Source organism: Balaenoptera ricei, chromosome X (genome assembly GCF_028023285.1).
Source record: "Balaenoptera ricei isolate mBalRic1 chromosome X, mBalRic1.hap2, whole genome shotgun sequence".
NCBI classification, from domain to species: Eukaryota; Metazoa; Chordata; class Mammalia; order Artiodactyla; family Balaenopteridae; genus Balaenoptera; species Balaenoptera ricei.
In genome coordinates this window covers 75,922,843-76,030,007 of record NC_082660.1, presented here as the reverse complement: position 1 = coordinate 76,030,007, position 107,165 = coordinate 75,922,843, and the positions used below count along the sequence as shown (strand labels likewise).

General features: G+C 37.6%; 2 protein-coding genes and 1 pseudogene across 2 annotated transcripts; 1 reads left to right on the top strand and 2 right to left on the bottom strand.

Moving 5' to 3' along the window:
• Positions 1 to 4,843: 4,843 nt before the first annotated feature.
• LOC132357101 (V-type proton ATPase subunit B, brain isoform-like) lies at positions 4,844 to 9,581 on the bottom strand (annotated as a pseudogene).
• A 493-nt stretch (positions 9,582 to 10,074) lies between these two features.
• On the bottom strand, positions 10,075 to 58,053 carry LOC132357100 (uncharacterized). The gene is made up of 7 exons (XM_059910405.1): positions 57,978 to 58,053; positions 56,161 to 56,266; positions 47,863 to 48,054; positions 45,592 to 45,685; positions 11,700 to 11,782; positions 10,672 to 10,810; positions 10,075 to 10,155 (listed from the first exon to the last, which is right to left on the bottom strand). The coding sequence occupies exons 1-7, from the start codon at positions 58,051 to 58,053 to the stop codon at positions 10,075 to 10,077; spliced, it is 771 nt and encodes a 256-aa protein (XP_059766388.1).
• Positions 58,054 to 58,114: 61 nt separating this feature from the next.
• Positions 58,115 to 103,060, top strand: SATL1 (spermidine/spermine N1-acetyl transferase like 1). The gene is given in 8 exon segments (XM_059910404.1): positions 58,115 to 58,141; positions 77,642 to 77,744; positions 77,843 to 78,150; positions 88,053 to 88,104; positions 101,049 to 101,129; positions 101,527 to 101,628; positions 102,184 to 102,224; positions 102,890 to 103,060. Coding segments are annotated over 8 exon segments (885 nt in total).
• The last annotated feature ends 4,105 nt before the right edge of the window (positions 103,061 to 107,165 follow it).

Below are 107,165 nucleotides of genomic sequence, written 5' to 3'. Positions count from 1 at the left end.
CCTTAGTTGACAGCCAGCAAGGAAAGATATGGGGCAGGGTGGGCGGAATCACCTAAGTGATTCCTAAGGAACTGGATTCTACCAACAACCATGTGAACTTGGAAGAGGACCCAAACTCCAGATGAGAATGCAGCCTGCCTGACACCTTGATTGCAGCTTGGTGCAACCCTGAGCAGAGCACCCAGAAAAGCCATATCCAGACTCCTGACCCACATAAATTGTGACATAATAAATGTATAATATTTTAAACTGCAGAGTCTATGGTAATTTGTTATGCAGCAACAGAGAACTAATGCATAGATCAAAACTGATCATGATGTCACCTGCATTCAAACCCAGACAGTTTACCTGCTATATTCTCAATATTAGTCTTTCCTCTTTCATTATTTAGATTGTATTTTCTCTTGGATTTCCACGTATATTGACCCACAATGAGTTCAGTACCATTCTCTTTCTGATTTTATATGTCACTTAAAAATTCCCAGTTTCTTCCCAGTTCTATCTTCCAGAATCACTGGTCCACATAGATGGTACCATTTATCTAATGTGTGAAAAATCAGTTTTTATTCCATCACACATCCAGCATTTTGTCTTTCTCTTGTACGTCACTAAAACTCCACATTTGTATTTCCTTTCTTTACCTCTCTGAGGTCACTCATCAATTCACAGTGTTTTTTTCCCCCAATTTTAATGAGAAATAATTAACATGCATCACTGTATAAGATTAAGGGGTACAGCACGATGGTTTGATTTACATATATCATGAAATAATTACAACAGGTTTAGTTAACATCCATCATCTCATATAGCTACAATAAGAGGGAAAAAATTTTTTTTCCTTGTGATGAGAATTCTTAGGATCTACTCTCTTAACAACTTTCCTATGTATCATACATCAGTGTTAACTACAGTTATCATGTTGTACATTACATCTCTCATAGTTATTTATCTTATAACTGGAAGTTTATACCTTTTGACTACCTTCCTCCAATTACCCTCCCTCCACCCCCACTTCTGGTAACCACAAATCTGATTTCTTTTTCTATGAGTTTGGTGGTTTTTCATTTGTTTGTTTTACATTCCACTTCAAGGACCATCCATGTTGTTGCAAATGGTAGGATTTCCTCGTTTTTATCTTGCTGAAAAATATTCCATTGTGTGTGGTATATATATATATATACACACATACCACAACTTCTTCATCCATTCATCCATTAATGGACGTTTAGGTTGTTTCCATGTCTTGGCCATTGTAAATAATGCTGCTATGGGCATGAAGGTGCAGATATCTTTTTGAATTAATGTTTTCATTTCCTTTGGATATATTCCCATAAATGAAATTGCTGGATCATATGGTAGCTCTGTTTTTAAGTTTTTGAAAAATCTTGTACCAATTTACAATCCCACCAACAGTGCACCAGGGTTCCCTTTTCTCCACATCCACATCAGCATTTGTTATCACTTATCTTTTTAATGATGGTCATTCTAACAGGTGTGAGGCAATATCTTATTGTGGTTTTAATTTGCTTTTCCCTAATGAATAGTGATGTTGAGCATTATTTTCATGTAACCATTGGCCATTCATATATCTTCCTTGGAAAAACGTCTATTCAGGTCCTTTGACCATTTTTAATTTAATTATTATTATTATTTTGCTGTTGAGTTGGATTAGTTCTTTATATATTTTGGATATTAACCCCTTATCAGATGTATGGTTTGCAAATATTTTCCCCATTCTGTAGGTTGTCTTTTTACTCTGTTGATGGTTTCTTTTGCTGTACAGAAGCTTTTTAGTTTGATGTTATCCCACTTGTTTATTTTTTTATTTTTTTGTTTGTGCTTTAGGTGTGAGTTTCTAAAAAATAATTACTGAGACTTGTGTCAAGAAGCTTTGTCCCTATGCTTTCTTTTAGAATTTTCATGGTTTCAGGTCTTACATTTAAGTTTTTAACACATTTTGAGTTAATTTTTGTAAATGATGTAAGAGAGGGGTCAAGTTTCATTCTATTACATGTGAATGTCCAATTTTCCCAGCACCATTTATTGAAAAGACTGTCTTTTCTCCATTGAGTATTCTTGGATCTTTCACGTCATTGGTTAAGTTTATTCCTAAGTAGTTTACTGTTTTTGATACTATTGTAAATAGCTCAGTTAGTTCTTCTTTTTCTATTACTTAAGGCATAGAGTTAGGTTGTTTATTTGGGATCTTTCTTACTTCATAATGTAGTCATTTATTGCTATGAAGTTTCCTCTTACAACTGCTTTTGCTGCATCCCATAAGTTCTCACATGTTGTGTTTCCATTTTCGTTTGTCTCAAGAAACTTTTAAATTTCTCTTTTAATGTATTTTTTGATCCAGTGGTTGTTCAGGAGGGTGTTGTTTAATTTCTATGTGTTTGCGAATTTTCCAATTTTCTCTTGTTATTGATTTCTAGTTTCATGCCACTGTGGTCAGAAAAGGTAGTTGGTATGATTTCAGTCTTCTTCAAGTCACTAAGACTTGTTTTGTGGCCTAATGTATGGTCTATTCTAGAAAATGTTCCATGTGCAATTGAGAAGAATGTATATTCTGATGTTGTTTGATAGAATGTTCTGTAAGATCAATTGGACTATAGCATTGTTCAAATCCAAATCCACTGTTTCTTTATTAATTCTCTGGCTGATCTATCAATTATTGAGAATAAAGTATTAAAGTCCCCAAATGTTATTGTATTACTGTTTATTTCTCCTTTTTAAAATAAATTTATTTATTTTATTTATTTATTTTTGGCCGTTGGGTCTTCGTTGCTGTGCGCGGGCTCTCTCCAGTTGTGGCAAGCAGGGGCTACTCGTTGTGGTGTGCAGGCTTCTCATTGCAGTGGCCTCCCCCATTGTGGAACACGGGCTCTAGGTGTGTGGGCTTCAGTAGTTGTGGCGCACGGGCTTATTTTCTCCACGGCATGTGGGATATTCCCGGACCAGGTCTCGAACCCATGTCCCCTGCATTGGCAGGCGGACTCCCAACCACTGCACCACCAGGGAAGCCCCTATTTCTCCTTTTAATGTGTTATTGTTTGTTTTATATATTTAAGTGCTCCAATGTTGGGTGCATAAATATTTGCAATTGTTATATCTTCTTGATGGATTGACTACTTTATCATTATAATATGACCTTCCTTGTCTCTTTTTACCAATTTTAGTTTAAAGTTCATTTTTTTCTCATATAAGAATAGCTACCTCTGCTTTTGTTTTTGGTTACCATTTGTTTGAAATGTCTTTTTCTATCCCTTCACTCTCAGTCTATTTGTCTAAGGCTAAAGTAAGTCTCTCATAGGCAACCTATCGTTGGATCTTGTTTTTTTTTTTTTTTAAATCCATTCAGCCATTTTATGTCTTTTGATTGGAGAATTTAATCCATTTCAGTTTAAGGTAATTATTGATAAATAAGGACTTACTATTACCAATTTGTTAATTTTTTTCTGGTTGTTTTGTAGATCCATTGTTTCTTGTTTCTTATCCTGCTCTCTTTTTTTGTGTTTTGATGCTTTTGGTATCAGTAAGCTTTGACGTCTTTATCCTATTCTTTTGTGTAATTGCAGCAGATTTTTTCCCTTATGGTTATCATGAGGCTTACATAAAATATATATAACAGCTTAACGTCAATGAAATTCCTAAACTTTACACTTTTCCTTCTCTTCCCTCTTACATTTTATGTTACTGCTGTTATAATTTACATATATTATGTTGTGTAACTAATAACAGATTATTGTAGTTATGGTTATCTTTACCATGTTCATTTTCTTAAACATTTAAACTAGAGTTGTAAGTGAATTATGCACCACCATTACTATATTATAGAATCTAACTTTGAGTATATATTTACCATTAACAGTGAGTTTTTGCTACCTTTTTAATGTTTTTATGATGTTAATTAATGTGCTTTTACCTCCACTCAGATAACTCCTTTTAGCATTTCTTGTAATGTAGGTCACATGGTAATAAACTCCTTTAGCTTTTTTATTTTTTCAGGAAAGTCATTATCCCTCCTTCAGTTCTGAAGGACAGCTTCACTGGGTATACAATTCTTGGTTGACAGGTTTTTTTCTTTCAATATTTTGAATGTCACCCCATTCTCTCCTGGCCTGAAAAGTTTCTGTTGAGAAATCTGCTGATAATCTCATGGGGGTTCCCTTTTATGTAACTTCTCTCTTTAGTCTTGCTGCTTTTAAAATTCTTCATTGCCTTTGACTTTTGACAATTTAAATAATGTCTCAGTGTAGCCCTACTTGGGTTCAACCTATTTGGTGTCCTTTGGGCTTCATGGATCTGGATGTCAATTTCTCTCCCCAGGTTCAGGAAGTTTTCAGCCATTATTGCTATAAATATACTTTCTGTCCCTTTCTCTTTCTTTTCTCCTTCTGGAATTCCAATCATGCAAATATTGTTTCTTTTCATTGTGTCCCATAAGTCCCATAGTCTTTCTTCACTCTTTTGCATTCTTCTTTCTTTTGCTTCTCTGACTGGATAATTTTAAATGTCTAGTCCTACAGGTTGCTGATTGTTTCTTCTGCATGGTCGAGTCTGCTTTGGAAACTCTATTGGATTCTTCAGTTCAGTTTTCATATTTTCCAACTCTAGGATTTCTGGTTGGGTTGTTCTGATGGTTTCTATTTCTTTGCTGAACTTGTCATTTTGTTCATGCATTGTTTCTCTAATTTCAGTTTTTTGTTACCTATTCCTTGTTTTTAATTACAGGGTAACACAGTAAACTCCAACACAAAGGTAGGGATGGGGGAGTGCAAAAGGAATAAAGAAAACAGAACCAGTATTTCACAAAAGCATCAAGCCAGTGATGAAGTAGCAGTTAATGCTTTGCAGAGTCTTGAGGGTAGAATTTGCTCAGGGTGCTCTGAGGGATTCTCTTCAGCATTTCTTTGGAGAAGATTTGGAGCAGCTGCCAGTCAATGTTCAAAGTCTCATAGACAGTGTGATTTTCACAAGGACTCTGAGCAATAAAGTTCCTCTCAAACTTCTGCAGAAATTCCAAGTAAAGAAGATCATCTGAGGTAAGGGCTTCGTCTCCAACTACAGCTTTCATGGCTTGTGCATCCTTACCAATAACATAGCATGCGTACAGCTGGTTAGATACATTGGCATGATCATTTCTGGTCATATCTTCTTCAGTAGTAGACTTCATTAACTGTGATAATGAGGGCAGCACATTAATAGGTGAGGAAATCTGTCTGTTGTGTAGATCTGCCCCTCTGTAATATATCCAGTCAAGTCAGGGATTCAGTGAGTGATATCATTGTTATGCATGGTGAGAATAGGAATTTGAGTAATAGAGCCATTTCTACCTTCCACTCGACCAGCACATTAATATATTGTGGGTAAATCTGTATATATATAATGTGGGAAGCCTCGTTGACCAGGAACCTCCTTCCTGGCTGCTGAAACCTCTCAAAGTGCTTCAGCATAAGAACTCATGTCTGTTAGGGTAACCAATACATGTTTCTCATACTGATCTTCACCACTCAGCTGTGGTTAGAGCCAAGTGAGGAGTGATAATTTGCTCAATAGTTGGGTCTTTAGCCAAGTTAAAAAAGAGGCAGGCATTGCCCCTTGAGCCGTTTTCTTCAAAGTCAGATTTGAAGAACCTGGCAGTTTCCATGTTTACACCCATAGCAGCAAATACAATCACAAAATTTTTCTCATTGTAGTCCACTACATCTTTGGATTTTTTTTTTAACCAAACCAGGCTGGCAATAGATTAGAGCTGCAATCTAATTGTGTGGTAAGCCAGCTGCAGAGAAGACAGGAATTTTCATGCCATCTATGGGCAAAATACCAGTCTGAATCATCTCCTCTGAATAGATTCAACACTGAGGATTGATTGCCTGGCCCATGATGTCAATGAAGTCTTTAGCCAGTACAACAGGACCTCTGTTGATTGGTTTTTCTAATCCATTGAATACCCCACCAAGCACCTCCTGAGACACTGGTGTTTGGAGAATATCCTCAGTAAACTCACAGGACGTTTTCTTGGCATCTATACCTGAAGTCCCTTCAAATACCTGAACCACTGCTTTGGAACCACTGACTTCTAGAACTTGCCCACTCCGCTTCATGCCATCAGGTAATGTCAAGTGCACAATCTCAGCATATCTGGGAAACTTAACATGAACTAAGATCACTAGTGGACCATTGACTCCTGATACTGTCTTGTATGCCCTAAAACAATTTCTTCATTGTTCTCATTTTAAAAGCATCCAAACATTGTTTTTCAATGACTTTCTAAAATCAACTGTCTGGCTCATCACTTTTTCTTTAACTCTGTGCTGCTGCTCAAATTCTAAAACTGAACTGCTAATTTTTTTGTGGTCTGGGACACTCTTGTATCATTACTGAAAAACAATATTTCTCCAATGGAGTGTAGCCACTGGAGAAGTTCTTCGGTCACTGGCTAAGCACACACAGAATGTTGAGAAATCATACTCATCTTCCTTAAGGGTTTACAACCTTAATCATGGAGTACTCTTTAAACTATGTTATTGTTTCAGTTGATACTCTCTGAATTGAGATTGAGTGAATAATTATATGGAAAAGTGACAGCTGCCCCTTATAATCTTTTCCTAGAAGCTGCCCCTTCTAGGGGCAAAACATATGAATGAAATTCATAAAAGAGTATTTGTAATTGTTAGGTATAAATTTATTGTCATAAGAATGCAACATCTGTCAGTTACTTGGCACATTTACTTCAGCTCACATAAACTCCCAAAAGGCATTCTCTAATGCAAATAATTCCCATTATAAAAAGCACATCTGGGAGAGGAGGGATAAATTAGGAGTTTGGGATTAAAATATACACACTACTGTTTGTAAAATAGATCACCAACAGGGACCTAGTGTATAGCACAGGGAACTATACTCAATATCTTGTAATAACCTATAAGGGAAAAGAATCTAAAAAGAGTATATATACTGAATCACTTTGCTGTACACCTGAAACTAACACAATATTCTAAATCAACTATATTTAAATAAAAATTTTTTTTTATAAAAGCACATCTCCTCAAACCATAGAATCAAGTCTTTTCCTTCTTCCTTACACTGCAGTGCTGTCACATGACCCAGTGACTCATCAGGACAGGATTAGTCAGGCAGGAGAGCGCCCAGACTGAAACCCTTCATCTGAAATTCTTTTTAACCAATGAGCCACAAACAGGCACTCTGGCAATTAACCAGTGCAGACATAGTCTTACAACCTGGGGAAATATCAGGTGCTTTCCTAAGTTTTAAAGAGTCTACTTCCAGGGCTCATCCCCAGTTCCTAAGAAAGCTATGAAGAGGTCTGATGCTACACAATTGTATTGTTTAGTAATCAAGAACCATTTCTTTCAGAACTGCTGAGCAGTCCACTTAAGTCTGGTTTATTAAGGTCTTTTTACAATCACAACACTTAAACATATCAGTGCATATGTTTTGGATATATGCTATATAATATGGGCAAAGCTGCTTGTCTTCCTCAAAGAGAGCCTTGAGCTCAAAAAAGTTAATGGTAGAAAAAGGTCAAACAAGACTTAAGAAATCTGGAATTTTCCTCCTCTGCCAATAATCAGGTGTCTAAATCCTGGCAAGCCCTGTCCCTCCCAGAACCTTAGGCTTCTCACTGTAAAATGAGAGGGTTAGACTAGATGACCTGCAGGGTACTTTTCAGCTCTAGCCTTCTCTGATATCTAGGTGTCCTCCTACGGAGCAGCCTCTCCACTGAACAACACCTCCCTCTGGCTGCGGGCCTGACCTCCATCCATGAAAGCAGTTTTCTTAATTTCATTTAGTTGTTTGTGTGTGTGTTCTTGTATTTTGCTAGATTTCCTTAAGAGAATTATTTTGAATTCTTTGCCTGACAGTTCATAGATCTCCATTTTGTTAGCGTCAGTTCTTGGAACTTTATTAGTTTCCTTTGTTGGTGTCATATTTTCTTGGTTTTTCGTTATCCTTGATTCCTTACATTGGTATCTGCACATTTGAGTAATTGGGGTCATCTTACAGACTTTACAGGTTTGCTTTGGCAGAGACGGATCTTCACCAGTCAGCTCAGTTTGGGTCTCTAGGCATATTTGTTGGTAATATCCTTAGGCAAGTGGGGCCTACTGTTATGCTGGGGGTGAAGGGAGGCAACTGTTCAAGCTCTGAGGTTGGGGACGGGAAGGTGTGCCACTGGCTGAGAACAGTTGGATAGGACTGCTGGCTTGGTTCCCTACTCAAGTAAGGCTGTTAGATGGTGCTGCACTTTCCTGGATTCTCTGGTCAGGCTTACTAGATGGTTGGGACTGGGTACTATATTCAGTAGTAGATGGGGCTATGAATTAGCTTCACTCCCTGGTAGGGTAGGAAGGACCTGTATGGCTTTATTGTTTGGGAACCCAGATCAGGCAACAGTGTGCACTGAATTTCCTGATCAGGTGAGACCACCAGTTTTTTTCTGCAAATGGGGAAAGACATGGCTTGTGCTCTCTGTTCAAGTGCCACTCTAATCTGGGCTGTTGGATGGGCTATGCAGCTTCCTGTGTGCTCTGATTAGGTTCCCTGGTTAGGCAGGCTAGAGGCTGTATTCATCAATGAGCAGGGCTATGAATTAATTTTCCTGCCTGGGTGCAGTGAGAGAAGCAACATAAAGCCAGTAAAGGTCTTTGTTGTCTTAACTCAAGCCAATCTGCACTCCAAGTTCTCTGGCCGAACAGGTTCATTGGCTTTGCTCTGCAAACTATCAGCTCTGCCTGCCTGCCTCTTGCCTTGAGTGCTGCTAGGCTGCACAGCTTCCAGGTTTTTTGCCAGCCTTTCTGATCAGATGGGCTGAGAGATACTGTCCACAGTGAGTGGGGATATGTCTCAGTTCCCTTGCCTGGGCAGGCCCGCCTCTTGGCTCGAGCATTGCTGGTTACACAGCTTCTAGGGGTTCTTGCCAGCTCTTCTGGTCAGATGGAGCTCTGGAGCCACAATGGGTGGGGCTTTGTTTCAGGTCACTTCCTTGAGTGGGACAGTGAAGGGTCATTCCAGGCAACTCCCATTTTTCTCCAAGCAGGCTTTCTGGTCTGGAGGGGTTGGGAGCTACCCTCAGCCTTGGCTATGAGTTAATCCCCCTGCCTGGGCTTAGCAAGAGAACCCTCCATGCCCAGTACTGGCTTTACTCTGGGGGCAATCAGCTCTGTATGTCTCTCAGCTGGAGTGTTGCTAGGCTACACAACTCCCCGGTGCTCTCACTAGCTATTCATCAGATGGGGCTGGGAGACACTCTTCCCAGTGGATGGATCTATGACTCAGCTCCTTGCCTCAGACTCCTTGGTCCAGGCTCTACGGCCAGAAAAACTCCTCATTTGAGTACCCAAATCAGGCAGATCTGTATCCTAATGGGTTCCCTAGTCAAAGTGCACCACTGACTTGGTTCTGCATATGAGCAAAACCATTAGTTAGGATTACTACTTGGGCACTGCAGGTATGAACTTGGTCTGCCAAGATCTTTGTTTCAAGCCCCTTCTCTCTTCTCCATAACAGTCAGATTCCCAGTGGTTGAGCCCTGCAGATTACCCTGCAGTCTCCATGTAGCGAGACCAGAGTAGGGGCTCCCACATGAGTAGGGGCTCCAAGAAACTTAGGAGGTTGGTTGTCCCCCTGGCCTCTCCTTTCCCACTGGAGGAACCAGAGACTCAGGGAAGACCTCTCTGTGTGTTGCTACACTGGCAATGGGAGGGACAATGCAGTCATTGTGTAGCAGCTTCTCTTATCCTTCTGAAGCAGTATCTTTTGGTCTCTGTGGTGCAGGGGGTGCTTTAGTCTCACCCTTATTTATAGAATTCTTTCAGTAGTGCCATGTTCTTGAATAGATATTAGTTCTTCTTCTGAGGGGGAGTGAAGTCAGGAACGACATATGTTGCCATCTTGGTGATATCACTCTCCCCACTGTGGGTTTTTTGGGGAAGGTTATTTTGTCAGTGGTCACTCAACTAAAAATGACCCTTCCCCACAAAAAAACACAACAATTCAATATGTCAACAAACATAAGGTATTCGTTTTTGGTGAATTAGTTTCATTTTTCTATAATTCATTGCATTTGTCAAGAACATTCATAAAGATAACTTTCGGGTGATAATCCATTTCACTTTTTTTTTCTGATTTCTGGTTTTAAACACATACAGAGAAACACAGTTTGCACTTCATGATAATTGTTAATATGTCTTGTAATTAGAGATCAGCAATTAGCCAGTATTCAGCATTAGCTTGAGCAATGTACTATTTAATGTATTAAGTACACTAAAACACAAAATAGCAGTTGCCTTTTTAAATTATGATAATTTAATGATTATCATAAGACCAGTCTCATAGAATTTAACCAGTCTTCCTTTGATCTCAAATCTCCTTTCTAAAGATTGCAAATTTAAGTTACATACATAGTATATTAATACATATGAAGTATTATATGTATTATACCTTTGACTCATATTTCCTAATCCCATTTTACAAAATGAAATAGTAGCGATAGTGAGTCTTATAAGCTAAGCTTTCCATATCTTTATCTCAACTGATTCTGTCATATCATTTTGCCATAGCAAAGTCTTAGCGTTCATTATATTACCTTTACTAGAACTACAGTGATGATAACTATATATAGAAATGGAAATGCATGATACATACGAAAAGTGGCTTCATGTGCATGGCTGAAGAATACTTGTCCCCATAATTTGCTTCAGGTCTAGCTGTTCCCAGAGGGCCATTCCAATTAAAAGATGGATAGATGTAAGGATTGTCCTCTTTGGGCTCATGAGTCATAATGCTATTTTAAATGAAAAAACAAACATGAAATATTTTAGGATATTTTAAAAATATCAAACACACATAGATTCTTATCACTATATTCTCTAGGAAGCAAATAAGTGAAAGCATTCAGAAGGCACATTAGATCGATATAGCAGATATACTAAAATAATGGCATCTTCATAAAACAAAGAAAATCGGGCTTCCCTGGTGGCGCAGTGGTTGAGAATCCGCCTGCCAATGCAGGGGACACGGGTTCGAGCCCTGGTCTGGGAAGATCCCACATGCCGCGGAGCGGCTTGGCCCGTGAGCCATGATTACTGAGCCTGCGCGTCTGGAGCCTGTGCTACGCAACAAGAGAGGCCGTGATAGTGAGAGGCCCGCGCACCGCGATGAAGAGTGGCCCCCGCTTGCCACAACTAGAGAAAGCCCTCGCACAGAAACGAAGACCCAACACAGCCATAAATAAATAAATAAATAATTTAAAAAATAAAAAAGATATCTTAAAAAAAAAAAAAAAAACAAAATCATTCTGCTTTTATTCTATTCCTCACTAATACTAGGGTTTTTGTTAGGGAATATTTCCTATGGTCTAAGAATGTCTGAGAAATTATTATGATACTTAGAGAAATGAAGGAAATACAATTTAAAAAATCTTACAGATTAATCTATGTCAGTGTTTTTTTCCTCAGGAAATGTGTTATCTTCTGGCATAAACACAATTATGTATATATTCATAGTTAGAAACACTGTTATCTCTGACTATGCCTCTCCTTCTCTGCAACCCCACCTCCTACTGAAAAATAAATACATAAAACTTTCTGCTAAAATTCTTTCCAAATAAGATCCTGCTTTCTTTCTTTTTGAGTATTTACAAGCTTTAATTTTCCTTTTAAGGGATTGCTTACTTGTAATTTCTTCCAGAGAACTGTTGTGGTGGAGATACAGGACTTCTAGGAAGGATGCTCTGAAGGGATGAACTCCAGGGATTCTGCACATAGATTTTGTTTTTTTTTTTAAGGGAGAGAGGAAAGGTTTAGCCATGATTTTAAGGAAATTTGAAATACAATGGCTCATATTGATACCACATGCTAAATATCTAAATGTCAAGATATTTCCAGGCCTGTTCCTAAAAAATGACAAATAAGCAAAGGTATTATTAAAAGGCAAATGTTTACATATTATAGTGGTAACTTAGCAGGTCTTTGTCTATTTCTATCTATTATCTATTTATATTTATTTATCTTTCTCTCTATGATGTAGAATGGCTTACTGAAGGGGAAATGCAAATGGAAGATTCATTTCAGCTGGTACTCTAAGCAATACGTGGAGCTTCCAGTCAAAATAATTAAATATAAATCCCCCTTCCTATTGTCATAGTGTGAAAAACGCTTATCCCCAGACAAAACAGAGTTGACAAAAAGTAACTTAGACAGAGAATACTGAAGCTGAATATAGAGAGCTGCAACATTAAACAGTTACAGCATACAGCAGAGTTTTGGAGGGAAACTAATACAAATCAATTGATAAAGAGTTGGTTCTTAAAGACCATACTTTGAGTAAGTATATAAGCAAAGAGTACATTGTATCAATATGGACTTTGAAATAAGAAATTGGCATTTTAACACAGACATGAGGCATATAAGTGGATCCAGACCAGATCTACACAGAGCCTATTCTTACAGCCATACTGGTTATGAGTGGGTACATAACATTGTGACATAGCCATTTTGATGGAGCCATATTGAAATCAAGGATATTTTTACATAGGTACTTTGATAGAGATATTTTGACATGGGGAAATTTGATGCAGACTATAAAATAATCCATTGCACTTTCTGATTAAAATAAGATTAAGTTGGATGTGAAATATATACCATGACTCATCCCTAAGTTTCAGTTCATGTCCATCCACAACCACCCCTGGAGGAGGGGGTGGTGAGGAACGTTGGATTGATAATAATGTTGGAGATGAGATAAAGGTTAGGTATCATCTGGAAAAAAAAACTGATACAAACAGGAAGAATGAGACAGACCCAATATTTTTCCTCCATTGTTTAAATATCTTTCTTTTGTCTTTGGACTTTCCTTTTCTGCTTTGTTTTTGCAATCTTCTTTAAAATAAAATTTTTTAAAACCCACAAAACTAAAAAAGAAAACCATGACTCTTGAAAGTGTGGTTTCAGTGAAGCTTGGCAAGAAAGCTTCACTTGTGTCTATAACCAGTCCCTCTTATCTTGGCTCCCCGATGTCATAGTAGACAGAATCACGGGTTCCTGAGCATTCTGTACATCAGTTCTTAAAGGGGCTACCTTTCCTCCCATGGACTTAATTTCATTGGTCCAGGCCTTTTTCTCTAGCAGGCAAGAGAGAATAGCATATCTGATGCAAAGAAAAGAGAGCTATCTAAAATTTGGATTTGGGGGCCACAAACCAGATTTTCTAGCTGAAGCAGTATGGATATATGTGGGGAGAAGGATCCCATAGGAAGTAGTAGGTGAGTCTCGGCTACTATATAGAGGGATGCTTCATAATTCTCACTTGTCTATTTTTGGCCTAATTTAAACTCATTAAGCCAGACCTGGGCCTTGATACAGCTAGATGGATGTAGAAAGGTGTTTCAGGCAGAACCTAAGGGGTATAAACTTACAGAATAGAAGGCAGGGTCAGATTGACATGGTGACTTTTTTTTTTTTTTTTGAGATCAGGTCCTAGGGGTGGTGGTGATGGTCATGTGATCATAGTGCGGCACCCTACTCTTTTTTTTTTTAACATCTTTATTGGAGTGTAATTGCTTTACAATGGTGTGTTAGTTTCTGCTTTATAACAAAGTGAATCAGTTATACATATACATATGTTCCCATACCTCTTCCCTCTTGCATCTCCCTCCCTCCCACCCTCCCTATCCCACCCCTCTAGGTGGTCACAAAGCACCGAGCTGATCTCCCTGTGCTATGTGGCTGCTTCCCACTAGCTATCTATTTTATGGTAGTGTATATATGTCCATGCCACTCTCTCACTTTGTCACAGCTTACCCTTCCCCCTCCCCATATACTCAAGTCCATTCTCTAGTAGGTCTGTGTCTTTATTCCCGTCTTGCCCCTAAGTTCTTCATGACCTTTTTTTTTTTTCTTCGACTCCATATATATGTGTTAGCATACGGTATTTGTTTCTCTCTTTCTGACTTACTTCACTCTGTATGACAGACTCTAGGTCCATCCATCTCACTACAAATAACTCAAGTTCGCTTCTTTTTATGGCTGAGTAATATTCCATTGTATATATGTGCCACATATTCTTTATCCATTCATCTGTTGATGGACACTAAGGTTGCTTCCATGTCCTGGCTATTGTAAATAGAGCTGCAATGAACATTTTGGTACATGACTCTTTTTGAATTATGGTTTTCTCAGGGTATATGCCCAGTAGTGGGATTGCTGGGTCGTATGGTAGTTCTATTTTTAGTTTTTTAAGGAACCTCCATACTGTTCTCCATAGTGGCTGTATCAATTTGCATTCCCACCAACAGTGCAAGAGAGTTCCCTTTTCTCCACACCCTCTCCAGCATTTATTGTTTCTAGATTTTTTGATGATGGCCATTCTGGCTGGTGTGAGATGATATCTCATTGTAGTTTTGATTTGCATTTCTCTAATGATTAATGATGTTGAGCATTCTTTCATGTGTTTGTTGGCAATCTGTATATCTTCTTTGGAGAAATATCTATTTAGGTCTTCTGCCCATTTTTGGATTGTGTTGTTTGTTTTTTTGATATTGAGCTGCATGAGCTGCTTGTACATTTTGGAGATTAATCCTTTGTCAGTTGCTTCATTTGCAAATATTTTCTCCCATTCTGAGGGTTGTCTTTTGGTCTCGTTTATGGTTTCCTTTGCTGTGCAAAAGCTTTTAAGTTTCATTAAGTCCCATTTGTTTATTTTTGTTTTTATTTCCATTTCTCTAGGAGGTGGGTCAAAAAGGATCTTGCTGTGATTTATGTCATAGAGTGTTCTGCCTATGTTTTCCTCTAAGAGTTTGATAGTGACACCCTACTCTTATGAGCCCATAGGGGTTCAGAAAGAATAGCAGCTAGCTATGAAAACATTTTTCTCCACAGTCAGTGACTGTATCAGCCTCTTGAGATAGAATGACTATATAATTTATTGCCCAAACCAGAACACTTATGAAGGTGACAAGGGTAAATGTTCATGTTTACATTGGAACAGCCAATAGAAAGTGGGGCTATCCTGATCACCCTACATTGAAATCACTGTTGTTGTACCCAAAAGCTGAGCCTCCACCTTTTTTTCAGAAATACAGTCAATATGGCTTCCACTTTCTCCATCAAAAGAAATTTATCTTCTATATCTTACTTCAGAAAACCTTGTAATACCCTATTTGGTATTACATAGGCACAATCATTAATTCCATTGTTCAGCACCCACAAGTAGGTTGACCCTGTGAGTGTGTGAGACAGATGTGTTCAGTAAAGCATTAAGCCATGGTCCATCTTGACAATTTCAAAGGACAATGAAAAAGCCATGTGGAGGGAACCATTAGGATATGATAAATGTAGAAAAGTCAGCAGATTCCGATTTAAATCTATGATCAAAGAGCAAAACATCATCTGAGGGTTGGGAAAATTAAAGAAATCAAGAGAAGTCTCTGGAACTCTGTGATGACATTCCAAAGAGCAAAATTTGTATGTAGGAAGACACACAGGTCAATCTAATCTATCTGGGACAGCCTGACTAGGTGCCCCATGTATTGAGAGTCAGAGGCAAAGTACTTGTCCTATTCATTCTCTTCTCCAGTGCCAGTGAAGTTTTTCCAATTGTTACAGATCAAGGCTCTTTCTAGGGCAGCAATACCTGGAACCAGGAGTAGACTGTGCCAATGGAGGGTTGGATTTTAGCTTCTCAGATGAATTTCAGATTTTAAAATGTATGATTAAAAATCTCCAAAGGGCCAAACAGCACTGCCTAGCAATCTTACAATTTCCTAATTTATTTTCCTATTCTCTGAGACAACTATTTCACCATTCCGTCTCTCCACAAATCTTCAACTTCTCCTCTATGTTATTTATTCCCAGTTAATGACCTCACATCTTATTTCACTAAGAAAATAGGAACAGTCAGAAGAGAACTATTTCATTTTCCAACCAGCAAATTTACCAACCGACCTGAATCTGTATCCATATACTCTATTATGGATAAATTGTCTCTTCTTGTATCAAAGACCAACTCTTCCAAATGTTCTCAGGATCCCTCTTCTTGCCCTCCCATGGCTTTTTTTTCATGCAATTATTAGCATTATATCCCACAGTGTCACATTTTTTCCTCTCAACTGGATCATTCCTATTAACATGTAGATCTGCATTACACAAAACTCTCTTAACTCCACATAATTTCCCTGCTGCCGCCTCATTTTTCTGCTTCTTACGTTAAAACATCACAAAAAAAGGTTGTCACCCTCATTGTAACCATTTCCTCACCTCTCTTTCACTTTTCAGTCCACGTCAGTCTTGCTTCTGTCCCCACCACTCTGCTGAAACAGCTCTTGTGAAGGTTACCAACCATCTAATTTTACCAAATCTAATGTTATTTCTCAGTCTTCACCTGACTTTATCTCTCAGGATCATTTAATATAGTGGATCATTCCCTAATTCTTGAAATACTTTCTTTTCTCTCTTTGCTTCCTTGAGACTGCACTCTCCTGGTTTTTCTCCTATTGCTCTATATGATCTATCCCAGATCCTTTTCCTGGCCCAGCTTCTCCTTTGCTACATGATCTCTAAATGTTGGAACACCTGAGGGCTTGTTACCAACTTCTCTTTTCCTCTATATTTATACTCTGTCTATAAGTCCAGTAACGACTTTAAATAGCACTCATATCCTGACGACTATCAAATTTATATCTCTAGTTTGTACTTGTCCCCTGAGATCTAAATTCATATATCCAACTGCTGACTCAAGACCTCCACTTGGAAGTCTAATAGACATATCCAACTAACCATGAAAAAACCAAAAAATTTGACCCCTCTTCCATCTAAAAAACACTCTGCTTTTCCTCCAGTATTCCTCATCCATCCAGTTGCTCAAATCAAAATCCTTGAAGTCATCCTTTGTTCCTCTCTTTCCCTCATGCTCCATATACAATCTGTCAGTAAGTTTTCAGCATTCAGAATCATTCCCATGGAGAAAGTCCTCCAGTGTGACTTTCCACTGAACTAATAACAAAATCAAATCCTACATACCTTACCATATTCTACAAAACCCAGTATAATCTGCTTACCTCATCAGCAATTCAGCCATGTTGAATTTCTTTTTTTGAGCACATCAAGCCTGTTTTTTCCCTTAGGGTTTTTGTATTCTTTCTGCTTAGAAAGTTCTTTCCCTGACTTTTTGTATGGAAGTGTTTTTTACAACTTTCAGTCTCAATTTAAATATCACATTTTCAAAAAGTCATCTCTAACTTTCCCATCTAATGTTTCCCCACTCCAAGTCACTATTATATCACTGTTTATTGTACTTATAGAATTTATCACAATCTGAAATTATCTTATTTCTTTACTTGCTTATTTGTTTATTGTCTGCCCCCTCTCCCTTCTCTAATGTAAGATCAATGAGGACAAGACTTAATCTCAAATACCACTGTATCCTCAGAGTATAGAACAGTTCCAAGAACATAGTAGGCATTTGGTAATTTTTTTGTTCAATGGATAAATGAATAATGATATCTAATGAACATAACTGAGTGCATTTTTATGCTAAGAACCAAAGTGAAACATTGGTTCCTTCTTGTTTGGAGTCTGCAATCCCTTTGCTGTGACCTTCTACTTTAATGGCCTCATAATATACCTATCTTGAAAGAACATCAAGCACAGATGAGGAATAATCTGAACAATAATAAGGCATATTAAGCTCTCAATCAGAACTAGTGTACTGATTATCTAGGATATTTTACTTCTCTATCCTTCTTACTGCCTGCCTGTTGGTACCTTTGTGCCCTCCTAAGGTGAATAAGAATGAAAAAATAAAATTTGATACTCAAACTTATCAATTTGGTTTCCATTAGCAGCTTTAATCAAAAGTTGGTAGAAGGAAAAGTATTCTGAAAGGAAATTTGATTAATTTTCTGTTTAGAGATTTAATATATCCACATTTCCGCTTGTCTCACCTCTTGATCAGGACTAAAGATAATTAAGCATTGGGAATTTAAGATCTGGTGAATAGTGGTCACCTATCCAGGGAAAAAGTGAGTCAAAGAAATGGAAGAAAGTGAAAGAGGAAAGTACTCTTTAAACCCCACTCTAAGATTACTCCAACAATCAGAAAGGAACTGTTTCTTTTCCTGCTTCTGCCTCAAATAATAGTCCTGTCCACCAAAAACAGTGACTCTAGGCCCTGCTAGAGTTCTTTTGGATCAGTTGTGAAGTGAGTTTTTAACTTGCTAGACTGGCCTGTGAAATTCAGAGAAAAGTTTCACACCCATGACAAAAAAAAAAAAAAAAAAACACATCCATAAATATATATAAAGTATGTATAAATGGAGTTAAAACAACTCATTGAGAGTACAACTTAAAAAAGATTAAGTCTATATTAACACATGATACAGTCTTTAAAATGGGCCTTGAAACTAGCATAATAGAGCCTTAATCTCCTTTAAAAATTCTTGTTAATTAGCAACATCCTAGGCTGTGTTTAAATTCTCTCTAGCCAGAAGCACTGAAGTCTAATGAAATTAAGTATTTTAAAGTTTTGAGTAAAATTTTTCTTACTTTTGATCTAAGAAACACATACACATACATGCACACATAAACATACACACAAACACACATTTATGTGAGTGTGTTGGAAGCTACATTAAAATGCAGTCACCTCTTTGGGTTCTATTTAGTATCACAAAACAGTATCCTGAGGTATTGTAGACCAGAAAGAGTGAACGCATTTGCCAAAGGTATACATTTTACAAAGGTTGTAATTTCAATCCTGAGACAGTGTGACTCATGTTACTCACAGTTTCCTCCATTAGCACTACACCTAATAGAGCGACCATATGCCTTACCTTTTTATAGGGACAACACTGACTTCATGTAACTTTTTTTCAATAATGGAAATTTGCTAAATGTATTATAATGCCAGGGACTTCCCTGGTGGCACAGTGGTTAAGAATCCACCTGCCAATGCAGGGGACACAGGTTCAGTCCCTGGTCCGGGAAGATGCTACATGCCATGGAGCAACTAAGCCCGTGCACCACAACTACTGAGCCTGCACACCACAACTACTGAAGCCTGATCGCCTAGAGTCTGTGTTCTGCAACAAGAGAAGCCACCGCAATGAGAAGCCTGCGCACCGCAACAAAGAGTAGTCCCCGCTCGCCGCAACTAGAAAAAGCCCACGCACAGCAACGAAGACCCAACGCAGCCAAAAATAAATAAAATTAATGAAAAAATAAGCATGATGCCATACCTCTGCAAGAACTAGCATTGACATATATACACTACCAAATGTAAAATAGATAGCTAGTGGGAAGCAGCTGCATCACACGGGGCGATCAGCTCGGTGCTTTGTGACCACCTAGAGGGGTGGGATAGGGAGGGTGGGAGGGAAATGCAAGAGGGAGGGGATATGGGGATATATGTGTACACATAGCTGATTCACTTTGTTATACAGCAGAAAATAACACAACACATTGTAAAGCAATTATACTCCAATAAAGATGTTAAAAAAAAAAGATTAGATGAGGTGACTATTTACCTCCCAATAAAAGAAATATACATTGCAAATAAAAAATAAATAAATAAATACACAGGGTAAACAAAGAATGTTGCCTGCCCTTCCAGTTCTACAAGGATTAAGTTGCAACCCACTGCAGTGTGGCCTGAGGGGAATTCAGGATGGAAAAACAGGAAGCATTCTGTGTTTTTGATATACAGGGCCCCTCAATAGTTAAGATGCAAATCTAAGGAAGAATTTCAGTGACCCTAGATTCTTGCATCTTCCCATACATAGAAAAGCACTAAAATCATTAACTTCAGATTTTTTCTTTAGCTTATGAGAACTGGCTTCATTATTTTATAGTAGAATTTTGAACTTGTGTCTCTTTTGAACGAATGACAGGGTCTAGTGATAAGACAATAAAGTACAACTGCTAACTGAATAAGTTCCATTTCATTATTAATTTTATTAAATAGCAGAGTATTTGTTCTAACATCTAGTATATCTTTTAGTGGGTATTACCTAAGATGTCTGTCATTAATGTTGATAGTTCTCTTACAGCACCTTTCCTAGTGATTAGCCTTAACCCAGATATCATGCTTATTAGGAGAATAATGCAAACTGGATTGAGTTCCTTGAAAAATAAGACCATCACCTTTATCCAGCTGGGTTAGACACCAACATGTGTGGATTAACCATCTGTAGATAATCATGAGTTTTTAGTATTATTACTATTATAAATTTATTTTTATATCAGATGACTATATCTTATTCAAACAGGACAGATACTATTGGATATGGACATTGGTTATTAGAATAGAATTTTCCTGGTGAGAGAAAAAGTCCTTTATTTTTGTTATTTCTAAATTTTATTTCTGCTATTTCTAATTGTATGTATCTATCTTACAGGCTAGACTATTTTGTCCTTAGCTCATGATGACAAATAGAGGCACACTATTGGCCAAGTGTAGCTGTTTTATAGCCATAATTTCAGAATAAATATGTTTCAAAATAATTGTATTAAGACCATTCTGCAATAACTGTAAAGGCTGCAACTGGACATTATATTTATTTGTAATTCAATAAAAGAACATTTTTAAGCATGAATACATAAATGCTCATATTTTTAAGTTTTTACATTTCTAAAAAAGAGTTTGACAATCATACTTTTCAGTTTAGTAATAGATTGGTATGGGAATAAATCAGCAAGGAAATGATTAAAAAAGAGATAAGAGGTTACTTTCTGTGAGCATTCACTTATTGAATACCGCTATTAACTATTCTGACCATGCTGTATAGTTAGTGGCTGTCTGGCTCCAACTGTGAAACATCCATATTAGAGCGCTACATGCCAATTGAATATCAAATCTTGCCAAGTAGCATTCATTGTCTCATGTTACAGATATCTTGCTGTGCCTGATGTCTGAAAACTCCATGTATGATTCAAGTGGTTATTAGCATTAATTTCATAGAGAACTTTTATCTGAGATTTTGAAACAATAGTTACACAAAGTGGCTCCCTTTTTGGGTGCTATGCAGCTATCAGGAAATCTGTGATTACATTCAAGCCTCGGACTGTGGGGAAGCCAAAAACTGTTCCACACATATTCAGAATTCAGCAAGTTTCAATGCTTAAACCTGGATGAAGACCTTTTGATACAACAAAATGCCACATCAAAATCTTGTTTGCTTCCAAAAAGGACCCCCTTAGCGCAAGTTTTCTGAGACATCATGCCCATAGAACCAGAGATAGAAACTTTCAAAGGTAGAACATTTTAGCAAAGCTAACAGAAATGAAGCTTCACAGTTTCTGTGTTTGGCCGATATGACTAAAATCACTGGAGCTTGAAAGAATTTGGTATGGTTATTTTGATCAGCCTAATGGTTGAATTATATTGCTGCATGGGTGAGCTAATTAACTGCATGATCAACAATTTGTTCTATACACTGAAATAAAAAATCCAAAAATATTGTGACCAATTTGGCAAACATTGATATAAATATTGCTTTGCTTTAATATGTATGAGAGCTAGAAGTGAGAAGTAAAAAGTGGCACTGTTTACTAAATATCTGTTCTTCATCATCATTAAATAAAATTAATTGAGCATTCATGTGGTACATAGCACTCATATAAGCATATAGGAATATCAAGATGAATTTTGTCACATCCTATTTATTAAGAAATTTGCAATCCAAGTGGAAAAGTAATGAAGATATTTCCTCCCAATATTTTATAATATCTCCATTTTGAAATATACTATTTTGCTTGTACAAACACGATTGAGAAACCTATCTCTGCATGAAAAGGCTGTGGCTAATCTATATTAACAATTATTTTCATTTAGATATTCCCTTTTATAATTTTAACTATTTTTAATTCTTACAATAAAAGACACACACACACACACACACACACACACACACACACACCTCTTCCCAAACGTCTCCTTAAATCTTTCCACTTCCCCACATGTCACCCAACTCATAGACATGTAAAACTATCTTTAAACCCACAACAGCCTGAAAGTTTTAAATTTAATTATTTTATGGAAAGTATGAAAAAGAGAGCACCATATACCCACTGGATTAAAGCATATTTACTTTGCATTTTCACGTGTGTGTTATGGCCAAATATCTTCTTACTTATTTTTTAACATCATTATTGGAATATAATTGTTTTACATTATTGTGTTAGTTGCTGCTGTATAACAAAGTGAATCAGGTATACATAAACATATATCACCATATCGCCTCCCTCTTGCATATCCCTCCCACCCTCCATATCCCACCACTCTAGGTGGTCACAAAGCACCGAGCTGATCTCCCTGTGCTGTGTGGCTGCTTCTCACTAGCTATCTATTATACATTTGGTAGTACATATAAGTCCATGCCACTCTCTCACTTCGTCCCAGCTTACCCTTCCCCCACCCCGTGTCCTCAGGTCCATTCTCTACGTCTGTGTCTTTATTTCTGTCCTGCCCCTAGGTTCTTCAGAACCATTTTTTTTTTTTTTTAGATTCCATATATATGTGTTAGCATACAGTATTTGGTTTCTCCTTCTGACTTACTTAAATCTGTAGGACAGACTCTAGGTCCATCCACCTCACTACAAATAATTTCCTTTCTTTTTATGTGTGCCACATCTTCTTTATCCATTCTTCTGTCGATGGACACTTAGGTTGCTTCCATGTCCTAGCTATTGTAAATAGAGCTGCAATAAACATTGTGGTACATGACTCTTTTTGAATTATGGTTTTCTCAGGGTATATGCCTAAAAGTGGGATTGCTGGGTAATATGGTAGTTCTATTTTTAGTTTTTATAAGGAACCTCCATACTGTTCTCCATAGTGGCTGTACCAATTTACATTCCCACCAACAGTGCAAGAGAGCTAACTTTGCTCTACACCCCTTCTGGCGTTTATTGTTCGTAGATTTTCTGATGATGGCCATTCTGATCAGTGTGAGGAGATAACTCATTGTAGTTTTGATTTGCATTTCTCTAATGATTAGGGATGTTGAGAATCCTTTCATGTGTTTGTTGGCAATCTGTATATCTTCTTTGGAGAAATGTCTATTTAGGTCTTCTGCCCATTTTTGGATTGCGTTGTTTGTTTTTTGATATTGAGCTGTATGAGCTGCCTGTGTATTTTGGAGATTAATCCTTTGTCAGTTGCTGCACTTGCAAATATTTTCTCCCATTCCGAGGGTTGTCTTTCGTCTTGTTTACGGTTTCCTTTGCTGTGCAAAAGCTTTTAAGTTTCATTAGGTCCCATTTGTTTATTTTTGTTTTTATTTCCATTTCTCTAGGAGGTGGGTCAAAAAGGATCTTGCTATGATGTATGTCATAGAGTGTTCTGCCTATGTTTTCCTCTAAGAGTTTAATACTGTCTGGCCTTACATTTATGTCGTTAATCCAGTTTGAGTTTATTTTTGTGTATGGTGATAGGGAGTGTTCTTTTTTTTTTTTTTGAAATATTATTATTTTTTAATTAATTTATTTATTTTATTTTTGGCTGTGTTAGGTCTTTGTTTCTGTGCGAGGGCTTTCTCTAGTTGTGTCAAGCGGGGGCCACTCTTCATCGCAGTGCACGGGCCTCTCACTATTGTGGCCTCTCTTGTTGCGGAGCACAGGCTCCAGACGTGCAGGCTCAGTAATTGTGGCTTACGGGCCCAGTTGCTCCGCGGCATGTGGGATCCTCCCAGACCAGGGCTCGAACCCCTGTCCCCTGCATTGGCAGGCAGACTCTCAACCACTGTGCCACCAGGGAAGCCCTAGGGAGTGTTTTAATTTCATTCTTTTCCATGTAGCTGTCCAGTTTTACCAGCACCACTTATTGAAGAGGCTTTCTTTCCTCCACTGTATATTCTTGCCTCCTTTATCAAAGATATGGTAACCATATGTGTGTGGGTTTATCTCTGGGTTTTCTATCCTGTTCCATTGATCTATATTTCTGTTCTTGTGTCAGTACCATACTGTCTTGATGACTGTAGCTTTGTAGTATAGTCTGAAGTCAGGGAGCATGATGCCTCCAGCACCGTTGTTCTTTCTCAAGATTGCTTTGGCTATTCGGGGTCTTTTGTGTTACCATAAAAATTGAGAATTTTTTTGTTCTAGTTCTGTGAAAAATACCATTGGTAATTTGATATGGTTGCATTGAATCTGTAGATTGCTTTAGGTAGTATAGTCATTTTCACAGTGCTGATTCATGCAATCCAAGGACATGGTATATCTCTCCATCTGTTTGTATCATCTTTAATTTCTTTCATCAGTGTCTTATAGTTTTCAGCATACAGGTCTTTTGTCTCCTTAGGTAGGTTTATTCCTAGGCATTTTATTTTCTTGTTGTTGTAATGGTAAATGGGAGTGTTTCCTTAATTTCTTTTTCTGATTTTTCATCATTAGTGTATAGGAATGCAAGAGGTTTCTATGCATTAATTTTGTATCCTGCTACTTTACGAAATTCATTGATTAGCTCTAGTAGTTTTCTGGAAGCATCTCTGACATGCTCTATGTATTGTATTATGTCATCTGCGAACAGTGACAGCTTTACTTCTTCTTTTCCGATTTGATTCCTTTTATTTCCTTTTCATCTCTGATTGCTGTGGCTAAAACTTTCAAAACTATGTTGAAAAATAGTTGTGAGAGTGGGCAACCTTGTATTGTTCCTGATCTTAGTGGAAATGATTTCAGTTTTTCACCATTGAGAATGATGTTGGCTGTGGGTGCTCATAAGTGGCCTTTATTATGCTGAGGTAAGTTCCCTCTATGCCTACTTTCTGGTGGGTTTTTATCATAAATATGTGATGAATTTTGTCGAAAGCTTTTTCTACATCTATTGCGATGATCATATGGGTTTTATCCTTCAATTTGTTAATATGGTGTATCACATTGATTGATTTGCATATATTGAAGAATCCTTGCATTCCTGGGATAAACCCCACCTGATCATGGTGTATGATCCTTTAAATGTGCTGTTGGATTCTGTTTGCTAGTATTTTGTTGAGGATTTTTGCATCTATGTTCATCAGTGATATTGGCCTGTAGTTTTCTTTCTTTGTGACATCTTTGTCTTGTTTTGGTATCTGGGTGATGGTGGCCTCATAGAATGAGTTAGGGAGTGTTCCACCCTCTGATATATTTTGGAAGAGTTTGAAAAGGGTAGGTGTTAGCTCTTCTCTAAATGTTTGATAGAATTCACCTGTGAAGCCATCTGGTCCTGGGCTTTTGCTTGTTGGAAGATTTTTAATCACAGTTTCAATTTCAGTGCTTGTGATTGGTGTGTTTATATTTTCTATTTCTTCCTGGGTCAGTCTCAGAAGGTTGTGCTTTTAAGAATTTGTCCATTTCTTACAGGTTGTCTATTTTATTGGCATATATTTGCTTGTAGTAATCTCTCACGATCCTTTGTATTTCTGCAGTGTCAGTTGTTACTTCTCCTTTTTCATTTCTAATACTGTTGACTTGAGTCTTTTCCATTCTTTTCTTGATGAGTCTGGCTAATGGTTTATCAGTTTTGTTTATCTTCTCAAAGAACCAGCTTTTAGTTTTATTGATCTTTGCTATTGTTTCCTTCATTTATTTTTCATTTATTTCTGGTCTAATTTTTATGATTTCTTACTTTCTGCTAACATTTGAGTCTTTTGTTCTTCTTTCTCTAATTGCTTTAGTTGTAAGGATAGGTTGTTTATTTGAGTTGTTTCTTGTTTCTTGAGGTAGGACTGTATTGCTATTAACTTCCCTCTTAAAACTGCTTTTGCTGCATCCCATAGCTTTTGTATCATTGTGTTTTCATTGTCATTTGTTTCTAGGTATTTCTTGATTTCCTCTTTGATTTCTTCAGTGATCTCTTGGTTATTTAGTAGTGTATTGTTTATCCTCCATGTCTTTGTGTTTTTTACAGATTTTTTCCTGTAATTCCTGTCTAGTCGCATAGAGTTGTGGTCGGAAAAGATATTTGATATGATTTCAATTTTCTTAAATTTACCAAGGCTTGATTTGTGGCCCAAGATATGATCTATCCTGGAGAATGTTCCATGAGCACTTGAGAAGAAAGTGTATTCTGTTGTTTTTGGATGGAATGTTATATAAATCAATTAAGTCCATCTTGTTTAATGTATCATTTAAAGCTTGTGTTTCCTTATTTATTTTCATTTTGCATTATCTGTCTTTTGGTGAAAGTGGGGTGTTAAAATACCCTACTATGATTGTGTTACTGTCGATTTCCCCTTTTATGGCTGTTAGTATTTGCCTTATGTATTGAGGTGCTCCTATGTTGGGTGCATAAATATTTACAATTGTTATATCTTCTTCTTGGATTGATCCCTTGATCATTATGTAGTGTCCTTCATTGTCTCTTGTAATAATCTTTATTTTAAAGTGTATTTTATCTGATACGAGAATTGCTACTCCAGCTTTCTTTTCATTTCCATTTGCATGGAATAACGTTTTCCATCCCCTCACTCTCAGTCTGTATGTGTTCCTAGGTCTGAAGAGTGTCCCTTGTAGACAGCATGTATACAGGTCTTGTTTTTGTATCCATTCAGCTAGTCTATGTCTTTTGGTTAGAGCATTTAATCCATTTACATTTAAGGTAGTTATCGATATGTGTGCTCCTATTATCATTTTGTTAATTGTTTTGGGTTTGTTATTGTAGGTCTTTTCCTTCTCTTGTGTTTCCTGACTAGAGAGGTTCTTTTAGCATTTGTTGTGATAATGGTTTCGTGCTGCTGAATTCTCTGAGCTTTTGCTTGTCTGTAAAGGTTTTAATTTCCCCTTCGAATCTGAATGAGATTCTTGCTGGGTAGAGTAATCTTGGTTGTAGGTTTTTCTCTTTCATCACTTTAAATATGTCCTGCCACTCCCTTCTGGCCTGCAGAGTTTCTGCTGAAAGATCAGCTGTTAGCCTTATGGGGATTCCCTTGTGTGATATTTGTTGCTTTTCCCTTCCTGCTTTTAGTATATTTTCTTTGTATTTAATTTTTGATAGTTTGATTAATATGTGTCTTTTCATGTTTTTCCTTGGATTTATCCTGTATGGGACTCTCTGTGCTTCGTGGACTTGATTGACTATTTCCTTTCCCATATTAGGGAACTTTTCAACTATAATCTCTTCGAATAGTTTCTCAGTCTCTTTCTTTTTCTCTTCTTCTTTTGGGAACCCTATAATTCGCATGTTGGTGTGTTTAATGTTGTCTCAGAGGTCTCTGAGACTGTCCTCAATTCTTTTCATTCTTTTTTCTTTATTCTGTGCTGTGGTAGTTATTTCCACTATTTTATCTTCCAGGTCACTTACCCGTTTTTCTGCCTCAGTTATTTTGCTATTGATTCCTTTTAGAGAATTTTAATTTCCTTTATTGTGTTGTTCATCATTGTTTGTTTGCCCTTTCATTCTTGTAGGTCCTTGTTAAAGGTTTCTTGTATTTTCTCCATTCTATTTCCAAGATTTTGGATCATCTTTACTATCATTCCTCTGAATTCTTTTTCAGGTAGACTGCCTATTTCTTCTTCATTTGTTTGGTATGGTGGTTTTTACCTTGCTCCTTCATCTGCTTTGTGTTTCTCTGTCTTCTCATTTTGCTTATCTTACTGTTTTTTAGGTCTCCTTTCTGCAGGCTGCAGGTTCGTGTTTCCCGTTGTTTTTGGTGTCTGCCCCCTGTGGCTAATGTTGGTTCAGTGGGTTTTGTATGCTTCCTGGTGGAGGAGACTCGTGCCTGTGTTCTGGTGGATGAGGCTGGATCTTGTCTTTCTGGTTGGCAGGACTGCATCCTGTTGTGTGTTTTGGGGTGTCTGTGAAGTTATTATTATTTTAAGCAGACTCTCTACTAATGGGTGGGATTGTGTTCCTGTCTTGCCAGTTGTTTGGCATAGGGTGTCCTGCACTGTAGCTTGCTGGTTGTTGAGTGGAGCTGGGTCCTAGAGTCGAGATGGAGATCTCTGAAAGAGCTTTTGCCATTTGATATTATGTGGGTCCAGGAGGTCTCTGGTGGACCAGGGTCCTGAATTCAGCTCTCTCACCTCAGAGGCTCAGAACTGAGCCCCAGCTGGTACACCAAGACTGTGTCAGCCCCACAGCTCAGAAGAAAAGGGAGAAGAAGAAAGAGAGAAAGAAAGAAAGAATGAAAGAAGAAAGAAAGAAAGGAAGAAAGAAAGAAAGAAAGGAAGAAAGAAAGAAAGAAAAAGAAAAAATAAAATAAAATTATTAATTTAAAAATAAAAATATTATTAAAAATAAAACAGTAATAAAAATAAAAAAGAATGAAAGAGAGCAACCAAACCAAAAATCAAATCCACCAATGATAATAAGTGCTAAAAAATATAGTAAAAAAAACAGAAAAAAAACGGAGACACAGAACCCTAGGACAAATGGTAAAAGCAAAGTTATACAGAGAAAATCACACAAAGATGCATAGACATACACACTCATAAAAGGAGAAAAAGGAAAATATATATATATATATAAAGGAAGAGAGCAACCAAATCAATAAACAAATCAACCTGTGATAATAAGCTCTAAAGACTAAACTAAGATAAATTAAAACCAGAAACACATTAGATGCAGAAAGCAAACCCCAAGTCAACAGTTGCTCCCAAAATCCACTGCCTCAATTTTGGTAAGATTCATTGTCTATTCAGATATTCCAGAGATGCAGGGTACATCAAGTTGATTGTGGAGATTTAATCCGCTGCTCCTGAGGCTGCTGGGAGAAATTTCCCTTTCTCTTCTTTGTTCACACAGCTCCTGGGGTTCAGCTTTGGATTTGGCCCCACCTCTGCGTGTAGGTCGCCTGAGGGCGTCTGTTCCCTGCCTAGACAGGACAGGGTTAAAGGAGCAGCTGATTAGGGGGCTCTGTCACTCAAGCCAGGGGGAGGGAGGGGTATGGTTGTGGGGCAAGCCTGTGGCAGCAAAGGCCAGCATGACATTGCAACAGCCTGAGGCGTGCTGTGTGTTCTCCTGGGGAAGTTGTCCCTGGATCACGGGACCCTGGGAGTGTCGGCCTGCACAAGCTCCCTGGAGGGGAGGTGTGGATAGTGACCTGTGCTTGCACACAGGCTTCTTGGTGGCTGCAGCAGCAGCCTTAGCATCTCATGCCTATCTCTGGTGTCTGTGCTGATAGCCACAACTCGTGCCCATCTCTGGAGCTCATTTAGGCAGTGCTCTGAATCTCCTCTCCTCATGCACCCCAAAACAATGGTTTCTTGCCTCTTAGGCAGGTCCAGTCTTTTTCATAGACTCCCTCCTGGCTAGCTGTGGCACACTAGCCCCCTTCAGGCTGTGCTCACGCAGCCACCCCCAGTCCTCTGCCTGGGATCTGACCTCTGAAGCCCGAGCCTCAGCTCCCAGCCACCACCTGCCCTGGTGGGTGAGCAGACAAGCCTCTCAGGCTGGTGAGAGCTGGTCAGCACCAATCCTCTGTGCCGGAATCTCTCCACTTTGCCCTCTACACCCCTGTTGCTGTGCTCTCCACCGTGGCCCCAAAGCTTCCCCCCCACCGTCTTCACCAGTGAAGGGGCTTCCTAGTGTGTGAAAGCTTTTCCTCCTTCACAACTCCCTCCCAGAGGTGCAGGTCCTGTCCCTATTCTTTTGTCTGTTTTTTCTTTTTTCTTTTGCCCTACCCAGGTACGTGGGGAATTTCTTGCATTTTGGAAGTCTGAGGTCTTTTGCCAACGTTCAGTAGGTTTTCTGTAGGAGTTGTTCCACATGTAGATGTATTTCTGATGTATTTGTGGGGACGAAGGTGATCTCCATATCTTACTCCTCCACCATCTTTAACCTCTGCCCCAAATATCTTTTTACATACTACATTTTTTACATTCAAGAAAGGTAAAAAATTATTTCCAAAGAGATATTAAATGGTAGAATATGCTTAAAACATACCAGAGTCCATTCACAGAGTCATAGTATTTTTTAGATGAACAAATTAGAAACTATTAGAATTCTGTGGTAGTCTGTTTTCTCTTTACAATTATAGAGTAAGGGTTAGGAATTTCCAGAAAATTTAAAAAGTCTAAAACTTTTAAAAAATGAAGTCTTGTTTTATTTTGAGAGTTACACATTTTAAATGTACCAAAAAAATCCAGAAAAAATGTACAGTCACTTAACCTATCTTATTGTTGATTTCCTCGTTATTAAAAATAGGGGTAATACGACTATGCAGGGGCAGTCGTGAGGATTAAAATAGATATCTTATGTTACAGATATTCTGTGATTTAAAAACGCCTTGTGTATGGGAAGTGTTCAATAAATGTTAGTTCTTCTCTACTCCATTACCTTACTTATATCCCAGAGTACCTTAATCACAGTAAAGTCTTAATGATACTGAATGGATGGTTGATTGGGAAAAAAAATCATTTGAACTGCTTGATTACCATGATTCAACAGATTCAGATTGTATAAATTCTATATGTAAAAAGATCACAGAACTATTTCTCAGGCTCTGATCATATGATTTCAAACTCAGATATTTTTACACCATAATCCAAAGAGGGAAATGAGAGAACAGACAAAAAAGCTAGTCTTTGAATTAACAATAAGATTAGAGAAGACACTACATGAATTATTTTCATTGTTTTTTACTGAGGGAAATTAAGAATAAAGCTTTCCTGAAAGTGTTTAGTAAATCAAAGGGGACTTCCCTGCTGGTCTAGTCATTAAGAATCTGCCTTCCAATGCAGGGGACGCAAGTTTGATCCCTGGTCGGGGAACTAAGATCCCACATGCCACAGGGCAACTAAGCCCATGTGCCACAACTACTGAGCCCGTGCGCTCTGGAGCCCACATGCCATAAGTAGAGAGAAGCCGGCACGCTGCAACAAAGAGCCCATTCACTGCAACTAAGACCCAACGCAGCCAAATAAATACATTAAAAAAATGTAGAGTAAAAAGAATCAAAGGTGTCAGAGAAAAGTTATTTTAAATGTGTAGGGTGGTCTATACCTGTTCTATCCAATATGGTAGCCACTAGCCAGATTTGGTTATTTAAATTTAAATTAATTAAAATAAAATAAACCAACTCCTTAGTCATACTAGCCGAATTTCAAGTCCACTATAGCCACATGTGGCTAGTGGCTGACACATTGGACAACACAGATTTATAGAACAGTTTTGTCATTGCAGAAAGATTTATTCAGAATCACTTGTCAAGTCTTAGTCAATATACTAGGTGTAGGAGAATCATAAGGGCTGGAGAGCATCTCTTGAACAGTTTGAAGAAACTCAAAATTGAAATTGTGGAATAGATGACCACGAAGTGTTACATTTTGTTATAAATGGCCACTATGCTGATTCCAATCCATAAGAATCCTGAGAACTATAGACCAATAATTCTTATTCTTACATTGTGGGTGAGGTGGAAGATTAACAGTAATATCGTCAGATGCTTAAGAAAACATAACTTATTATGTAGAAGCAATCATGATTTCTATAAAGGAAAATTATGACCGACAAAATCAACTAGGGTTTTTTGAGCATTTTGAGTAAGGGGGTTGAAATGGTTATAACTTATTTAAACTTTCAAAAAACTTTACAAGTTTCCACACCAAAGGGCTTTAAAGTGTCTGTCATTGAATAGATGGTCTCTAAAATTTCTTCCATACTAACATCTGATGCTGACCTTCCTGAAAATGAACTGCCAAGCTGACAAGGATAATCTGCATGGAGATCTCGCAAGACTGGGTGAGTGGTTAGAACTCAGCAGATAAGCTTCAGTGAGCTAAATATTACTTATTAGTAAATGGACTTCAAACAATAACCTTGGCATTTAACATACTGAAAACACAGAGTTGAAGGATAGCAATAAACAAAAGCTCCTTTGATTCTTCAAATATGAAGGAAGCTGAAGCAAATTTAAAGTATGATATGCCAGAAAGGATACAGAATCTTAGCAGTGACTATCATAGAATCTTATCTGTTATCTAGTCTACTCTTCCACCTGAAGATATCACTTCTGTCTCATCCTACCCTCTTTTGGAATATTTCCAGTTTTGAGGAGTGCACCCCTCACTGGGCCAATCTGTTTAATTATTTGATTGCTCCAACTATTAGAAAATAGATATATTACATTGAATTGAAGTTTGCCTCCCATAATCTCCACCATTGGTTTTGGTTCTGAATTTCGGAACTAGGCAAAAGAAAAATAATCTTTCTTCCACTTACATTCCCTACACATGCTTTAAGACACCTATCATGTACCATATGCACATACATTTTCCTGCTACTAGTGGGGAAGCAGACATTAAAAAAAAATAATCGGTGGAGATTTGAGAAGATGGAGGAAGAGTAAGACGTGGAGATCACCTTCCTCCCCACAGATACATCAGAAATACATCTACACGTGGAACTGCTCCTATAGAACACCCACTGAACGCTGGCAGAAGACCTCAGACCTCCCAAAAGGCAAGAAACTCCCCACGTACATGGGTAGGGCAAAAGAAAAAACAGAGACAAAAGAATAGGAATGGGACCTGCACCAGTGGGAGGGAGCTGCGAAGGAAGAAAGGTTTCCACATACTAGGAAGCCCCTTCACGGGCAGAGACTGTGGGGGGTGGAGGGGGAGCTTCGGAGCCATGGAGGAGAGTGCAGCAACAGGGGTGCGGAAGGCAAAGCGGAGAGATTCCTGCACAGAGGAGCAGTGCCGACCAGCACTCGCCAGCGCAAGAGGCTTGTCTGCTCACCCGCTGGGGCGGGCGGGGGCTGGGAGCTGAGGCCCGGGCTTCGGTCGGATCGCAGGGAGAGGACTGGGGTTGGCGGTGTAAACACAGCCTGAAGGGGGCTAGTGCGCCACGGCTAGCTGGGAGGGAGTCCAGGAAAAGTCTGGAGCTGCAAAAGAGACAAGAGACTTTTTCTTGCCTCGTTGTTTCCTGGTGCGCGAGGACAGGGGATTAAGAGCGCTGCTTAAAGGAGCTCCAGAGACGGGTATGAGACGCTAAGGCTGCTGCTGCAGCCACCAAGAAGCCTGTGTGCAAGCACAGGTCACTATCCACACCTCCCCTCCCGGGAGCTTGTGCAGCCCACCACTGCCAGGGTCCCGTGATCTAGAGACAACTTCCACGGGAGAAAGCACGGCGTGCCTAAGGCGGGTGCAACGTCACGTCGGCCTCTGCCAATGAAGGCTTGCCCCACATCCGTACCCTTCCTTCCCCCTGGGCCTGAGTGAGCCAGAGCCCCTGAATCAGCTGCTCCTTTAACCCCGTCCTCTCTGAGTGAAGAAAAGACGCCCTCAGGCGACCTACACGCAGAGGTGGGTACAAATCCAAAGCTGAACCCCGGGAGCTGTGCGAACAAAGAACAGAAAGGGAAATTTCTCCCAGCAGCCTCAGAAGCAGCAGATTAAATCTCCAAAATCAACTTGATGTACCCTGCATCTGTGGAATACCTGAATAGACAATGAATCATCCCAAATTGAGGAGGTGGACTTTGGGAGCAAGATAGATTATTTTTTCCCCCTTTCCTCTTTTTGTGAGTGTGTATGTGTATACTTCTGTGTGAGATTTTGTCTGTATTGCTTTGCTTTCACCATTTGTCCTAGGGTTCTGTCCATCCGTTTTTTTTTTTCTTACTAATTATTTTTTATTTTACTAACTTTATTTTATTTTATCTTACTTTATTTTATTTTATCCTCTTTCTTTCTTTCTTTCTCTCTTTCTTTCTTCCTTTCTTTCTATTTTTTCTCCCTTTTATTCTGAGCCGTGCGGATGAAAGTCTCTTGGTGCTCCAGCCAGGAGTCAGTGCTGTGCCTCTGAGGTGGGAGAGCCAACTTCAGGACACTGGTCCACAAGAGACCTCCCAGCTCCACGTAATATCAAATTGCAAAAAACTCCCAGAGATCTCCATCTCAACACCAAGACCCAGCTTCACTCAACGACCAGCAAGCTACAGTGCTGGACACCCTATGCCAAACAACTAGCAAGACAGGAACATAGCCCCATCCATTAGCATAGAGGCTGCCTAAAATCATAATAAGGCCACAGACACCCCAAAACACACCACCAGACATGGACCTGCCCACCAGAAAGACAAGGTCAAGCCTCATCCATCAGAACACAGACACTAGTCCCCTCCACCAGGAAACCTACACAACCCACTGAACAAACCTTAGCCACTGGGGACAGACACCAAAAACAATGGAAACTACGAACCTGCAGCCTGTGAAAAGGAGACCCCAAACACAGTAAATTAAGCAAAATGAGAAGACAGAAAAACTCACAGCAGATGAAGGAGCAAGGTAAAAACCCACCAGACCTAACAAATGAAGAGGAAATAGGCAGTCTACCTGAAAAAGAATTCAGAATAATGGTAGTAAAGATGATCCAAAATCTTGGAAATAGAATAGAGAAAATGCAAGAAACATTTAACAATACAGTAGAAGAATTAAAGAGGAAACAAGCAAAGATGAACAACACAATAAATGAAATTAAAAATACTCTAGAAGGGATAAATAGCAGAGTAACCGAGGCAGAAGAACGGATAAGTGACCAGGAAGATAAAATAGTGGAAATAACTACTGCAGAGCAGAATAAAGAAAAAAGAATGAAAAGAACTGAGGACAGTCTCAAAGACCTCTGGGACAACATTAAATGCACCAACATTCGAATTATAGGGGTCCCAGAAGAAGAAGAGAAAAAGAAAGGGACTGAGAAAATATTTGAAGAGATTATAGTTGAAAACCTCCCTAACATGGGAGAGGAAATAGTTAATCAAGTCCAGGAAGACAGAGAGTCCCATACAGGATAAATCCAAGTAGAAACACGCCAAGACACATATTAATCAAACTCTCAAAAATTAAATACAAAGAAAACATATTAAAAGCAGCAAGGGAAAAACAACAAATAACACACAAGGGAATCCCCATAAGGTTAACAGCTGATCTTTCAGCAGAAGCTCTGCAAGCCAGAAGGGAGTGGCAGGACATACTTAAAGAGATGAAGGAGAAACATCTACAACCAAGATTACTCTACCCAGAAAGGATCTCATTCAGATTTGATGGATAAATTAAAACTTTTACAGACAAGCAAAAGCTGAGAGAGTTCAGCACCACCAAACCAGCATTACAACAAATGCTAAAGGAACTTCTCTAGGCAAGAAACACAAGAGAAGGAAAAGACCTACAATAACAAACCCAAAACAATTAAGAAAATGGCAATAAGAACATACATATCAATAATTAGCCTAAATGTAAATGAATTAAGTGCTCCACACAAAAGATACAGACTGGCTTAATGGATACAAAAACAAGACCCGTATATATGCTGTCTACAAGAGACCCACTTCAGACCTAGGGACACATACAGACTGAAAGTGAGGGGATGGAAAAAGATATTCCATGCAAATGGAAATCAAAAGAAAGCTGGAGTAGCAATTCTCATATCAGACAAAATAGACTTTAAAATAAAGACTATTACAAGAGATAAAGAAGCACACTACATAATGATCAAGGGATCAATCCAAGAAGAAGATATAACAATTGTAAATATTTATGCACCCAACATAGGAGCACCTCAATACATAAGGCAAATACTAACAGCCATAAAAGGGGAAATCGACAGTAACACAATCATAGTAGGGGACTTTAACACCCCACTTTCACCAATGGACCGATCATCCAAAATGAAAATAAATAAGGAGACACAAGCTTTAAATGATACATTAAACAAGATCAACTTAATTGGTATTTATAGGACATTCTCTCCAAAAAAAACAGGATACACATTCTTCTCAAGTGGTCATGGAACATTCTCCAGGATAGATCATATCTTGGGTCACAAATCAAGCCTTGATAAATTTAAGAAAATTGAAATTGTATCAAGTATCTTTTCCGACCACAATGCTATGAGACTAGATATCAATTACAGGAAAAGATCTGTAAAAAACACAAACACATGGAGGCTAAGGAATACAACACTAAATAACGAAGTGATCACTGAAGAAATCAAAGAGGAAATCAAAAAATTCCTAGAAACAGATGAGAATGGAGACACGACGACCCAAAACCTATGGGATGCAGCAAAAGCAGTTTTAAAGGGAAGTTTATAGCAATACAATCCTACCTTAAGAAACAGGAAACATCTCAAATAAACAACCTAACCTTGCACCTAAAACAATTAGAGAAAGAAGAACAAAAAAACCCCAAAGTTAGCAGAAGGAAAAAAATCATAAAGATCAGATCAGAAATAAATGAAAAAGAAATGAAGGAAACCATAGCAAAGATTAATAAAACTAAAAGCTGGTTCTTTGAGAAGATAAATAAAATTGATAAACCATTAGCCAGACTCATCAAGAAAAAAAGGGAGACGACTCAAATCAATAGAATTAGAAATGAAAAAGGAGAAGTAACACCTGACACTGCAGAAATACAAGGGATCATGAGAGATTACTAAAAGCAACTATATGCCAATAAAATGGACAACCTGGAAGAAATGGACAAATTCTTAGAAATGCACAACCTGCCTAGACTGAACCAGGAAGAAATAGAAAATATGAACAGACCAATCACAAGCACTTAAATTGAAACTGTGATTAAAAATCTTCCAAAAAACAAAAGCCCAGGACCAGATGGCTTCACAGGCGAATTCTATTAAACATTTAGGGAAGAGCTAACACCTATCCTTCTCAAACTCTTCCAAAATATTGCAGAGGGAGGAACACTCCCAAACTCATTCTACGAGGCCACCATCACCCTGATACCAAAACCAGACAAAGATGTAACAAAGAAAGAAAACTACAGGCCAGTATCACTGATGAACATAGATGCAAAAATCCTCAACAAAATACTAGCAAACAGAATCCAACAGCACGTTAAAAGGATCATACATCATGATCAAGTGGGGTTTATTCCAGGAATGCAAGGATTCTTCAATATACGCAAATCAATCAATGTGATACACCATATTAACAAATTGAAGGAGAAAAACCATATGATCATCGCAATAGATGCAGAGAAAGCTTTCGACAAAACTCAACACCCATTTATGATAAAAACCCTGCAGAAAGTAGGCATAGAGGGAACTTTCCTCAACATAATAAAGGCCATATATGACAAACCCTCATCCAACATCATCCTCAATGGTGAAAAACTGAAACCATTTCCACTAAGATCAGGAACAAGACAAGGTTGCCCACTCTCACCACTATTATTCAACATAGTTTTGGAAGTTTTAGCCACAGCAATCAGAGAAGAAAGATAAATAAAAGGAATCCAAATCGGAAAAGAAGAAGTAAAGCTGTCACAGTTTGCAGATGACATGATACTATACATAGAGAATCCTAAAGATGCTACCAGAAAACTACTAGAGCTAATCAATGAATTTTGTAAAGTAGCAGGATACAAAATTAATGCACAGAAATCTCTGACATTCCTATACACTAATGATGAAAAATCTGAAAGTGAAATTAAAAAAACACTCCTATTTACCATGGCAACAAAAAGAATAAAATATCTAGGAATACACCTACCTAAGGAGACAAAAGACCTGTATGCAGAAAATTATGACTCTGATGAAAGAAGTTAAAGATGATACAAATAGATGGAGAGATATACCATGTTCTTGGATTGGAAGAATCAATGTTATGAAAATGTCTCTACTACCCAAAGCAATCTACAGATTCAACGCAATCCCTATAAAACAATCCCTGGCATTTTTCACAGAACTAGAACAAAAAATTTCACAATTTGTATGGAAACACAAAAGACCCTGAATAGCCAAGGCAATCTTGAGAACGATAAATGGAGCTGGAGGAATCAGGCTCCCTGACTACAGACTATACTACAAAGCTACAGTAATCAAGACAGTATGGTACTGGCACAAAAACAGAAATATAGATCAATGGAACAGGATAGAAAGCCCAGAGATAAACCCAGGCACATATGGTCACCTTATCTTTGATAAAGGAGGCAGGAATGTACAGTGGAGAAAAGACAGCCTCTTCAATAAGTGGTGCTGGGAAAACTGGACAGGTACATGTAAAAGTATGAAATTGGAACACTCCCTAACACCATACACAAAAATAAACTCAAAATGGATTAAAGATCTAAATGTAAGGCCAGACACTATCAAACTCTTAGAGGAAAACACAGGCAGAACACTCTATGACATAAATCACAGCAAGATCCTTTTTGACCCACCTCCTAGAGAAATGGAAATAAAAACAAAATAAACAAATGGGATCTAATGAAACTTAAAAGCTTTTGCACAGCAAAGGAAACCATAAACAAGACCAAAAGACAGCCCTCAGAATGGGAGAAAATATTTGCAAATGTAGCAACTGACAAAGGATTAATCTCCAAAATTTACAAGCAACTCATGCAGCTCAATAACAAAAAAACAAACAACCCAATCCTAAAATAGGCAGAAGACCTAAATAGACATTTCTCCAAAGAAGATATACAGATTGCCAACAAACACATGAAAGAATGCTCAACATCATTAATCCTTAGAGAAATGCAAATCAAAACTACAATGAGATATCATCTCACACCAGTCAGAATGGTCATCAACAAAAAATCTAGAAACAATAAATGCTGAAGAGGTTGTGGAGAAAAGGGAACACTCTTGCACTGTTGGTGGGAATGTAAATTGATACAGCCACTATGGAGAACAGTATGGAGGTTCCTTCAAAAACTACAGATAGAACTACCATACGACCCAGCAATCCCACTACTGGGCATGTACCCTGAGGAAACCATAATTCAAAATAGTCATGTACCAAAATGTTCATTGCAGCTCTATTTACAATAGCCGGGACATGGAAGCAACCTTAGTGTCCATCAACAGATGAATGGATAAAGAAGATGTGGCACATATATACAATGGAATATTACTCAGGCATAAAAAGGAACGAAACTGAGTTATTTGTAGTGAGGTGGATGGACCTGGAGACTGTCATACAGAGTGAAGTAAGTCAGAAAGAGAAAAACAAATACTGTATGCTAACACATATATATGGAATCTAAAAAAAAAAAAGAAAAAAAATGGTCAGAAGAACCTAGGGGCAAGACGGGAATAAAGATGCAGACCTACTAGAGAATGGACTTGAGGATATGGGGAGGGGGAAGGGTAAGCTGGGACTAAGTGAGAGGGTGGCATGGACATATATACACTACCAGACGTAAAATAGATAGCTAGTTGGAAGCAGCCGCATAGCAGAGGGAGATCAGCTTGGTGCTTTGTGACCACTGAGAGGGGTGGGATAGGGAGGGTGGGAGGGAGGGAGATGCAAGAGGGAAGAGATATGGGGACATATGTATATGTATAAGTGATTCACTTTGTTATAAAGCAGAAACTAACACACCATTGTAAAGCAATTATACTCTAATAAAGATGTTAAAAAAAAAAAAGGAAATGAAATTGAGTTATTTGTAGTGAGATGGATGGACCTAGAGTCTGTCATACAGAGTGAAGTAAGTCAGAAAGAGAAAAACAAATACCGTATGCTAACACATATATGTGGAATCTAAGAAGAAAAAAAAAAAGGTCATGAAGAACCTAAGGGTAAGACAGGAATAAAGACACAGACCTACTAGAGGATGGACTTGAGGATATGGGGAGGGGGAAGGGTAAGCTGTGACAAAGTGAGAGAGTGGCATGGACATATATACACTACCAAATGTAAAATAGATAGCTAGTGGGAAGCAGCCGCATAGCACAGGGAGATCAGCTCGGTGGTTTGTGACCACCCAGAGGGGTGGGATAGGGAGAGTGGGTGGGAGGGAGATGCAAGAGGTAAGAGATATGGGAACATATGTATATGTATAACTGATTCACTTTGTTATAAAGCAGAAACTAACACACCATTGTAAAGCAATTATACTCTAATAAAGTTGTTAAAAAAAAATCACCCAAACCAGAATATAGTTGCAAAATAAGATATGTAACTAAGGAAGAAACATCTTACTGCAAGAGGGTATAGCATGGTTTCCCTGGTGGTGCAGTGGTTAAGGATCTGCCTGCCAACGCAGGGGACATGGGTTCGAGCCCTGGTCTGGGAAGATCCCACATGCTGCAGAACAACTAAGCCTGTGTGCCACAACTGCTGAGCCTGTTATCTATAGCCCGCAAGCCACAACTACTGTGCCCAGGTGCCACAACTACCGAAGCCTGCGCGCCTAGAGCCCGTGTTCCTCAACAAGAGAAGCCACTGCCATGAGAAGCCCGCGCACCACAACAAAGAGTAGCCCCTGTTCACCGCAACTAGAGAAAGCCCGCGTGCAGCAACGAAGACCCAGTGCAGCCAAAAGTAAATAAATAAAATAAATAAGTTTATTAAAAAAAATAAAGAGAGGGTATATCAAAGGAACCTGACCTAGATTTGTACATTGTTTCATGGATCTTTATCATATCCCTGGATACCAGGCATAATGATGTTCATCTGTCTTCCCACACATTCCAGCAGCACTTTGGACCAAAGAGGTTTTCAACCAATGTTTATTTTAAAAAACTTTTTATTTTGAAATGATTTTAGACTTACAGACAATTTGCAAAAATTGCACAGTGAGTTCCTGTATTACCTTGACTCAGCTTCCTCTAATGTTTACATCTTATATAACTATAGTACATTATCAAAATCAGGAAAATAATAATGGCACAATATTACTAACAGCTGTAACTAATTAACATAACTAAGGTTTTATTTTTTTCCATTATTAAAAGCAAAGTACTCTGAAAATTTTTGAATGAGTAATAATTTAAACAATGAATTTCTTTTTCTCACCCCTGACCTCCAACCATTCAGTCTCCACCCCCAACCCCCTAAGCAGTAATCATTTTTATAGTTGCTTGTGTATTCATCCAAAGTTTTTTTATATAAATATAAGCAACACGAATATATATTCTTACTTCCTCCTCTTTCTTATACAAAAGGAAGCACACCATACACACTTTTTTCCACCTTTTTTTTTTTCACTATACCTATCTTGGTGATCTTTTCATATCAGTACAGAGATAACCCACTTGTTCTTTTGTAAAGTCCCATAGTGTTCCATTGTATGGATGTACTATAGATTATTTAACTAGCCTCTCTTGATAGGTATTTGTGTGGTTTCCAATCCTTTCCTATTGTAATCCATGCGGCAATAAAAATCTTATAAACATATCAGTCTGCACTTATGGGGATATATCTTCAGGATATTCACTCCCCCAAGTGATATTGCTAGGTCAAATGATATATGCATTTGTAATTGTCAAACTGCCTTTCCACCAGCCATTTTCCTCAGAACCTTTCTAATAGAATATATTATCAAACTTTTGGATCTTTACTAAAATGATAGGCAAAAAATGGTATTTCAGTATAATTATAGTCACATTTCTCTCATAATAATGAAGGAAGGTTAACATATTTTTATATGTTTAAGAGCCATTCGAATTTCCTTTTCAATGAACTGTCAGTTCATCTAATTTGCCCATTCTTTTATTGAATTGTTGATCATTTACTTCACGATTATGAAGAATTTTTATATATTAAGGAAAATTAACCTATAGTTTCCCACCTAAAGAAAAGTATTGTTAATATTTTGGCATATGTATTTCCATCATATATGTATACTTTAGAAAAAGGATAGTTGTGATCCTTCAGCATTACAGTTTTCTATTTTCCTATTTTCCACTTGATTGATGCTTGCTTTACAATGCTGTTAGTGTGGCACAAATCAGTTAAGATTTTATCAGAATCGCCATAATTTGATACTGATGGTAAGTCCTCTCAATGATTTGGTCCTGAGTGCTTAACTACAGGTTTTCTGCTTTTGAATTTTTACAGAGGAGGCTCTTCCTCAGCAAACCAGAACGGCCTAGGAAGATACACTTAATGGTTAATCACTGCCATCTGTTGGTAAAGATGGAGAATTTCATCCAGTGACTTTCCCCTGTGGCGTGGATATTTTATTGTTTTTGAAAACATATTTTTAAAAATTCCAGAAAATTTGGGTGCATGATAATCTTAAATAAAATGACAGAAATAGGAACAAAGATTAAGGAACCTTAGGAGTTTAGTCAAAACATATTTTTCTTCGAAACACTAATTCAAAAAGGTGCATACACCTCAATGTTCATAGCAGCGTTATTTACAATAACCAAAACATGGAAACAACCAAAGTGTCCATCAACAGATGAATGGATAAAGATGTGGTATAGATATACAATGGAATACTACTCAGACATAAAAAAGAATGAATTTTTGCCATTTGCAGCAGCATGGATGCACTTGGAGGGTATTATGCTTAGTGAAATAAGTCAGAGAAAGATAAATACTGTATGATATCACTTATATGTGGAATCTAAAAAGTACAACAAACTAGTGAATATAACATAAAAGAAGCAGTCTCACAGATATAGAGAATACAACTAGTGGTTACCAGTGGGGGGAGAGGGAGGGGGAAGGGCAATATAGGGGCAGGGGAGTGGGAGGTACAAACTATTGGGTATCAGATAGGCTCAAGGATGTATTGTACAATACGAGGAATATAGCCAATATTTTGCAATAACTGTAAATGGAAAGTAACCTTTAAATATTGTATAAAAATAAAAAGTAAAAAAATAAAATAAAATAAAGGTTAAAAAAGCTGCAAAATAATATTCCCCTTCCACTTACTAAGATTCCTTTAGTGTTTCTAACCAATTAATATTATTTTCCTAAGCAGAATATTGGACTGTTGAAAAAAACTAATCTCAGTAAAAGATATTATTTCTACCTTGCTGATTTCCAGTTCACTTTACATAACTGGTTGTCATGAACAAATTAATTTCATGAATTGGATAAGTGACACAACATAAGGTTTTAACTATGCAAATATTCATAAAACTGTGACTAATTTTTTACTGATAAGGTAGAATAATGTACATATCCAAAGATAATGCAGACTGAAAATGTAGCAACGGTCTGGAGATTATCACAATTTGCACAGTGCCATCTGTAGTGGAGTGCTTGATAACATTTAACTGTTTGAAGATGATATTAACAACTTCTAGTGAGAAATTACTTAAAAAATATAATATTCTCAGGTATCAGTAAAGAATACTTTAATTATTGGATATTATTTTCATTTATTATCTAGGAAGAATAATCTCCTGGATTTGGTAAATTGATAATTTAAAGCTTATCTCATTATCTCCTCCTGCTTTCAATTCATTCTATTTGAAAACACAATAAATCCAGCAATTTGGTAAGTTTGTGATTATAATGCCAAATTTAGAAGATCTTATTTTTAGTCAAAGTATTCTTCCTTTTCAGTGAGCACATCTCAATATTTGTTGCCTCCACTATATGGTTCATTATATGCTCTTTAAGTCATACCAGTATTTATTTCTTTGCTCTTCGGACTATGCCAGTTACCTGGGTCTCTATCAAATGTAGGGGTGTTTTTTTTTTTTTTTTCTCTTGACATAGTTGCTGTATATTTTCACGAGGTGAAAGTAGCTAAAACATGTTATATCCTGTGGCTGAATGTGGCTGAATCATGCCAGGTAACCTTGGTTTTAAAGGCAGATAAAAAAATATATATTTATGATCAGAACAACAACTAAAAGTAAACAACAATAGCAATGGTGAATTCTCACAGGACTAAACTATGCAGCACACCTTCCTGCCAGAGATTCACAGAATATATTGGGACTTCTAATTATATGCTCATGCTAGGATTGCAACAGCTTTGAAAGCCACAAGCTATTCTTTGCTAAAAGTAAAAGTGGGTGGAGGTGAAGAAGAGGTAGCAAATACGTAGTCTTACCTCCACCCACTCAAATCTAATTGTTAAGTCAATTAGAAAAGATTAACGTTGACAATTCAAGAATGAACTCAGGCTCTGCTTATTAATTCCTGGTTCTCTGCGTGTGAGTTAGCTGAATAAAGAAAATAATGATGAATTTGCATGAAAAAGCATTATTCACTTCTGTGGAAACCTGACCTGGGCCTTAGCTTCTGAAAAGTCATCACACGCCAAAGTCAATATTTTAAATGTACAATCAGAGCACAGTGCATCTGGACACCCTTCTAAAAAGTTTAACTCAGTTGGAAAGTTTCCTAGTCCTCTATTAAATTGTTAACCTGCAGTCCACTTCTACTTCCTAATGCCCTAGACTCTGGGAAACCCTCAAGAAGAGAAGAATATGGTAGATTGAGACCAGGCATGGCAGTTCACTTGTGCCGTCCCCAGTAAAGGGAAATTTAGGAAATGTTCACAGCGATAAAGAGAAAGTGTCTACAGTGGAAGTATTTAGATAGATGTAACAGGAACAAAGCAGGTATTTAGCCATAGGAAGACTGAGACCAGGAAAAGGGAGAGTTACATTTATTGAATATAGCCTAAACGATGTGCATTGTACTTGGCCCTCCTCCTGAATTTTATCCACTATTAGAGCTTGTATAGCATTAAGTAAAAAAGGGATGATGAAAGGAGAGAAGGAGATTTGAAAAATAGGTGGGTAGCCAAAGTAACTACAGAGGCTAAGAATAAGTGAATACTTAGAAGAGGAAAAGCACCACCTCCCTGCTTGCTTTTCTAACTTATAGGATTCATCTACAAAATAATTGGTCACTTCAAGAGAACAACAGACAACTAAAACAATTTGACAGCCCTAGAGTTAGCCTTTCATAACATCAACATTATTCACCATAGTATATTCATCCAGAGTACCTTAAACTTCGTTTTTGAAAAATGTTTTAGATAGATAGATAGACACAGATATATTCAGAAGCACATAAATCCTATCCTTCATTCTCTAAGTCCCAATATTTAATTGTTCTGACTTCTAATAAAAATATATGACCACTATCATTCATTCATCCACCGTTTATCAACTTTTTATCTTAAGCTTTTCATGAGTTTTAATTTTAACTGGGCTTGATACTATTGAGAAGGTACCATATCAGGAATATAGGTAGAATTATACTGAGGCTTCTGTTCTTTAGTCTCAAAGTAGGTCTTCCTTAAAATATAGAGATCATAATTGGGCACATTCTAGGACTAAAAGATGATGCTGCAGTGTCTTACTAGCGATTTGTTTGATTTAAAACAATAAAAGCATTGCTGCTGCTTCTGATACTTGTGGTTGGGTATGACACTCAGACCTCTTACTTCAGAGCTATTCCTAAGGTACACTGAATTGAAGAGTTCCACACAAGTCTTCTGTTTCAGAGGATCTGTGCTACTGAGAACATATTGTTAGATAAGAAGAGATTTTCAGCTAGTTCAAAAAAAAAAAAAAGCCACATAGCTCTAATCCGTGTCCTGTTACCCATATCTTTCTAGCCCTCTTTTAGTGGCTTCCTTTTCCCCTTTGATATGTGTTTTAACTTTCCCCAAGGCTGCCTTTGATATATGTTTTAACTTGATTTTACCTGGAAACAAATGCTGGAGAAAAGAAGGAGAGAGCACTCCCAGTGTAATTTGCCCCAGGCCTGGCCTGTACTCTACTGATAAATAACTTGTCATCAACAATCCCATATTTGTACAATTTGATCTTCTGATCACACTTCATTTTGTTGTCTCTGACTACTTCTTTAATGTCCCAAAGTTTTTTTTTGTTTCTCTAAGGCATTTCTCTCTTTGGTGTCTTCTGTAAACTTAGTTTACCTTACAAATGAATTTCAGTGTTTACCTGGCCTTGATCAGGTTGAGAAGGTCTCATAGCAGTATCAAAAGCATGTGCAGAATTATGCTGAGGTTGGAGTCCTGATAAACTCCTCTGTTCTCTGGCACAGTAAATTAAAAATATATATATAGTTAGGATAGAGAAGTAGCTTAATTGGTTATAAATCACTTTTTAAAATAAACTCATTTTTGACAACACAGAATGAATGTTCCCATCTTAAGACTCCATTATTATATGTACCCGAGAGAATGCAATAATATTGGCTACTATTTGTTGAGTATTTTCCATGCTCAAAGTGTTTTACTTTACATTATCTGATTTTTCCCAACATTTTATTAGGAAAATTTTCAAACACACACCAAAATTGAATTTTATAGTGAATGCCCATGTACCTACCACCTCGATTTAATCGTTAACACTTTACTATACTTGCTTTTGCATATATCTATCCATCTATCCATCCTTCTATCCACCCATTAATCCATTATATTTTTGATGCAATTGAAAGTAAATTTCACACATCAGTTTATTTCACAAAATTACATTATCTTACTTGAGTAAGGCTTGCAAGATAAATATTATTAACTCCATTTTACAGATGAGAAACCTGAGGCTGAGAAATTTTAAGGAAATTCCCCAAGGCCGCACAGTCAGTGATTTATAGGGCAGGGATTTGAACCCCAGTCTGTCTTGCTCTATGCCCATACTTTTTCCACTACACTAAGGAATCTTCCAGAGTATATATAGAAACACTCTGTCAATTCACAATTGAGGGAATGGCAGAAGGGAAAAAAAGGAGCTCAAACTAAATTATATTTTAACTGAAGAAAAATAAGGCAGATTAATTCTTTACCCAAAAAAACCTATAAATAAGTCTAAATGCTTATAAACACTACTACTATTCTAATTTATAATCAAGCTTTTTGTTTTGCTTTTGCTTCTCAATGCAATTTTCCATTAATTATTTAATTTGATTCTCACAACTATGGAGAAGTAGGATATGTATACCCAACTCTTCATTTATAAAGGACGAAACAGGGGCTAAGTGATCCTCTCAAAGTCATAGACAAGTAGTAGAAGAGAGAGGGTTGGAATACAAATCCAGTGTTCTAGAAAGCTTTGGAGTAGGAAAACTATGGAGAATACTTAAAAGGTGACTTGTTTATGGGTATGATTTCTAATTAAAATGATTCTTTAAAATCTCAGGAGGTTTCCAACCTAATTCTATTCTTAGAAGTGTGAGGCTGACAGTACAAGCCACTTCCAATTTTAAAGTAATATTTCAAACTATCCTCATACTGCATAGAGGGTAACATTATCTTGTCACTGGAGAATGATACTTCAAAGTAGATGCTAATTTGAATTAGCTGATATAAAATTGGTGAGATTTTACCCTACTGGTATTTACCTTTCATATTTCTATCATTTAGAGGCAGTGCAAAATATAAAGGGTACTATTTGCTTTTAAGCAAAGAAACAAAAGGAAAGCAACAGGGCTTTACAGCTTTCAGGGCACTGTTTTATCTCATTAGAGTCCATTAGTGTAGCATGGGGATTAAGAGTTTAAGCCTGGGAGTCAGATTGCCTGGGTATAGACTTAGCCCTGTAACCTCAGCCAAGTTATTTGACCTCTCTGTGCCTTAGTAATCGCATCTGTACTTTATAGGGTTCTTGTGAGGATTACATGAGTCAATAGGTATGAAACATTTATAATTCAGCCTGATACATATAATAAGCTGTCTGTAAATGATTGTTGTTTTCAGTATCAATCTCACCATCTCTGTGAGATGTGTAGGTCAGATTATAGCAATCTCTATAGCTGAGAAAATTGAAGCCCAGTGAAGTGACGAGATTTGCCCAAGACAGAGTCAGATTACAGTCAAGCCTATTGGATGCTGGGGGTTGAGGTAAATAGGAGGTACTGGTACAGCTGTCCCCCTTCCCCTGCCTCAACTCTTAGGACAGTATGTGTGGTGCATACAAATAGCACCTTGGTGGAAGGAAGGCACTGAAGTAGAACAATTCTTTAGTGAATTACACTTGGCTCACTTGGTTTTTATCTGAGGAAGGGGCTTTCCAGTTTTTGTTGTATCCAAATCCTGAACAAAATGTATTTAGTTATCCTGACTTTTGTTCAAATTTAATTAAATGTTGATGAATATGGAAGAGAATATATCAGCTGTATGCATGATAAATGATATCCATTATTTCTTGAATCATTTACTGATCTCACAAGCGATTTCCCATCATTCTCAGAGGTATTTAGAAATTTCTTACCGGTGATCATTTGTATTCTTCTTTGACTTCTTTTTACAGTAGTGGATAGTCTGGATTGTTACACCAACTAGTAAAGCCAGTCCTATTCCAGGCAATGCTGCTACTAAAATCAGGTCCAGAGTATTCCAGAGCTGGTCACATTTGGTCCCCATGTACCAATAATTTCCCCACCGACCTCTGAAATTTGGACATCTTGATAGAGATAATAAAAATAGAAAAAGCTCACAAATTAGAGAAACAAAAACAAATTGTTTCCCCTGAAAGAATCCAATCTTTCATTGTTACTAAACCATAAGGTTTCCCTTTAAGGCCCTCAAGAGATTTCTATTGTCCTATTTTACCACTTGAGCAAACATGCTAAAATGTACAGGTTTGAACACATTGAGTTAGCATGCAGAATGTGGTCAGGATTTCCCAACCATTGGCTAATGAAGATGTGGCACTTAGAAGTGATAAAAAAAAGTCTCACCCAGAATGGCTGTCTCAAGACTGCTTTTAAAACTATCCACATTTTGCCCATTGCTCATGCCTCTATTCACTCTGGCTACTTCAGTTCTATGACTACTATGAAAAGAGTTTGAAGTGGCCTAATTTACTAGTTCTGCAACTGCAGCTGGGTGTTCCCTTCACCAACTCCTACAGTGATGAATGCAGGTTAACAGCCTGACTATGCCACTCAACAGCAAATACAAGAAGAAACATGAGAAGGTGAGAATAGACTGTCTGCCAGCAAAATCTGCCTGTTTCCATCTTTCCCATGACTCCAGATCTTCCTCCTCTATTTTAAAGAAATAAATGACTCATATATAAACTTCTTGTGTTTTTATAAAGCCTGACACTTTGCCAGATAATCTGAGTGTGGTTCTCTGGTGCCTAGATTGAACTGGCATAGCACACACCCACATAGAAATGTCTATGGGTTTTTGGAGAGGAAAAATGTGACTTCTCACCATCCTCAATTAGAGTGACTAATGGTGAGGTTAGTTCATGTAGTGTCTTTAGAGATTAGTTCATTATCTCCTGTAGAATTGATAAAGGATTACCCAGTTGAACAGTAAATATCAGATCCTAAGTAAACTAAACCTGGTTTGTGTTGTTCCAATACATTGAGTACTGTCATGGATGACATGAAGGAATTGATTAGATGATTACTATAATCTTTTATAGCTCTGATAGTCTAGGCTTCTATAATAAAGTGCAGCTACCAGCTTCAAATAGGTAGTAATCTACTCAATAGGACTTGGCTTCTAATATGTAATATAATGTAATTCATTTAAGGAAGTTAAAATATGTTTGAAAAATATGTCTTATAAACTCTCACGGATTTCTTCCTAGAAAAAAAGACTTTTTCAAGAGTGTATTTCTTGTTTAGTTTAGGATTGAATTGCAAAAGGAATTATATATAAAACAGTAACAGTTCATTCATTTATTCAACAACATTTATTGGGTTCCTACCATGTACCAAGTACTGTGCCAGGCATTTAAGATAGACCAGTAAATAAAACAAAGATCCAAGTCCTCAAGCAGCTTAAAATGTAGGAAAGGAAGACAGACAACAAAAATAAGCATTATTAGTAAATTATCTAGAATGTTTAAAGGCGATAAGTGCTAAGGAATAAAGAAAAAGTAGAGCAGGGTAAGGGGGATTAGCAATTTGGGGAGGGCAGGATAGTGGGACAGGTTGCAGTGATATAATAGGTTAGTAAAGGGCAGGCCTTATTGAGAAGATAATATTTGAAGAAAGACTGAAGGAGGTGAGGGCGTTAGACACAGGTTTATTTGGGGAGAAGAGCATTCCAAGAAGCAGGAACAGCAAGTACAAAGGTTCTAAAGCAGGATGGAATGTGCCTACATGTCTGAGGATCACAGGAAAATCAGTGTGGCTGAAGCAGAGTAAGGGAGTAGGGTAGAAAATAAGGCCAAAGAAAGAAGGAGACCAGATCACAGAAGTCCTTATAGGTCATTGTAAGGACTTTAAGTTTTATACTGAGTGAAATGAGGAATAGTTACAGGATTTTGAGGAGTGACATGATCTAGGTTGTTTTACAAGGATCACTCTGTTTTCTACAGTATTGAAAAACAGACTATAGGGGACAAAGGTAGAAACAGGGAGAAAGGTCACAAAGCCATTCAGTAATCTAGGTAAGAGATGACCATAGTAGTTTAGACCAGAATGATAACAGTGGGGGTGAGGATAAAAGATGGTTGATTTCTGCTTATCTTTTTAAAGGTAGAACCAACAGGATTTCCTGATAGACAAGAAGGAGAGTGTGCAAGAAAAAGAGGACTGAAGGATGACTTTAAGTTTTTTGGCCTAAGCAAATGAAAGGATGGAGTTGCCATCAACTGAGATGGGAAAGACTGTGTAGAAAGAATATTTTGGGGTGGGGGTGATGGGAGTTGGTGAGTTCAATTTTGTACTTGCTGATTTTGAAAGGAGTATTAGATAACCAAGTAGAAATGTTGAGTAGGCAGTTATACCTCTAAGTCTGGAGGTATGAATTTTCCTAGTTGGATGGTATTTAAAGACATGAGACTGGATGACATCACCAAGGGAGGAGGTACAGATGAAGAGGATGAAGGACCAAGTCCTCGGACACTCCAACATTAAGTAGGTGGGGACAAGAGAAGAGATTAGCAACAGTAATTCAGAAGTGGGCAGTGAAGCAGAAGAAAAAAAATAAAAACAGGAGAGAGGGATATCCTGGAAGCTAAGTGAAAATTCAAGGAAGAGAGAGTTATCAACTGTGTTAATTGCTGCTGTTGGGTAAAGTAAGATGAAGACTGAAAATTGACCATTGGGCTTAACATCATATTGGCTAGGGAGAAGAAATGAACTGACTTTGCAGGAGCACATTTCTGAACCAGTTACTTTACGAGGAATTTTAAGTATTTTATCTTACTTAATTCTCATAGCAATCCTGGGAGGTATGTAATTTTTTTCTATCATAAATGGAAAATAAAGCCGTTATATAAAAATACACTTAAAATATAGTTTAGATTTTTTTCCTCAGAAACCAGTAAGTATGTGAGAAATGTGAACATTGGTTGAGAGATACATTAACTGTTCCAAGTGAAAATAGTCAAACTCATAGAAGCAGAGAATAGAATAGTGGTTTTCAGGGGCTGGGGGGGGGAGGGGGAAATAGGGAATTATTTCTCAATGGGTATGAAGTTTCAGTTGTGCATGATGAGTAAGTTCTAGAGTCTGTTGTACAACATAGTACCTATAGTTTACAATACGGAATTGTGCAATTTAAAATATATTAAGAGGATAGGGGATTGGAGACAAGGTGGTGGAGAAGGACCTTGAGCTCACCTCCTCTCACAAACACACCAAAATCACAACTAATTGCTGAACAACCATCGATTAAAAAGATTGGAACCTACCAAAAAAGATATTCTGTTAATACATCCAAAGACATAAAGAAGAAACCACAACAAGATAGTAGGAAGGGTGCACTTGGGATATAATCAAATCCCATACAACCTGGCTGGGCGACTCACAAACTGGAGAATAATGATATTGCAGAAGTCCTTCCACAGGAGTGAGAGCTCTGAGCACCACATCAGGCTCCCCAGCTTAGGGGTCCAGCATCAGGAGGAAGAGCCCCCAGAGCATTTAGCTTTGAAGGTTAGCGGGGCTTCATTGCAGGAGCTCCACAGGACTGGGGGAAACAGAGACTCCACTCTTAGAGGGTGCACACAAGGTCTATCACACACTGAGACCCAGGCAAAAGCACTGACTTCATAGGAGCCAGCAGGTTGGCTTGACCTACCTGCTGGTCTTGGAGGGTCTCCTGGGGAGGTTAGTGGTAGCGGTGGCTCTCTCTGGGGTCATAAGAAGTGGTGGACATATTGGTGACTGTTCATCTATATGAACTCTTGCTGGGGGTTGACAGCAAGACCCTTGCTCGAGTCATTAGCACCAAGACCTGGCCCCACCAAACAGCTTGTAGGCTCCAGCTGGGACACCTCAGGCCAAACAACCAACAGGGTGGGAACAAAGCCCCGCTTGTCAGCAGAGAGGCAGCCCAAAGACTTCCTCACTCCACAACTACCTCTAGACACTTCCCTTGGCACAGCCCTGCTCACCAGAGGGTCAAGACCCAGATCCACCCACCAGGGGGCAGACACCAGAAGCAAGAAAACTGTCATATCAGAACCTGTGGAACTGAGTCTGCAAACATGGGTCAGAACTTATCCTGGGACCAGCTGGTCCCTGACCCTTGGGTGACAAGAGGAGAGTGTACTGCTTGGACACATAGGACATCCCCTACAGAGGGCCAATTCTCCAAGGTCAAGAAACGTAACTAACTTACTACATACATAAAAACACAAATAGAATTTATAAAAAGTGAGACAGCAAAGGAATATGTTCCAGATGAAGGAACAAGATAAAACCCCAGAAGAACAACTAAGTGACATGGAGATAGGTAATGTACCCGAGAAAGAGTTCAGAGTAATGATTGTAAAGATGATCCAAGAACTCAGGAAAAGAATGGATACACAGAGCGAGAAGTTACAAGATGTTTTTAAAAAAGAGTTAAAATATTTTAAGAGGGTAGATCTCGTGTTGTGTTCTTATTTAAAAAAGAAAAAAAAAAAGAGGCACGGTGGGGGGGAAGCAAGCAAGGAAGAAAGGAAAGATACCACAAAAGAACACAGGAAAATTTTTGGAGGTGATGGATATGTTTAGTGCCTTGGTTGTGGTGATGGTATCACTGGTGTATGCATATGTTCAAACTCATCCAGATGTAAACATTAAATGTGTGCAATTTTTGTATAGCAATTATACCTCAATAAAACAGCAATACCAAAAAAAAGATTTGCATCCTGTTTAAATGTACTGAGGCACTGATTCTCATTTTGATGAGTGATGGACATAGGGGGTCAGAGTTAATTGAATTTTCAAAAAATCTAAAATTATCTTAAATAAGCTTTATTTTATTTGTATCAATGTAAAATGTAGTTCTATTAAATAAAACATGACTGAAAAATTTAAAAAGTGTGTATCAGGCATGTGTTCTTAGTTTGGCTTATTTTCTTAAATTGTCTATCTTTAAACATATTTTAAATTTGGCTTTTGTTCATTCATTATTTGAATGAAATATTTGGAACATCTGTGCATGTACGTGTGTGTGTGACAGAGATCTGCCTGGAGGGGTGTGGGTGGTGGTGATGGTATATATATCCTGACAATTTCAGCAATGCCATTAAAATGTTTTAAGAACTTAAAAATAATAATCATACCATTTAATTTGATATGTTCAATTATAATTTGTTAGTGCCTAACTCTGATTAACAATGTCAAAATAACTGACTCAAACTGTGTGGTGCTAATATATTTAGTAATAAAAATGATCCCTTGTCATTAGGTAGATATTCAAAGACCCTGACAGATACATATATGCACAGGCACATCAAGTCCAGAGCAGTTATGTTCCACATTGAGATCTACCAGTAAAATAGGTTGAAGCAATTTGTTTGAATCAACTTGGTGGAGAAAAACTTTAAAATAGGCATAATGTCTATGTATGTGGCAATTAACAATTGTAAAGACTTGTAAAAGAAATGAGGTACATGATTATAATAAGGATTAGGAAGATAGGTAAAAGGTAATTAGCTTTTAGCCAAAATTTTGATTACATGCCTCCAGAATTCCTCCAACTAAGAATTTACAAATAACATTAAAATTGTCAGATGACTTATATATGTTTCTTCATTGCCGTATTACATTTACTTCCCACTCCTTGGATGTAATTTTGCAATCTGGTTTGTATTCTCATCTCAGTCTTGGAATATTCTCAAAGATTATAACCAACAACTCCTAAATGCTAAATCCAATGGATTTTTAAAATCACTTTTCAACTTTTTCAATATTTTTCCAATATTTTGCACTATTGAATGACTGATTCATTCAACAAACCCTTGCAGAACGTCTTCTGTATGACAGGCATTGTGCTAGATGCTGGAGATAAATAAAACTAAATTTGTGTTCGTGTGGTGTTTTCAAAAAGGAAACATATACCCTACATTCATAGGCAGAACACCCTATGACAAAAGGATAATAGCAAGATCCTTTTTGACCCACCTCCTAGAGAAATGGAAATAAAAACAAAAATAAACAAATGGGACCTAATGAAAGTTAAAAGCTTTTGCACAGCAAAGGAAACCATAAACGAGACCGAAAGACAACCCTCAGAATGGGAGAAAATATTTGCAAGTGAAGCAACTGACAAAGGATTAATCTCCAAAATATACAAGCAGCTCATGCAGCTCAATATCAAAAAACAAAAAACCCAATCCAAAAATGGGCAGAAGACCTAAACAGACATTTCTCCAAAGAAGATATACAGATTGCCAACAAACACATGAAAGGATGCTCAACATCACTTATCATTAGAGAAATGCAAATCAAAAGCACAATGAGGTTTCACCTCACACCGGTCAGAATGACCATCATCAAAAAATCTACAAGCAATAAATGCTGGAGAGGGTGTGGAGAAAAGGGAGCCCTCTTACACTGTTGGTAGGAATGTAAATTGCTACAGCCACTATGGAGAACAGTATGGAGGTTCCCTAAAAAACTACAAATAGAACTACCATACGACCCAGCAATCCCACTACTGGGCATAGACCCTGAGAAAACCATAACTCAAAAAGAGTCATGTAACCCAATGTTCATTGAAGCACTATTTACAATAGCCAGGACATGGAAGCAACCTAAGTGTCCATTGACAGATGAATGGATAAAGAAGATGTGGCACATATATATAATGGAATATTACTCAGCCATAAAAAGGAACGAAATTGAGTTATTTGTAGAGAGGTGGATGGACCTAGAGTCTGTAATACAGAGTGAAGTAAATCAGAAAGAGAAAAACAAATACCGTATGCTAACACATATATATGGAATCTTAAAAAAAAATGGTTCTGATGAACCTAGGGGCAGGACAGGAATAAAGACACAGACGTAGAGAATGGACTTGAGGGCACAGGAAGGGGGAAGGGTAAGCTGGGACAAAGGGAGAGAGTGGCATGGACATATATACATAACCAAATGTAAAATAGATAGCTAGGGGGAAGCAGCCACATAGCACAGGGAGATCAGCTGGGTGCTTTGTGATGACCTAGAGGGGTGGAATAGGGAGGGTGGGAGGGAGGTGCAAGAGGGAGGGGATATGGGGATACATGTATACATATAGCTGAATCACTTTGTTATACAGCAGAACCTAACACAACAATGTAAAGCAATTATACTCCAATAAAGATGTTTTTAAAAAATACAATAAAATTGAGAGGAAAGAAACCCAGAAATTGCAGTAGAGTAGTTTAAGTGCTATGTTAGAAATATGATGGAGCTTACTCTTGAAGTTTAAGTAGGAATTCACCAGGGGAAGAAGAGCTGTGATGAGAGGAGGGAGGGTGAATGAACAGTAATAGGGAGAAGTTGTAGTATATGTCAACATCCAAAGGTGAGAGAGAAAATAGTGCACTTGAAGAACTGCAAATACTGTTATTCCGTATATCCAGAGCAAACTAGTCACATTTCTCCAAACACAAAATTCTCTCAAACCTCAGGTCCCTTTGCCTACTCCTGGTTTTCTTACTATCAGTTTAAGAGGCAGGGACCCAGGAAAACCTTTCACTATTGCCCCATCCCCACCTATCCTCTCTTTCTCTCACTTATGAATGCTTTCTTATTCTTGTGTTATGTTTTTTTCCTAGGTCTCCTTCTATTTTTTGCTCAAATACTCTCATTTTTTTGATTAGAACTAAGTAGAAAGTCTGCCTAAATTCATATCAAAGAATACACACTTTTATAAAAAGCAATCCTGGAAACAAAGAGGGGGAACCACAGTGCATTTAAAATATTTCTTGATTTACAAAAAAACTTTATTTACACATAACATGTCAGGATTATTGCTATTGCATAACATGAGGCACACCTTAAGTTCTTCTTCTTTAGAACAGCAAAATAGTTTATCCATGAATATATATAACTAATCTATTAAAAGTCTGTCTGAGGAAAGCTGTTTTGAATGATGCTAATCTCTTAAAGTTAATAAAACTGTCTCAGTTAATCTTTTAAATTTTATTATATTGTTTTTAGAACAGTAGATTAAACTGTTTTAGGGAATCTACAATAACTGTGCTATTTGTGTAGGGGTTATTTCTGATTAAAATATTATTTTAAAAGAAGTGTTGCATTGTTGAATATAACAAACAAAAACAAAGTGCATTATTACTTACAGTATATTGTACTTTGCTTTTACAGCATATATAACCACTTACTTGCAAAAAGGCTCTCCATCTTTGCATGCACAAATACTATTCTCTGGACAGAAATGTGTTATATTCCCTGGACAATCATCAAAGTCAGTCACAGATGTACAATCGGCTGTAAATAACAACATTCAAAAATCCCTCAACAATATAGAACAAATGTTTCAAACTTAGCTAATACACATGTGAAAAGTTCTACATGTTAGAAAAACTATATGTTAAAGAATCTTAAAACATAAAAATGAAAATAACTTTGTTGTACTTTGAAAATGTTCAAATATCATATTTTCAAGTACCAGTCTCCAAAAATCAAGATGAACAATACAAGTGATTTCATTCTGTTATTTTGTACCTGATGGATTTTTACAACATGGCTTTAAAAACAGTCACTACACGGCATTATAGCTCAAAGGCTATCTAACATTTGAAATAAAGTTCTTTTGTACTAAATTTGAGAATCATCTCTGGCTAAGGGAAGACAAAACAATATATCCAAAGATAGGACCAACATACATCTTGGTTTGCAAGGGCAGTTTCAGTTTATGCCTTTTGTCCTGGAATAAATATTAATACTGCTCTCTTCACTTTCAAAGTGTTCTGGTTGAGACAGGTGGATTAGTTACCCTACTAGTAGGCCACTGGGGGTGGCAGACACCTCAGCCCCAATCCTTGATGATTTTCTGGTATTTCTAAGGTTACCCTGGAGAGTCATTCTGTCAATGATATGGCTGCAGTACCCCTTCCAGAAATCTGGACTGAGAAAAGGTTTTCTAGAGTCTGAAAATCAGTGAGTAGGAAAATTTATCTGGAGTCACAGGACCTATAAACATGCACAGAAACTGTAATTTCAAGAAAGGGAAAACTATTTTGACCCTCCACCAGCCTAAACACAAAGAAGAGATTCTATAAGCATGAGATTTCAGATTGCCCGAGTCCCAAGGTTAGAGGTGACAGGCAAGAAGGGAAAACAGCTCCAATAAGATCAGGCCTATAGAATCCAAAAGAAAACTGTTTGCCCTTTGGAGAGCATATTTTTTCCTAATGTAAAATATGACACATTGATTTTGCTACATAAACATATTTTTTTAAATAAATGAAAGGGTGACATCAGAAAAATACAGTACTTTAAAACAGTTTCTTTGAATCTGGAAACCATTTCAGTTGTCCAAAATGCACCACTGACCATCTAAGTACCAACTAACATTGCAAAAATCCCTCACCAGAATTAGTGGGTCAAATGGTACTGCTTGGAGAAATTTCAACAGGCAATATTTTGAAAAAGAATTGTACTTCTGGTCTCGGCAAAGATGTTAGGCCGTTTTACAGACCAATATGATTATATAATTTATTTCTTTGGATATCTCTTTCCTTTTATAGGGATTCACATGGTTTATATTATGTCAAGTAAGTACCTGTTTGTATTGGACATGTTAACAGAGCGAAATTTTTCTGAAAAATAAAGTATAACCTTATATATTATAAGAAACAAAGTGTTAAATATAAATAGCCTAAAACAATCACTAATATTGATGCAAGTAAACATTTTAGTTGGTAGTCCATAGAATTTTTCATACTTATCTTAGATATCAGAGACAAACATGTCAGCTTCAAGATAAAACAATTATTTATCCCTTCTAAGAATAAACATCTTTTAAAAGAACCAGATACTTTCAGGTTTGTGAATTTTTAACAATAGAACCTTTGCTTAGAGTTCTGTCTAGTCCCTTAGGCTACCTACTGCAGCCTTGATTCCTTCTCTGATTAATATCTAATGAATTCTTTACATCTTCAACCTATGGAAATAAAGCAATTAAAAAATTTCTTACGTTGTGCACAATGTACAGTCAGAAAACAGCAGGAGATGAACAAAATTTGAGTCAATATAAACGTGCAATCCACCATCGTGAGAGTAAGACAGAAATACAAACAGTCCTCACAGCAGCACTTAAAGACTACTGCAATTATGAGAGAAGATCAGCGAACAGAGACTGTGAGTGGTTAATATAGGAGATAAGTGAGCATGGATTTTGAACTTTCTCCTCCAGCCTGCATAAATTACTAGATAACTTTTTCGTTGTACACTTGTTGGTTCCTCACATCTATAGTTCCTATATATAGAACATACATGACTTGTTTGTGAGTTGTATACTGCTTGTGTTTAGTCACAGGCATTTGTTACTTGTAAAAACTGTTTGTTCATCTTTGTACTAGGTTTCATCATGTTTTATTATTTGCCAAAAAATCCCCCACATCTTATGCATGAAATATACTGCTACGAATGCAGTTTTCAACCCTGTGCAAATCAGAGATCTCTGACCTTATAGCCACCAGGACTGCTAAACAGTAATCTGAGGATATCATTGAGTATCATGGGCAAGGAGAAGAGATGAAGAAAAAGTAAGAAAAAAAAGCAAGTGGAAAAAGACAGAAAGAGTGAAACAGAGGTAAGGAGAGTTGCCAGGAAGAGAAAATAAGGAGGAGACAGGGAAGGAAGTATTAGGCAGGGCAACAGACACAGATGTAATCCAGCTGGGACACCAGGCTTTCGTTAAGATTCATTCTCTCTCTCTCTCCCTCTGTCTCTCTTTCTCTCTCCCTCAGGTCTACATTTGCCAGGATGTCACTTCACATTCTGCTAATATTCCCTACCATATATTTTCCATTTAGGTCATTTTGATAAGTTGTTAACCTTCTACCCACTGTGTATCTCAAATTCTACTACTTCCCTTACCTATTGGCAAATATATTTTATGTACTATTTCCTGCTTGGAATGTATGCATTTTGTACTTTATTCTCCACTTCTTCTTCCTGGAAACCAATAAAATGGAAGTTTCATGAGAATGAGAATTCCAGGGTGATTCATGCCACCTGTTAATGCAAATAATCTTTTATCTACCTGGCCACGTTGACCTACTATAATTTATTGTTTCCAATAATTATATCTCATTTGAAAAATAATCTCCTTGTTTTAGAATACTTATAGCAGTAAAATAGGTATTTCATGGTATTAGTACAATATTTTGAGAATATATATACCCATCTTTGAAAAATGGGAATTTTTAAATTTATTTCTATTATCATGAGAACCAAGTCCTTATTTGAGTGTTTAGTAAGAAATAAGATACAAAGGGTTATGAACCACAGAGAGTAGTAGAATCTAACTCTATGTAACCTCTGCCAGAATTCCCTTCACAAAATTACACTGGCCTTTGAGATGAATCTCAGCTTCTCTTGGTTCAGAATTTATAGATTACTATTGTCCCTAAAGTGCTCTGCTTAAACATTCTGGTGACAGGTAACTCAGACCTTCTGGAAGCAGTCAGCTCTGCCAGAAGTATTAGTCCTTCTATTAAGCCAAAGTTTACTCTCCTGAAACTTCCAGTCAATATGGAGCAAATTCACCATGGACCACTGAAAGACCTGCCATATGGTGAGACTTCAGAAGCACAGCGGCAGACAAGTTGTGGGAAGAGAATATTTCAGCTAACTTATCTCATTTACTATGGGTGTAGTTAATGTCCCCCTTCTTCATCTCTATCCTTTCTAAGACAATAAGATTTTTTTGTACTGAAAGGAATGAGTGACAATAACATTTTTAATAATAATGATAACGTTGCTTATCAACTCATACGTTCGTTCTCAACTTCTCTTGCCTACTTAAGGACTTTGCTCAGCAATGCTTCGCTCTCTCTTCTGCATTAGAATTTTTGGTTCTCCATTGGATCACTCCCATCAATAAACGTGCTCTCATACCAAGCAGCTCAAAAACAAACAAAAATCCCTTGACCTTACATCTTTCTCCAGGTATTTTCCTTTACTCCCATTAACAGCAAAACTCCTCAAAGGAGATGTCTAGACTTGTTATCTCCAATTTTTCTTCCACTTTGTCTTGAACCCACTTCAGTCAAACTTTCTTCTCATTATTCCACTAAAACTGCTCCTAGCATGCTCACCAATGATTAACATGATGCTAAATACAATGGCCAATTCTCAATTCTCAACTTACATGACTTATTTTGGTGACCATGTGTTCCAGTTTGCCCAGGACAGTCATGGTTTTAGCCGGTTCTACCCACATGATTATTAATACTGTTATCTGTCACTCTCATAAGTGTCCCATTTTGATCACCCCACCATACCTATTTGACACAGTTGCTTACTCTTTATTTCTTGAAAAACTTTCTTTACTTGGGTTCCAGGACATCCTTCTCTTTTGCTTTTCTTCTTAGTTTTCTGGCCATTCCTTCGGAGTTGTCTCTGTTGGCTTGTTAATTTCTTAACCCAGGTCTATAGCTAAACCTCTTCTCTTTTCTATCTCACTTCATAGGAGATATCATCTCACCCCAGGCAAATGACTCCTGCATTTCTATCTCTACTCCAAACCACTCAAAACTCCAGACTCAAATATCCAACAACCTACCTGGCATTTCCACTTTGTTGTGTAATAGGTGTCTCAAACTTATTTCCAAAAGCCCCTTCTGATCTTTCCCCTTAAACCAACCCCTCAAATTCTTACAATAGACTAAGATTGTACATACTCTAACCATATATCTTTCTAATTGCTTCCTTGTTTACTGAGCTTTAAACCACTACACTGGCCTCCTTACTGTTATTCCAAAATGTTAGGCACTCTCCTTCTCTTGGACTATGTACTTGTTGTTCCCTCAACCTGGAATGCTCCAACCCCAAATATCCAAAAGTTTCACTCTTTCATTCTTTCAAGTTTCTGCTAAATGTCAACTCTTAAGTGAGGCCTTCCCTGGCCACCCTAATTTAATTTTGCATCACCTCCACAACACCAGCTCTTCCAAATTTCCTTCCTTGTTTTATGTTTTTTCGTAACAGTTATAACCATCTGACATTCTATACATTTTGTTAGCAGATTATTTCTGTCTCCCTCAATTAAAAGGTAAGATTCATGAAGGCAAGGATGATATTTAAGCAGAGATTTAAAGGAATTAATGGAGGAGTCACGTGGTTTTCTACCTGAAGGGCATTCTGTGCAAAGGGAACAGGATGACATCATGTTACCGAACCAAACTTGGGTTCACTTGCTTGCGTGCAGTAAAGCCAATCTACTGACATCGGGTTGTGGTGAAGGAAAGTGCAGTATTTATTGCAGGGTGCCAAGCAAGGAGTCTAGGGCAGCTAGTGCTTAAAAGACCTGAACTTTCTGAAGGCTTTCAGGGAAAGGTTTATAAAGACAGAGTGAGGGAGTGGGGTTGTGGGCTGTGTGATGGGCTCACGGACAGTCTTCTGATAGGTTGGTGGTGAGGTAATCAGGAGTCAACATCATCAACCTTCTGGTTCCAACTGGTCTGGGGCAGCATACTGTTAACTTCTTCTACCTGGTGGGGCTTTCAGTATCTGCAAAACAGCTCAAAAGACATGGCTCAGAATATTATCTATAGTAGGGGTCTCCAATCCCCGGGCCACGGCCTGTTAGGAACCAGACCACACAGCAGGAGGTGAGCAGTGGGTGAGTGAGCAAAGTTTCATCTGCTGCTCCCCATCTCTCCCCATCGCTCGCATTACTGCCTGAACCATATCCCCCATCCCCATCTGTGGAAAAACTGTCTTCCACGGAACTGGTTCCTGGTGCCTAAAAGGTTGGGGACCACTGATCTATAGCCCTTGAGGAGGAACTAAATGTCCTTGACTTTGTTTAATGGCTAAACTATTATTATTTTGCCTTGCTTGACTGTTTTCCTTTCTTTCTGCATTTTCTCACTTCTCTGATTAAATGTACTCTTTGGAACTCGGGGAAGCTTAGGAGGCTACAGTTTTTCTATAGACAAGAAGCAGGCGGAGGACATGGAGGGGTACTGTTCTGAGAAGGCTCCATCGGGTCCTGCTCGGTTACAATTATATGACTTAAGTTTTTAAAAGCATCACATTGGCTACTGAGAAAATATTTCAAGGGTAAAGAGTAGAAGCAGGGGGACAGTAGAAAGCTATCATGGCCTTCTGGTTTCAGCTCCCATATGTGAAGAGCTTGTAAGTCATCACTCCCATCCTTACAACAAGGAAAAGGCTGAACAAACTGAAGATCAGTGATTTTCTTAGACCCATCAGAGAATTGAGGTCACAGGCCAAGTCATTGCCCCCAAAACTAGAGTGACAGGTGAACATAGAAAATAAAAGTCCAGATTGTCTTATCTGGAATAGAAGCCACTGGAGCCAGTAACTGGTAGAAACACTTAAATGCTAATTGAAGAATTGCTGGAAGCTGAACATCCACCAGCTGGAGAGTTAAAAAACTCCTGGGGCCCAGTCTAGGGGGTGGGCACACTTTCATTAATTTTAACTCCAGGAGCCCCACCAGATTCTCATGGTGAAGATCAGAGGAAAATTTCTCATACTTTGGGCAGGTGGAGGGGAAAAGTAATCATACTGAAATATGACCAGAGGAAAATAACCACTTTGAAATGTCCATAGAGTTCTTTTCTCTGTAACAAAGGCCTGCCCTCAAGGGAAACTACTTTACCAGAGCCTTATCTGACTTAAGGGAAGGGCATTTAGGCAACTCCAGCCCCCTATAGTTTTCCTTTTTCAGATACAAGAGGTGAAAAAAAACTAAGAAATACTTCTGAAAGTCACAGCCCAAGGACTCAGGCCCATTAACAAAATGGGATCTAATCACAAGATTGTAGAATGCTTCCCCTCCCCAATACCTTACTGCCACATCAACAGGGTTGCAGTATAATAACAGTGGACTACAACTGAGAGAGCTGCAAGTCACAGACTTTATTTAAGGAGTCTCTAGGAAAATCCAAAGACAATAGGAGGCAAAAACAAGGACACTAGAGGACATTTTAGCCACTGACACCACAACTATAGCAAACAGTAAGTACAGCCTAACTCCAGCTAAACATAATATCTCACAGTAAAGGTCTACCTACATTAGCTCCTTCTACCTCATACATTATATCCAGTTTTCCAAAAAAAAAAAAAAAAAAATTAGCATGCTAAAAAAACATGCTAAAAAGCAGGGGAAAAAAAGTCTGAAAAGCAAACCAAAACAAGTATCAGAACCAGATTCAGATATGGCAGAGATTTCAGAATTATCAAATTGGCAATTTAAAATTACCGTGATTCATATGCTAAAGCTTCTAATGGAAAAAGTGGACAGCATGGAGGAATAGATGGGTCAGGTAAGCAGAAAAATGGATGCTCTAAGACAGTGTCAAATGAAATGCTGCAAAGCAAAACACTGTAACAGAAATAAAGGACACGTTTAATGGGCTTATTATTAGACTGGACATGGCTGGCGAAAGAATCTGAGCTAGAAAATATGTCAGTAGAGAAAGAGAGAGAGAGAGAGACCTCCATCAAGCTCATTGCCCCTTCAGTTATCACTATTTCTTTCTTCATAGCACACCTAGTTGGAAGAGTAACACTCATTCATTGCTTCTACTCCTTCACTTCTTATCCATTCCTCAGCCTATTGCAGTTTGATTCCACTTCCTTCATTTTACTGAAATCGAAACTGTACTCAATAAGTTTATATACAACTTAATTGTTGCTAAATCCAGTGGGTACTTTACAATCTTTATCTCCTGAGAACATTTACAGCATCTGACACTGGTGACCACTCCCTCTGGAAACTCTCTGCTCTCTTGGCCTCTGTGATGTCACTATCTTTCTGACTTTCCCCATACCTTTATGGACAATTCTTTTCAATCTTCTTCAGGTGCTTCTCTTCTTCCATTTAGTCTATATACATTGGTACTCCTTAGGACTCTATCATTGGGGTTTTAATCTTCTCACCTTCTATACTCTTTATTGAGTAACCTCGCTGTGATTGTGTCCTCGAATACCATGTCTTTGAAAGTAGGTCTAAATCTATCTCCAGCCCAGATTTCGAACTGCTAACTGAATATCTTTGCTTGGAAATTTCAAAGATACCTCAAATTTGATTATGACTGAACTCATAATTTTGCTTCCTTGCCTGCTCCTTTCCCTTCTTATTTGTCATGTTCCATTAAACTGTGCTCTTATCCATCTACTCACTAAAGCCCCAAACCTAGGGATCTTCCTATGACTTACCATCTCCCCCATCCTCACATGTAGTCAGTCACCAAGTCTTCTCACTTCTACCTTCTAAAGAATTCTTGAATGTGTCCCTTTCCCCCCTTTCTCCACAGCTTTACTTCAGAACCTCTTTTTTTTTTTCTTAAATCTAGATTAAAGTAACAATCTCTCAACTAGTTTTGGCTCTTTCCTCTTTTCATTAGATTTATCTCTAAAACACAAAACTTGTCACTGTTTTGCTTAAGTTCCTTCGATGGCTTTCAGTCACTTCTGGATAAAGCCAAACTCCTTAGCAAAGTCATGCCAAGTTCTTTCAAGATCTGGCTCCCCCTGACCTCTTCAACTTCATGTATTGCTACTCCTCCTTCCCTCACACTCTAAGCATTGAACAAGTTGCAGATTTCTGGAATCCTCCTTGCTTTTTGTTATCTCCAGATTTTCATAAAGGCTTCTTTTACTACCTGGAATACACCCCACTCTCCTTTAATATGAATAACCCCTATTTCTCAACTGTAACTTAGCTCAGAATGTCACTTCCTCCAAAAAGTCTTACTTGGCCCTTCAGTTTGAAACAGATGTTCTTTTTGTCTGCTCCTTTGGCAGCCTCTGCATATCTCTAGCACAGCACTTACACCGACTTTTTAATCTATCTATCTATCTACCTATCATCTATCTATCTCTCCAATAATACTGAAAACTTTGAGAGCAGAGATTTATCTTATTCATCTTTGTCTCCTCAGAGCCTAATGTAATATCTGTCTGACATATAGTAGATGATCAATAAAATTTTATGAATAAATGCTTAACTGAATGAATGCTTTTCCCCTTTATTCAATCTAATCTCCAAATTTCTACATTCTCCTTCACTCATTTCTTCCCTTTCTTATGAGCCAAACATTTCTCTTTTTTGATTTAATGTCTTAAAGACTTTTGTCTTTAAGTTTTCCACTGGGAGAAAACTTTGTGTGTTTGTGTGTGTGTGTATACATATACACACACATATATATTCAAATAACTTTTATGTTGTTATTACTGAAATAGAATACTCATTCATTAGAGTTCATATACTTTTAGAGTTTTAATTCTGAGCACAGAAGAAATATTTGCTCCTGGTACAAGCTTATTTTATTTACTTCAAAAGCTCCCTAAAATATCTATTTCTTTCAGTTTATTTTTGTGTAATGCAAAGAGATTAATTTACTCTTTTCCATATAAGGTAATATACATACAGTATTTGCTTCATCATCATTTATAATTATAGAAAACAGGAGGAATTAAAATAATTTATTCATGCAAAAGAGTTATGTAACTACTAAATGGCAACGCAAGACAATGATATAAAATAACTTACATTATGGCATGGGTTGAAAAAATTCTGTAACAATTCAGTTTTTTTGTTTGTTTTTTAGTATCAGTTTTTCTGTTATTTGCCAACAGGATATGGAGGAAATTAAGATCATTAGATCACAAAATGTTAAAACTGTAAGCTGCTTTGTTTTACAAATGGTGAGAATGAGGTTCAGGGAAGTTAATGCCTTCAATCAAATCACACAGTTTAGATTAGGGGCTAATATGAATTAACATTTCTGTTTTCAGACCTGATACTATGAATAATAATAATAAATCCTACATTTGTATAGTGCTTTAAAGTTTAAAAAGTACTTTCAGATGCATTATCCTCTTTGATCCTCAAAACCATCTTTGAGGTAAGGCAAATATTACCCCCAATTTATAGATGAGAAAGCAGGTGAGGTGGAGGAAGGGCTTAAAGAGATTAAATAACCTCTCAAATTTATATAACTAGTAAAGATGTAGAGTTGGGACTAGGATTCAAGTCTTTTGGCTGTAAATCACACAATAAATCACAATAAACTAAATAGGAATCTGAATCAGCAAGTTAGTAACAAAAATTAATTCGCTCTTTAATTTAATTTTATCTTCTCCTTTTGGTAAAATACCTCACTAAAGAATTATAAAATGGCAGACTTTGAGGAAGTTGAGTTGATAAATTAAAATACTCCCTGAGTCTGTTTTCCAGTGTTTCAAAATAATTTTGAACTTTGATTCATGAGTCATTTTAACTATGGTGAATAATTTCCTATAATGGTATACATCAGCTTAAAATAACCAGCAGGGTGAAATTTGTAATGAGAGGAATAAAGGTCATCATTGGATATTTCAGCCTCTGGAGGTTTGCTCAAGTCTTGGGCAACTTATTAGGTACCTAGCCCTGTGCTAGGCCCTGAAGAGATTTTTTAAGACCAGGAGCAACACAGGATTACAATGAGTGAGGCATACTTAAATCTCTTAAACTACATCATGGGTCAAGCAATTCTTTCCCTTCAGAGTTCACTAAGAACCTTGAGCAGGCAGTTCACAATTTTTGAAGAAAATCACACATACAAATTTAAGGCATTGCTTAGCAATGGATCACATATTCGGTGAGGTCTTCAATGGAATAATTCAAGAAGGAATTGACTGGAATGTGGAAGGACAGTTTTAGTATTGCAAGTTTCATGGCATTGATACATTGCAAAGAAAACTTACAGTTTGCTAGTAAAAAGATTTGAAAAGTACTTGAGCATTCAAACACGGTTTTGGGGTTTTTTCCCTACAAGATATATATATATACACACATACATACATATGGTTTTTCATCTGAAATCTGTACATTGCATGTTATGTTACTGTAGATGTTTGGTTAAGCAAATTCCTATGGGCTCATTACAGATTGACTTTGAGATAAGTTCTCAAGTGTGCAGAGTTCAGAAATGTTATCTACCATTTACATAAGCCAATGGGCAATTCTCCATTATTTTTTCTCTCCCTACACACACACACAAAACTTTCCTGTTTTTCTACCTTCAAATGGAAGGAAGAAAAATCATGCTTCAGATTTAAGCAATACAGGGCTCTTTTTGCTTTTGCCTTCATTTTTGCCTGGCCAACTCCTAATCAGTTTCTTCCCAAGGAAGATACCTACTTTTCCACGTTAAAAGAAAACCCAACAAATTATTGGGTTACCCTGTGCTGCTCTCTCATAGCACCCTTTGATTCTTCTTCACAGTACGTATCACACCTTTTTCTCTAGGCAGATAGATATAATTTAATGTCTGTGTCCCCCAGGGACCACGCTGGCTTTGTGCACCAGTGTATTCCCAGTGCATAAAGTGATGTCTGGCACATAGGTAGGTACTCAGTACATATTTGTTTAATGAACAAAGTGGAGAAGAAAGCTGGCATTTATTGAACACCTGGTCCTATGCTAGACACTTTCACATAACTCACATTTATTCTTTATAACAGTTTTGTGAGGAAGATACTATTAGCACATTTATAAGAGGATGAAAGTCAGAGAGACTAAACAATTTTTCTAACATCACAAAATTATTAACTGGCAGTGTCAGGATTCAAACTGAGGATCCTCTGACTTCAAAGCTAGTGCTCTCACTCTACCATGTTGCTTCTTCTTTTATTTTAAATTGAGATATAATTGACATACAACATTGTGTAAGTTATATATCGCAACATGATCACTACAAGAGTGTTAGCTAACACCTCTATCATGTCACATAATTATCCTTTCATTTTTTTTTTGAGAACAGTTAAGATCTAGTCTCTTAGCAACTTTAAAGTTTATAATACAGTTTTGTTGTCTATAATCACTAGGCTGTGCATTAGATTTCCAGAACTTATTTACCTATTAGTTGCAAGTTTTTACCCTTAAAAAACATCTCCCCAGGTCCCCCATCTCCAAGCCCTTTACTACATTGCTTCAGTATCTGTTTAGTGTGACTTCTCTATTGACTCAGTGATGTAAAGGATGTACTAGCAAGCCATATTTAAAAGAAACAGAAGGAAGGAACAAGGCAAATATTTGAAGCTAAATACTTTCACTTCATTCCCAAATATCTAAATATCACAGAGAAAGTTGGATTACAAACAACTATCCAAATACATTTTTGTAGAGTAGCATATTGATAAATCATGGCATCAGTAGCACAGCCCTGAACTTTTAAAAACATATTTTATTTTGGGTATTTTTTAAATTTAAAAGGTAATATGTCTACAAATAAGAAATGCTGTAGAATGTGTGGAGAAAAGGGAGCCCTCCTACACTGTTGGTGGGAATGTAAATTGGTGCAGCCACTATGGAGAACAGTATGGAAGTTCCTTAAACAACTAAAAATAGAGCTACCATATGATCCAGCAATCCCACTTGTGGGCATATATTCAGAGAAAAACATAATTTGAAAAGATACATGCAACCCAATATTCATAGCAGTGCTATTTACAATAGCCAAGACATAGAAGCAACCTAAGTTTCCATCAACAGATGAATGGATAAAGATGTGGTACATATATACAATAGAATATTACTCAGCCATAAAAAGGAATGAAATAGTGCCATTTGCAGCAACACGGATGGACCTAGAGATTATCATACTAAGTGAAGTAAATCAGACAAAGAAAGACAAATATTATATGCTATTGCTTATATGTGGAATCTAAAAAATACAAATGAACTTATTTACAAAACAGAAAGAGACTCACAGACATAGAAAACAAACTTATGGTTACCAAAGGGGATGTGGGATAAATTAGGAGTATGGGGTTAACAGATATGTACTACTATATATAAAACAGATAAACAACAAGGATTTACTGTATAGCACAGGGAACTGTATTCAATATTTTGTAATAACTTATAATGGAAAAAATATGAAAAACAATATATATATATATATGTATAACTGAATCACTTTGCTGTACACCTGAAACTAATGCAATATTGCAAGTCAACTATACTCCAATAAAAAGGTAATATATGCTCCTAATTTAAAAAAGTCAAACAATACAGAAGTGTATAAAGTAAAACCCCAAATCCCTTACCTTCTCTCCCAATCCTACTCTTGGGCAGTAACCAGATTTGACAGTTTGATGTGTTGTGAACATGCCTTTTTTGTTTCTGAAAAATCATCTACACTTTCCATTAAAAAACTGTCATGAAACTCATAATTGACAGTTATTACGACAGTGAGTCCAGATGTTGGTAAATGTTTTGCATTTAGTGTGCTTGTTCTTAGAGCACATCTTCTTCATAATAATTGAGATGCAGGGTTCAAAGGGCCACGCAAAGTTCATATAGTTCTTCCTACTTTAGGAAACCTGTTCTTCCGCCTTCTTTTCTTTCTTTCATATAGTCATTCATTTATTTATTTACTCCAGTATGTATTGAGTGCCTACTATATGTCTGGCACTGGGAATACAATCGTGAACAAGATAGACGTGGTCCCTGCTCTCGTTACAGGTTAGAGGGAAGAGACAAATATACTATTTTAACTCAGGGTGATGAATAGTATGAGAGAATGTGCTTCTTAAACTTTAGTGCACAGCAGAATCACTTGGGATTCTGGCTAAATTGCAGGCTGGTCCTACACCAGACCCACTGAATCTGGAGGGTGGATACTAGAAATTTGCATTGTAATAAGCTCCCAGGTGGTTCCAATGGGAGTGTTTTCTTTCTGTGACATATAGAGGAAGAAGGGGTGCAATAGGGAGTGAGTGGGGGGCAAGTTTGTTTAAAGGGAGTCAGGGAAGACTTCTGCAAACAGTATGTCTAAATTGAGACTTGAACAGTGAGTCAGAATTAACTAGGCAATTGGAAGTTGAAGTTTGGGAAGTGGGTAAGTGCATAAGAAGAGAGACTTGCCTGAATCTGAGAGGGAGAGGGCCTACACTCAATAAATGAAAGAAGTTCAATATGGTTAAAGAATACAGTTTGAGGAGGGTAGGTAAATGACAGATGTGTAGGTGGGTAAGAACCCCCATGGAAAGGGTAGCTTGAGGTGATAACCAAGGTTGGTACCACAGGGATTGTTAACATTTAGAGGAAGTGTGGAGGAGGAAGAGGTCAAGAAGACTAACAAGGGCCATTCAATTATTTTCTGTCATATCCTTGGTCAATTAACTATCTCTTTTTTTCCATTTATACATATATCATTTTCTCTCTAAATATAAAAATAATCCCTTACATTTGTACTTTCTTATACATTTTTTCTTTTGAGTGGACCCTCACAACAAATCTGTGAGGTAGTTTGGGCAGGAATTATTATTTCCATTTTACATATGAGAAAACTATGGCTCATAGAAGTTAAATTTCTTAAGGCCTCAAATTTGCTAAGAAACACAGAATTGATTCTTGAACTAGGATTTTTTATGTTCATTATGATTTGTTTTGGGGTTTGTTGATGTCAAGTTCAATGTTCTTGTACTCTCTATTTCCCTATTTGAGGGTATTATGAATTCTGACTTTATCTTCCAAAATTCTATACATTCCAGCCAGCTGAAAGCCATTACAAAGTTGAGCATATCATCACCAAACTAGTGATGATGGCACAGGGCCCAGGGCCAACTTAAGCAGGACCTATTCTTTTTCACCTCTCTCTGTGATGGATAACTCTAAATTTTTTGTAACAGATAGGCTTGTAGAAGAAAAAGAGTGTGTCTTAGAGTATATGTTGAAAAATCACCAGCATCTTTTGAGTACTTATTAACTAAGCACAATATTCATGGTAATAACCTTTTCTATAACAGCCCAGGATATTACAGAAGATAGTTTACTGCTATGATTTTCAGTTTCAAAGTTCAAATGAAGCAGAACTCTCTCATCAAACACCATTGACATAAACTCAGTTTCTGGAAATGTGCTTCCTTTAACTTTGCTTCCTTCTATTTTGCATATTTCCTAATAACTCCAAAGGGAACTGAATTATCAATTTCATCAACTTTCTTATCCTTTTTAGTCTGCTTTCACCCCATAATTATGTTCTTCTTAAGAGCTTCTAATTTTACCTTTCATTTTCTCCAAGAATATTACTTCTACACTAGAGGTGGAAAAAGACTGTCATTATTCCTGTTTTAGAGTTGGGATTTCCTTTTAAACTGGGGACATTTCAGAAAGATAATAACTAAGTGGCTAAAGGTTAGTAAGATTAGTGGGTACAATAAAGGGGAAGAGAAAATAAAATTTCTTTGGGGCCATAGCTACAGTATCAGTCCCCTGCCTCCACCATACTCTGGAGGGAGAGGCTTTCCCAGAGAACTAGTTCAGGAGCAGGGATATTTGAAGAGACTAGAAAGGTAAGATTATAATAATATTTAATTGGGTTACTAGGCAGTTTAAAAGGAGGAGTCTTTGAAGGGGAAAAAGCAGGATTTAAGTTACATTAAATTTCTTAATAAGAATTAAAGCAAGGATAAGTAATTTCATAAATATTTCTTGAATTATTTTATTCTAGTACTTGAATTTTTTTCTTTTTAGTCTTTTTTTCATTGAAGTATAGTGGTTCAGTTTTATATATATATATATATATATATATATATATATATATATACAGTTTTTCAGATTCTTTTCCATTATAGGTTATTACAAGATATTGAATATAGTTCCCTGTACTGTATAATATGTCCTTGTTGTTTATTTATTTTATATATGGTAGTGTGTATCTGTTAATCCCAAGCTCCTATATTATCCCTCTCCTGCTTTCCCCTTTGGTAACCATGAATTTGTTTTCTATGTCTGTGAGTCTCTTTCTGTTTTGTAAATAAGTTCATTTGTATCATTTGTAAAGATTCCACATATAAATGATATCAAATGATATTTTTCTTTGTCTGACTTACTTCACTTAGTATGATCATCTCTTGTTCCATCCATGTTGCTGCAAATGGTATTATTTCATTCTTTTTATGGCTGAGTAGTATTCCATTGTGTATATATACCATATCTTCTTTATCCATTCATTTGTTGATGGCATTTAGGTTGCTTCCATGTCTTAGCTATTGTAAATAATGTGGCTATGAACATTGGGGTGCATGTATCTTTTCTAATTAGAGTTTTTGTCTTTTCCTGATATATGCGCAGGAGTAAGATTGCAGGATCTTATGGTAGCTCTACTTTTAGTTTTTAAAGGAAACACCATACTATTTTCCATAGTGGCTGCACCAGTTTACTTGGATTTTTCCTTTTAGTCTTTTTAAAACTTGAAGTATAGTTGAGTTACAATATTGTATTAGATTCAAGTGTACAGCATAGTGATGCAGTATTTTTGCAGATTATACTCCATTATAAGTTATTACAAGATCCTTTTAGTTTTTTATTCATTTAATGTAAACATAAATTTATCCTGATTTTACTCTTTGTTATTAAAATAAAATGGAAAAACCCAGAAATTTTAAATATCATTAATTGCTACTAATGGTATCAAAAAACTCTTTTTAAGGATAGCTTTACTCCACCAATTTCCTCTGATTCTCCTTAAGATATTTGAGGAGTTAGAATTAAGAAAAATTTTTTTTAACTTGAAAAGAAAGTTCTAACTTGACACTCCCTGGATATTTGCTGAAACTTGTATACTGAGGAAGATCATTTGCCTAAGAGTCCTATATATCAAATGCCAGGTATTCAAGCATCTTAAGTAGAGCTTTTGTCTGGGCTTCATCTACTGCTATTTTTCCAAAAAATTTCTGGGTTTTTCCGGAATATTTAAAGTGATATTTATTTAAAAATTTATTGCACAAATATGTTCACTGGAAAGTTGTTTGATACCACAAAACTGGAAACAATTAAAATGCACATCAAATATGAGGTTGATTAAATAAAAGAAAGCATATACATGAAGAGTGAAGTGACTGCATCTGGTTCAGAACAGTGGGCTCAGGAGGTCACACTAGTCCTGAGTTTGAATCTTGACTCAACCATTTCCAAGTTGTGCGATCTCAGGCAGGTTAACTTCTCTAAGCCTCAGTTTCCTTCTCTATGAAACTGGGATCATTGTGCCTACCTCACTGCGAGGATTAAATGGGATTATGTATATAAAACATGTGTCATAGTACCTGAAACTTGATAAATGCAGGGCTCAAACAATTTGGCACATGGTTGGTGTTTAATAAAGATTTGTTGAATGATAGCAAATTTTAAAAAGTGTTATATGTTATGCTATAGCAGCTGGGGAAGACTAATAATACATTGTTAAGTAAAGAAAGATAGTTACTATGATGTCAATTTTATTTAAAAAATTATATATACATATATATATATAGAGAGAGAGAGAGAGGGAGAGAGAGAGAGGGAGAGAGAGAAATATATAGAGAGAGACAAAAGATAGTTTTGAATCATTGAAATGTAAAAAATGGTTATGTACAGATAGGACTCTGAAAGATTTTTAATTTCTATTTTATGCATTTCTTAGGTAACTCAAATGTCTCCCAGTCTTCTGGAGCCATTTATTCCTGTAATAACCAAATGTCTTGAGTTCCTACCCCAGGTAACGGCAGGGTCTATGCTCTCTACCCACCCCTCTTCCTCTAAGGTAACCTTCTTCTTAGATACCTGTTCATGAATTAGTCCAAGCTTCAGTTTTCCCAGTCCCTGGGTTCAACTCCTGCAGCTGCTGTCTTCTTTCAGCACCTCTGTCAGGCATGCAGCCTTCATCTCTCCATTTTCATGGCCCCAAACCACCAAGGCTAGTCTAGTGACTTTCACTAAATTACTGGTAAGTGTTTTTCCACAGAACATCTAATAGGAAACAATTTAAAACTGAATACTGAAACCCTAAAGAGAACATTTACTGGCTATCTTGTGCCCTAGACCTTAGCCTACCACCATTTGGCCAGGTACTGCTCCTCAAGCCAAGAATTCTTCCTTTCCATTTAATTTCTCTTTTCCTAGTTCCTGAAACACCCAGCCTCTTTCTCCAGATTGCTCCCTGGAAAAAAAATCCAAGTTCTTCTTTTTATATGCAAAGGAATCTAATTTTCAGTCCTCATCCCAGACTAGTCTCTGGCTGGACCCAACTTGCCTTTCACATAAGGTTACTGTTGGGGAACTTTTCTAAACAAAAAAACCATGCACCCCTGATCTACACCCTCAGCTAAGCAAAGAGACAGCATAAGCAAAGTCATGATTTTCCCTTAATTGGAAATTTGCTGATAATATCTGGAAAGGAAGAAAATTCATATTCTTGGATGTGCTCAATTTTAACCAGTGCAAAATCTAGAGGTAATTTTTTGTCTGTCTGTTACAGATATTTTCCAAATGTTTTACAATGAGCATGTATTCTTAATAAAATAAAATACAACAAATATTATAAAAATATTAATCTGTTCATTGATGAATGTCTTAAGTTTTCATTTCAGAAAATATCCCCATATGTTAGTTCTGTTCTCCTTGCCTTAAGTGCTTCCTCACCCCGCTCCCCACCTCCTGCCTTTTCTTTTTCTTTCTTTTTGTTTGTTTGCATTTTACAGGGGTAAAAATAAAAAGCTTGTGAACTTAAAAGGGACAGGAAAAAGATGGGCTCTGAGGTATAGGGAGATTCCAACAAATTTGTCTGCTTGCTATAGATGAAAATTATATAAACGTCTTTCTCAATTGTGAATATTCATTTAGATGAAACCAAGCTGGGGTCAGAATTCCAAATGCTGGATTTTACATAGCATCTTCAGAAAAGGGGGTCTAATGTATTGTAGTAATTAGAGTTTAAGTGCATAAACATATCCATGTTTTTAGACCTATGGGAGGTGGCTTATACATCATACTAAATTAAAAACATTTTGGTAGAGCAGACCATGAACACACATTTTGAATTCTTAGAATTTGGCAGGTATTGGCTTACAAAATTTACCACCTAGACTAGATCTGTAATAAAAGATCTGTATGTTAAGACTAAAATTATATTTTAGAAAATTTCTGATAATATCTGGAAATGATAAAGACCTGAAATTTAAATAATATGTACACTTTTATTAAATATAAACAAGATTGCAATGTTTGTTTGTTCCTAAACTGGATTACATTTCCACCTTGTGGCAAAGACTTATTATTGATGCTTTTGTTTAAATATTGCAAAAAACTATTTTTTCCCTGATAATATATCAGTTATAGTGTGGAGATAATTTGCATGGCTGATGGAGACAGTCTCATTCTGTTTCTAAGATGGAACAAGTTGTGTTAATAAGTAACTGTGAGCAAGAATATGCATTTTCGTGCAACCCCTTAAAATCACCATTGTATAATGTTAAAAAAAACATTAAAAATTAAAAACAAACTAACACCCAAATCACCTTCAAGTGATGGAAAGTTCATGAGCCAAAGTACAAAAGAAACTTGTTAAAAATTCTAGATCACTAAACTATAATTTTTAATTTTACCCCTTTAAGGCATCAGCCAGAAACCTAACACATGTCTCTTCCTCTTATAAAGCAAAAAACCAACGTCAGTCATCCCCACAATAAGTTATGAAAGTGATTTGATTTTGTAAAGCAAACAGCAAAATTCCTTCACCTCTTTTCTGGCATTTCAGAAAAGCCAAAATGAGAACTGGGTTTTCCTTATTTTGTCTGGTGTTTCAGTTGTGTGACTTAAATCAAGTTACCTAACCTCTCTGAATCTCAGTTCCTTTACCTGAAAAATGAACATAATAATATAATCTACCTCACTGGATTATTGTGAGCATTAAGTGAGCTAATATAAGTAAATTGTTCCTTAGAACCATGCCTAACACCACAGGAAGCATTCATAAAATTTTAGCTCTCATTGTTATTACAGGTTGATCAAGATCAGGAATGTACCTACATTTAATTTGTGTTAGGTTTGGCATAGCTCTGCGATGTGACTTGATTTGTCTGTCATGCTAAGAAGGTGGGCTCTCTAGTTTTCATTCATAGCTAGTATAGGCAAAATGGTGAATGTACTCTTTAGTTCTATTCGAAACTTCCATCTATGGGATGGGCCTTGGACTCTCCCCATCTGGCATGTATTAAATTTGGAAAATTAATCTTTCTAAGTTCCAGTTTCTTTATTGATGAAAATGGGGAACAAGAGTATATATCTCACAGGGTTGCTTTGATGATTAAATAAGTTATGCATACCTAAAGACCTTTTCACAAAGTGTGAGACTTCACAGCTTCAACCAATGTTTTCTGGTATGTTTAGAAAATAAAAGACACTCCATCTACAACAATATTAGCACCAGTTATATAATATACATTGTTGAGGAAGTGAGCCAACAGATAAAAAGATGGGAGAGGGCTTCCTTAGTGGCGCAGTGGTTAGGAATCCGCCTGCCAATGCAGGGGACACGGGTTCGAGCCCTGGGCCAGGAGGATTCCACGTGCCGCGGAGCAGCTGAGCCCGTGCGCCACAACTACTGAGGCCCTCGCGCCTAGAGCCTGTGCTCCACGACGAGAGAAGCCACCGCAATGAGAAGCCCGCGCACCACAATGAAGACCCAATACAGCCAAAAAACAAACAAATAAATAAATAAATTTATATAAAAAAAAAGATGGGAGAAGGAATTCTGAAAGGGGAGATGGGGTGAATGGACAATATACCTGATCTTACAGATGTGGGGGGTGGAGAATAAGCATAGCGTGTGTAAGGGGCAGGATAGTGTGATGGTAAAAACCGTGGAATTGGAATCAGATAGACGTGGGTCTGAATTCAGGCTCTTTGCCAACTGTTCAGGTCTTGGTTAGGTTGCCAAACCTTTTGAATCAGTTTCCTTAGAATTGGGGATAATAGGGTTGCTGTGGAATTGAATGACAAAATGTAAAGTGCCTCCCACTGAACCTAGGTCATAAAATAACTCAATAAATAGTAGCCATAGTTATTCTTAATTATTTGTAAAGAAATATTTTCTTCATTAGGGACTTGAGCACCTCAATAGGAGAACACTTTTTTAAGCATTCTATTTTCTATGGTGTGGGGAAAAGGTAATAAGTGGAAGTCAGAACAGAGATAGGAAGTGAATTATTTCAGGGCTGGGGCATGGGGAAAACAGAAAGGGTTAGGGCAAATATCCTTACATTTGTTGGTTAAAACAGTGGACACTCTCAGGGTGAGTGTCAAGCATATGCTCTGAGATTCCTCCCAGCTTTTTGCTTCAGCCTCTTAAGCTCTTGGGAGGAGGAAATAAAGTGGTGTAGCGGCCCCTGCCTCGCCCCTTTCCCACCACGTGGGGGAGCACGTACACACGTAAATAAAGACATTGTGACTTCATCACTGTGACGCAGTGATGGTGCAAGGTGGTGAGGCAGTAATACTCTCCCAGGGTCATTTTCTTCTTCCCCTCACTACCAGCCTGTTGGCAGGGAAAGGCCAGATGACAACCTGAAACCCAGCCAAGCCTACAGCTGTGATAGCTGGTGAGGTCAACTCCAGCAAATCGGAGGCATCAATAATCTTCTTTAGGTAGCACTCCTTTATTTTTCCCATTCTCATCTTGATAGAAGGGTATCTCGAAGAACGAATCAAGTTGAGATAAAATAGAAACATCCTACAGCCTCCCACCACAGCACTGTAGTTAAGGGCTCCTGTTACATGAAGGCACTTAGTCATTGGCCAACCAGTCGTCTGCCAACCCATCATCCACCAACTAGTTCTAAGCCAAATAGCCCTCAGCCAACGAATCAACTGGGTATGAATCAAGCTTACCAGACATGAACCAGCCAGGCACGATCTTACTTGGTATGAACCAATTGGACATGAACCAACCAAGTACAAGCCAACCTGACACTAACCAACTGGGTCAACCAGGCACGAGGCAACTAGGCCTGTGCCAAATAAGCATGAGGCAACCTGGCACATGCATGCAGGCCTGAGTCAACTAGGCATGAGGCAAACAGTCGTGAGCCAATCAAGCACGACCCAATCAAGCACAAGTCAGCCAGGCCTGAGTCAATCAGGCATGAGTCAACTGCAACCAGGCCTGAGCCAATCCAGCATGAGTGAACCAGGTATGAGGCAACCATGCCCAAGCCAATCCAGCACGAATCAACAAGGCATGAGGCAACCAGGCCCAAGCCAATCCAGCACAAGTCAACCAGGCCCAAGCCAGTCAGGCACAAGCCAAACAGGCAGGAGACAATCAAGCATGAGGCAACCAAGTGTGAATTCTTTCCGAGTAAGACCTGCGGAGGCTCGAAACTGCCTATGTTTTCCTCAAAGAGTTTTATAGTGTCTGGCCTTTAATCCATTTTGAGTTTATTTTTGTGTATGGTGTTAGGGAGTGTTCTAATTTCATTCTTTTACATGTACCTGTCCAGTTTTCTCAGCACCACTTATTGAAGAGGCTGTCTTTTCTCCATTGTATATTTTTGCCTTCTTTGTCATAGATTAGGTGACCATAGGTATGTGGGTTTACCTCTGGGCTTTCTGTCCTGTTCCATTGAGCTATATTTCTGTTTTTGTGCCAGTACCATAGTGTCTTGATTCCTGTAGCTTTGTAGTATAGTCTGAAGTCAGGGAGCCTGATTCCTCCAGCTCCATTTTTCTTTCTCAAGATTGCTTTGGCTATTCGGGGTCTTTTGTGTTTCCATACAAATTGTAAAATTTTTTGTTCTAGTTCTGTGAAAAATGCCATTGGTAATTTGATAGGGATTGCATTGACTCTGTAGATTGCTTTGGGTAGTATAATCATTTTCACAAAATTGATTCTTCCAATCCAAGAACATGGTATATCTCTCCATCTGTTTGTGTCATCTTTGATTTCTTTCATCAGTATCATAATTTTCTGAGTACAGGTCTTTTGCCTCCTTTGGTAGCCCTAGGTATTTTATTCTTTTTGTTGCAATGGTAAAGGGGAATGTTTCCTTAATTTCTCTTTCCAATCTTTCATTGTTAGTGTATAGGAATGCAAGAGTTTTCTGTATATTAATTTTGCATCCTGTGACTTTACTGCATTCATTGATTAGCTCTAGTAGTTTTCTGGTAGCATCTTTAGAATTTTCTATGTATAGTATCATGTCATCTGCAAACAGTGACAGTTTTAGTTCTTCTTTTCCAATTTGGATTCATTTTATTTCTTTTTCTTCTCTGATTGCTGTGGCTAGGGCTTCCTAAACTGTGTTGAATAACAGTGGTGAGAGTGGATATCCTTGTCTTGTTCCTGATCTTAGAGGAAATGCTTTCAGTTTTTCACCATTGAGAATGATGTTTGCTGTGGGTTTGCCATATATGGGCTTTATTATGTTGAGGTAGGTTCCACCTATGCCCACTTTCTGGAGAGTTTTTTTTTTTTTATCATAAATGGGTGTTGAATTTTGTCAAGAGCTTTTTCTGCATCTAATGAGATGATCATATGGTTTTTATTCTTCAATTTTTTAATATGGTATATCACATTGATCGATTTGCATATATTGAAGAATCCTTGCATCCCTGGGATAAACCCCACTTGTTCAAGGTGTACGATCCCATTAATGTGTTATTGGATTCTGTTTGCTAGTATTTTGTCGAGGATTTTTGTGTCTATGTTCATCAGTGATATTGGCCTCTAATTTTTTTTTGTGACATCTTTGTCTGGTTTTGGTATCAGGGTGATGGTGGCCTCGTAGAATGAGTTTGGGAGTGTTCCTCCTTCTGTTAAATTTTGGAAGAGTTTGAGAAGGATAAGTGTTAGCTCTTCTCTCAGTGTTTGATAGAATTTGTCTGTGAAGCCATCTGGTCCTGGACTTTTGTTTGCTGGAAGATATTTAATCACAATTTCAATTTCAGTACTTGTGTATAGTCTGTTCTTCATATGTTCTGTTCCTTCCTGGTTCAGTCTTGGAAGGTTGTACTTTTCTAAGAATTTGTCCATTTCTTCCAGGTTGTCCATTTTATTGGCATATAGTTTCTTGTAGTAGTCTCTTATGATCCTTTGTATTTCTGTGGTGTCCGTTGTAAATTCTTCTTTTTCATCTCTAATTTTATTGATTTGAGTCCTCTCCCTTTTTTTCTTGATGAGTCTGGCTAAAGGATTATCAATTTTGTTTATCTTCTCAAAGAATCAGCTTTTAGTTTTATTGATCTTTGCTATTGGTGTCTTCATTTCTATTTCATTTATTTCTACTGTGATCTTTATGATTTCTTTCCTTCTACTAACTTCCGGGTTTTTCTTTTGTTCTCCTTTCTCTAGTTGTTTTAGGTGTAATATTCAGTTGTTTATTTGAGGTTTTTCTTGTTTCTTGAGGTAGGATTGTATTGCAATAAACTTCCTGCTTAGAACTGCTTTTGTTGCATCCCATAGGTTTTGGGTCATCGTGTGTTTTTGTCATTTTTTTTTCTGGGTATGTTTTGATTTCCTCTTTGATTTCTTCAGTGATCTCTTGGTTATTTAGTAGCGTATTGTTTAGCCTCCATGTATTTGCATTTTTTACAGTTTTTGTTTTTCCTGTAATTGACTTCTAATCTCATAACATTGTGGTCAGAAAAGATGCTTGAAACGATTTCAATTTTCTTAAATTTACAGAGGTTTGATTGCTGACCCAAGATGCGATCTATCCTGGAGAATGTTCCATGAGCACTTGAGAAGAAAGTGTATTCTGCCACTTTTGGGTGGAATGTCTTATAAATATCAATTAAATCTATTTGGTTTATTGTGTCATTTAAAGCTTGTGTTTCCTTTTTTATTTTCTGTCCGGGTGATCTGTTAATTGGTGTAAGTGGGGTGTTAATGTCTCCCACTATTATTGTGTTACTGTCGGTTTCCCGTTTTATGGCTACTAGCATTTGCTTTATGTATTGAAGTGCTCCTATGTTGGTTGCATAAATATTTACAATTATCTTCCTCTTGGGTTGATCCCTTGATCATTATGTAGTGTCCTTCCTTGTCTCTTGTAATAGTCTTTATTTTAAGGTGTATTTTGTCTGATATGAGTATTGCTACTCCAGCTTTCTTTTGATTCCCATTTGCTTGGAATATCTTTTTCCATCCCCTCACTTTCAGTCTGTGTGTGTCCCTAGGTCTGAAGTGGGTCTCTTGGAGACAGCATATATATGAGTATTGTTTTTGGATCCATTCAGCTAGTCTGTGTCTTTTGGTTGGAGCCTTTAATCCATTTACATTTAAGGTAATTATCGATATGTATGTTCCTATTACCATTTTCTTAATTGTCATGGGTTTTTTCTTGTAGGTCTTTTCCTTCTCTTGTGTTTCCTGCCTAGAGAAGTTCCTTTAGCATTTGTTGTAAAGCTGGATTGGTGGTGCTCAATTGTCTTAGCTTTTGCTTGTCTGTAAAGCTTTTGATTTCTCCTTCAAATCTGAATGAGAACGTTGCTGGGTAGAGTATTCTTGGTTTTAGGTTTTTCCCTTTTGTCAATTTGAATATATCATGTCACTCCCTTCTGGCCTGCAGAGTTTCTGCTGAGAAATCACCTGATGACCCTATTAGAGTTCTTTTGTACATTATTTGTTGCTATTCCCTTGTTGCTTTCAATATTTTTTCTTTATCTTTAATTTTTGTCAATTTGATTACTATGTGTCTCGGTGTGTTCCTCCTTAGGTTTATCCTGCCTGGGACTCTCTGCCCTTACTGGATTTGGGTGACTGTTTCCTTTCCCATGTTAGGGAAGTTTTCAGCTATTATCTCTTCAAGTACTTTCTCAGGTTCTTTCTCTTCTCCCTCTGGTACCCCTATAATGCGAATGTTGGTTGTTTAATGTTGTCCCAGAGGTCTCTTAGACTGTCTTCATTACCTTTCATTCTTTTTTCTTTATTCTGCTCCACAGCTGTTATTTTCACCATTCTATCTTCCAACTCACTTATCCGTTCTTCTGCCTCAGTTATTCTGTTATTGATTCCTTCTAGTGTATCTTTCATTTCAGTTATTGTGTTGTTCATCACTCATATTTTGTTCTTTAGTTCTTCTAGGTGCTTGTTAAACATTTCTTGTGTCTTCTCGATCCATGCCTCCATTCTCTTTCTGAGATCTTGGAACATCTTTACTGTCATTATTCTGAATTCTTTTTCAGGTAGATTGCCCATTTCCTCTTTGTTTATTTGGCCTTGTGGGATTTACCTTGCTCCTTTGTCTGCAACATATTTCTCTATTGTTTCATTTTGTCTAACCTATTGTGTTTATGGTCTCCTTCTGCAGGTTGTAGGGTCACAGTTCCTCTTGCTTCTGTTGTCTGCCCCCTGGTGAGTGAGGTTGCTCCAGGGGCTTGTGTAGGCTTCCTGGTGTGAGGGACTGGTACCTGCACTCTGGTGGGTGGAGCTGAGTCTTTTCCCTCTGAAGGGCAGGGCCGTGTCAGGTGGTGTGTTTTGGAGTGTCTGTGAGCTTAGTAAGACTTTAGGCAGTCTGTCTGCTGATGGCTGGGGCTGTGTTCCTGTCTTGCTGGTTGTTTGGTATGAGGTGTCTTGTGCTGGAGCCTGCAGGCAGTTGTGTGGGGTTGGGTCTTGATGTTGATATGGACTCCTCCAGGAGCGTGCATGCTGAATAATATTCCCTGGGGCCAGAAATTCTCTGGCAGTCCAGTGTCCTGGACTTGGCGCTCCACTCTGGAGGCTCGGACCCAGCCACTGGCCAAGGAACCAAGAGCCTGCAAGCTGCACAGTTTGGCCAGAGAAAAAGGAAAGAAAAGAAAAGAAAACCAACAGACAAACAAAACCCAAGACAAATAGCAAAAACAACAGCAAACAAACAGCAGCAATAACAACACTACACACACACAGAAAAATTAAAAGAAAATTTAAAAAAAACAAGAGAACAAACATACAAAAGAATTAAAAAATGAGAATAGTCAATAAGGACTAAATGAACAAGAACAAAAAATGAAGAAGAAAACAAAAACAGAAAGCAAACTAAAAAAAAAAGCAAACACAAAACAAATACATTAAAATGATCAAAAAAATATAAAAAACAAAGAACAAAACCAAAAATAAACACAAAACCACAAAAAAGTAAAGTAAAAATAGAAAAATCAAAAAATATATTAAAATTTTTTATAGAATAAATAAATAATAAAAACAACCACAACTGAACAAAATGAAATAGTAAAAATAATATTTTCCTAGGCTCTCTGCTGTCAGTGTTCTTACTCCCACAGTGAGCCAGAGCCAACCCCTGCCTCCCCAGTAGGCCCTCCAATACCTCTATTTAGGTCTCTGGACCTGCTGTGGGCACTGTGGGGGCAGCTCAGACTCTGGGCTGGCCCAACTCCTGTGTGTACTTTCCCCCAAAGTCCACTGCTGCTAAAGCTAGAACAGACTCAGTTGTGAGAGCACTTTTTGTCCATCCACATACTCCACAGATTCAGGGTTTACCAAGCTGATCTTGGGGATTTAATCCTCAGCTTGTGCAGCTGCATGGAGAGATTTCCATTCCTCTTCCTTAGTCACACCACCCCTGGTGCTCAGCTTTGGTTTTAGCCCCACTTCTGCGTGTGCACCACCCTCAGGTGCCTGTTTCTTTCCCTGGTGAGAGGGAGTGAAAGCAGCGGCTGATTGGGGCACACTTACTCACTTAGGCCGGGGAGGGGCACGGCGGCCACAACTGGGGTGTGCGTGAATTGCCTGCGGCTGCATAGACTGTTGCAACAGACTGGGGTGTGCTCGCTCTTGTGGGAATCCCTCCCAGTGCCTGCTGAGGCAGGGGCTGGCATGTGGAGGCAGTGGTGGCCCTGACCCCTTGCATGCCACTCAACAATGGAGCCTTGTTTCCTAGGTAGACCATGCTTCCTCTAGGGGCATTCAACCTGTGGAGCCCCTCACTCCCATCCCCTTTGTTATATATGCACAGCCAACATTGGTCCTGTCCCTGGATCTGCTTGCTTAACCCCATGCTTTAGCACTCAGCCCCCATCAGCTTTGGTGGACTCCCATTTCAGGCAGGGGTGCCCAGGGCTGATTCCCAAGGAGGCTTTGGGATGGGCAGTGCTCAGGTCCCCAGAGCCTACACGGGTGGAGGAGGCCTTGGCTTGAGGGGCGGGCAAGGTTGCTCAGATGGGTGACTCTCCCAGTGGCTGTGGAGACTGAAGAAGCCAGCAGGTGGGAAAAGGGTTGTAATTGTGGCTCCGCCCCTTGCACGCCACTCAGCAATGATGCCTTGCTTCTATGGTGTCCCGGGCTTTTTCTGCAGACTTTCCTGGCTGTGGAGCTCCTTACTCTGTCCCTTCAGGCTGTCTTTTCACAGCCAACAGCTGTCCCCTCCCTGGGTCCACGCTCCAAACCTCACTTTCCAACACACAGCCCCCCTTCGCAACAGGTGACTTACGACTCAGGCTGGAATGTGCAGAGCTGCTGTGTAGGCCATGCGTGCAGTTCTTACTTTGTCCTGCCTTCCACAGACCATCTACTGCATTCTCCTTTGATCCCCTGAATGTCCTTTTCTGTCCCAGCTGCTTTCCCCACCATGAGGGAGTTTATCTGAGCGTGGGGACCTCCCCTCACTTTCAGCTTCCCACCAGGGTTGCCGGTCCCTGTTTTGATTCCTTTTTCCTTTTTTTCTTCTTCCTTTCATCCTACTCAGCTGTGAGGGGATTTTCTTGTCTTTTAGGTGTCCAAAGTCTTCTGCTAATGTTCAGCAGGTGGTCTATGAGAACTGTTCCATTTGTAGATGTATTCTTGATGTACTTGTGAGGAGCAATGAATTTCATGTCCTCCTATTCTGCCATCTTTATTTCTCCTCAATTTTAACTTTAAAAGAGGATCTTTGATAAAAGGAATGCTTAACTCAAATGAATGACCTGTCAGTGATAGAATTTCAGGTATTAATGGCTAAGATTTTAGGGTAGGGCCTCTTGCTTTGAAGACCACACCTACATGTAGAAGCTAATGATTGACTGCCCAGGAAACAATATTTGTCCACAACAAATTTTCCATATAATTTCAGACTGTTCTTTGACTCCTGAAGCCCATCCACAGATAGCCTCCCAGAAGTCCAAGGAGCAGGGTTAAACATTTCTGATTTAAAATTCATTTAAATGATTTTCCTGGAAATCATCCCAGTGCAGTAAAGGTGATAAACTATTAGCCATACTTCAGCTACTGTGCTGAAGTTCTGTGGCACTCAAGGTAATCATGTATGTAATGCACAACCTAAACAATTCCATATAAAAGTCCATATAAAAGCAGTAGCCTAGATTTTTTAAAGGAGTAAATATGTGGCTGGAACAAGGCACAGGTTATAGGTAAGGAAAACTTGGAAAAGAGTTTTGTAATGGAACTGTTTCCACATATATATGTATATAATTTAAATTAGGCCAAGTTTCTGTTCCCTTTGATCAGAGCATGTATTTTAATGGACAAAATAAAATACCAGAAGTTTTCTACTGAAATCTATCTGTTGAAATGATGCTAGGCCTGGTTACAGATCTGTAAGAACTGGGTTATCTCTCTTCCCATGCCTTCCATTCTATTCTATCCCCAAAAGCTCCCACATCATTTCTCTAACTAACTGGCATTAATCTGCATGACTAGGTCATCAATCAAAATACTATGCCCAACATGTTAGTTATTCTAGAAGCACATTTTTCCAGGTAGAAAATAATTTTAAAGGTTTTTTTTTCTTAGCTTAGTATCTGACACCCAGTTGGCAATTAATAAATTTATTATTGAACAACAGTGAATCTTTCTATCCAGAAAACTTACCTTCCTTATCTTTCCAAACAGTGCCCATTGTTATCACCAAGGGAAAAATATATCACTAGATTCTCCGAGTTCAGTGAACCTGTATCTGTGAAGTTCCTAGCCACATTTACTTTTGAATTTGCCTCATGTACCTGAATATACACTAGATGTTTCTTGGAAATAATTCTAATGAATGTTCACTGTAGAAAAATAATAGAAAAGCTAAATTACTCTGTATCACAGACATGAATATAATGATTAATTAGCTTTGGGATGTTATTCTCTGATACATACATGTCCATTCACCCTAACTCCTGTTCATTGATAAGTTTTCAAAGCATTCTCTCTTTGCTTTGCAAGGGATTTACGAGAGTTTGCCATCTACAAACTGTTTCCATCTACATATATATGTGTAATATATATATATATATATATATATATATATACATATATATATTACACACATATATATAAAACTCATATATATAAATACTCATTCCTTAACTGAGTATTTTGCAGGTTTTACTTACTGTCCCGCCACTAAAATTCTTCCAACCATCCTTTGTATGAATCTGTTTTATCCTATTCTTAATCACCACACCACAGCATTATTTGGGGATCTAGTCACTTTATGGCTAGGCAGCTATAACTTCTTGCTTACCAGACTTTCCATTTAAAGCCTTTTATTATGGTGGTTCTCAAACTGTGGTTTTTGGACCATTGGTGATCCATAAGAAGGACTGTGTACTATTAATATCTGATTTTTGTTCTTTATGCAAACATTGAGTGCATACTAGGGGAAGGCCATGTGCTAAGTACTATAAGGGATATCAGATTATTAAATTATAGCCCCTGCCCTCAAAGAGCGTACAGTGTCTTAGGGAAGGTGCTCAAAACAGCAGCCAAGATGCTCAAATTCCATTGGGCTCTGGTTGTACTGAGAATAAAATCCAAATTTCTTAGCAATGCTGTACATAATCTGGCCCTTGCTGTCTTCCTTATATATTTTATACATTTTTTCCATTATAAATTTAATGCAATTCCAGTCAAAATCCCCAAATTTTCACATGGAAGATTAAACATGTGACTGTTTCTAGAAAAATTCCAAAAAGAAGAGCGATGAGGGGAGATGATCCCTATCAGATATTATAAAGCTGTAAGTAATTAAAATACTATGGTAATCTATTACCATAGATGCAGAGATAGATCATTGGAACAGAATGGAGAGTCCAGAAATTCTGTTCAGTATATATGAGAATGTAGTACATGATAAAATGGACACTTCAAGTCAGTTAATAAAAGATGGGTTATTAAATAAACAGTGTTGGGATAACTGGGAGAAAAAGATAAAGGTGAAATTCCACCTTACTTCTTACATACACACACACAAACAAAACTAAATTAATAAAATTAATATAAGGAATTTAAAACAGATTGGTGGTTGCTACAGGGGGGAGGTAGGGGTGGGGGAAATGGGTGAAGGTAGTTAAAAGGTAAAGGTTTCCAGGTATAAGATAAATAAGCTCTGGGGATGTCATGTACAGTATGGTGACTATAGCTAAAAAAACCATAGTGTATATTTGGAAGTTATTAAGAGAGTAGATCTTAAAAGTTCTCATCACAAGAAATAAATTGTAACTATGTGAGATCATTGATGTTAACTAACCTTATCGTGGTAATCATTTCACAATATATACATACATCAAATCATTACGTTGCCCACCTTGGACTAATACAATGTTACATGTCAGTTATATCTTAATAAAACTGGAAAAAATAAAAAAAATTAAGAAGGGAACAAAAGTGACTATTTTTATAATCCCAAAGTGGGGATTGCCCTTCCAAGCTTGAGATCCAAACTATGAAGAATTGATTTGAATGTGTAGAATTATTTTAAAAAGCCAAATAAACAGAGTCTAAAGTTAAATTGGGAAGAACACCTCACAAGCAAACACAACAGACTTCTCCGTAAAATCTATGAGCTTTATAATACATAGACTTTGTGATATCTACCTTGAATGCTCAGAAAAACTTTTGGCTTTACTTCCTGATTTCTGGTTGTATTCAAGCTAGTTACCTAGACAGTTGACCTTCACAGGAATGATGTATTGACATAGTTAATCTTCTCTATATATATTCTCTTGTTGCATATGCTGTTTTGGATTTTAAGTTTCTAGATGACTGGAGTTAAGTCTGACTCACTTTTAATACTACCCAGGACATCATATGTTAATAAATGCTCAATAAAAGCTTCATGCTTATCATCTTTAGAATTTGTTACTAGGAATTCTCTGGTGGTCTACTGGTTAGGACTTGGCACTTTCACTGCCGTGGCCCAGGTTCAATCCCTGGTCAGGGAACTAAGATCCCACAAGGCGCTCAGTACAGCCAAAAAAAAAAAAAAAAAAAAAAAAAATTAATAATTAAAAAAAATTTGTTACTAAACCATAAACTGAAAGTTTTCTCTACTTTGACAGGAATTGGCTGCCTGTGAAAACATGCTAGATGCAATGAAGTTAACAGCAAAGGGTAAGATGTTTTATGGTATTTTCAGAGCTAGAAAAAGAAGAATGGCATAATGTATGCACAAAGCACTACTTGTACCTAGATATGTGGACACTGCTGTCCTTGGTACACAAAGAAGTTGTCATTAATAGTATTTAGATATACAGGGCAAAAGTTTGTATAAAAAGCTATTGTTTAATAGCTTTGTCAGTGCACCACTATTTTATATTTTCCTCATTTTTAAAGTATGAAATTGATAGTTAAGAGCTTTTACATCTTTACAGTGGCAATAAATTTCAACTAATTTTGGAAATGTAAAATGAGAAGTGTAGTTGGTCAAATACAATATAATTTAATGCCCAATGTTAGTAGTAGCTTGATAGGATGAAATGGATAAAAGCAAAATGACTTAAAACTATTTTCAAGATATTTACTACATTTTGAGAGCCAGCAATATTAATACCCAATGCTAGTGTTTTATGATGAATTGCAACATTTTAGGCAGGAAATGTGAACACTGAGAGAAGAGATGATTAAAGTGTACAGACAGTCCCTGACTTACTTATGTACGACTTTGAACAATTTTTCGACTTTATAAAGCAATACACATTCAGTAGAAACTGTACCTCAAATTTTGAATTTTGTCTTTTTCCTGGGCTAGCTATATGCAATAGGATACTCTCTTATGATGCTGGGTAGCAGCAGTGAGCCACAGCTCCTAGTCAGCCATGTGATCATGAGGGTAAATAACTGATACACTTACAACCATTCTGTACCCATACAACCATTCTGTTTTCACTTAGTATTCAATAAATTACATGAGATATTTGACACTTTATTATAAAATAGGCTTTGTGTTAGATGATTTTGCCCAACTCTAGGCTAATGCAAGTGCTCTGAGCAGGTTTAAGGTAGGTTAGGCTAAGCTATGATGTTTGATAGGTTAGGTGTACTAAATGCATTTTTGACTTTTATGACATTTTCACCTTATGATGGGTTTATCAGGATGTAACCCTATTGTAGGTCAAGGAAAGTCTGTATAAAATTATACACTTGGAATTCTAAATGAATTTGAGGATCAGCTTTACCACTCTTGTAAAAAAGGATGTTAGAATTTTGATAGGGACGACATTGAATCTTTAGATCACTTTGGGTACTACTGACATCTTAACAATGTTAAGTCTTATCTATGAACACGGGCTATCTTTTAATTTATTTAGGTCTTTAACTTCTTTCAGCAATGTTTTATAGTTTTTAGTATGCAAGTGTTTCACCTCCTTGTGTAGATTCTTTCCTAGGTATTTAATTATTTTAGAGGCGATTGTAAATGGAATTGCTTTTTAAATGTACTTTTTGGTTTGTTCTTTGCTGGTGTATAGAAATAAAACTGATTTTTGTTTGTTGATCTTGTAGCCTGCAACTTTAATGAATTAATTTATTAGTGTTAATAGCTTTCTTTTGGATTCTTTGGGATTGTCAATCAGTAGGATCATGTCATCTGCAAATAGAGAGAATTTTACCTCTTCCTTTCTAATTTGGATGGCTTTTATTTCTTTTTCTTGTCTAACAGCTCTAGCTATAACTTCCAGTACAATGTTGAATAGCAGTGGTGAGAGTGGGCATCCTTGTCTTGTTCCTAATATTAGGGGGAATGCTTTCAGTCACTCACCATTAAAGTAAACTCTTTTTAAAAATAGGTACCCATTATCATGTTGAGGAATTTCCCTCTATTCCTAGTTTTCTAAGGGCTTTCATCATAAAAGGGTGTTGGATTTTGTCAATTGCCTTTTCTGCACCAATTGAGATGGTCATGTGTTTTTTCTCCCCTTTGATTGATTTCCTTATGTTGAACCATCCTTTCGTTCCTAGGATGAATCACACGGTCATAGTGAATGATCCTTTTAATATGCTGTTGAGTTCAATTTGCTATTTTGTTGAGTATTTTTGTATCTGTATTAATAAGAGATATTTATTTGCCTTTTTTTCTGCTAGCTTTGAGCTTAGCTTACTCCTTTTTCTAGTTTTTAATGTGTAAGGTTAGGTCATGGCTTGATCTTTCTTCCTCCTTCCTTCCCTTCCTTCCCTTCCTTCCCTTTCTTCCCTTCTTTCTTTCCTTCCTTCCTTCCTTTCTTTTTCTTTCTTTCTTTCCTTTATTTCTTCCTTTCCTTTCCTTTCTTTCCCTCCCTCCCTCCCTTCCTTTTTTAATGTTGGAATTTACAACTATAAGTTCCCTTCTGAGCACTTCTTTCACTGCATCCCATAAGTTTTATATATTGCTTTCATTCTCATTTATCTCTGTTTTATAATTTCTCTTGTTATTTCTACTTTGAGCCAAAGTTGTTTGAGTGCATTGTTTAATTTCCACATATTTGTGAATTTCCTAGTTTCCTTCTATCAGTTTCTAGTTTCAATCCATTGTGATTGGAAAAGGTACTTTGTATGGTTTCAATCTTTCAAAATGTATTAAGACTTGCTTTTTGGCCTAACATATGGTCTATCCTAGAGAAAGTTCAAGAAAAAAATGTATATTATGTTGTTGGTTGGGATGCACTGTATATTTCTGTTAGGTCCAATTGATCTATAGTTTTGTTCAAATAATCTATTAACATATTTATCATTGGTCTGTTTGTTCAGTACATTATTGAAATTGATGTAATGAAGTTTCCTAGTATTATTTTAGAGCTGTCTCTTTCTATCTTCAATTCTGTCAATATTTGCTTCATATATTTTGGAGCTCTGATGTTTGGTGCATAAATGTTTATAAATGTTATATCTTCTTGGAAAATTGAACCTTCTATCACTATATAATATCCTTCTCTGCAGTAAGAGTTTTTTACTTAAAGTCTATTTTGTCTTATATTAGTACAGCCATCCCAGCTTTCTTTTGATTACTATTTTCATGAAATGTCTTTTTCCATCATTTCACTATCAACCTTCTTGTGCGTTTTTTTTTTCTTAATCTAAAGTAAGTCTCTTACAGACAGCATATAGTTGGATCATTTAAAAAAAAAATTTTTTTTAACATCTTTATTGAAGTATAATTGCTTTACAATGGTGTGTTAGTTTCTGCTTTAAAACAAAGTGAATCAGTTATACATATACATATGTTCCCATATCTCTTCCCTCTTGCGTCTGCCTCCCTCCCACCCTCCCTATCCCACGCTTCTAGGTGGTCACAAAGCACCGAGCTGAGCTCCCTGTGCTATGCGGCTGCTTCCCACTAGCTATCTATTTTACATTTGGTAGTGTATATATGTCCATGACACTCTCTCACCCTGTCATATCTCACCCCTCCCCCACCCCATATCCTCAAGTCCATTCTTTAGTAGGTCTGTGTCTTTATTCCCATCTTGCCACTAGGTTCTTCATGTGCTTTTTTTTCCCCTTAGATTCCATATATATGTGTTAGCATACTGTATTTGTTTTTCTCTTTCTGACTTACTTCACTCTGTATGACAGACTCTAACTCCATCCACCTCATTACAAATACCTCCATTTCATTTCTTTTTATGGCTGAGTAATATTCCATTGAATATATGTGCCACACCTTCTTTATCCATTCATCCGATGATGGACACTTTGGTTGCTTCCATGTCCTGGCTATTGTAAATAGAGCTGCAATGAACATTTTGGTACATGACTCTTTGAATTATGGTTTCCTCAGGGTATATGCCCAGTAGTGGGATTGCTGGGTCGTATGGTACTTCTATTTTTAGTTTTTTAAGGAACCTCCATACTGTTCTCCATAGTGGCTGTATCAATTTACATTCCCACGAACAGTGCAAGAGTGTTCCCTTTTCTCCACACCCTCTCCAGCATTTATTGTTTCTAGATTTTTTGATGATGGCCATTCTGACTGGTGTGAGATGATACCTCATTGTAGTTTTGATTTGCATTTCTCTAATGATTAAGGATGTTGAGCATTGTTTCATGTGTCTGTTGGCCATCTGTATATCTTCTTTGGAGAAATGTCTGTTTAGGTCTTCTGCCCATTTTTGGATTGGGTTGTTTGTTTTTTTGTTATTGAGCTGCATGAGCTGCTTGTAAATCTTGGAGATTAATCCTTTGTCAGTTGCTTCATTTGCAAATATGTTCTCCCATTCTGAGGGTTGTCTTTTGGTCTTGTTTATGGTTTCCTTTGCTGTGCAAAAGCTTTTAAGTTTAATTAGGTCCCATTTGTTTATTTGTGTTTTTATTTCCATTTCTCTAGGAGCTGGGTCAAAAAGGGTCTTGCTGCGATTTATGTCATAGAGTGTTCTGCCTAAGTTTTCCTCTAAGAGTTTGATAGTGTCTGGCTTAACATTTAGGTCTTTAATCCATTTTGAGTTTATTTTTGTGTATGGTGTCAGGGAGTGTTCTATTTTCATACTTTTACATGTACCTGTCCAATTTTCCCAGCACCACTTATTGAAGAGACTGTCTTTTCTCCACTGTATATGCTTGTCTCCTTTATCAAAGATAAGGTGACCATATGTGCGTGGGTTTATCTCTGGGCTTTCTATCCTGTTCCATTGATCTATATTTCTGTTTTTGTGCCAGTACCATACTGTCTTGATGACTGTAGCTTTGTAGTATAGTCTGAAGTCAGGGAGCCTGATTCCTCCAGCTCCATTTTTTGTTCTCAAGATTGCTTTGGCTATTCGGGGTCTTTTGTGTCTCCATACAAATTGTGAAATTTTTTGTTCTAGTTCTGTGAAAAATGTCTGTGGTAGTTTGATAGGGATTGCATTGAATCTGTAGATTGCTTTGGGTAGTAGAGTCATTTTCACAATGTTGATTCTTCCAATCCAAGAACATGGTATATCTCTCCATCTATTTGTATCATCTTTAATTTGTTTCATCAGTGTCCTATAATTTTCTGCATACAGGTCTTTTGTCTCCTTAGGTAGGTTTATTCCTTGATATTTTATTCTTTTTGTTGCAATGGTAAACGGGAGTGTTTTCTTAATTTCACTTTCAGATTTTTCATCATTAGTATATAGGAATGCAAGAGATTTCTGTGCATTAATTTTGTATCCTGCTACTTTACCAAATTCATTGATTAGCTCTAGTAGTTTTCTGGTGGCAGTTTTAGGATTCTCTATGTATAGTATCATGTCATCTGCAAACAGTGACAGCTTTACTTCTTCTTTTCCGATTTGGATTGCTTTTATTTCTTTTTCTTCTCTGATTGCTGTGGCTAACACTTCCAAAACTATGTTGAATAATAGTGGTGAGAGTGGGCAACCTTGTCTTGTTCCTGATCATAGTGGAAATGGTTTCAGTTTTTCACCATTGAGGACAATGTTGGCTGTGGGTTTGTCATATATGGCCTTTATTATGTTGAGGAAAGTTCCCTCTATGCCTACTTTCTGCAGGGCTTTTATCATAAATGGGTGTTGAATTTTGTCGAAAGCTTTCTCTGCATCTATTGAGATGATCATATGGTTTTTCTCCTTCAGTTTGTTAATATGATGTATCACGTTGATTGATTTGCGTATATTGAAGAATCCTTGCATTCCTGGAATAAACCCCACTTGATCATGGTGTATAATCCTTTTAATATGCTGTTGGATTCTGTTTGCTAGTATTTTGTTGAGGATTTTTGCCTCTATGTTCATCAGTGATGTTGGCCTGTAGTTTTCTTTCTTTGTGACATCTTTGTCTGGTTTTGGTATCAGGGTGATGGTGGCCTCGTAGAATGAATTGGGAAGTATTCCTCCCTCTGCAATATTTTGGAAGAGTTTGAGAACGATAGGTGTTAGCTCTTCTCTAAATGTTTGATAGAATTCGCCAATGAAGCCATCTGGTCCTGGGCTTCTGTTTGTTTAGAAGATTTTTAATCACAGTTTCAATTTCAGTGCTTGTGATTGGTCTGTTCATATTTTCTATTTCTTCCTGGTTCAGTCTCGGTAGGTTGTGCATTTCTAAGAATTTGTCCATTTCTTCCAAGTTGTCCATTTTATTGGCATAGAGTTGCTTGTAGTAATCTCTCATGATCGTTTGTATTTCTGCAGTGTCAGTGGTTACTTCTCCTTTTTCATTTCTAATTCTATTGATTTGAGTCTTCTCCCTTTTTCTCTTGATGAGTCTGGCTAATGGTTTGTCAATTTTGTTCATCTTTTCGAAGAATCAGCTTTTAGTTTCATTGATTTTTGCTATTGTTTCCTTCATTTCTTTTTCATTTATTTCTGATCTGATCTTTAAGATTTCTTTCCTTCTGCTAGCTTTGGGGTTTTTTTGCTCTTCTATCTCTGATTGCTTTAGGTGCAAGTTTAGGTTGTTTATTCGAGATGTTTCCTGTTTCTTGATGTAGGCTTGTATTGCTATAAACTTCCCTCTTAGAACTGCTTTTGCTGCATCCCATAGGTTTTGGGTCGTCGTGTCTCCATTGTCATTTGTTTCTAGGTATATTTTGATTTCCCCTTTGATTTCTTCAATGATCACTTCGTTATTAAGTAGTGTATTGTGTAGCCTCCATGTGTTTGTATTTTTTACAGATCTTTTCCTGTAATTGATATCTAGTCCATAGCATTGTGGTGGGAAAAGATACTTGATACGATTTCAATTTTCTTAAATTTACCGAGGCTTAATTTGTGACCCAGTATATGATCTATTCTGGAGAATGTTCCATGAGCAATTGAGAAAAATGTGTATTCTGTTGTTTTTGGGTGGAATGTCCTAGAAATATCAATTAAGTCCATCTTGTTTAATGTATCATTTAAAGCTTGTGTTTCCTTATTTATTTTCATTTTGGGTGATCTGTCCATTGGTGAAAGTGGGGTGTTAAAGTCCCCTACTATGATTGTGTTACTGTTAATTGCCCCTTTTATGGCTGTTAGTATTTGCCTTATGTATTGAGGTGCTCCTATGTTGGGTGCATAAATATTTACAATTTTTATACCTTCCTCTTGGATCGATCCCTTGATCATTATATAGTGTCCTTCTTTGTCTCTTGTAATAGTCTTTATTTTAAAGTCTATTTTGTCCGATATGAGAATTGCTTCTCCAGCTTTCTTTTGATTTCCATTTGCATGGAATATCTTTTTCCATCCCCTCACTTTCAGTCTGTATGTGTCTCTAGGTCTGAAGTGGGTCTCTTGTAGACTGCATATATATGGGTCTTATTTTTGTATCCATTCAGCCAGTCTGTGTCTTTTGGTGGGGGCATTTAATCCACTTACATTTAAGGTAATTATTGATATGTATGTTCCTATACCCATTTTCTTAAATGTTTTGGGTTTGTTGTTGCAGGTGTTTTCCTTCTCTTTTGTTTCTTGCCTAGAGAAGTTCCTTTAGCATTTGTTGTAAAGCTGGTTTGGTGGTGCTGAACTCTCTCAGCTTTTGCTTGTCTGTAAAGGTTTTAATTTCTCCATCACATCTGAATGAGATCCTTGCTGTGTAGAGTAACCTTGGTTGTAGGTTTTTCTCCTTCATCACTTTAAGTATATCCTGCCACTCCCTTCTGGCTTGCAGAGTTTCTGCTGAAAGTTCAGCTGTTAACCTTATGGGGATTCCCTTGTGTGTTATTTGTTGTTTTTCCCTTGCTGCTTTTAATATGTTTTCTTTATATTTAATTTTTGAGAGTTTGATTAATATGTGTTTTGGCGTGTTTCTCCTTGGATTTATCCTGTATGGGACTCTCTGTGCTTCCAGGACTTGATTAACTATTTCCTTTCCCATATTAGGGAAGTTTTCAACTATAATCTCTTCAAATATTTTCTCAGTCCCTTTCTTTTTCTCTTCTTCTTCTGGGACCCCTATAATTCGAATGTTGTTGCATTTAATGGTGTCCCAGAGGTCTCTTAGGCTGTCCTCAGTTCTTTTCATTCTTTTTTCTTTATTCTGCTCTGCAGTAGTTATTTCCACTATTTTATCTTCCAGGTCACTTATCCGTTCTTCTGCCTCAGTTATTCTGCTATTGATCCCGTCTAGAGTATTTTTAAGTTCATTTATTGTGTTTTTCATCATTGCTTGGTTCCTCTTTAGTTCTTCTACATCCTTGTTAAATGTTTCTTGCATTTTGTCTATTCTATTTCCAAGATTTTGGATCATCTTTATTATCATTATTCTGAATTCTTTTACAGGTAGATTGCCTGTTTCCTCTTCATTTGTTAGGTCTGGTGTGTTTTGACCCTGCTCCTTCACCTGCTGTGTGTTTTTTTGTCTTCTCATTTTGCTTATCTTACTGTGTTTGGGGTCTCCTTTTCACAGGCTGCAGGTTCGTGGTTCCCATTGTTTTTGGTATCTGTCCCCAGTGGCTAAGGTTGGTTCAGTGGGTTGTGTAGGCTTCCTGGTGGAGGGGACTAGTGCCTGTGTTCTGGTGGATGAGGTTGGATCTTGTCTTTCTGGTGGGCACGTCCACGTCTGGTGGTGTGTTTTGGGGTGTCTGTGGCCTTATTATGATTTTAGGCAACCTCTCTGCTAATGGATGCGGCTATGTTCCTGTCTTGCTAGTTGTTTGGCATAGGGTGTTCAGCACTGTAGCTTGCTGGTCGCTGAGTGAAGCTGGGTCTTGATGTTGAGATGGAGATCTCTGAGAGATTTTCACCATTTGGTATTACGTGGAGCTGGGAGGCCTCTTGTGGACCAGTGTCCTGAAGTTGGCTCTCCCACCTCAGAGGCACAGGCCTGATGCATGGGGGGAGCACCAAGAGCCTTTCATCCACACAGCTCAGAGTATAAGGGAGAAAAAAATAGAAAGAAAGAGGATAAAATAAAATAAAATAAATCTATTATAATAAAAAATAAGAAAAAAAATTATTAAGAGTGAATGTATTCAGAAATTTTTTTTTAATTTTTAAAGATAGATTTATTAATTTTTTATAATAAAAAATAAGAAAAAATTATTAAGAAAAAGAATTTATTAAGAAAAAAAAATTTAAGTTTTTAAAATAAAAAATATGAAAAAACTTATTAAATTTTTTTTTAATTTCTAAAAATAGAAAATAAGGAAAAAATTATTAAGAAAATATTTATTAGGAAAAAAAAAATTTTAAGTAAAAAAAAAAACCAAAAAACAAAAAAATGGACGGACCTAACCCTAGGACTAATGGTGAAAGCAAAGCTATACAGACAAATATCACTGAGAAGCATACACATATCCACTCACAAAAAAAGGAAAAGGTGAAAAATTAATATAGTCTGCTCCCAAAGTCCACCTCTTGAATTTGGGATGATTCGTTGTCTATTCAGTTATTCAACAGATGCAGGCACATCAAGTTGTTTGTGGAGCTTTAATCTGCTGTTTCTGAGGCTGCTGGGAGAGATTTCCCTTTCTCTGTTCGTACAGCTCCCGGGGTTCAGCTTTGGATTTGGACCCGCCGTTGCATGTAGGTCGCCTGAGGACGTCCATTCCCCGCCTAGACAGAACGGGGTTAAAGGAGCAGCTTCTTCATGGGCTCTGGCTCACTCAGGCCGGGGGGAGGGAGGGGTACGGATGTGGGCCGAGCCTGCGGCGGTAGAGTCCGGCGTGACATTGCAGCAGCCTGAGGCGCACCGTGCGTTCCCCCAGGGAAGTTGTCCCCGGACCACGGGAGCCTGGCAGCGGCGAGCTGCACCGGCTCCCGGGAGGGGCGGTGTGGAGAGTGACCTGCGCTCGCACACAGGCTTCTTGGTGGCAGCAGCAGCAGCCCTAGCGTCTCCTGCACGTCTCTGTGGTCCGCGCTGATTACCGCGGCTCGCTCCTGTCTCTGGGTTCCGCGCTGTTAGCCACGGCTCGCGCCCGCCTCTGGGGTCCACGCTGATAGCCACGGCTCGTGCCCGCCTCTGGGGTCCACGCTGATAGCCACGGCTCGCGCCCGTCTCTGGAGTTTGTTTAGGTGGCGCTCTGAATCCCCTCTCCTTGCGCACCACAAAACAAAAAGGCAAGAAAAAGTCTCTTGCCTCTTCGGCGGCTGCAGACTTTTTCTCGGGCTCCCTCCCGGCTAGCTGTGGCGCACTAGCCCCCCTCAAGCTGTGTCACGCCACCAGCCCCAGTCTTCTCCCTGCGATCCGACTGAAATCCAAGCCTCGGCTCCCAGCCCCTGCCCGCCCCGGCGGGTGAGCAGACAAGCCTCTCGGGCTGGTGATCGCTGCTCGGCGCTGAGCCTCTGTGCGGGAATCTCTCCGTTTTTCACTCTGCGCCCCTGTTGCTGTGGGATCCGCGCTGATAGCCACGGCTCGCGCCCGTCTCTGGAGTTCGTTAAGGTGGCGCTCTGAATCCCCTCTCCTTGCGCACCGCAAAACAAAGAGGCAAGAAAAAGTCTCTTGCCTCTTCGGCAGCTGCAGACTTTTTCCCGGACTCCCTCCCGGCTAGCACCGAAGCCTGAGCCTCAGCTTCCAGCCCCGCCCGCCCCGGCGGCTGAGCAGACAAGCCTCTTGGGCTGGTGAGTGCTACTCAGCACCGATCCTCCGTGCAGGAATCTCTCCGCTTTGCCCTCCACACCCCTGTGGCTGTGCTCTCCTCCGTGGCTCCGAAGCTTCCCCCCTCTGCCACCCGCAGTCTCTGCCCACGAAGGGGCTTCCTAGTGTGTGGAAACCTTTCCTCCTTCACGGCTCCCTCTCACTGGCGCAGGTCCCGTCCCAATTCTTTTGTCTCTGTTATTTCTTTTTTCTTTTGCCCTACCCAAGTAAGTGGGGATTTTCTTGCCTTTTGGGAGGTCTGATGTGTTCTGCCAGCGTTCAGTAGATGTTCTGTAGGAGCAGTTCCACGTGTAGATGTGTTTCTACTGTATCTGTGGGAAAGAAGGTGATCTCCGCGTCTTACTCTTCCGCCATCTTGCTCCTCTCCCTTGGATCATTTTTAAAAGTTCATTCTGCTAATCTCTCTTTTGATTAGAGCATTTAATCCATTACATTTAAAGTAATTACTGATAAGGAGGGACTTCTGACATTTTCCTATTTGTTTTCTATATAGTTTTTTGTCCTTCATTTCCAACATTGCTACCTTCTTTTGTATTTAGTTGATTTTTGTAGTAAAATGTTCTCATTTCCTTATGTGTATATTCTATAGACATTTTCTTTTTTGTTATTGTGGGGATTACATTTAACATCTTAAAGTTATAACAATAAAATTTGAATTTATACTAGCTTGATTTCAATAGCATACAAAAACTCTTCTCCTGTACACGTCAATTCCCCTTTTATGTTACTGATGTCACAGATTACATCTTTATACATTGTGTGCCCAAGAACACACATTAATGACTAATTTTATGCACTTGCCTTTTAAATCATGTAGAAAATAAAAAGAACTACAAACAAATTTAAAATAACACTAGTTCTTTATAATTGCCCATGTATTTACCTTTAACTAGGCACCATAACCTTTATCTTTATTTCTTCATATGGCTTTGAGTTACTACCTATTTTCCTTCCATTTCAACCTGAAGGACTCCTTTTAGCATTTTATGCAGGGCAGGTCTGGAGATAATAAACTTCCTCAGGTTCTTTGTTTGGGGGGTGGTGAGTCTGGGGATATCTTAATTTCTCCTTCATTTTTGAAGGACAGTTTTGGTGGATATAGAATTCTTGGTTGAAAAGTTTCTGCACTTCTCCCTTCCTTCCCTGTCCCCAGTACTTTGAGTATATCAATCCACTGCCTTCTGGCTTCCAAGGTTTCCGATGAGAAATCAGATGATAATCCTACTGAAGATCCATTGTATGTGACAAGTTACTTCTGCCTTGCTGCTTTCAAGATTTTCTCTTTGTCTTTCAACAGTTTGATTACATGTCTTGGTGTTGACTTTTTGGGGTTTATACCACTTGGAGTTTGTTGAACTTGGATTTGTAGATTGATGTCTTGCATCAAATCTGGGAAGTTTTCAGTTGTTATTCAAATATTCTTTTTTCCTTTCTCTCTCTTCTTCTGAGAGTCCCATAATTTGTATCTTGGTCCATTTGATGGTGTTCCACAGATAACTTAGGCTCTTTGCTTTTCTTCATCTTTTTTTCCCTCAGACTTGATAATTTCAATTGTCCTATCTTCAAGTTAACTCATTCTTTCTTCTGCTTGCTTAGAAATTCTGATTTTGAACCCCTAGAGTGCACTTCTCATTTATTATACTTTTCAACTTCAGAGTTTTTTAATGGGCATTCTTTTTTTATAATTTCTATTTATTGATATTCCTATTTTGTTTATACAAAATATATTTTCTTGTCTTTGTGCATGTCACCCTTTAGCTCTTTTAGCACCTTTAAGACAGTTGTTTTAAAGTCATTGTTTAGTAAGTCTGACATCTGGGGTTCCTCAGGTATGTTTTCTGTTAATTTACTTGGTTCCTTTGAATGAGCTATACTTTCCAGTTTCTTTGTATGCACTGTGATTTTTTGTTGTTGAAAACTGGACATTTTAATCTTATAATGTGTTAACTCTTGAAATCAAATTCTCTTGCTTCTCCAGGATTGGCTGTTTTTTTATTGTTATAGGGTGCCTGTGTCAGAGATCAATCTGAGTTAAATGTTTAAAGGTACTTTCAAGTCTTTTCTAAGTCTGTGTCTTTCCCTGATCATGCATGGTGGCTTTCTAGATTCTCCTGTATACATGGTTGTTTTTGAATGTCTAACAAAACTGGTGTGGCTCCTTTAAATCTCCTGAAAGCTGCTTTAGTTGATGGATGTTAGAAAAATGGCAGCCAGGCTCCAAGTCCTCACCTCAGCATTGAGAGTAGCAATCCACTCCAGCAATTCAGGAGTCTCAGCAGTCCCTACAGTTGTCTGCCATGAGATGAGGTAGGACATGATGGAGTAGGGGGTGTGTGCTTGGAAGCCACCACTGGGCTGATGGCTGAATTTTGCCAAAATTAACTGCAGTTTACCAGCCAAGCTGTCCTCTGGAAATTGTAAGTATTCAAATAAACTATAGTGTTACAAAATATTCACTTCAGGCAGTTTATGCCAGTACAGTTGTTGTATAGGTGAAGAAAGGAATTCTGGTGCTGCCAACTCCACCATCTTCCTTTTCTCTACTGTAAATTTTCTAACATATTTTATGTGAATTGATATTTCAGATGTACTCAGGGGTGGCTTTGGGGACAATCCCCTTTTCTACTGCTTGATTGCAGAAGTACACAATCATCAAAAACCATCAGGTAAAATAAACCTTCCTTTTTCAATTTAATCTAGAGTATATTTTCTCTATCCTGAAAACAAAGTACAGTTTGATAGCTTATAACTACTATTAAGCAGAGGAGAAGAGCGTAAGTACATACATTGAGTCTTGTTTTTTAGAGAAAATGTATGGTATGTACTTATGTTTGTAAATGCATAGAAAAAAAATTTAGGAAGAATATACTCCACACTGTTAAAAGATGGGTTATCTCTTAAAGTTTGTATTATAAAGGACTTAAACCTCCTACATTATACATTTCTGTATTGCTTGAAATTTTGTCCAGCAAGCTTTTATTACTTTAATAGTTATTTTGGAGGAAAGAACATTACAAGATTCAAAGCATTAACCTCTTTATACCCTCTCTTTCCTCTTCCTAGGCAAAGTGACTGTTGGATTTGCCATGTACTACTTTACATACGACCCCTGGATTGGCAAGTTACTTTACCTAGAGGACCTCTATGTCATACAAGCTTACCGAGGTCAAGTAACACTTATAGTATTACTTATACTTTAAAAATTAAAATGGTATATTTTAATTTAAGGAGAGTTAGTATAAATGTGTTTAAGCTAGTTTATGTAACTCATTTCTATTTCATGAGCCTGATCACTATCCTAGTTATCCTTGCATATGGTGAAGACTCAATCACAGATTAGAAAAAGATTTATTAGTTCCCATCAAGGCTTGAATAAGCCAAGTTATCAAAGCTATATTTTCATGTTTAAAAACGTGCTTTTACATTTTGTGTTGGTTTGTCTAAAATGAACAAGAAATATATTCTGTGATAAGATGATAGTGATAGGGACACATTTCCTCTTCACTGATCTTTAAAGTAAATCCAAAATCTTTTCCATTACCTTTGGAACCACATGCCAATTAGGAAAAAGAGATATGAAAAACATTCATGAGTTGAATTTTGACACAAGCTACTACGAATATATAACAACCAGATACAGGGTTTAAAGTAAAGCAAATAACTTGTTAAATGGAGTTTTTCAACTTATGTTTTTTTCATTTTGCATTATCTATTTAAAAGGTCTAGGTATTGGAGCTGAAATGCTGAAGAGGCTAAGTCAGGTATATATTACAGTTAGTATTATTATTCTATATGCTATCCTTTTGTTCATCAAATGTTATTATTTAACATGGCATAACTTAGATAATTTACCTTAACATCTGAACATAATCTCAAAATATACTTAATTTTTTATTTTAATTACACTGGATCTTCAAAATAGATATTCATACAGGTCATAATTGAGTTATGTTTAATTAAGAGTTGTGTTCTATATAACCCACAACCACATTATATACCTTTTTGCTACAAAGCAGAAGTAAGCAAAAGGGAGCTTAGAAGGCAATTTTACCCATAAAATAGGTCTACCGTATGAATATGAGAACAGTATAAAAAGATTCTTTTATATTTTGGAAATACACATGAGAATTTTAGGTAAACTTTTTCTATAGAATAAAGAATAAAAATAGTGAAGTAGATTTATAGAAAACCAATGAGTAGACTTTGCAAATGTGTTTTGGACTTTTAAAGAAAGTATTTTATAACTTGACAGGACTTTTTTTCTTTTTACAGATTTAGAGAAGTCCAAGAGATAACTATTGTATTATTTTTTGGGAGTATTTTACACACACACAGTGCCTTGCATACAGTAGACCTTTAATAAAATAAATGTGCTAATGAAGATTATACTTTCAAGTAACAGTAATCTCCATTTGTTTTTAAACAGATAGCCATCAGAAGCCAGTGAAACTGCATGCACTTTCTGGTCGTCATTTGGAACCAGGCTTCTACTGACTACTACACTCGTCGAGGGGCTTTAGAGCTTTCCTCCGAGGAGGGCAGGCATCTGTTCAGGTTTAACAGAGAAGAACTCATGGACATGGCAGGGGAAGAGTGAAAGATGACTCATCACAAATTGCCCCAATACAGGCTCCAACATTTAAATGTCACCTGAGTCCAACAGCAGTTTGATTTTGAGTGTTGTACAATACAACAAGTGAACAAACTCTCGTTTCAGCAGATCTTTTACTCTGAAACAGATTTTACAGATATAGTCAACTTTCCATTATCCAAACTAATATACTAATGGCTAGTAGCAGAGCTGACGATCCAAAATAGCAGATAATTCAAAAATAACTTACACTTGGCTTTAGGGTATTTATTTTTTATCCACCATATCTTATTATATTTCAAATGCTTATATTTTTACACTGTAACGCACCTGAAATCGGGATAAGTATTATCATCAACTGGCAGCACTTTTTTATTTTTTTAACATCTTTATTGGAGTATAATTGCTTTACAATGGTGTGTTAGTTTCTGCTTTATAACAAAGTGAATCAGTTATACATATACATATGTTCTCATATCTCTTCCCTCTTGCATCTCCCTCCCTCCCACCCCCCCATCCCACCCCTTTAGGTGGTCACAAAGCACTGAGCTGATCTCCCTGTGCTATGCGGCTGCTTCCCACTAGCTATCTATTTTACGTTTGGTAGTGTATGTATGTCCATGCCACTCTCTCACTTTGTCACAGCTTACCCTTCCCCCTCCCCATATCCTCAAGTCCATTCTCTAATAGGTCTGTCTTTATTCCCATCTTGCCCCTAGGTTCTTCATGAACTTTTTTTTTTCTTAGATTCCATATATATGTGTTAGCATACTGTATTTGTTTTTCTCTTTCTGACTTACTTCACTCTCTATGACAGACTCTAGGTCCATCCACCTCACTACAAATAACTCAATTTCGTTTCTTTTTATGGCTAATATTCTATTGTATATACGTGCCACATCTTCTTTATCCACTCATCCGATGATGGACACTTAGGTTGCTTCCATGTCCTGGCTATTGTAAATAGAGCTGCAATGAACATTTTGGTACATGACTCTTTTTGAATTATGGTTTTCTCAGGGTATATGCCCAGTAGTGGGATTGCTGGGTCGTATGGTAGTTCTGTCGTATTTGTAGTTTTTTAAGGAACCTCCATACTGTTCTCCATAGTGGCTGTATCAATTTACATTCCCACCAACAGTGCAAGAGTGTTCCCTTTTCTCCACACCCTCTCCAGCATTTATTGTTTCTAGATTTTTTGATGATGGTCATTCTGACTGGTGTGAGATGATATCTCATTGCAGTTTTGATTTGCATTTCTCTAATGATTAATGACGTTGAGCATTCTTTCATGTGTTTGTTGGCAATCTGTATGGGTTGGGTTGTTTGTTTTTTTGATATTGAGCTGCATGAGCTGCTTGTATGTTTTGGAGATTAATCCTTTGTCAGTTGCTTCATTTGCAAATATTTTCTCCCATTCTGAGGGTTGTCTTTTGGTCTTGTTTATGGTTTCCTTTGTTGTGCAAAAGCTTTTACGTTTCATTAGGTCCCATTTGTTTATTTTTGTTTTTAACTTCCATTTCTCTAGGAGGTGGGTCAAAAGGGATCTTGCTGTGATTTATGTCATAGAGTGTCCTGCCTATGTTTTCCTCTAAGAGTTTGATAGTGTCTGGCCTTAAGATCTATATTAAGATTTAGATCTTTAATCCATTTTGAGTTTATTTTTGTGTATGGTGTCAGGGAGTGTTCTAATTTCATACTTTTACATGTACCTGTCCAGTTTTCCCAGCACCACTTATTGAAGAGGCTGTCTTTTCTCCACTGTATATTCTTGCCTCCTTTATCAAAGATAAGGTGACCTGGCAGCACTTTTTTATTGGATTTGATGAAATATCAGTGTATTTGATCATAAACAGATCTGAGGTAGAAAAATTTATTTAAAATACTGAAGCTAAAATTTGAAAAGCTTACCTACAAAAAACTAGCAAGTGAACTGCTTCCCCACCTTGAGCAGATCAAGGACCACTGCCTCCTTAACTTCATCTCAGAACTACATTCCATCTCTGAGCATCCATAGTTCTTTTGTAGTACCTATCTTAGGGAAGATACTACATAGAACACTGTATTTGTGTATGTTTCTATCCTTTCTAGTAGAATGTAAGCCTTTTGATAGGTGCCAAAATAATTATAATTCTATGTTACAACTAGCATGGTAGAACATGTGAGTTTCTACTACATACCAGGTATTCATGGGCATAAAAGCTACACAAATATGATTCAGTCATACCCACAAGGAGCCTTGTAAGTGAAAAAAATACTAACCTAGTTTTAGTTTTATAATAAATTGTATGGGCTATCACAGCTATAAATACCAAATGTAAGGGAATGTACAGGAGAGAGCATCTAAATCCTACCTTGGAGAACTGAGAAAGGATGGGTTTGAAGGATGCGTAGGAAGTCGGAATGAAGCAGGATGACAAAGAAAAAATCCTAAGAGAAAACACCAACATAGGCAGAGAAAAAGAGACATAAAATAGCAAAGCATGTTCAAGAACCAAGTGGTAAGTTATAGATAAAATATAACATACATTGGCAGTAGGGTGGGTGGGGAGAGGGAAGGAAGGATTAAAGTTTAGTTGGGATCATATATGAAGGGCCTTGTATGTCATACTAAGGGGTCTTGATTTGATTCTGTAGGCAATGATTAGCCACTGAAGACTTCAGGAAGAAGTCTAACCCATAACAATTGTTAGAAAGATAACTATGTCGCAATAATATGACAGATGGGTTAGAAGAACAGGGTGGCAGATACTGTGTGTTAGCTTAAACTCAACACCCATTCCAAATCCCTTACCCCTTGCCTTTCTCTCCATAGACAAAAATGTGATTTGCCAATCTTCCTTGAGCTAAGTGTGGCTTACATGACAAATTCTGGTCAAGATATAGACATAAGTCTTTTGAGAAGGGTTTTGAGAAAGCACTTACTTCTCTGATAAAAGGGGGTCAGAAGCATCTGGTACAGTTTCTGTAACCCTTCTTCCTACTCTGAATGTGTATGTGTTCCCCAGAGGTATAGGAGCCATTTTGTGATCATGAGGTGACAAATCAACATGCTAAAGAGCAGAGTGGAAAGAGAAAATGTCTAGATCCTTGATGATACCAATGAGCCACTATACCAACCCTGTACTGACCAATTCCCAGACTTTAAATAGACTCTCATTTATTTAAGCTACAGTTAACTTGTTTACTGTTACTTATAAGCAGAATGCGTTGTTAAGTGACAAAAAGCAAGATTGATAGCAGGCAGATTAACCAGAGGCTACTGTAATAATCCAGGAAAGTGATGAAGAAGACTTGAATGAGAGCAAGGATTAGAGAAGTTAGAAAAGATTTGAGAAACACAGAAATGAGAGCGATGTAGAGACAATTTAGTTTTAAGTCTATTGACATTGAGGATATCTATGGGATATAAGGTGGATATGACTAACAAATAATTAGAAAGATAGGTATACACTTCTGAAGAAATACAGGAGCTGGAAATATAAATAATAAGGACATATAAATGGTGGCTGAAGTCAGTAAAGTATGTTGAATGGAAATGAGAGAGCACAGAATGAGAAAAGACTAGAAATGCAACCTGAGAAGCCTCAGCATTTAAGGGATTCAGAGCAAGAGAAGAATGAAGAATAACAAGAGGAGCAGGAATGACACCAAAGGGAGGACTGAATTTCAGGAGGGAGTGGTCAAGAGTCAAACATTACAGAATATTCAAGTAGGTATAGAGGCCAAGGTGTCACAAGTTAGGAATTGAAAGAGAGGAAGTAAGAAAGTGACATTAATTACTGTTTTATGAAGTCTGAAAATCATAGGAAAGAGAAAGAAAAGATAGCTCAAGAGGAAGAGGCAGAATTGGGGAAAGGTTTTTGCTACTGTTGTCTTTGGATAAAGAAGGTCTGAAGCTATTTAGAGATTGAGGAAACGAAATGAATGAAAAGAGAAACCAAAGACTGAAGATTAAACGGGATGGAATATGGTACTGGAAAAAATAGGAAAGGAGGAGATCAGGAACACAAATAGAAGCATTAGCTTTAGAAAAGGGGGATGCATGGTTGAAAGGAGGTAAGTCTTGAAGGTAGATGGGAAGAAGTTGGGAAAAACTATGTCTAATAAC

Excerpts from the sequence above, each read along its gene's own strand:
- LOC132357100 (XM_059910405.1), bottom strand. The coding sequence starts at position 58,053 with ATGGTGGATTGCACGTTTATATTGACTCAAATTTTGTTCATCTCCTGC. Across the intron at positions 45,686-47,862 it reads AAGAATACAAATGATCACCG|AGAACAGAGGAGTTTATCAG; the intron begins GTAAGAAATTTC and ends TTACTGTGCCAG. Across the intron at positions 10,811-11,699 it reads TTCTCTGGAAGAAATTACAA|CATTATGACTCATGAGCCCA; the intron begins GTAAGCAATCCC and ends CATTTAAAATAG.